At 40.8% G+C, this 144,179-nt stretch overlaps 4 protein-coding genes across 5 annotated transcripts; 3 read left to right on the top strand and 1 right to left on the bottom strand.

Moving 5' to 3' along the window:
- The first annotated feature begins 13,645 nt into the window (after positions 1-13,645).
- On the top strand, positions 13,646-27,104 carry nr2e1 (nuclear receptor subfamily 2, group E, member 1). 2 transcript variants are annotated; one of them, XM_074616547.1, is made up of 9 exons: positions 13,646-14,509; positions 18,850-18,995; positions 20,389-20,476; positions 22,510-22,745; positions 24,252-24,398; positions 25,194-25,290; positions 25,917-26,066; positions 26,251-26,356; positions 26,885-27,104. In XM_074616547.1, exons 1-9 carry the CDS (start codon positions 14,449-14,451, stop codon positions 27,045-27,047), a joined length of 1,194 nt encoding a protein of 397 aa, XP_074472648.1. In that variant the 5' UTR covers positions 13,646-14,448; the 3' UTR covers positions 27,048-27,104. The 2 variants fall into 2 exon arrangements, with proteins under 2 accessions (XP_074472648.1, XP_074472649.1); XM_074616548.1 differs by lacking the exon at positions 13,646-14,509 and adding an exon at positions 14,653-14,959.
- A 1,548-nt stretch (positions 27,105-28,652) lies between these two features.
- snx3 (sorting nexin 3) lies at positions 28,653-45,497 on the bottom strand. Its single transcript, XM_074616549.1, has 4 exons — positions 45,289-45,497; positions 33,423-33,518; positions 32,166-32,290; positions 28,653-29,503 (listed from the first exon to the last, which is right to left on the bottom strand). Exons 1-4 carry the CDS (start codon positions 45,448-45,450, stop codon positions 29,398-29,400), a joined length of 489 nt encoding a protein of 162 aa, XP_074472650.1. The 5' UTR covers positions 45,451-45,497; the 3' UTR covers positions 28,653-29,397.
- Positions 45,498-46,778: 1,281 nt separating this feature from the next.
- On the top strand, positions 46,779-78,601 carry afg1lb (AFG1 like ATPase b). The gene is made up of 13 exons (XM_074616546.1): positions 46,779-46,930; positions 47,872-48,200; positions 52,916-52,982; positions 53,072-53,173; positions 53,409-53,536; positions 58,116-58,215; positions 62,228-62,286; positions 71,493-71,575; positions 72,359-72,429; positions 74,263-74,363; positions 75,275-75,415; positions 76,383-76,490; positions 77,310-78,601. Exons 1-13 carry the CDS (start codon positions 46,816-46,818, stop codon positions 77,454-77,456), a joined length of 1,551 nt encoding a protein of 516 aa, XP_074472647.1. The 5' UTR covers positions 46,779-46,815; the 3' UTR covers positions 77,457-78,601.
- Positions 78,602-83,608: 5,007 nt separating this feature from the next.
- Positions 83,609-137,402, top strand: foxo3b (forkhead box O3b). The gene is made up of 4 exons (XM_074616545.1): positions 83,609-83,951; positions 84,526-85,242; positions 131,218-132,695; positions 134,082-137,402. Exons 2-3 carry the CDS (start codon positions 84,691-84,693, stop codon positions 132,664-132,666), a joined length of 2,001 nt encoding a protein of 666 aa, XP_074472646.1. The 5' UTR covers positions 83,609-83,951; positions 84,526-84,690; the 3' UTR covers positions 132,667-132,695; positions 134,082-137,402.
- Positions 137,403-144,179: the final 6,777 nt, after the last annotated feature.

Raw genomic sequence — 144,179 nt, 5'->3', positions numbered from 1 at the left:
GCTTAAAACTACTACATTTGTACAGTGAAAATGACACTGAACGTTGTAGGACACAAACAAACGGCTGATTGTAACGTGACGCACGGGACACAAACAGCGGTCTCCTGGATGAAAGCCTTGTGTTTGTTGGACTCATCCACCTCCCCTCCCGCCCACCCGGTGTGTGTCTTTTCACTCTTAAAGCTACGTCACCACACTCCCGGCACACTTGCCCTGAGCATTTATATTGACGCAGATGGGTTTGCATTGTAGTTAATGGAAAGCCTGATGCGTCTCATACCGACGATAAAGTGTGCCTTAAGCGTTGGTATCTAACGCCGATGGCCGTGACAAAGCGTCGGTATTTGACGCCCTGGGAATGAGAACGGGCTGTCTGGAGAAATAAACAACACAACAAAACACTGCTCTACAGCACCACTGGTGGACAAAATCTCTACAGGGCACCTCTAACAGTGTTTGAAAGCCAAATTAAAATATAGCTGTATATACCTTCTTTAAATCACAATTTATTTGTAATATCAGTTCGTTGGAAAAAGCGAAATCCAAAAGTGGAGCACCTGAGGGAGCACAGAAATGAAAAGTGTTTTACCAAAATGAGGGTTCTTAAAATACGCTGGCACCATCAGGTATACAGTTACAGTAAAGTACAAGTTGCCTAAACCTTTTGCTCCCTATAAATATCATTAAATATAGAATGAAATCACAAGGAAGACAACAACAACAAAACCCTGAAGTAGAAGTAGACGGACTTAATCAGGTTGTGGAATGTAAATCCCAAGTGGAAATCATTTTGTTTTTTAAAAATAAAGTAATGTCAATCAAGGTTTAAATACAGAATATTGTTGACACAAATTGAGAGCTGATACCTGAATAGACAAAGTTTGTAAAAGCAGAGGAACAGCTCCGTGTTATCCAGCTATATTATTCATAGTGGGCCAGGGATGAATAGGCAGTTAGACTGGAAAGAAAAGGCAGTTAGCTAGTCTGTTAGCGAGGGGTTAGCTTTAAAGCAAGCCCTGATTTGTGAACGAGGCGGTGGGAGGAGTGGTGGAGGGCCTGGCGTTCAGGAAAGCCTCTCCTGGGCCAGAAGAAAAGGATTTGGCCCAGATGCACGCAGCGATGTTAACTTTGAGTGGCCCCTGTGGCTCAAGCTCAGCACCCCCTCCTCCTTACTTCCCAAGCCCCCAGGTTGCCTTTGCATGACATCATCCCCAAACTATGCCCCCCATACCCATGTGAATCTGAGCTGTCACAATTGGCAGCCACCCCTCCTCCCCCCCACACACACACACATTAAACTGTACTGCAAACCCATACGTTTCTTTTTCTCCCCCCCTTTCCCCTCTCTTCTTCTACCACCAATCTCCTCCCTTCTTCTTCTTTTTTAACCCCCAGAAAGGCATTGTTTGAGTCAGGGCTTGATCAAAAAACTGTTGCCCGCCAACCACAGGGCTTTCTGTAAATTCAATAAGGCCACCTTAAAGATTTTCCTAATTAATGGATGACATCTTTGGCTGGAGGAGAGGCTAGGCATTCTGCTCCAGCTCGCTCTTTGTTCGCCTCCTAATTAACTTTCCTAGGTCACTCAGGTCCCCGCAACCTGAGAGTGAAGAGCCCCCATTGAGGAGGGAGTTGTAAACTTACTTTTTTTGCCTCGGCACTTAAAAGGGGAAAGCAACTATAGGGAACAGAAAATATCCTATTTAAGTCCTTTGTGAGTGAACTGCTTGCACATGTTCCAATAAAGGAAGTCTTCTAAATAAGCTGCCATGTTGCTCTCCGCTCCCCCTCTCTCTCCCTTATCCCACCTCTTTCACTCGCAGCTCCACAGAAAGGTTATGAATGATAGCTCTGGGTTGAGGGGGGTAAAGGGCCAAAGGACAGCATCTGGGCATTGTGGAGTTGTGAGCATCTGAAACTTTGAGGGAATTTGAGGATGGGAAAGCAGTGAGCTCCGGGGTGGTGGGGTGGACGATTGAGAAAATGTGGTGAATATGAGAAAAAAAAGCAAGTGCCTCTTTGCCCCCGTCATTGTTTGGGTGTTTCTAAAGGACCCCATGTCTTCCAGCCGCTTTCATCACTCCTCATCTTTATCTTTCAAAGTTGAAAAGAGAAACACAGGTATGAAATGTCTTCACATAACACGCATTCTGTTGCTGCCATTTCATTCCTTACAACTGGACAACATGCCTTATGTTGTCATAGTTTATTATACATATATTTTATTATTAATTGAAGGGTTTATTTGTTACTTACAAGTGAAGTTTTTTAGCAGAGTCCTAATATTTTTTACTGGTGCAAACAAAAAGGAAATTACATTCATACTAAGAGCAATGCACACCTATATTAACTCTTAGGGGTGGGAAAAAAATATCGATAGAGCATAGTATCGCGATATTTTGCATGGCAATATTGCATCGATACATGGACGTCAAGTATCGATCTTTTATTATATAAACTATTAACCTCTTAACAATCCGACGGCCCAGCGGCGGGCCCAGCTGCTATTCTGTCTTTCAGGGGTTGTAGCGGGCTCAGTCTTAAAACTAGTGACGATACTGGCATCATATGAAACTAGAAAACCTAATGAATCCATTGATACCAACCATGTCCTGTTAGCTTGTCGAGCAGAATGTTAAATAACACTCCAAAGTTACGCTAAATTTTGGAAAGGAAAAACTGGCATGGACATTTTTTCAAAGGGGTCGCTTGACCTCTGACCTCAGGCTATGTGAATGAAAACTTTGAGAAGAACAGAGTGAAAACTGTATCTTATTAGATAATACAGATGTTGACAAAATGCATAATGTTTAGTTGAAAATAAATAAATCGCAAAATATCTTATCGCAATACTCAGCATATCGCAAAATGTTTAAAATCGCAATAACATCGTATCGTGACTTAAGTACTGTGATAATATCGTACCGCGATGGCGATTGTGATTAGGGATGGTGATTAGGGATGGTGATTCCCACCCCTATTAATTCTAATCTCTAATTGATTTTTAGTTTGTTATAGTTTATGTTTCACAATTGACAATAAAGGAGCATATTTGAGATGTCCCGGTAGCTATTTCCGTGCATGAATGGTAGCAAAAATATGAAGTGGTAAATTAAATATTCTTAATATTATTTTGCAACAATTCAACATTTTTACTCGTTAGCAATTCCACAAAGTAATCAGTAATTATAAAACCACTTCACAAGGCAGGGTCAGTGATATTGAGAAACTAGAAAGAGTACACTAGATTTTAGAAAATGCTCCAAACAAAAAACCCAGTCCAGTGTTGCCAACTCTTTTCCAATGAAAGTAGCCAGCAGCACTATAGCTCCAAAAGTCACTCAATCTAGAGAGAAAGTCGCCAAGTCTGCAACACTGACAGTCCATCGCTTCAGGCCTCCATCAACAGCCACTCATGAATGTAAACAACGAACATATCTATTGTTAGTACTCACAGCTGTGGAGCTAGCAGCTTGTGGAAGGTGGGCAGAGTGCATGCAGGCCCACAGGTAGACAGACAGGTAGGAAGCAACATCTGACTCCCTCATCACACCTGAAACCATCCAAAGAAGGAACACTGTGTCAAATATAACAGTAATGTAAACATGTATGTGTCATGTAGTTTTTTATTTGTATAAAGTAGAGACCGGCATTGCATATTTAAGCAATATATGGTACGTAAATAAGGAAATAAAATAAATCAAAAAGAAATTTGAAAAACAGTAAAAAATCGAATGAAATCATTTGACAAAATTTTTTTTTAAAAATGCATACAATATGTTTGCACCACCATTACCTATGAGACAGTGTTCATTTATCCAGTGGTTACAGGTGTAATGAGGGAGCTAAAAGTTGTATCACAAGTTCTCACATTTGTGATTGAAGCTTTTCACTTTTTCACTTGTCTATATGACGCTGAGGAAGACCAGAGTGCTGTCCCATAGACACTGGTCTTGTTTGTAATCATGTAACCATGACAATACTGGCTATTAAACCTTCATACTGTCCGGATGAAGATTCATGACCAAAATGTTGTCTCTAACAAACTCAGCGCTGACAGTGCGCGGGAATTCAACCTTTTCCTTCACATGATTCATTTGTCTACCTCATGTCCATTAGATTGGTCTCAGATCCAATTAGAGCTTCTTCCATTGTTTGTTTTTCACTCCTCTTTAGAGGGAATTTGCATATATACACAGTCGACCTCACGTTATGTGAAAACTTTCAAGTTCTAATCTTCTTTGACATTTTATGACCACATATCCTCTGGAGTAAAGGACTAAATACTCAAAGAATATTGTCACTAACCTACAAATGCCACATGCTCATCAATATTCTCATCATGTCACCTGACACACACTCATACTCTGACCTAGATCTGCTCTCCAAAGAGCCTCATCACACACATTACGCCCCAGTCTGAATACAGGGAAGGTCACATGCCCTGATTCTCTCAATGAGCCACCATCCCCAGTGTGTCTGGCTGTCTGGGTGTGTATTAAGACCCGCGAGGTGAGTGTGAGCCTCCTGATGACAGCTCCTGTGCCGCAGGGTTAATGACGAGTGGAAACCGTGACCCCGGACCGTGACCGCTGAACCTGACCTGTGGAGCCGGCGGGATAACATCAGGAGAAGCGAGACTGACTGCTGAACAGAGCAGGATAAACAGCAGAATGACTGTCAGACTGACTCCAGGTGAAGCGCTGCTGACGACAGCCATTCTGTGGTTAATCTGTCTGACGGCCGAGACCGCCGTTCATACTGCTGCTACTGCTTTTTAAAGACATCTAGAAACTGTGTGTGTGCATGGACGGCACATAAACACAAAACTGGGCCACTGGGCAAATTATTAAACAATGTGTTTTGCTTATTGTTTCTCTCACTTGGATGTTTGACCTTTACTGTGCGGAGTTTGAGGCTGTTTTCATATTCATCTGCTGAAGAGGAAATCTGTGATCACCTTAAATCTGAGTTTAAGACGTGTACGTGGAGCAGGACTTTGTGACAACACAACTATTTTGGAGCTAATTGTGGTCAAATGTGCAACTTACTGACTTGATTTGAAACCTCCAGTGGAGATACAGTGTGTGTTTCTGTTTATCACTATGAAACAGGTCTGAAGTATTTAGTTTGAGAAGTTTTAGAAAACAAATAGTTACAATCGTGAGGGGGATCCTTGGAAAATGTTCTTCCCTGTAAGGAGTTCCTGGACCCAAAAACTTTGAGGACCCCTCCCATATATCATAATGTTCTTACAGATATAGAAAAGTATTAAAAGGTTTGAATAAAGTAACATAATAACTGTAAAATGTAATTAAAGCTGTTAAATTAGTTTTATCATAAACTGTTCTTACAAAGTTCACCCATTTGTGTACCTTTCTTGCACTTCCACTATAGATTAACCCCTTAATGTTGTTGTGAAATATTATCCTCATTATTGGAGAATGACTGAATGAGAGCAGGAAACACCAAAGAGCATTAATTTCCAACATGGATCCAAGAAAAGACAGACATAAAACATGTAACATGAAATTAAACTATAGTCTTAAAATCAAAACTACACCAAATCAAACAGCCACACTAATACACATACATACAACAAAAACAGATTAATAGCTCAGGTTACTCCATAAATAAACTCTAACCTGGCTCATAAAAGTAAATCTTGTTTTTGTCAACTTCATGTTCAATGAAAATATTCACCCACAAATCTAGTCAACGTGTCACCTCTGCATGACTGAAACCTGTTTTTCCAGCTCTAGCAAACCCTCTCGTTTTCACACACCACCAACCAGCATCAGATTCAGGCCGAATAGTAAATGAACTGTAGATACATTGATGACATTGCGGGCTCCTTTGGCTCTCACATGTTTGTCTTTGCAGTGTGAACAGACTAAGCCCCTCTACTCAGCTGTCATAATTTGTTAACGAGTCTTTTCAGGGAGGGAAAAAAGAAAGAGAGAAGACAGAAAAAAAGAAAAGAAGGCTCTTCACGAGTGACTGAAAGCAGAGGTCCATCCAGAGAGGGAACCCAGGGGCGACATCAGACCGATTTCAGACCAGCCCGTGATGGCATCTCTGTATATTTTAATATTAATGACCCCGGCCGCAAAGCCGCCTCTAAGCCTCCAACAGGTGCCCCAGCCCCACTCCAGTCTGAAATCATTCAGCATCTATCCACCACCACCACCACCACCACCACCATACTGGGCTATAAAGACTGTAAATGAGGAGGCAGAGAGGAGGGAAAAAAGACATAAAAAAGTGGACGGGGAGTTAGAGAGTCATCTCTCGCAAATACGTTTTTGAGTCACTTTCCCCAGCTGAAACACGGGTCGATATTTCCCCCCACCCCTTGAGAAAGAGATTGACTTTTGTTTGGAGTTTGTGAGAAGTGGGAATCAGAAGCGGGACAATGGGACTCCCCACGGTGAGAGGCTGAGAGGAGCCATCTCAAATCAGTCAGCCAGAGGACTGACTAATCCGTCCATTGTCCCTCCCCAGCCACCGGCCGCACATCAACACATTCGCCCCCCATTGTCCCCCACCCTCATGCAGCGGGATTTGCTCTCCCCAACAGCCAGTTTTGTCCACGGCAGTTCGAGCGGAAGTTTCTCACTGACAATTTGCCCCAAATAGATTTGTCAGAGCGTCCAACTGCACCGCACCGACTTGTGGGTTTTCTGGGTTCTGGGTCTGGGTTTTCTTGGGGGGACTCTTCCACGGTGAGGCCTTATTGGTGTTTAAATGGGAGTGTGCACGAGTTTGCATGTGTGCGTGGCAGAGGTGTGTCTGGATGTAGATTAGGCACCAGTGGAGGAGATGGTGCAGACTGGGGTAAAGTCACTGGTGTGGTGGTCCTGAGGGACTGGGATCTCACCTCACTGGGTTTACTGTGATTACTAAGAACAGCTGACTCTTGATAAACTTCTGTATGGCAACAACAGTAGTGTGACACATTCAACTGGGCCACCAACAGTGGTGGGAGAAGTATTTAGGTCAATAACACACTGTAAAAAATACCTAAGTGACGTGTGTGAGTATAATCAGGATAATGTACTTAAAGTATCAAAAGTACTCAACGCAGAAAAATGTGACTTTATACTGTTATAGATTTTATCATTAGGTTATTATTACTATATATTCATGTGTAAGCAGCATTTTACTGCTGTAGCTGCTTGAGGTGAAGCTAATTATTTGCATCAGACTGCATCTATTTTCATTATGGATTAATCTGATGATTATTTTCTTGATTAGTTGAGTCATTTTTTTTTAGTTTGTAAAAAAAAAAATAATAATTGAAAATAAAGAAAACGAGAAGTACCCAAAGCAACACCTTCACAATGCTTGTTTTGTCCAACCATATAGTCCAGACATCAACATTTTTAAGAATAAAACAGAATTAAAATAATTAAAATAAGCCGCAAATCCTCCCATTTGAGAAGCTAGAACTTGGAAGAAAAAAACAACATGAAATTGAAAAATTGAGTAAAAAGTTACTCAAGTACTTAGTTACATTCCACCACTGGCCAATAGTAACCTATACTAAGAAACCTACCTAAAGGTCATTCATCTCAGCTGGTCAGACTGCTGCTATGACTTATGACTGCATGAACAACTACTTTGAAAGGACACAGTTGAAATGTTTATACTTGTGAATAACGTTGTCTGTTATGAGTTATATATTGGGTTGTCTTAAAAATGGGTTTGTTATCATTATGGGTGTAAAGATAAAAAGAAATACTTGCACAAATGCTACAACAAAATGTCAACGTGTCTTTATCTAATAAGTGACACAACACAAAACAAACTCAGTGGCATGTAGATAAATGAAAAATAAACATATGTTGATACATTTTTCTCTATCTTATTAGGTCCAATTAAAGTCATCTTACTTTATGTCACAAGGTCACTCCACTCAGTCAGTACTGCTATCCATGGAGTCCTGTGTAAATACAACAAAACAAACAATAAAACAATGAAAACACATTAAAAAAACAGCCAGTTGATGGTGTCCAATTCAATTCAAGAACTCTATTGTCAGTATGCAAACATACCACTACGTCAAATGGTGCATTGTATTAAAAAGAAAAACACTGCACACATATATACAAGGATGAAAGCCTGCAGATTAGTTTGTTCCCTTATAGAACAAATGTTGAATATCATTATAATGTCATGATTTAGCTTTAAAATAAAGGCTCCAATTGCTCAGGATTTACCTTTGATTATTTTTATGTTTCTATATAAAGGAAACACTGACTGCATGGAAATACAATTACTTTACATTTTCAACTCAAGTGTGAACTGCATCTTTGCTGATTCACACATCTTTTATTACTTATAAATCAAAAAGTATAAGGCCCCTTTAGATGTTGAATAAGCGGACAGGTGCATCTAATGACTCCTGTTGTAGAACTGTCCGTGGTGCTGAAATCAGGCTGCACACATGTTTCACTTATATAGAAAGTTTAATCATTATTAAAGACTATAGAGTATTAATATTATATAGGAGAAGTTTGTTATTGCACATTTACATTTTCTGACTGTCATCAAAACAGCTGATTTATCACTGTTGAGGCAACAATCACATCCTGAGCTGTGAACACCAGCAGTGTCTGTGGGCTGTAAGATGACTGACTATATCATCACTTTTAAAGGATGCACGGCTGCGTGGCTCTTTGGTCAGCTCGGATTCTCCTCATTATTTGCTCTTTGGAGCTTTGTGACTTCTCCCTAAAGCCAATTGGTTCACGCCTGGTCGGTTTGGGGCCTGATGGCAGCTCGTAAAAAAAGATGGTTAAACTCTGGCCTCCAGTTGGTGACTGCATGTCTATGGGGTAAACAATATGTACTGTAAATTGCAAAAAAAATCGTCATTTTTATCATATTTCTATTAAAGAAGTAATGTTATGATAATTTCCACATCATTTTTTTTTCAATATTATATTTATTGTTTTTTGTTCATTTTAAAACAACAGAACAAACATTCACAAATGTCCCCAATAATAACATTCTCGGTACAAAGAAACTTAATCAACCTAATATTAATATAAAATAAGCCAGTATGGATACAGGAAAAACATATAAGTTAAAGAAATAAAATTTAAAACAATAAAATAAAATAAACTCTATTTATATATACATATATATACTGTATACATATACACATACATACACATATACGCACAAGCAGTATATACACATACAAAAACACATATAATAAATTTAAAAAAAACAGTGTACAATTCAGTCATCATCCTATTCTATCACAATTTCCACATCATTAAATGTCAGTCTGAGTTGGAAAAAATAAGAATCAACAGGTGTGTAAACCTAGAGCAACATGCTATTTACAGCTGCCTTGTGTTTTCTCATTGTTTAAGACATTCAGAGCACCAGTATTGTTCCATAGTGACTTCTGCTGGACTCTCACTCGTCTCTCGTTGTTTAAGTCTCTCCTATAGTATGTCAAGTATCCGCATACTGATGCCGAGCTCCCACCCAAAAAAAAACAGATACACAATCCACTGGCCCCTTTGTCAGCTTCATTTCATTGACTGTTGGAGGAGAAGAGAGTCACTAATACAAAAAAAAAGTGAAAGAAGGCAACCCTGGGCAACCATGATGTTGGTTATATTTGTGTAAAGGCTATCAGTGAATGAGGAGGATTAGGACGAGTTAAGGAGATTATGTCACACATTCAGCATTCACCCCACCCCAGCAGCCACCCACATACACACACACACACACACACACACACACACGCACACACACACACACACACACGCACACACACTGCACACACTTTAGAAATAACTGGATATGTTATTGATCTGGGAGAATGGAGACATGATTTATACACTGATAAGACTTTCCCAGTAAAATAACAGTAAAGAGCTGGCAGCAGGGTTGCCTTTATGTTACTGTAAAATTAACATTATTATACTGTCGCTGAAATTTACAGCTTTGTACTGTTAATGAAAAATATAGTTTGAACTTTATTAATTTCACAGTATTTTACAGTTAATTCACTGTTTAAAGATACATTATATAGCTGTTTTTCACCTTTCTTTAACATTATCTTACTGATTTGTTTTAATGGAATATTTTGGTTTTTACATACATTTTAATAAACATAATGTTTTGCCTAGATGAATAGACTTAGCAGGTTACAGACATAGGAATAGTCACACTAAATACAATTAAAGGCACTTGTTAGGAAAAAGGCTATAATAGACTTGTTGACACTTTTCCCAAAATGTGTGTCTATAGCTGGCTACAAGCACAGAATGCAAACCAGAACAACATGTGAGTGAAGAACAATAAAGCTAATTCACTGATTTTACAATCATGTACAATGTACAAGCCTCACATGAGCAGATCAGGTCCCAGAATTAAAAACAGACTGCATGAAACTGTTACTGATGATACTTTAGACAGTTGATCAGCAGTAAAGTGATGTTTTTTAAGAATGCATTATAGTTCAGTTAAGAGCGTAATTTAACAGGTTTTCTTTTGTATTAACAGTAAAGCAGTTTTTAGCAATAACAGGTTAATACTGTTGAAATCCTGCTGTAAATTAACAACAATTGTTTACAGTGCAGTGTTTTCATTTAAGATGAGTAAATTCTGCTTTTTTGGTTTCATTGCGTAAATATATCACCTAATTCTTGGGAGAAGTCTGGATAATAGTCCCCTGTAATAAAGGTGTATTGTAGCCTTTCTTGTGTGGACTATTTATAAAACTTCCTTTTAGAGGCTCTCTGTGTGTCCCTGCAGAGAAATCAAAGGAATATTCTGGTGATTTGTTCTCCTCAGGCTTGTTAGTCTCCAGCCTCCAGCCTGTTTCAGGTTGAAAGACACAACAATGGCTGATTGCAATTAACTACGCCTCTCCGCCTCGCCCCTGTCCGCTTAAATCGACACTTTGTGAGTCCATATGGCCTTTAGTGTACCGTGGGAATGAACACAATTAAAAACAGAATATGGATTTCTGGAGTTACCCGGCGAAAGCTCAGCAAGCTGTCAAGGTCAGGGTGTCAGTGAGCGTTGCTCTGCAGCCATGCAGCCCTGCAGCCAAACCCAACATTAAACCAGTTTACCCACTATAGTTAAAGACAGTTAGCAAATTAATTCATTCATATGAAGGCACTGAGGCAAAAGAGAGTAAAAGAAATTATGCATCGAATTATCATCATCATTATTATTGTTTAAAAACAGTAGCATGTACATGTTTAACAGTTTCACATCCAAGTGTTAAATAAATGGTGATGAAAAGAACTTGAGAGGGATAATGAAATAGAAAAACCCTCTCTGTGACAAAATGATAGCATATACCATCAGGGCCTATATGCATAAAGATCTTCAGGAGTGCTGAATTTTCTGCATAAGATGTGATGTTTTTGGACTTTTTTTATCACCTGTTTGGTGGCAAAAGTGTGAAGAGTGTGAAGAAAAAAATAATCTGTAGATGTAGGAGAGAAGTCAAATGGAAGAACAATAATAAAGAGAGTGATAATAGTGGAAGAACTGGAGCAAAACAACAACAAAAAACATTATAATTTTTAAAAAGCAACAACTAGATATTTGACATCAGTGTGTTCGGTACGAGATGATGTTTGTATGAATCTGTGTAAAGTCAACAAAAACGAAACTGCACTAAGAGATAAGTAAAAAGGTGTTATTATTGTTGGTGTTATCACTATTTCTAAAAGGTATTTAGATATTTTCATTTGATATTTTAGATATTTTATTTTTGCTTTGTTTTAAGCCATAATGTTTCAAATAGGGGCAAGAATGCAAGTTTTTAATTACATTTTTTTTTTCATTTTCACATTTTCTGTTTGTATGTACAGATTGTTTTTATTAACTATAGTGATTAAAATGTGTCTTTCATGCAAATAAAAGCTATTTATTTATCATTACATCACACTCCGGGAGCCTTGTTTTTGCCTCACAGTGGTGTCTGTATGTGTCTGTATAGTACTGTCAAGCTGTAACTTCACATCAATAGATGGTCGACACTTTGAATGGATAAATAAGCCAAAAATAACAGGCTGGTTAAAACATGTGCAACAGGTTGAAAAACACTGTGAGCTCAAAATTACTTTGAAATAAGCCATTAACAAAGGAAAGACAACTTATAGGCTACATGCAACAACTTTAGAATAAAATTTATTTTTATACTTTCTTATCTGTGATAATATAACAAATATCCAACACATCATAAGAAAATCAGTACACCTCAGCTGTTTCTGACTGATCAATGTCTACAGGGGCCCCAGGCACTTATCCCTGAATCTTAAGGACTGCATGTGCAACCAGACACAATTGTGTTTGTAGGAAATGAGGAGCATGACACTGTTTGGTGTCCCTCTTCTGCACATAATAGAGTAACCTCTTACTGGTCTAACATACTGCAGCATATTGTTTTCTGAAAGTTTTCTGTCTTCAATTCAGCTCCATTTGTTATTTTATTTTGAGTATGTGATATATGGAGTTGTGTTCTTTGGATAATGCTTTATAATGGGATTATTAATTATAAGTCTTATAAGAAAGAAATGCAGCCTGAATAAATGAATCTAGAGCTAAAACACATCTAAATTTTGCAGAAAACATGCGTGCAACACGTCTTTTGCAATGCCTCTTGATCCATGAGCAAGGCACTTCCCACCACTCACACACACACACACACACACACACACACACGCACACACTCCCTCCTCTGCACATAATATAGTAACCTCTTACTGGTCTAACATACTTTAGCATATTGTTTATAGTGGTCAGGATTGAAAGTTTTCTGCAGCACCATCTTCAATTCAGCTCCATTTGTTGTTTTATTTCGAGGATGTGATATTTGGAATTGTGTTCTTGGATAATGTTTATAATGGGATTATTAATTATAAATCTTATAAGGAGAAATGCAGCCTGAATAAGAGCTAAAACACATCTAAATGTTGCAGAAAACATGCGTGCAACACGTTTTTGTTTGCAATGCCTGTTGATCCATGAGCAAGGCACTTCCCACCACTCACACACACACATTCACATTCACACGACCACTCACACACACTCCCTCCTCTGCACATAATAATTAATAATCCCATTATAAACCTTATCCAAGAACACAATTCCAAATATCACATACTTGAAATAAAATAACAAATGGAGCTGAATTGAAGACAGAAAACTTTCAGTCCTGACCACTATAAACAATATGCTGCAGTATGTTAGACCAGTAAGAGGTTACTCTATTATGTGCAGAGGAGGGTTTTGGGGCTCAGACACCAAACAGTGTCATGCTCCTCATTTCCTACAAACACAATTGTGTCTGGTTGCACAGAAGTGCCTTGCTCATGGATCAAGAGGCATTGCAAACAAAAAAAACACGTGTTGCACGCATGTTTTCTGCAACATTTAGATCTAGATGTATTTATTCAGGCTGCATTTCTTCCTTATAAGATTTATAATGAATAATCCCATTATAAACCTTATCCAAGAACACAATTCCAAATATCACATACTCTAAATAAAATAACAAATGGAGCTGAATTGAAGACGATGCTGCAGAAAACTTTCAATCCTGACCACTATATAAACAATATGCTGAAGTATGTTAGACCAGTAAGAGGTTACTCTTATAAGGAAGAAATGCAGCCTGAATAAATGAATCTAGAGCTAAAACACATCTAAATGTTGCAGAAAACATGCGTGCAACACGTGTTTTTTTGTTTGCAATGCCTCTTGATCCATGAGCAAGGCACTTCCCACCACTCACACACACACACACACACACATTCACATTCACATTCACACGACCACTCACACACACACACTCTCCCTCACACGCCAGTGACGTCAGGCTGGAGTTTGGAGTAGAAAGCCAAGTGGATGAAGGAAGTGGAGATCTCCACCCTCTCCAGCCTCCCACTGACACTTCTCATAAATATTACCAAGGCTTTATTTGAGGAACCCTGCAGCACAAAGTCACATCGTGTTGCAGGTTTTAACGAGCTTTTTTTCACCTGTCAGAATACAACAAATTTGATTTTGTTTTCTGTTTTTCTGCACTTGGCACCAGTCGGATGCGCTCCAGGCTGCGTTTTTACCAACTCCAACTTTACGCACCGGTTGTTGCTCCCGGAGCTGGAGAGCTGCTGCTGCCGGTAACCGGTCGCTGCGGTCTGGTTCTCCTCTCTTACAAGGACCCGGACACATCGGAGCCGAACATCATCTGACACAATGAACAACCGAGTGTCTTAATCTGGAGATCTACTCTGTCAAGTTTCGGGACTCTCCGATCTCATCATAAAAGACTTCAAGGAAAAAAGTGCTGCAGGTTTCACCAATTTGTTGTTTTTTTTCAGCGAGAACCAGAAGAGAAAAAGGACTTTTTTTTTTTAATTATTCTCAACTTTATTATTATCATTAAGTCGAGTGTCCATGATGAGCAAACCCGCCGGCTCAACAAGTGGCTGTCTGGATATTCTGAATGTCAAATCAAGTAAGTGTCCTGATGCTTCTGCATGGAGCATATTATTGGTGTTGTTAGAATAAAGTGCTCTAATAATGGTTACTTTCTCTCACATAGAGTGTAAAACATGAACATAAAGCTGCATTCGAACTTAAGTCATTTAACTCCTCAGAATCAGAATCAGAGTCAGAATCAGAATCAGAATTCGAATTCGAATCAGAATCAGAATCAGAATGTTGTGTTTATTGCCAGGTGTAAGAGGTATACACTAGGAATTTGCTTTGGTTTTGTTGGTTGCAAGTCAAACAGTATTATAACAAAAGAATAGATAAAAACGTTAGAATAAAATAAGAATAAAAAAATTTAATTTCTACCAATATACAATATACAAAATAAGCTATAAACAAAAATAAACATGATATATAAACAGATAGTGCAAATATTGCTGGTGTGCAAACATGGTCATGTTCTTAAAGAAATGTGAGTCTGGTGGGAATAGATGTTTTTTTCCTCCTCGAGCACACACACACACACACAGTTACACAGTTAGTGCGTAAACTTGTGTCCATGTCCGATAATTAAAGCGGCCTCAATCTGACATCTCTTTTAAGAAATATATATCTTTGTAAAGTTGCTTTCAAGAGGTAAATAAATAATAATCTGTGTCCATGATCTGAATATTCCTCGTGCTTCACTTGTTGCCTGTAATTTCATTTTCAGCAACTTCTATAAAAGAGTCATAATAAAGTGATAAACAGATAGAGATATTTAATCACAAATAATTTATGATTTTAAAGCTTGTATAAAAGATTCTTCTCTTAACTGCACAGCTGCTTTGCTATTTTAGACAAATTGATAATCTGTCTATATGTGTCTACGTCCGCGCGTTTCTCTACTGTAAAATATATATATATAATTTAATGAATTAATCATGAATGTGTTCAGTGGTTTAAAATTAAATTGTTTTTCTTGTGGTATTGGAGATTTTCTTGTGGCTTAACGTTTGAGATGACATTTTTTTTTCTTAACCTTTGCAGTTATAGGCCTCATATTGAATCGAAATTAAATCACTCTTACATTATAATACAGGCCCTGAAGTAGATTATTGTTGTGTTTTAAAATATAGGACATTTATATTAATTTAACATTTGCCTGCAATGTTTGTCCAAACCTGTTATTCGCTTCAAACTGTTGCTTCTGTTGTTTTATCCTGCTGGAGCTCAAATGTATTCAAATTACAGTTAATAACCAATAAATTAGAACAAACACTACATTATTACAGCTGTCACCCAGGTTCATACCAGCATTATGGGTGGTCAGTGGAAATATTTCCTGCACTCAGTAAAACTTTATTTCCACTCCTTTTTTTTCTTGCCATGATGGTGATTACGTTAATGGAATATGCCATATATCTACAAGCAATTACTGCACACAATGGAGACGAATTGGACCCCCATAGTGGCAAGTTAAATACATTTCCCCCCTTCACAACAAAAATTGTGCGTCATTTTTATTTAATTGACTCTCACCTGATTTATATTTTATTTGAGCTCATCTTGTTGACATTTATGCGTAATTTTCGTTCATCTTTAATTTAAGGACGATTAAAACTATTATTTTGGGAGTGCGTAAAATGAACTTGACTTGGGTTTATTAAATATATGTTAATCAGTAATTGACTCCACTGAGTATAGAGTCAAAAAAAATATTTTTTTTTATTTAAAAAAAATCTATATTCTTATTTATTTTTTATTTATTTAACCTTTATTTAACCAGGAGTAAAAAAAACTCTTTGAGATTAAAAATCTCTTTTCCAAGAGTGTCCTGTGGCCAAGATAGTGCAGCACCACAGTTATACGGTTGCAGACATAAAACATACATAACAATTGAAAACAAAGAGCAAATTACAGAATCATAAGGTATCAAAAAACATTCATCAACATTCAAAACAGCCACACACACACACACACACACACACACCGATAGACAACTACAAATGGAGATTTAACTTATTATACAGCAGGTTGACTTTTTAAAATGACTCCCATGATGACTTTCAACAGGCCATGCAGCTATAAACTCCTTCCAGACATAAATACTACATAAAAAGTTGCTTCTCTTTCTCTATTATTGTAATTATTGTGTCCAGCAGTTAAAAAGCCTGCATGGCCTTTCTGATTCTTAATAATCTGCCAATTGAAGCCCTATAACTCTCCTCCTGAAGTCATTGTTTTTTTGCTGCTCACTAGTTATTCCCATGCTACCCTTTTTGACGGGTCACTGGTGAATCAATGAGCAGGTGGCAAAACGTCAGTGTAATTACATAGACTTGCTTTTCCCTCCAGAATAAAAAAAAAAGAACTCCCCTCATATGCATACAAATATACTTCTTTTTCATAGATTTGAATACTTTGAAAAAAAAAAAAATCACATTTTTTTCCATCTTACACCAGGGGTCGATTTACATACACTTCATTTGAGTTGGTGAAACGAGTTGGTGCGCATTATTCTCATGGTGCAGTGTCACTCCCTAATCCTGGAGGCCTATAGACCTGCCGGATAAAGCAGCTGTCGAGTCCCATTATGAGGGGGAGTTGGCAGCTTGTCGAGATCCAGGCAGTCAGACGAGGTTCAATGGGGGAAAATCATTAAGTTAACACTTTCCCCTAATGTCTCCATTGTGCGCCCTTGGTGCCATTGTCTTAGAGAGCTCAGATATGACGCTTCCCACCGGACTTTATTCTGCAAATGTGCGCAGTGAATTCCCATGCTCGGCCGAGGCTCGAGGCAATGTCCAGCTTCTCTCGCTCTCTACTCCTCATCTCCACCACCACCACCACCACCACCCTCTCTTCATCATCCCAGTACTTCACTCTTTCATTTTTACCTCATCAAGTAAAAAAAAAACAGCAACTATATCAGAAGAACTCGAGTGAAAAAAAGGAAGAAAACACACATCCAGAGAACAACCAAACCAGAATGGACATGCAACATGCTTGCCAATACATTTGAGGAAAACGAGGGAGGGGAAATCTTATATCTTATATTTGTGTTTCATGTCCTTAATTTTACTTTTTTTTTTTTTTAACTTGCATGATGTGAAATAAGTTATTGCTAACAGAATTTTGTGATATATATCTTTGTTGTTTGGTTTGATTGATGCAGTTAGTGTTTGAGTTTTACAGATTTTTCTTTTTTCCTTTTGGAAGTTTTCCTTTTTGTGTGCACCAGAGTGTGTTTTGTTGGGTTATTGGAAAAAAAAACAAGTAATTTGTAGGACGATTTGTCCATAGCTCCATGGTGTAAACCGACTTAATTTTTTGGCATTTACTGTATGTCCACAGTGCCAATTTACGCACGATAACCTGGCAGCTCCAGAAATAAACTGCAAAACTCAAAACTTTCTCAAGTTTTGTGTCAACTTTGGAAACTGTTCTTTCAATTTATCCAGATGTTCAATATTTACGATGCCACTTTATGACATTTTATTCATTTAAAGTCATTTGTAGGACGATTTGTCCATAGCTCCACTTTGTAAAACGACTTCATTTTTGTCATTTACTGTATGTCCACAGTGCCAATTTACGCAGATAACCTGGCAGCTCCAGAAATAAATTGCAAAACTCAGTAAAGCAACGACTTTCTCAGGTTTTGTGTTCAACTTTGGAAACTGTTCTTGCAATTTATCCAGATGTTGAATATTCACGATGCCACTTTATGACATTTTATTCATTTAAAAACTGAGCAAAGTGATGATTCAGTGAATGGTATCTAATTGAAATATGCATGGGCCTCATTTTTGGCATTTACTATATGTCCACAGTGCCAATTTAAGATAAGATAAGATAAGATAAGATGAACCTTTATTAATCCCCGGAGGGAAATTCAGGTGTCAAAGCAGCAACATCAGCAAAACAGAGTGAAACACAGGAGAGGTAAAGGTATATAAAAATTATAAAAACAATAAATAGAGATATAAAAGATACAGAGTGAATGGGTGAACATAGTGTGTCAATAAATAAATGTAGTATGTGCAATAAATAAATGTAGTATGTGCATATGTGCAGTCTATAAAGTGGTAGATAGGATGTATAGTGTAAAGTAAGTGTGCCAGTGGTTAGAGTCCAAGATGGTTGCAGATAGTGCATGTTAAAAGGCAGATAACCTGGCAGCTCCAGAAATAAACTACAAAACTCAGTGAAGCAACGACTTTCTCAAGTTTTGTGTCAACTTTGGAAACGGTTCTTGCAATTTATCCAGATGTTCAATATTCACTTTATGACATGTTTTATTCATTCATTTAAAACTGAGCCGAGTGATGATTCAGTGAATGGTATATCTAATTGAAATATGGGCCTTTTTTTTGTCAGGTCGGATTCTGGACATCCCGTGCAAAGTGTGCGGTGACCGCAGCTCTGGGAAACACTACGGTGTTTACGCCTGCGACGGCTGCTCGGGATTCTTCAAGAGGAGCATCCGCAGAAACAGGACGTACGTCTGTAAATCCGGCTCTCAGGTGAGGCCTCTTATACTTATTTCTTATATATTCTAATTTAAGTAATTTTATCCTCCACACAGGCCATGTGGCAAAGGTGCAACCTCTATAACACTTTGATGGTGTCGTGTTTGCATAATTTTTAGGAAGGAGAATCAAGCAAGTTGCAAACAAAACAGGAAATTGTAGTGATTTGAACCTAATAATCTATCACTCAGTAATATTATATCAATAATCTACAGTTATTGCACTTGTCCCAACACTTATTTGTATTCTTCAGGATTTAAGTGACAAGACGTCCCTGTCATCATCCAAAAACCCATTACCAGCTTTACGCACGGAATGCGCACTTTACGCGCAGATTCCATTCCATTCCATTCTATTCCATTCCATTCGCTTTTCCCTTCTGGCGCTGTGTTAAGTCTCCCTTGATGAGCCTAATTGTGTCATGCCTGCACCATTAGGTATTGGGCTAAACAGCGCGCTGCTATAATGTACCAGGTGTAATCCAATCTAATGTGATGACTCGGAAGGCGAGGATTTAGGCAGCAGAGGGCGGGATGGAGTACTTATCCTCCTGGGATGAGGAGCCGCAGGGGAGCAGCTCGATAACTACACGATAATAGGCCGATCTTTCACCTGGAGATTGGCCTCCCAGGAGGAGAATAGCAAGAAGCCTTCGGTGGTGCAAGCTGAGAGACACACTGAAGGCTGTAACTCTCTCTCTCTCTATCTCTCTCTCTATCTCTCTCTTCCTCCCTCTCTCTCTCTCTCAATTCAATTCAATTTGCTTTATTGGCATGACTGTCAGGTGAACAATATTGCCAAAGCGCCAATTCAATAATAAATAAAAATAACAAAATAACAAAATAAAAACAAAAACATACATATATATATATATTATTATATACATATATACAATTCATTAAGCAAATCACAATATATAGATATTTTAAAAAGAACATGCATGTAAATGTAAGAAAACAATAAAGTAATTAATGTTTGTTGTGTCAATAAAACAAACAAACAAATAAAAAACAATTAATATATTGCAATATCAAAGAATAAATGTAGAAAAAAAAAAAAAAAACATTAAGTAGAGGAGTAAATAAAAGGCAGAGTGTGAGTTACATCTATTATGTGTGGTCGTTGTGGTTGTCTCTTAGGCTGTGACATGCACTGACATATCCTGCAGCTTATATGGCGATGAAACTATTTTCTCCAAGTAGATGTTGTATTGTATCTTGATCAGAGAGGGAATCGAAATCTTGGAGTTTACATTTAATTTTTGTAAAGAATTTGTTCCTAATTTCTTAACTTCTCTCCCTCTCTCTCTCCCTCTCTCTCTCCCTCTCTCTCTCTCTCTCCCTCTCTCTTCCTTTCTCTCTTCCTCTCTCTCTCTCTCTCTGTGCAGGGTGGCTGTCCTGTAGACAAAACTCACAGAAACCAGTGCCGAGCGTGCCGATTGAAAAAGTGTCTAGAAGTGAACATGAATAAAGACGGTAAATGGGTTTAATTGAATTATCACTTTGGGGCATAGACACGCCATGCTGTGGCGTTTGGGTTGGAGGTGCAGCAACTCGGATGGGAGTGTATTAAGGCTGTTAATGAAGGCTGAAAGGAAGCAACAGGTTGATAATTAGCTTCTCTTTACTTGTTTTAAAGGGGGATGTTATTTACTCTGTGGGAGAATTAATAGATTACACACTGTTAAGAATTTCCCAGTAAAATAACAGTAAAGACAGCAGGGTTGCCTTTATGTTACTGTAAAATTAACATCATTATACTTTCGCTGAAATGTACAGCTTTGTACTGTTAATGAAAAATACAGTTTGAACTTTATTAATTCCACAGTATTTTACAGTTAATTTACTGTTTAAAGATACATAATGTAGCTGTTTTCCACCTTTCTTTTACATTATCTTACTGATTTGTTTTAATGCACTATTTAGGTTGTATTTTTTACATACATTTTAATAAACATAATTTTTTGCCTAGATGAATAGACTTAGCAGGTTACAGACATAGGAATAGGCACACTAAATAAAATTAAATGGATTTGATGCGCGTGTGCGTAGTTAGTTTGGAGCGCCCGCAGCGCGGCGCGCTCTGCTCCTGTTTACCTGCTGTAGTACTGCAGGTAACCGGATCGGCTTGTGAGTGCGCGAATGTTGGTTTGAGGGAAAGGACAACGCATTTGGGCTTTGCAGGGTAAGTTAAGAAAGAAAACGTAAACAGAAAACTGTTCTCCAACTTTTCATTGTGAAAGAGCAACAATGAGTCATGATCATTGGTCGTTGACCAGACCTGTTACTTCTCAGTCAATCCGGCCGACCAGTCCTGAGACTAACCAGGCTCTCTCTCCAGAGGAGGTCTGAACCTGGTCCCCGCGGCTCCTGTTGTGAGAAGGGCTGATAGTCCTCATGTAGCTCAGAGGAGAGCCGGTCCTAGCCTCTACTCCAGACTGACGCATTGTCAGAAAGGAGCTGTCCTCTAGGCTGACCTTCAGTGACCTTCAGTCAGCCTAAAGGAGAGGTTCCGGCCGGATCTGCTCCGAACAACCTAGCTTTCCAGCCAATCCCCTTCACGGGTTTCCCCTTTAGAAAAAACTGATAGTCCTCATGTAGCTCAGAGGAGAGCCAGTCGAGCCTCTACTCCGAACTGACCCAGTTGTCAGAAAGGAGCTGTCCTCTAGGCTGACCTTCCAGTCAGTGACCTTTCAGTCAGTGACCTTCCAGTCAGCCTACAGCAGAGGTTCCGGCCGGATCTGCTCCGGACAACCTAGCTTTCCAGCAATCTCTTAGGTAGGAAATTTGTACCTGATCGCAGCGCGGGTTCTATAAGTAAACTTTTCGAGCGAGGACTGTGACGTCAGTCATGACGTCTGTGTTGTCATAAAGCCAGTCATAACATCAAAGACGATGATCTCCGATCAACCAATCAGTGAGCTAAATGCGATAGTTTATTCAACGTCAGCATAAACATTATTTAATGATATCATGAATAGCTCTGACCCAGAATCAGGGTTATTAAATGACCGTATTCCAATGATGAAATATAGTCATTTAAATGCTGTTGAAACAACAGTTATACTGGATGTAACCTGGACATTTAATAAAAACTTGTTGTGTGGAATCAGGTCGGAGCGTCATAGCCCTTTAACATTGTACGTAGTAATGTGCAGAAATTGTCAGGAAATAACAGTAAAGTAAGATGAGCAAAATCAATATAATGACAAGTTGTAGTATTACAATTAATTAATATTGGGTAATTATAGAGTAAAATCAAAACAAAATCTCTTTATGACTTTATGACAGCTGCTAAATCAGGCCATGTGGCAGACGGATGCTTTGGATAAAAATATAATCAAATAATCAATCAACGGGTGTAAGGTGATCCACATGTATGCAGAAAACATTCAAGTATAGTATTGATACAATTCTGCATGAGTCAAGCTTTACCTATATAACACTTAAACTATAATAAACTAATTAGATTAAATAAACATTCCTTCACTCTGTGTCTCGTTTCACAGCCGTTCAACACGAGAGGGGGCCTCGGACGTCCACCATCCGCAAACAGGTCGCCCTGTATTTCCGGGGCCACAAAGAGGTGAACGGATCATCGACCCATTTCCCAGGATCCTCTCTGCCCGGCCCTCCCTTCTTCACCACTGTCACGCAGCTGGAGCCTCACAACCTGGAGATGAGCGGAGTGGCCACCACGCCGGAGAGACAGGCCATGGTGGGGCTGGCACAACCCACTCCCAAGGTATATTATGGGCAAACTGTTATTTTTTTTTGTGAGCAATTTTGTATCGGTATTTAAGCATAATTATATACACTGTAACTAATTGCTGTTAATTTACAGCAGGATTTCAACAGTATTAACCTGTTATTGCTAAAAACAGTGCTTTACTGTTAATATAAAAGAAAACCTGTTAAATTACGCTCATAGGCCGTTTTTTTAACTATAATGCATTCTTAAAAAACAGCACTTTACAGCTGATCAACTGTCTAAAGTATCATCAGTAACAGTTTCATGCATTATTTGTTGACATTTTGGGACCTGATCTGCACATGTGAGGCTTGTACATTGTACATGATTGTAAAATCAGTGAATTAGCTTTATTGTTCTTCACTTACATGTTGTTCTGGTTTGCATTCTGTGCTTGTAGCCAGCTATAGACAGACATTTTGGGAAAAGTGTCAACAAGTCTAGCATTTTTCCTAAGTGCCTTTGATTGTATTTAGTGTGACTATTCCTATGTCTGTAACCTGCTAAGTCTATTCATCTAGGCAAAAAATAATGTTTATTAAAATGTATGTAAAAAATACAACCTAAATAGTGCATTAAAACAAATCAGTAAGATAATGTAAAAGAAAGGTGAAAAACAGCTATATAATGTATCTTTAAACAGTAAATTAACTTTAAAATACTGTGAAATTAATTTTTAAAAAAACAGTTCAAACTGTATTTTACATTAACAGTACAAAGCTGAAAATTTCAGAGATAGTATAATAATGTTAATTTTACAATAGCATAAAGGCAACCCTGCTGCCAGTTCTTTACTGTTATTTTACTGGGACATTCTTAACAGTGTAGGGTGGGGTTACAAATTGATAGATCACCAACAGAGTAAAAAAATATAATCACAAATGTCCATGTACTAATCAATACAAAATTGGCAAGCAGCTACAGAAAAGAAAAGAAAAAAACCAACAAACAGGAAAAAGAAAAATAACAACAACAAAAAATATTTAAATAAAGTATTATAAATAAATAAATATTTTAATAGAAACTATTATTATTTTTATTATTTTTTCTCCCAGGATTTAATAGTAAGTTTATGAGGCTAGAATGCTTAGTTTTTCACCTCCAAATAAATGAGAATCAGTGTACTGATCAATCTATATACTGTGCTTTATTTAGTTTTTACTTGTCATTTATAACATTTAATGTAATTTATCATCAATTCCTTCAATAGTTTATGATATTCCGTGGATATTTTGTATTATAGCCTTCCCAAATGTTATTATAGGATTACAGTTTTTCCTCCGTAAGGGTTAGAAGTTGAAATTCTTGTCCAGATTTAGCAGCCTGTAAATCCGCCTATTAGATTTCTCACTGTAAATCCATCACAAGCAACACTAATCATTATAAAACCAGGTGCTGGGGCTTGGAATTTGACCTTTGTTGTTCACCATTTCTGTGAACTGTATTTCTCTCTAACATAAAATGACACATGATGATGATGATGATGATGATCTCTTTCAGTATCCCCATGAAGTCAGTGGCACCCCCATGTACCTCTACGAGGTGGCGACGGAGTCTGTGTGCGAGTCAGCAGCGCGCCTCCTTTTCATGAGCATCAAGTGGGCGAAGAGTGTTCCTGCATTCTCCACTCTCCCTTTATCTGACCAGGTACACACATTATCCTGCAGGGCCTTTTAACGAGAGTCGATTTGGTCCTTAAAGGTCCCATATTATGCTCATTTTCAGGTTCATACTTGTATTTTGTGTTTCTACTAGAACATGTTTACATTCTGTTATGTTCAAAAAAACCTTTGTTCTCCTCATACTGTCTGCCTGAATATGCCTGTATTTACCCTCTGTCTGAAATGCTCCGTTTTAGCGCATTTTGACGGAATTGCAACAGAATTGCGTTGCTAAGCAACAGTTTGGGTCCATGTGCACTTCCTGTCAGCTGATGACATTCACATACACTGCAACCAGGAATAAACTGGGACACATTTAGAATGTTTACGTTTAAAATTGTGTAAAGGGTCTACATTTTTTCGACATCACGAATGGGCAGAAATCCTGACAGCTTGTTACAAATACAGAGTTTCTGAATACGGGCTGTATGTATTTCCCTGTGGATTGAGTGTTTCGATACTTTCACAGTATTTATATAGGACTTAAGCCTGCTTTATAATAAACAAACATGAAAATCTCACTTTTTTATAATATGGGACCTTTAAATGACGCTTCTGATTTGATTTAATTTCAGTTTAAACGATTTTTATATCAAATCACAACCCCTTAACAAAACTAACTGCTCTGTGTGCAATATGGAAGAAAAATACCCATCATTACGCACAAGTTACTATTGCATTAATAAGATTCAAAACAGTTTAACTTGCAATAAATCATTGATTCATTGTGGTGTACAGTTAGTATACAGTTGAATAACACCGAAACTATTCCTCTTTGCAGCTGATTCTGTTGGAGGACGCATGGAGGGAATTATTTGTTCTGGGCATCGCGCAGTGGGCCATTCCTGTGGACTCCACCACTCTGCTGGCTGTTTCTGGTATGTAACAAGGCACGAGAGACTGAAGCTTATCTGAATACAGGCCTCTAACAGGCCTCATAAGATAAGATAAGATAAAATAAGATGAACCTTTATTAATCCCCAGAGGGAAATTCAGTTGTCAAAGCAGCAACATCAGCAAAAAGAGTGAAACACAGGAGAGGCAAAGGTATACAAAAATTATAAAAACAATAAATAGATATAAATGATACAGAGTGAATTGGTGAATATAGTGTGTGCAGTCCGTCAATAAACAAATGCATCATGTGCATATGTGCAGTCTATAAAGTGGTATATAGGATGTAAAGTGTAAAGTAAGTGTAAAGTGCGGCAGTGGTTAGAGTCAAAGATGGTGTGTAAAGGTAGATAGTGCATGTTTAAAGGCAGATTGTGCATGTTTAAAGTTCTTAAAGTCCTCATATGGGGGTCAGCCTTGGTTGTGGAGCCTGATGGCTACCAGCATGAAGGACTGACCCAGGCGCTTTGTGTTGTGCCGAGGGGGGATGAGTCTGTGGCTGAAGGTGCTCCTCATCTTGACTAGATCATCATGAGCTGCACATGTAAATGTGTTAGCACTACAGTCAGTGACTGCATTTAATGACATTTTCTCCATGTTTATTTGGTAGGAATGAACACTGAAAACACGGAGTCTCAGCGGATGAATAAGATCATATCTGAGATACAAGCACTTCAGGAGGTGGTCACCAGATTCAGACAGATGCGTCTCGACGCAACAGAGTTCGCCTGTTTGAAATGTATCGTGACATTTAAAGCCGGTGAGTACTATTGACTCAATGCAGTATTTTCCCACAGTATTCTCATTTAACCGAACGAGGGTTCAAAGTATTTCACTGTAAAGAGCCCTGAAGCTTCTCTGCATTCTGGAGAAGGAAGGGAAATTACAGAAAAATATATTTTTTTCAATAGCTTTTAATAACCTTACGCCTTTGTCTTATACAGTTCCAACGCATGGCAACACAGAGTTAAGAAGTTTCCGCAACGCCAGCGCCATCGCTGCACTACAAGACGAGGCACAGCTCACTCTCAACAGCTACATTCACACCAGGTAATAATCAATAACTCAATCAATCTATATAATATGTATCATGTTTCTCACTTACCGTCTCCTGCAGGTAACTATGAGCAGCCAGATTCATTATAAAGTTAACGAGGCAATAAGTCACTGTGTGGCATCCGGTAATTGTGCGCAGGTGCGACAGCTGAACCACGTTTTTAATTAGCAGCTATTTGTACCACAGGTGTGCGTTAATAACAGAGAGAGAGAGAGAGGGAGAGAGACACACACACAGAGAGAGAGAGAGAGAGACACTGAGAGAGACACACACAGAGAGAGAGACAAACACACAGAGAGAGAGAGAGAGAGAGAAAGAGAGAGAGAGCCAGAGACAGAGACAGAGAGACACATAGAAAGAGAGAGAGAGACACACAGAGAGACACAGAGAGACACACAGAGAGAGAGAGAGAGAGAGAGAGAGAAACACAGAGACATAGAGAGAGACAGAGAGAGACACAGAGAGAGAGAGAGAGAGAAACTCCATGTTTTTGACCCCAGGTGTGTGTGGATGTGTTTCAGGTACCCGACTCAGCCGTGTCGCTTCGGGAAGCTGCTGCTGCTCCTGCCGGCGCTGCGTTCTGTGGGCCCGTCCACCATAGAGGAGGTGTTCTTCAAGAAGACCATCGGCAACGTGCCCATCACCAGGCTCCTCTCAGACATGTACAAGTCCAGCGATATATGAATTCTCTCCATCTGGGAAAAAAGACTTGAGCTGAGGGCCCAGAGAGCAAGAGAGAGAGAGAGAGAGAGAGAGAGATACCCACCCAGCAGCCGACAGAATGTCAAATCATAGCAGCAGGTGTAACTGTGGGCTTCAATTATTGCTGAGCACAACAATCTCTTAAAAATAGGCCAATAGGCTCCTTCGAAACAGACTGCAACACATCCGGAATTCACCAAGTAGCCTGTTAACAGTCGCTCTATAGTTAAGGATTAGCCTGTAACTTTCATTCTAGTGTGATATACTGCAGTCTCTGGTGGCCACAGGCACTGCTTCAATATCGCCTATAAAGACTCTGGAGAGCACCTGCCTGACAAAGAAATGTTATATATTAAGAGTGTCTGTGAGACCAATGAGCTTGACGACCAATTCAGTCTTTTTATTGCTGTGATCAATCCCAATGGAGGAAACCAAAAAAACAAAAACAAAAAAAGATGACGCATGCGTAATGGAGTGGATGTGAATCGCTGTCCCTCGATCCGGTGCTGAAACCAAACGCACAGGGCGACGAAGAAGAAGAAGAGGTGACAACACTATGAAGAACTATAGGGGAGAAAAAGACTTTTATGCCTCCTGACTGTAAAACTACATTCATCTGAAGATGGTGTTTGTATTTAAGTGGTTTACTGTCCCGTTTGTGTCGGTGTGTCCTGTTTGAGACTGTTTTAGGTCGATTTTGTGAAGTTAATAGGCACTAACACTGGATAAAAATAATATTCAGCACTTGGAAAATGTTGTTGTGGCCTGTGATGTTTTTATTCTGCTGTAAATATTTGGAGTTATGACTATTTAGAGTTGTAACCGAGAGAATAAAAGACACTGAATTAAACTGCTTTCAAATAACCTAAAACTTAATGGTCAATAATGGTGATGCTCTTCTCACATCTAAATTTTGTTCTTGATATAAAGTACAATTTAAGAAGATTTCCCAGTAACATTATATAATACGGGTACAAAACACATGCTTAAGTAATAACTAATGATGATTTAATGCGGGATATATCATATAAAAAAACGATTAAGTCACTATGAGTTTATGCAATAGTTTCACTATTTTATGATGTTTTACGATGAAACAGTTAATAGTTGAGCCCTGATAGTTGCAGCCATACATACACTAGAGTAGATGTTAAAAAGCATGTACACACACTGCTAAAGCACCGGCTAAACGTGAGTTAACAGAAATTGAAATCTCAGTAGAGCTGCAAAGATTAATCGATTAATCGCCAACTATTTTGATAATCGATTAATCGGTTTGAGTCAATTCTCTGATTCCAGCTTCTTAAATGTGAATATTTTCTGGTTTCTTCACTCCTCTATGACAGTAAACTGAATGTCTTTCAGTTGTGGACAAAACAAGACATTTGAGGACGTGATCTTGGGCTTTGGGAAACACTGATCGACAGTTTTCACCATTTTATAGTCCAAACCACAAATCGAGAAAAATAATTGACAATGGAAATAATGGTTAGTTGCAGCCCTAGATAGGTGTAACGGTTGTGGCAGTACCTAGTGGAATGTTAGACAGGTCAACAGTCCAAATCAACAAATGTAATTATGCGCGGAGACATTTCATCTATTTTATTGGAAAATCTTCAAAATAAACAAAAATGGCACAGCAGTATACAAATCTCAAAATGCATATAGCCAGTAGAAATACTGCAGTTCCCTCTGTGTAAATTACGTCTTTCTTACTAGAAAATCATTGTGATAACTGGGCGGGTGCTGGTTGATACACACACGTGCTTCCTTTTGAAGAAGAGGATCAACTAAGTGTGATTTGAAAGTCAAGGCCCATCAAATATATGTGTGTGTGTGTGTGTGTGTGTGTGTGTGTGTGTGTTTAGTTGCTAGTTATGGTGCGCAACATGCCGGTATTGGATATATATGATGGGAAATGCTGTGGGTCTTTACAAGAGCTTTGCATACATAGAACGCTCATTCAATGTTACTATATAAATGAATATATTCAAGACATAGCTAAATGATAAATACATAATATATATCCATGTTAGTGGCATTTCCAGACATAAAGAGAAATTACTATAAATTACTTTCAACCACAGTTAAGTGTCGAACATTCTTGACGCCAATTAGAAAGTGAAAACAAACACCGATCAGGGGCACTAATTTAACTAAAAGAGGCAGTGAACAATATAACTTTGGGGGGGCGCGGGGAGGGGAAGTTGTCATTGAAATGTTTATTGTCTTGAGAGAAACCTGGAGCAGTGAAGAGAGCTTTGGGTTGTCTGGCACAAGCTGGACTGAGCAGGGCCGAGCCAGGCCAGGCCAAGCAGAGCGATGTTGTCCTTCAGGCTTGCCTGATTTTGGACGGGGTGTAGGTCTTGTCCACAGACTCGTCCTGTAGAAACATGTGCAGGCATCGTTCGTTCTGAGCTAGAGGATGACCTGCCACTCTGAAACACACAAGAGCACAAGGCAGGTTTGATGGTGACATGGAGACATGAACGTACCTTTGGACACAAGGACACACATGAACGAACAGAACGGGCAGAGATTGACGGGAACATTGGACTTACTTTACAGGCCTTTACACACCAGCGGCATGACGAATAACTGACACGAAAATGCTAATACTCGCCTGCAAATATTATATATCTAGGGCTTTTATTGTGAAAGGTAAGAACGAGTGGATCTGGTCTGCGCTGCCTTTGTCAAGGTTGAAAGGAGTAATGAAGTTTGCTGTCTTGGTTATAGGCGCAACTCAACCCGTTCCGCACAACGTGATTGGTTGATGCCTTCATCTGTGGTGCGAATGCTTAAAGAAATAAACATTGTTTCTGATAAATAATATGCAGATTTTTCGCCGCATAATATTTGCATTCTCTGTGTAAGTATTCATGACAAAAAATAGTTTGGCATCCTGTTAGCCTAAAGGTTTAAAGTCCAGCTGAGGACCTTTGATGCACGTCATTCCGTTTCTCATTTCCTGGTATCTCTCTAATGAAAAGGGACGACTGCTGAGAGTTAGCGTGTACTGTAGTATGGATTTGGGACACAGCTACAGACGGGCAAAAAAGGTCTTTGGTTGGACAGAAGATGTTGTGATTACATGATATTCTTGACCACTAGGTGACAATGACACCCTGAAATCTTTAACAATCTTTGCAATAGTCAATATGCCATTAATAAATCTAGTTAGTGGTGATGAAGAGGCTTACTGACATTTTGAAAACTTTGACCATATACACACACTGACAGTGGGGTCAAAGACATACAGCGACAACTATCACCTGTTTACATTAAGCCCCGTAATTACCCTGCATTTAATTAAACTTTTACACACATTGGTATGTCAATGGATGTGGTTGTGTGGTTTTGGTCACACACTCTTATTACTTTATCGTAGTAGAAATAATGTATTTTTTCCTCTCATCTCCGAGGTATAAAAAAAGGAAGAAAGAAACACTTGTGCAGGAGAAAGACCCATCAACACAGGGTAAACGATACACAAGAGCTTTCTATTAAGAGCTTCGACAACTAGTAAATTATGCAGAATGCAACTCCACTACCATGTGAAAACAGTTTGAGGGAGTAAGTGTGGAAGTTTTATTAAAAGGACACAACTTAAGGTGAATGAGGTTTATTTAAAGGTTAATTTGTTTTTCCCCCACATCTATCTTCTATCTTCATTCTCTGCTCAGGTAGACATGACTCCACGATATATTTACATACAAAATAGTTGTTTGCTGCTATATTAATGTTCTGGATATCGTATAGAGCACCTTTAAAAGACTCTGTACTTCGTATCACCTTCATTACAGCTGTATGTTTCCATTACATGTTGAAAACACTGTATGTTTGGGACTGTTTCCCTCTGTTAAAGCCACTTTGACATGAATGTCCCTTCTGATGACGCAAAAGGAGCTTAACGAGAATGAGCCGGTGCACCTGAGACCCTAAAAAAAAAACATCCCATTTTTTAAACAGCAAATTTCTCAGAACAGATCAACATGATGACATCGTACGTAAGCATCTTAACCTCTAACGGAAAATATTTTAGACAAATTAAGCGTCCCCGTGGGAGGCACTGACAGGTCAAATACCAGGGCAATCACTGCAGAGATCATGCCTGCTCCCCAACAAACGTTGTTTAATAGGTTTTGGAAATTGAGAGGCTGACCTTGAGGACAAGGAGCATGTTAAAATGTCAAGGCCTTGCTTCCGTTTTTGAAGTGGGGATGTAAGCCCTTCTTCTTTACCTGAAGCATGAATTATGCTTGACTAGCCTAATCAAAAACGGATGGTTATCTCCTCTCCTCCCTCTCACTTGTTTCACAGCGACAATCATGTTTACCATTCCTCTTCACAATGCTCTCAATCACAGATTAAACAATGCTGCCAGCCACATCGGCCAGTATTAAGTCTGAACAACGATATGATCAACAGCAGCGTTTCATTCCCAGGAGGCAAAAAAAAAAAAATCTTAATTACTTACACATTCTCATCGTCTTTAAAAAACATATTTATGGATTTTAATTTTCTCAACTGTCTTTGAGCACTTAATATTCCAAAAGGAAACATTGATGCATTTGCACATGAAACAAAGATAATGGCCAAGTCTGCAATCACAGCAAATAATTACAATCACACTGTAACTTTTATTGTTCCGCAGCTGAAAACGAGGACATGCTGGATCAAAAATAAGCAGAGGTGCACACGCGATCCCACGGAACCACGCGCGCTGTAATTTGAGCTGCAATTATCATAAATTACACATCAACAATAAAACAAATGTGGAAAAAATGATGTTGTGGGGGTGCACACTTAGAGTCCTCTTTGGTTGTTCTTGTCCTTTGCGAGGTAATTATAAAAGAGAATTAAGGAGGATAGTGAGGAAAAAGACCCGTCCGTCTCCGCGGGTTCAGTTTGTTAACAATATGAAGAGAAGTGAAAAAGTTGAAGCTACTTATTGCACAAAGTGTTTTATTGTTCTTGAGAGTTAAAATAATACCTCGCTAAACGACTGTGACTACAAAGAAAAAAATTGTAAAGAATAAATTGTTTTAACCTCGTGGCAAAGTAGGGGAAGAACGAAGACGATGTGGAAAGTCTTACTTGTTGAGAAACTGCTCCAGAGACTGTCTCCGCTCCTCGATGAAAGAGTCGTCAAATATCCCATCGTCTCCTCGAAACGGAAGCTGTCGGAAAAGAGCTTTTCCTGGGAGAGGTGGGACGACCACCTGAGATAAAAGAGCACCCATAGAGAATGACACAGCAGCAGTTAAACAGGCATATATGACTTATTATTGAGGATTTTAGTGCTTAAAATTAACAGAGTAAAATGCTTTGAAACAAGACAGCTCACAAAACTAAGATCCTGTCGTGATCGTGTACAACATGATCTGGTGTTTACTAGGGCTGGGACGATACACCTATCTCCCGATTCGATACCATCACGATACTTGGGTGCCGATTCGATATGTATTGCGATTTTAAAGTATTGCGAATCTATAAGAATTGCGATATTACAATTTATTGCAATTCTTGTTAACTTTTTTAACACAAAAAGTTGAATCATACTTTTACTTTGGAAAATATCTAAATTAATATATTAAAATGTTTGTAGTCAGAGATGTCCTGAAGTCAAATATATCAGTCATTGTCAGGCATTATTTATTAAATTCTTTCCAGCAACCCAAAAATCAAAGAATAAAACCATTTCCCTCACAAATTAGTGTTATTATTTTTTTATTTATAAGGGACGTTTCCTGTCCATGACAGAGTTAGCATGCAGCTTTAGCCATGATGTCTAGCTCTGCTTTTCAGGACAATGTGTGAAACCCAAAGTGTTTCCATACTTTACTGTATGTGTATGTGTAGGATTCAGGTCGTATCCACGTGGACCCACCGCCGTTTTCTACTTTCTCGTTTCGGCTAGCTGCGGTTTGTTTTAGTTGACGGATACGGAACGGATATGACGTCACGTTACTCAGACTACAACAATAAAAGCGGTGACTTCTTTGTACCTCCACATAGACTCAAATGAAACAAATACTGTATATCGATTCTGGCATTAAAAAATTAATTTCAAAATCCAAAAAAAAAAAAATCGCGGTACATAAGTGCATAGATTTTTTTCCACCACTAAAACGTTAAAAACCAGATAGTTTATGGTCTTTATTAAAAGCAGGAAAAAGAGCATAGACCACATTTAGGTGAAATCTTCTTTAACAAACTGCAAAAGGTTCAAAAGATCTTTTTAACATCTTTCTCTCCCATACAAAAACACTGCACATGTGATCAATGTTGTATGCTGATTTGATAAGCAAAGCACTCAGAAGCCTTTGTGTTGAGTTCACCTAAATGGCTCACCTTGCTCTCCCTCTCCAGCTCCGCTCTGAGCCACTCAAAGTCGCTGTACCGCCTCCGTACACTAGACTCCTTCAGCTTGAAGATGGGCAGGTTGGTCTGTGGACACACACAGACACACACATACACACAGGTGTCAAACTGTTAAAGCCGTCGCTTTTAAATGTTGCCTTGATTCACAGAGTTTTCCTGAAAACTGCAGATGGAAGAATGATTTTTCAAGAAATGACAGAGGTGGTCGTCATTTCTGTGAAACCACGTTTAGTCAGTGCTTTAAATCCCAGTCAGTAACAAAGTGTGTGTACACGCTTTTTAAAATCTACTGTAGTGTATGTATGACGGAGTATTAGGGCCACATTGAGGAAAAAAAAAATCAATCTGAGATTTCGGGAATAAGTCATAATATTACAAGAATAAAGTCACAAGTTTAAGAGAAAAAAAGTCGTAGTATTATGAGAATAAATAATAACACTTAAAAGATGGGCGAGTAGTACTTGATCTTTTCTGACGTTTGTGTTTTTTTAAACAGAAAACACAGGTTTTATACTGTGATATTTAGGGCTAATGTAAATGACATACAATACAGCCAACAGTAGCCTATGTCAACTTTCTTGTAGTGAAATGAGGAGGTATCGTACAGAAAAACTCCTCATTTCAACTTCACCAATCAGCCGTTCCTTGTCCGTTGCGGCGCTTTCAAAGCGAGCGACAGGAATAAATAGAAACAGTGCGTCTGACAAAAGTTCAGCTCAAAACGGCTGCACAGCTTCGTCCCTCGCGGCCAGTTAGTTCATTCCAACAGAAAACAATCAAACTGATTTTATCACCTACGCTTGTAATATGTAGGCTACACGCATCCCAATACATTAGACCTCTCTGCGTTGTATGCTTCACATTCCCTCTAGATTTTTTTTTGCGAACCCCCAACCTTAAAGTTCAAACTGCGTCTGTAATGAGCCTCAGTAATGTTGCTATGGTTACCTGTGGGTTAAAAACCTTGAGCAAGACTTAAAATGGTGCTTAAAAAGGTTAAAAGAAACTATTTTTGAGATATAGCCTTTTAAAACTACCAACCAATCAGTGGTCGTACTTCCTGTGGGAATGAATATAAACAGCAGACAATTATTAGAAATCGGTAGGGAGAGACTGTGCCAACTTGAAAAAAAAGACAGAGTGAAAGGTTTTATTGCTGTGGGTTTGGGGCGTAGCCTTGTGTTATCTACTCTGACTTCATTAAAGGGGGAAAAAGGAGGAGAGAAAAAAAACAAAAAACAAAGACTCCTTCAAATTGAACCAAGCTGAATAGAAAAATTGAAAGTTCACTTGTGTTTTGCTCACCAAGGTCTGTCGCACTCCAATGTTGTGCCATTTCTGTGTGTGTTCTTGTACGCCAAAGCGCAGATGTGTGCATAATTCTAAGTTGCTGTTGACAAGCACTTGAGAGTGAATTTCATATTAAAAGGGGGAAATGTTTCGACATTGACAGAACATTGAGCAAACAGCACATTACAGCACAATGCCAAACCTCTTCACTACTCCTGACAGCACATGGCCATCCCGTGACAATGTACAAACAAGGAGAGAGTGAATGAGCATTTCATTGGCAGGCCACAATCACAGAAGGTCAGAATTCATGGAAGTAGGAATCACAAGAGCAAAGCAATTGAGCAAGTAGGTGCAGCATGAATACAGTGTGTGAGCTGCAGACTGATCGATGAGCACACGACTGTGACTGTGTGCAGTAAAGGGGATGGAGAGTTAACTAGAAGGCTGAGTAAATGGCTGAACAAAAGAGAAAGGAGGGGGTGTACGTGGTCATAAAGGAAAAGCAGAGAAACTGGAGGGGTTGGGAGCTTCATCTGGTCTGTGCAGGACTAATTGAGGAGGAGGGAGAGCAGGAGTGGTCTTTTCGCTCTCATGGTCTCTCCCTTTCACTCTTTTTCCTCTTTATTTCCCTTGCTCTGCGATAATAAGTCAGATTTTCTGCCCTTGAGACTCCTCTTGTGGCGTTTCAATGGGGAAAATGCAGGCATTTGTTTTCATCCCTCTTTGCTCTGTCCTCCCCTCAGTCAAAGATTATGGATCCTGCCCAGATTTGGTTAGAAAGAGCAAACTCGTTTGATAATGGCAATGAAAGCTGCCCGTCAGCCGACTGATTTCATGTTTGTTACCTTGGGAAATTATTGAAAGGGAATCCTGGTTTATGCCACAGTATACACTCAGTTGCCAGTCTATTTGATACACCTAGCTAAAACTAATGCCGTGTAAGACAACAGTCCTGCAATATATATCATTTCGAGGATGTAGTTATATCAATAAAGGTATGCTAAAAAACAGAAACTCTCCTCTGTATGCAATATAGCAGCAGTAACTACATCCTACTACTACTACTACTGTAACCTTCATGAAGTTTGGATTTATTGCAGGACTGTTGTATTAGACTACATTATTGTTAGCTAGGTGTACCTAATAAACTGGCAACAATATTTTTACTTGAGTTGATTGGTTTAGCACCTTTTTTCAAGCAGCAGTTCTTTATTATATCATAAGCTAATTTTACGAACAGTTTGATTCAGGTGCTTAGATGTTTGTAACCCACCTCCCCATTATTTCATGTTTTAATAGTTTGATCATTTATATCCAGGAGGATATGTGGTGGGCTACGGTCCAATCTAAAATATAAAATAAGAAAATGGAGCGATTTTTTGGGGAGATTTTAACATTCTGGTTCAATTAAAGGACCAGTGTGTAGCATTTAGTGCGGTCCATATGAGCAAAGTGTAGAGCGGCGGCCGCGAGCTAGCCAGTGGGGCACGCTCACATGCACTAAAAACACGTGCAGCCGGCCCGGTGATGTCAACAAACCATGGAGAAGCTCATATTACAACACACACAGAGAGAGTGGGTGACTTTATTCTCTGCTCAGGTAGACATTACTCCTCTATATCTTTACATAGCTAATAGTTGTTTAATGCTATATTAATGCTTTGATTATCGTATAGAGCACCTTTAAAGTTCATTTTAGCACAATCACTATAATGCTAGACTCAGATTACAAGATATTGGGACCAATTAACCCAGACCTCTGAAAATCTGGGTACAGTCTGATTTGTGTCCTTGATCACTACCAGTGTTTGACACAGAATATGTGATAATGTGAGAGGTTTACAGATAAGATTGTATTGTGTATCATGTCTTGCTTGTTACATCAATGTGTTTATCTTTTAAAGATAACTCTGGCACAATAAATTAAATGTCAATAGCTATGTTTAATACTGGTGTTTGCACGAGTGTTTGTCTGTGACAGAGAAAGAGAGTGTCACCTATTTTACTCTTATTTTCTTTTCTTGTGGTTTGTGATTTGACAGCTAATAATTACATTACCCTTGTGTGTGATACCACCTGATTTCAAAATATGTTATGGTTTTCAAACTCTTAGTTAATTAGGCCCTAACCTCAGTATTAACTGTAACACAAAAGCTGATTCACTCTCACCCCATGACACGAGTTTTGTTTTTTAACCACCACCACCAGCCTTGTAGCTATTTTCCTAAACAAACAAACCATTTTGTATCCAAAATCTTACTGTGAACTTTGTCGTGCATGCACACTCCCTCTTTCCCCACTCTGTGAAAACTTCCCTTTCCCACTCATTTCAAGTTCTCTCCAGGTGAAGTTGTCAATGATCCCCTCACTCCTCCTCTTTTCTCAGGTCACAGGAGAAGTGGATTATCTTAGCTTTATCACCCCGGCGCTCTAGCAATAACTCCACTTTCCTCTCACCGCGGTCCGTCCCCGCTGCGTCATGTTACCTCACAGCATGGAGCGCCGCGAAGTTAATCCCCACCACAACAGATCACAGTTACAGGTAATCTGCCACCGCCGTGACTCTAATCCCATCATGTGCACACTGAAAAACACTTAACCACGCGCGCTAGCACACACTGATGTACATGAAGTATGCATGCACAGGTGTTACGTATGAGGTTTGACCAGTCACACAGTTAACAATGTAAAATATAATAGCCCGAGGCATTCAAGCCTGTTTATGCACACGCAGTCGGACTAACCGTCGCCACACAATGAAACCAGCAGTGAGAGTGTGAGGAAATAAAGTCACCTGGCCTTTCAATCCTCTCGCCGTCTCAAACCCTGTGATTAAGAGATTTGCCTTGCAGGACAAGGGGAGGAACGAAAACGACAGAACTGAAAAATGAGAGGTCTTGCTCGCTCTTTCTCTTTCTCACACACACACACACACACACACACACACACACACACACTGAAAGAGGCGGTGCGTGAGAGCTCTACGAGTCAAAGATAAGGTTTCCCTGGCCTCTGTTCTCTTCACGGCTGGTTAGAGGTTTGGGCCCGGGTGTCTCAACTTACTGGCCCCTGCAGTGATTGGGAGGTGGGACCGGCCCACACCCAGCCGGGTCTTAGCGTTTCATTAATTGTCTAAAAAGGCACACTTTGCCTCTCTCACTTTCTAAGGGACATAATAAAATATAAGAGGAAGGACAGGACAGTGAAAGAAATGAAGTTAGCAGAAGGGACAAAAAAGAAACTTAAGCTGGGCATACACTCTACAATTTTAGAAATGTTGTTGAGTAATTCCTTCTACTGTACGAGTAGATTGTTTGCGATGTAAAGCCAAAGCTCACGACCCGAGTGCTCACACTGTACATTTAAAATGTTAAAAAACACAGCCCGTCAGCCCCTGCGGGTCATTCTGGCTGTTGACAGTTGTCAATAAAGATTTGTTTGAAAGCTCTGAGGCAGGTAAAGTTTGTTTGTTAGCAGCGATCTGTGCGGGTCACAATAATCCTCAAACCTGGTTTATGCTCGCGGTAGTGAAGCCGGCGCGAGGGGCACGCGCCAGAAAATTACGTCACCGCGGCTTTCGCGTGGTGCGCGAAGGTTGTCGCGGTGGTTGGTCGTGCACTACGTCTACTTTGTAACTACGAGCCCACTGCACGCACTGCGCTTTCCACTTCAACATGGACTCCTTCGAGGAAAAACTGGTCAAGCAGGTTTGCCTGTACAGACATCTCTACAACTGTTCATTGGGAGACTACAGTGACAGTCACATGACATTACATACTTGGAAAGAAGAGGCTTTTTGCTGCACGTATCGCCAGATTCTTGCCAATACACAGCCCTAGTGGATAGCCGACCAAAATTTCGGACCCGTCACGAATTCATCCGACTGTCCGATGGCTGGTCGGGAAGTGTTAATCGTTCCTCGGTCACCCCTGTACACTGCACAGCAAACGACGCCCGAGGAAGCAGAAATTCGGTCTGACTTTAAAATGAGTCGTGCAGCTCAAAATTTGGGCTAGAAACGGGCTAAAATCGTACAGTGTATGCCCAGCTTTAGAAAAAGACAAACACAGACAATATGGTTATATTAAAAGCAGGTTTAAAAGATAAAATGCTGTATCTAAAAATAAAAGGACCATATTTGCTAGATGTACCTCCTCTAAAGTAAACATCCTAGCTTCACTTCCCATTATGAGTGTACAAGGTGCAATCCACACTCCATAGGAAGAGCATGTGATTCATAATGTGTGGGACACAATACCTTAGGCTCATTGAAATGGGTTGAAAAGAGGCAGAACCCTTAAAAACAGCGAGACAGAGAGAGAGGGAGAGAGGGGACAAAGATCACTCATCTCCTGAGAGAACAGTTCAAGGCCACCATGCATTAGCTTTTAGCAGGATGGATTAAGTCAAGTTTGAGAGTGCACATCCTAAACCTCCCCCATGCCTTCTTCCTACCCCTCCCATATACGCTCCTTTCAGAATAATAGCATAAAAAATGGCAACATAATACCATCTCATTGCATCATATTCCAAAATGGGGAAAAAAAAAAGACGGGGAAAAAAAAAAGACGGGGAACAAAAGCGTTGGGGCCATGGGTCTTTCGCTCTCGCTTCTCCGTGTACTCTCTCACTCGTTCACTCGCTCGCCGGCCCCTGCGGCCTGACAGCCTACCCTCTCTCCGACTCGCCTAGCTGGCAAAAAGCTGCTTTGTTGCCATAGTATCAACTCCCACTTTTGATACTGTCATTTCAAGTAGGATATGGTAGCCTTGATACAATATGTTCCCTATTTCCATTAAAATAGTTGTCGAAGAGGATGCTGTAGACTTTGGATTACACTTGACTGTGCCTGACAAGCGCCCCCCCACACACACCCACTCCCCATCTCTCCCCATTTTATTAATGACCAAAGGCCCCCGCCCCATAGCCCAAATGGAAAAAGAGAAAGAAAGAGAGAGGGAGAAGCTATGGGAGTAGAGAAGAGGAGGGGTAGAAGACTGAGTGAGAGTGAGCGACAGAGCTATAAGAGGCCTTTTATGTACTCCTATCCATAAACAAAGTGAGATCCCAAAGTTCGCTCCCCTGAATGTGCTCTCTGGATGAGATGGGAACCAACTAAAGACAAGAAAATTTTGATAATACCCAAATCCCCTCCTCTTCCCCCCTCACACACACACACCAACTCCCTGTTTGCTGAGGGTCCAAACAAATACACTATGCTGCTTAAGGGGGTCCTCAACAAAAAAAAAACATTGAGGTGATATCATAAGCAGAATAATTCTGTCCATTAGGGACATGAAAAGCATGCGCAAAGGCAGAAACACCAAACCTAGCAGCTTCCTGTGGTCTATAAGCCAGTTAAGAAACTACGCTTAAAACGAAGGGATTTAGGTGAGAACAAAAATCCATTGTTTCAACACGACCCTGGACATTACAAGTCTGCTCAGGCAAAATGAGATATCCGCCTCCTTTCACTAGGAACTTCCACCTCTTTAAAAAACCTGACTGAAAGACGTAGGTTGATTTTAAACACCAAATGCAGGCCTGGTTGTCAACAAGTGACTGTGTAACCTGCAAACAGTTCTTCTTCTCACATAACACGATCTTTATAGAGAGGCAAAGTCCCTCCCCTTCCGTTGGTCCCCATGGGAAAAAAATATGTACGGTAGTCAACGGCGAGAGACAATTTTTTTGCGCCATGAATCCCACATATGATGTTTGTCGATTTAAGACATAATTTTGCAAGTCAAGAAAGTCAAAGTTTGTTGTAGGTTTGTCGTAGTATCATTTAGTTTTGTGTGAACTACATCTCTCGTATCGCACAATATATGCCACCAAAACTAGCTAGCTGGCTCACTTAGCTATGTTCCACGCATCAATGAAACGTTATCGTACCTGATGTGTTTTATCCAGCGACTCCTGGTCTTTTTATCAGCCGGGAAGCGAAAAAATAAGCAAGACCTGTTGCTAGTGTGAGTACAACCCAGTATGAAACAGGCGGGTATCGTAGCTTCAGCGAGAGAGACGTCACTTACGCGACTTTTGGGTGAGTAGTCTTTCTAATCACGCATTTTCACAGTTTGACAACAAACTTTCTTGACTTGCAAAATGATGTTTTAAATAGACAAACATCATTTGTGTGATTCATGGCGCAATTCAAACGGGATCAAAAAATGATTAGTCTCTCGCCGTTGACTGCTGTTCATATTTTTTCTGAAATAAGGTGCCATGGTGTTCCACCGGAAGGGACGGGACTTCCTCTCTATACAGTTTGTTTCACCACTAAATTGATGAACATTCAGACGCCGCCAATAAGTCACAAGCCAAACGCATAAGCTGACATTCATTTAAATAGAGTCAATGCAAACTTTCAGAGAAGGAATAAGCCCTTGCTCTGGTGTTTACACTATACATTAAACCATATATAGTTATCAAAGGGGCCTCAGTAACACATTATGAACTCAGCAAGTGACTGCACACAGCTGGGAGTGAAATGGGATAAGTGGGCAATGGGATGAAGGCTGGTGAGGGGGTGGCTTTCTGCCCTCCCATGGGTGGGGGGGCAGGGGGTAAAGGATGGGGAATAAACTCCAGCTCCCCCACACCCTGGCCTGTTTCATTCTTCTCCTCTCTCAATGAGGGGATTAGGCAGACTCTCTCAGTGCGGCCACAAGGGCTCTCTCGATTTCGGGGTGGATAGCAGGACAGCAGTGGGAACCGGAGACAAGGGAATAAGTTATAAACAGAAACTGTCTAGCATAATTAGACGATAGCATTAAAGTAGTTCTAAATATTATAAGCAAGATAGAAACAAAAAGAGCGAAGCGCAGGCTATGCATTCCAGGCCGAGGCATTGTGGCTAACGCTCTTAACATGCTGGAGATGGAGTAAAACGCTTCTAAAGAAAGCTGAAGAAAGGAGAAGGAGGGAAGCAAAGCAAAGTTGACACCACGTTTGTTGAGAAGTGAGGGATGCGCCGCTTCTTCTGTGGTCTTATGCAAAGCAGGGTCACACAGGGCTATGAGGTGCACAATAATGCTGATTACACGCATATGCTAATTATTACACGCTAATCAAGTACAGTAGCCTTATATTCAACGCTAATGCCTGGAGACGGCTTCTCTTCTCTCAACCCATTTCTTTAAGGTAAAGGGAAACTATAAATACTTTAGGCCTGCTCGCCAATCTAAATACTCCAGGCCACTAACTACATGGGTGTCAGTCAACTGAAATGACAATTTAAAGATAAGAGATGAGGCAATCAGAGGAGACTAGTGACTGCCTGACAATTTCAGACTCTCAGTACAGCCTGCACATTAAAAGTGGATACAGTAGAGTCCTGGAATGGCTCAATTTATGCAAAATTGTATGTGATGACAGACAGGATGAAAAATTAAACATGCAAATGTCTTTGAAAAAAGTTTTTGTCAAATTCTGAAAATGGTGCCATTTAAAGAAAATCATACGACTTTCTCGTATGTTTGTGTCGGCTACATGTTGGTTAAAGACTCTTATAGCTGATCATATAATGTGAGTGAGCACTGAAACAAAGCCTTATTTAAGCTTGACAATTAATTCTTGACCTTAGAAACAGCAGGTGAAAAGAAAACAATCTCAGTCCAAGGTCCTCTAAGTTTATTTTCACTATTTAATTCACTATAGAAGTGAGCCCAATGTTGGTGAGAGTTGTAAGAGAGACTGTCCTGATCATAGGTTTCACTTCCTCCACAGTAACCTCCTCAAATATAGTAGACAACAATCTTTTCATTTGTAGGTCCCTGAAGCAAGACCTAATGTGTCTCAATTTAGGGGTCTTTGACACAAAAAAGGTTAAGAACCAGTGCCCTAAGTTGCTCGTTCTGGAGCTTTCAACTTCATCACACAGTCTTCATCAGCACATGGAGTTTGCGAGTTGTCATTGAACTGTAGATCTTCAAACTTTTCGTTGTCCTGAGCAGGATTTTTCGTTCATGTTGGCCATGTTTGAACATCTACAGTTCAATAACAACTGAGCAAACTCCAATCTGTTGATAAAGATTGTGTGATATGATCGTAAGCTCCGAAACATGTGGGTAAGTGGACCTTGATTTAGTATTTTTTGTCAATAATTTAGTATGGTCATTGTCTGCTATTTGTTATTTCATTGAAGTACAGAGCTAGAATGATTTACGCTGATTCAGCCTTGACTAGGAAGCTGTTTGCGTCTGTCACAGGAAAATACACATGAAAAATACAGAGTCAGGATCTGTGTTTTGCAATAGTCAGGACTGTGTAACCGTTATTCTCCTCACTGATTGCTCAATAATGATAAACTTCTGGACAGTGTCAGCCAACAGTCTAACACGCAACACATGCATTTATACCTACATCAGCATAACTGCCCCTGGCTTTTACTCCATGTTTTTATCCTTAGCTTTTGTATGTGAATTAGGTACTATTCGGAAATTAAAGTCATTTGAATTGAATTGACATTTAGACCAACTACTTTGCCAATAGATGGCAGGAACTAAAAAGTAAAGCATTTGTTCTCCTCTACAAGTTATTCCGTAGAGTAGGAGGAAGGAAATGTGTTGAGGGGGGGTGGGAGAGACTGGAAAGGATCAGGCAGCATGCTACATCCTGTCTACACTTCCAGAGAAGCTGATTTATGTTCCCCTTTGGCCGGTACTGGAGTTTACTAGTTTAGATGACTTTTGATGAATAATAAGAAAAGTCAGGACACAAACCAAAGCATTCTTTAACCAAAACAACATTCCCACTAAAGTAATATTAGTATGATGTGTATATATGGAAAGGAAGAGCTGAGCATTTGGTCATACAATCCTTTTAGGTTTGGTCATTAAGTGTAACAAATTCTGTTATCTACTCTTTGCAGTCAGAAAATGGGGTGTGGCTGGAGTTCAACTCCTAACTTTACAAGAAGACTTTAACTTTTAGGAGGAGTTATTTAATCATCATTTATTCAGCTTTGCTGCAGGGGTTATATAACTCTTGTTTGAAGACATATGACTTGTGTTTAATTGGTAAAACAGCTGCTCTGTCACGCCACTGTGGAAAAACACTTGAGGCTAATGTAAACAAATTCCCTTCTTTAGCAGAGAGATAACAACATGGCTGTTATACCAGTAAAGCAAACATCAGTAGGGTACATGTTTACATCGGTGTTTCACATCTCTCTGCGGCTTACTAACAAACGTGAAGTCAAATAACTTCAAACCTAACATCAGTTACTAACATTAACTCATTAGCTTTCTATACCATCATCGTTTAGCAACTTCTTTAAATCTAATTCTCAAATTCATTCACATAATACTAGACAGGTTAAACCATCTTCACCTGCCTTTTTACAAAACAAAACATGGACAGTGCTCCTTCAGATATCGTGCTGTACAAATATGGAACAGCAAAATACATGTTATCAAGAGCTTGTTATCCTTAGAACATTTTAAAAGGAAATTATCATCCCATTTAATTCATGATGTCTAATTATCTTTTGATATGTTTCGATATATTTTCCTTTTCTTCTGTACTGTTTCTTTTTTATTATTTCATTGTTTTTATTGGATTGTTTTCCACTGTTTGGTTAGGTTTTTCTGCACATTTTGTGTACTTCTTCTTGTTGTTTATCTTTCTTTCTTTTTTGTTGTTTTTTTTTTCTCCTGGGGTTGGGGGGAGGTCCTTTGACCTCTCCTAACACATTTCTTGTTTTTTTTTCATTGACTGGATTTTGTGCAGTTTTATATATGTGCAATTTAAAAAATTAAAAAATAAAAAGCTTAAAGGTCCCATATTATGCTCATTTTCAGGTTCATACTTGTATTTTGTGTTTCTACTAGAACATGTTTACATACTGTAATGTTAAAAAAAAATGTTTTATTTTCCTCATACTGTCAGCCTGAATATGCCTGTATTCACCCTCTTTCTGAAACGCTCCGTTTTAGCACATTTCGACAGAATTGCAATAGAATTGCGCTATTAGGAAACAGCTTGGGTCCATGTGTACTTCCTGTCAGCTGATGACATACACTGCAACCAGGAAATAAACTAGGACACATTTAGAATGTTTACGTTTAAATCTGTCTAAAGGGTCTAAATATTGTAAATTTGTGACATCACAAATGGGCAGAAATCCTGACAACTTGTTTCAAATGCAGAGTTTCTGAATACGGGCTGTGTGTATTTCCCTGTGGATTGAGCGTTTTGATACTTTCAAGGTATTTATATAGAACTTAAACCTGCTTTATAACAAAAAACAACATGAAAATCTCCCTTTTTTATAATATGGGATCTTTAATGTCAGATAGCTAACTAGCCTAGTTAGCAAATATGCTACTAGCCTGCTTGCTAGCGTTGGCTAACTCACAAATAACTCCCTATTCTTCACACATATAGTCATTCACACAAGTTAATATTGACTTAATATTCACTGTGGAGTCCCATGATGTCATAGAAGTCATAACGTTTCCTTGACTACAGGTAAAAAACGTTACCCAGCTCAGGTAAGCTAGTTAGCTTGGATGCTAACGTCATTAGCTATGGTTACCTTCAGTCTGACTTCATAGGTGGTATATCTGGTCCTGCCCACTCCGGTGGTATCAGGGTTGCTCACATCGATCTCTAGGAAGTTACTCGGTGGTCCATAGGCGTCATTTAGGTTCTGAGGCTTAGAGAAGAGCCTTCTTGTGTCAGCTATGGTATCAGCCATTTCTCCCACTGTCCTCTTCGTGCAGCTGTTGATAGTCAAGCTAAGTTAGCCTATCTACATCCTGTTGCTGACCTTCAAAATAAAACATTTGGTGCATGTTAAACCCGCGTTTTATGGATTAAAGAGGAAAAAACGCACTATAATAGGGGATTGTTTGTATTTAAATATGCTATGTGTTTATATATGTGCTTTCCCACGCAATTAAATCGTTTACACACCTAAAAAGTGTAAGTGTAACTTTTATGTTGAAGGTGAATCACAGGAGTTCCGGTATTGCTCTGGTTATCATTATGGAGAGCTTGAACTGGACAGCAGTGCTGCACTTCCGATCAGCTGAGGTTCAGCTGACGGTGCTCGGCCACCTGCTGCTCGGTTTGTTTACAACCCGCCCACCGGCCACATTGGTCCTAATCACGTTTTTGGATGATATGCATAATTGTAATAATTGTATTTGTATAATTTCGGAGCATTCACGCTTCGCTATGTAAAGTAATTGCTGCTAAAATGTAAAAAAAAATACAGGTGATCACGTTCAAAATTATAGAAGTGCCTTCAGGATTTAATGCTGAACATAATATTGATTATTAAAAAAAAAACTAGAAAAATGTTACATTGTCATGTAAACAATTTGGATTTATTTCGGTCTAAAATGTGCAGCAGTTTGTTTTCTATTTATCTATTTTCAAGTGAGCCTGTACATTTATTTGATAAGTGAGGCTTTTAATTATACATACTGTCTTTATTATTTCATTTATTTATTATTGAGCCATTTGTTTCTACATTTCTGTCTTTATTATTTCATTTATTTATTGAGTCATTTATTTCTTAATTTCTGTCTTTATTTCATGTATTTATTGTTAATTCATTTATTTCTACATTTCTGTCTTTCTTATTTCATTTATTTATTATTTCTTAATTTATTTCTACAATTCTGTCTTTATTATTTCATTTATTTATCATTGAGCCATTTGTTTCTACATTTATGTTTTTATTATTTTATTTATTTGTTATTGAGCCATTTATTATTACATTTTATTACATTTATTTATTATTGAGCCATTTATTTCTTAATTTCTGTCTTTCTTATTTCATTTATTTCTTATTGATTCATTTATTTCTACATTTCTATCTTTATTATTTCTTTTATTTATTATTGAGTAATTTATTTCTACATTTCTGTCTTTATTATTGAATTAATGTATTATTGAGTAATTTATTTATTTATTCTTATGATTATGATTTGTTATATCTGATGAAATTTATTCAGGACTAGTCACAGTTAGATCCCTGCCAAGTGTCATGTGGCTCATACTGTATGTGTCAGGTGACCATGATGTCAATAAAGTTTTCACGTTTTGAAACAGCATGGCTGCGTACACGGTGCCTGCAGCTGTCAGATGCTCAATGAATGTTTTACTAAGAGACTCTGTTCTGATCTCAAAGAAAATATGCCGACTGTCAGCTATTTGCACTGGAAACGGTACGTGTCTTTCCATCATGTTGTAGTCAGTGGTGTGTTCAGGTTGTGGGAGATTTCGTGTGTTAAAACCTGTCTTAGGTAACTACATCACCCATACATAACCTCTGGATTACAACCCATACATAACCTCTGGATTACAACCCATACATAACCTCTGGATTACAACCCATACATAACCTCTGGATTACATCAGCACCTCCTCTTTATAATCATTCCATTGCATCTATATAATCAAGGTCTTTTTTTTTTCTTTTCTTTTTTTAACAATGTCTTTATTGGGGGGGGTTTTCATTTTGCATTGTTTGGACTTTAAGCAAAAATAGAGTACATGCTGCAGAAGTTTCTTTCTTTCTTTTGTGGGTATTTTTGAGGACTAAAAATGTGGACACATTTCAAAGAATTCTGACACACAAATAAAAAGTTTGAAAGTAAAAAATAGTGCAAAAAGTGAGAGATTTTGGACAGTACTACTCAAATTCCTTTCTTACAGGGCCAAAATCAATATGCAGCTTCACAGTATCAATCATACAATTAAACAGTTAAATGGCACCTCATACACATAAACAGAAAATAAATATATAGAGAATAAATAATAAATCAAATAAAAAGTCCATTCCCTTCTGAGGGTCTACCACTATTGTGAATTTTTACGTATCCTATCTTAATTATTCCTCCTGTAGAAGCTCACCAATATCACTACTTTTTATGAAATCATTAAATGATTTCCATATTTCCTCATAAACACCTAGTTTGTTTTTCAAGGTATATGTTATTCTCTCCATTGACATACATTGTGCCATATTTTTAATCCAAGCGCCCATTGTAGGTGCATCGGATTTCTTCCAGTTAAAAGCAATCATTCGTTTTGCCTGCAATATAGAATCAAGGTATTTTTTGTAAGCTTTGTGTAACACAGATTGTTTTTGCTGTAATGCTTCAAGGTTACACTAGTTGGAGGACGTGCAGTTCATCCTCCTCATCCTGCTCCTCTGAGTCTCCAGCAGCAGATATCTGTGCCTTCAGTGGACACTATGATCGCCTGGTTCAGAGTGGCTCCCTGAGGAAAGATGCTCAGCAGAGACATGTCGTCCAGCAGCTGGCTCAGCTGCAGCACACCCTGGAGAACTACAGTAACAGCATCTACCTGAACCCTCCTCCTCCTCCACCTCCGAGGATAAACTCTAAAGATGACAACAGTCAACCTCTAAAAGATGATAAAGATTATTACATTACAACAGCTGGAAACAAAAGTGGTGGATCCGCTGCTAAGGTAAAGGAGTTATATGGTAACACTTTCCTTGACGCCCATGTCTATAATGCATTATAAACATACTTACAATGCCTTATAATCCGTCTATAGCACTGCATAATCGTAGTTATAAGCACATCAATAATCATAATGCTTTATAAAAATAAGCATAACACATTATAATGCATTTCATTATGACTTACAAGGTCAAGTATCTTTCTTTTTTTACAAGGATCATAGTGTATTATAATTTCCATTGTTGTAATACATTATAGTCTTTTTAATAATGCATTAATCACTGTTATAATGCATTATAATGTGACCATTGTTTGCTTTAAGTAAAGTGAGAAACACATCATTAAATCTATGCAACAACACAAAACATTATAAAATATTTTTTTACTTTACTCAAAGCAAACATCAACCACTTAGAGTAACTTATAATCACATTATAATGCATTATAACAGTGATTATACTCATTATAAAAATATTCTAATGTATTTACAACTATATAATACACTTTGATCCTTGCAAAAAGTGACCAACAATTATGAAGTATTAGGATACTTGACCTTAAAAGTCACCATAAAATGCTTTATAATGTGGTTATTGTTATAAAGCATTATGAATATTTGAGTTCTTATAACTATGATTATACAGGGCTATAAGAAGGTTATAATGCATTATGAGTTTGTTTATGTCAGATAATCAAATCCTCAAGACTCTTCAATAGAATACCATGTACTCATACAGACGAATTATCCACCATAAAATACAGTGAACAAAAATGTTTTCAAAGTATTTTACGTAAGTTTTCATGAAACCTGTGCCTGGTTCTTACTAAACAGTACTACATCCAAGTTTTTTAGCAAAATACAAGTCTGTATAGAATCGTTTTGATTGTCCCTGTGACTTAGATTATTTCTTATTGATACATTTTTCATTTAATTAAAGACAACTGATCAAGACCACACCACAGACCAAACAACAAGGTCGTGTCTCGTTAGGCATTGACCTTGAATGGTTAGGTTAGGATAGGTCGTCGGGTGAGGAGTCTCACAAGAGTTTTTTGCCAGATTTTACAATTTGTGGGTTACCTTCTAGACACGACCTAACAAAAATGGCATAAAGCGACCAATTTCCTGATGTGTCACTCTGGTCAGCCTAATTTCATTAGCTACAAGGAGCATGATGATGATGATGTGCATAAACAAAACATTTTGTACACATCCTCTCCAACTCTCCCAGAGCAACATGTTCTTCCTCTCTGCCAGGTACATGACTTCTCTCTGCTTTGTGTTACTAACACGAAACATAAATTCAGTAAATTCCCTCCCCTTTCTCCCAGTTTCTGCTCAGTAAAAGTTCATGTAGGAGAGGGAGTATTTGTTCGCATGTTGTATTTGCAGACTACACTAATGAATACAAGACTACCAGGCCTATATAATCAAGACTATAGCTCTGATAAAACAACTCAAACTCAACTCCACTCACTAGCTTTTTGTGGAGGTTTCAGCCGTATGATAATGGTCTTCATCAGTGGGTGGAGTTGGGTCAGTTTTCATGGGGATGCATCTGTTGACATGTGCGTTCGGTTCTAATAATAGAAAAGCAGCTACTGGACCTGTATGTCAACAGATCAATCTCAGTGACAACTGGGCAAACTCCATCCACTCATAAAGACCATGAGATGTGGTTGGAAGATCGGGGAAAAGTCAGTATGTAAGTGGGGTTTTATCTCGTCAATCTGCTATTTACAATTAAAGAATTAACTGTCATGTTACAAGACTAGAAATAACTCCCCCATTCACTCAGTCACTATTCTCTACATAACATACACTCAGTGGTGGAATGTAACTAAGTGCATTTACTCATGTACTACTCATGTTTTTAAGTACAATTTAGAGGTACTTGTACTTGAGTATTTACTTCTTACTTCTACTCCACTACATCTCAGAGGGAAATATTGTATTTTTTACTCAACTACATTTATTTGGCAGCTTTAGTTACTTTGCAGATTTAGATTATGAACACAAATTATAAATCCACTAATACATTATGATGTATTGTTATAGATTAAGCTACCCAGCAGTATATAAACTAGTTAAAATGAGCTCCACCTTTACCAGCTGCAACAATAAAGTGATGAACACATTAATGTATCAACAATTATAGTCCAATAACAAGATATACAGTATAGGATTCTGATATGGGCCATTCTGCATAATGAGTACTGTTACTTTTGGTGCTTTAAGTATATTTTGATGCTAATACTTTTATACTTTTACTTAAGTTACAGTTTGAATGCAGGACTTTTTACGCTGTGGTATTGATACTTTTACTCAAGTCAAAGATCTGAATACTCCTTCCCCCACTGCATACGCTCAATAGGAGTAGTCACTAGAGATTTGGTCACTTCTGAATCATTTTGCATTGTTTGGACTTAAAGCAAAAATAGAGTACATGCATTTTAAAGAAATCTGACACACAAATAAAAAGTTGGAAAGTAAAAATAGTGCAAAAAGCGAGAGATTTTGGACAGTTTACAATTTGCAAGGCAGCATGGGTTTGTTTAAAGCCTTTTACAGTGTGGCATCTGGACTCTCGTTCTCTTATAAAGCCCCATTGACGTCTAACATATGGAGGGACTTGACAGAGTCCACTGCACTGTACTCCAGTTGTATCACTGATGGTGGCCGTGGGGCTCAGGTCAAAGGGAGGGTAGGGGTCTGGGAAGTGCATTGTGCATGTGAGTTTTGGAACGGCGTAATGTAGGGGGGCTGTTGTTGTTTTTAGGTCAGGGGAGCTGACTGTCTAGTATCTGGTGGTGGTGGGAGTTGTTTTGTTGGTTGGCTGGCACAGACACATAGGGTTAGGCAGAGATTTTGGAAGGCAGCAGGGCAGACCTCCCGCTGGGCCCGTCCCGGCACCCCTCTCACTCTCTCACCGTCCCCAGGCAGTAATGAGGGGATCCCCATTGTCTGGGCCATTCTTGTCCTTTTTGCTTTTGATTCGGGACTCTGACAAATACTTTGGTGTTAGGCTATCAACACCACCGCCCCCCTCTCCTTTTGCACCTTATTTCTTGCTCTGTCTCACACACACACATACACACTGACTGGAGTACTTATGCAATTATTCTGGTTTGAATCAGGTCATACCACTGTCCTTTCGGTGTCTGTTCTCTCTGTGAAAGTGCCGCCATTGTCCTCACTAACTGACCAAGTCTGTGAGGAGAGTACACTTGACTTAATATTGACCCAATGTGGCGTGGTTTTGCGGATGGTCGGCTAACAATGGGCCATTGTTTAGACGGAGCCACCCTCTTCAAGTCAGACCTGCATCATCCTGTATACTGTAGGATTCCAGCAGGACAGTTGGACCACTTAAACCTTAAACTCCCACAATCACCACCTTCTCAGTGAGAGACATGACGTCTCTGGCTGTACATAAACGTACAGTTTTTCTGAAGTCATTTCAAAGTGGCCATGTCCTGCATGTGAACTTTCCACTCATGTGCCAGTCTATATCCTCCTCCAGGAGGTGAGACGAGGCCACCAAGCTCAGCTAGACAGAGCGGCTGTGGGACAGCCTTGTCCTTCTCCACTCTGCCGTGGCAGAATGGCTTCCAGCCACCACTGACAATTACCCCACCATGCCAGAGGGTAGCTTGGGAAGTCAGGGAGAAGTCACACACTGTTATGCCAGAGCAGACAGGAAAGGCTTGTTGCTCTTCCAGTATTTCACTCCAGCTCAGGACGGGCGGGGATGGAGGGGGTAGAGGGGAGGAGCGGGGAGAGAGAGAGAGAGAGAGGATGAGTAACAAGTTTGTTTTTTCATTTAGTTTTCAATTGGCCATTGTCCGCATTTACCAGAGTCAAGTGCTCCTTGTGCGGTGGACACCAAGTGCAGTGGACACCGAGTACCGTCTCCATGAAATAGTTGCTAAATTAAATTTTAAGAGGACAAACCTTTCTATTTAGTTAATCCCAAAGCTATTTGGCGTTGCCCGGTTACAGAGATGGGCAATCCTCAACCGCGCTGTTGTATTAAACATCTATCATATGCTCCAAGTTCTCATCACATGTCATGATTAAACTGATGACACATGCGTTTACATGGCTCGGGCCCTCTTTAGAGATATTTGGCTTTACTCGATATTCTCAGCTCGGTCACACAGAAGACGTTTTTTTTTGAAGCACGGACCTTTTGATGATAGGAGGCAGGCAGCACAATGACTTCCAGCAGCACCTCAATGCAACAGTACCGTATCACAATTAGCAGCGCTAAACAGGCTGTACAGATAAGTCCACTCCATCTCGTATGGAGCCTCATCCAGTCCTCTCCGTTTTGTCTGACAAATCCCCCCATTGTTCCTCTGATGATGCTTTTCTTTCGTGGGAACCCTGGCTTGTCTTGTTGATTAGATCCCCTTTGTCTTCCTCCCCTGCAGTGGGCTAGTCTGGAGAATGTGAAACCTCACACTGTAGTGGTGGCTTAATGCCTCAGCATACTTTGTTTATCAAACGATGATTCAGTCCTATATGGTAATGAATATAACGAAGTTTATGTAGGTCACCAGCTATAGTGTTTTAATAAGGACTTAATATATATGCGTTCATTTTGAATGTTGATTTATGGTGGTGCATTGTTGTTTATGATGACAAGCGGCTGTTAAAAGATTTGATGTAAAACAAACAGTCATTTCCTCATTTTACCTCTTTCCCCCCAAAAGGAGGAACCTGCTCCACCACCACCACCACCACCACCACCTAAAGGCTTCTATATCCATGGAGATGTTGGTAAGATCACAAAAGAAATAAACATTACTATGGTGCTAAATGTCGACAACATGTCTAATAATAATTGCTTTCTCTTTAATCCCTCTCAGGCACAGGGAAGACCATGCTCATGGATATGTTTTACTCCCGTGTGGAAAACACTCGCAAAAAGCGAGTCCACTTCAACGGCTTCATGTTGGACATCCACAAAAGTTAGTATCATCCTCCCACTCCACGGCGTTAGTTTGACTTTACTGAAGTTTTCTGACTCCTCGAGCGCCGGAGATCCTATATTTATACCTCTGTTTGTCCTGAAGCCCTCCCGCTAATTGTCTACCATTATGCATGCAGGTGAAATTACCGCTTTACTCAGTATTGTCGTCGGGTTTGGGGTTGCCGACGCAGGTGTGCTTTAAGATGTGCCTGACGTTTGTGTCCTGCTTAAAGGGATCCATCGGAGGAAACAAAGCCTGCCAAAACGCGGGCTAGGGAAAATGTTCACCTTTGACCCCATATCACCGGTTGCCATGGAGATCAGCAATGAAACCTGCCTCTTGTGTTTTGACGAGTTTCAGGTGAGCGAGTTTGTTACTGTGTGTGTGTGTGTGTGTGTGTGTGTGTGTGTGTGTGTGTGTGTGTGTGTGTGTGTGTGTGTGTTTCTTCTTGAGTTACAAGTATAGCAAACCATATATCAACTGCATGCATTTGCTTAACACAGTACTACTCTGACACTAAGTAGTAGGTGATACTGGTGAATATACTGCTAGTACAACTCTATATAATAATGGCATGCTGATGCTTAGGAATGTTTTAGTATAAAAATACCAGTTGGCCGGGAGGATTAAATAAATATAGTCCTTTTAATGTGCCAAAGATTTAAATTAAATACGTCCTTTGGGGCATATTGTGTGTATATAGTATAAATAATATCTGAAGGCATTTTAAATATTTAATCAAGTTTGCAAAGAGGAAAAAAAAAGAATGACCAGCATGGTGATTAATATTCATGTTTAAAACTTAATATGTTGAAGAAGATTAATTATACACGCATAACACAGGACAGCGTCAGTAAAGAAAAGAAAAAAAATAACGCCTGCACACTACTCTTTTCTTTACTAAAAATGAATATGTCAAATAACGTTCCAGATAAAACACATTTTTACAGTTTAACAGTTAATCTCACCTACAGTCGTGCTGAAGTAATTACTTGTACATTATTTTTGATACATGCTGCATACATTTTTTCATATGTGCAGCTACTGGCAGATTCATTATTGAGGGGAAATGGCAAGGCAACAGCAGATATATTGTAGATTAGAACCAAACGCAAAGTCAGAGTCAGAAGAAATGAATGAAAATGCGGCATACAAAGAAGGAAACAAAGTGATATGTTACTGTTTTGTGGGTAGTAAGTGCTTTGTGGTTTAACCTTGTTTCTTAGATTAGATCAGGAACTCTGAGTTTAGTTTTGAGTGTTCAATCTGTGATCACTATTAGTGTTCAATTAAAGCCGGTGTCTTTCCTGTCTTAACAACTGGATACTTCTGATCTTGAAGCCCCCACAAAAACAGGACTGGGGACACCTAGTGGCCTTTTTGAATATAGCACACTTGTAAAATGACTTCCAGTAGCAATGAAACATTCTCTCCTTAGTATGTACAGTAGTAGTTTAGTATTACAGTAGTAGTAAATACATGTGTAATGTCAATGTATAACATTTCATTGTCATTACGTTGAAGCTGCAGCAGTCAGATGAGTCAGTGATCTGCTCCTGTTGCTTGCTTACACACCCACACAGTTAGTTTGCTCCCAAACCATTACAACCAAGTCCCCCATAGCTTTTGGATTCACATAACTAAAAGGCACCATCAGCCATTAGTGCTGCAGAACTTCTCATTATTTCACCCTCTGGTGTCAAAGGAGAGAGCCACTACTGAAGCTCTCTGTATTCTCTGTAAGGTAGTTAGTCATTCACTGAGCAGAGAAAGACGTGTGCTTCTGTCTTTATCATTAGCCAGCCAAACACATCTGTTAGCAGCACAATGCTGCTCCTCTTACTGATATCATTACAGTTAATGCCAGCAGGTCAAAGGTCACAGAAGGTGCGCTTGCTCTCTCTAATCACTCTCTATGCATCTGCGAGGATCAAGAGCTGCTCCTTTCATCCGCCCGTCTTTCACATTTTAAACCGCGGCGCTGTTTGTGCATTCTCATTGATTTGTTTTGTTTGCCGTCGCCAGCTTTGCCTGTTTTCGCTCGTCGACTGTTGCTACTGGTGAATGGAGGGGAAACAAGCAGACATGTGCGCGTTGTTTGTGATGCATAAACAAGAGGTTGCGAGGTTGGGAGAGTTGGGGTGGTGGGTGTGGGGGGGTCTATACCAATCAGCATCCTCCTCCACTCAGCCATGCAAATGAGGCTCTGGGTATCAGTCGCACTCTCCTGCTTCCTTAAGTGAGTGGAGCTAGAAAGCGACTGGCGGCGGCGGGTCAGATGGATCTTATCCTCTTAAATGCTAATGACATTTCTCCATTCTCTTCATTAGCGCCGTGCCATTATCAGTAATTTGTAGCCCCCCTCCCTCCTTTTACGGCCCCCACCCGCCTCCCCTAATGAATACTCGCCATTGAGAGGTCCGAGATGGAAAGATGGGAAGGGAGCGAGCGAAGGAAGACGAAGAGTGAGAAGAAAACGCTTGAGCGTCATTGTCTCAGGGCCTCAGTCACTGTGCAGCCTCTGTGAAATTGCTCATAGGTTGTGTACATAAAGAGGTGTAACATCAAAAGAGGTTTAATTTGGCACCCGTGTGCCTCGCTGTAAACTGACAGCCGCTTGAGTAATTGGATGCTCATTTGAATATCGGCATTGGCTGACGGAGATTGCACCATTATTTTTGTGTTCCACAAGTGCTACATCAGTCCCCTTCCACCTTTCTCATTCTGTGGGTACCCATTCTCTCTCCCTCTCCCCCTACTCATTCAGCAATCAATATTGCCCCTCATACTATGCCCATGTTGAGGGCACATGAATAAACAAATCCAGGTTGTATAAAAGGTCATTTTTAAATGATTCTTTTGAAATGAAAATAAAATCCTGCGGTCGGAGGAAATGGGGGCCCCTTCAGTGAGACACAGAGCCTTGGCTTTCTGTTGATTCTCATTACAAGCACACACAATCACTCACACACACACACTAATTTGATGCCCCCTAGCCACCTCTCCTTACCGAAATCAAGGCTTTAACACAAATGTTAATCAAGTATTGGCAAGGGCAGTGGGGCTAATATGCAAAAGCAGAAGACTCTCCAGAGTATGAAAGGAGGCATATGTCGTGGGTATGGCCATCAGAAGTGCCTGTTATAGACAGGAAAGTAGGTAAGAGGGAGTAAGAGGAGAGGGCGGGACACAAGTCTTCCTTTTATTCAAGACATCCTAAAAAGGTTTCATGTCCTTTCTTTAAAGGAACAGTGTGTAGCATTTCGGGGGATCTATTAGCAGAAATGTAATATAATATTCACAACTATGCTTTCATTAGTGTATAATCACCTGAAACTAAGAGTCATTGTGTTTTCGTTAGCTTAGAATGAGCCCTTCATATCTACATAGGGAGCAGGTCCTCTTCACGAAGGCCACCATGTTGCACCGCCATAGCCCAGAAATGGCAAACCAATGGGCAACTCCGGGGTCTGAAAGGTGAAGCCAATGCGGAAGTGCCTTAAACTTGCATTCTTTCGACTCCTCTGGTTGCAAAAAGAAGTCTTGAATGAATGATATCTACATAGGGAGCGGGTCCTCTTCACAGAGTCCACAATCTTGCTCCGCCATGTTTCTACAGTAGCCCAAACAAACCAAACACTGGCTCTAGCGAGTCTTTCGCGTTACCTGAAGGCTACCGTAGTTCTCCGACAACCTTGTGAAACTGTGGTAACATGAGCCACAAAGTGCAAAACTGTGGTACCGCCAGCCGCCATCTGACTACCGTTGCTCCTAAAGTAGTGTTATTATGGTAAGGAAGGCCACTGAGCGAGAGGAACGGCGTTACCACGGTGGCTCATGTTGCTGCATTCTTGGAAAGGGAGGAGTGAGCGTAGGGGTACTCAGTTGGTTGCAATCTGCAACCACATCACTAAATGTCACCAAATTCTACACACTGTATCTTTAAGACGCAGTAATAGCAAAGAAACTTGAACTGTATTTCTCAATTCACTTACAATGTGGATGGTGTACTGTGAAGTAATGTTTATCCACAAAATTGCATTCTGTTTTTACAGAAATAATTTTGCAAGGGAAGGTTGCTTAGTTTAGTTGATTTGTAGTCATATTGGTAGAAAACATCTATTATTTATTGAATATAAATGACAACTGGCACGAGACTGACGACTAATTAAATTTCTTTTACAATACAGTATGCCCATGTTGTGTCATGTTTATTCAGGTGTGTTGTATACTGTACATGCTGCTTTGACTACTGTGCAAAAGAACAACAGAGGTGAAAGAGGGAGAGATGAGAGAATAAGAACAAAAGTGAGAGCACTGGAACAGAAAGGTCAGAGCTCTTCATTAAACGTCCTTGCTTCAGTGTTGTCATCGACCTTTGTTTATTGTGGACTCATGGAAATGATGCAGATGAAAAAAAGGCAGCGGAGAGTTGAATGGGATTTATGTATTATAGCCTTGTGTAGTTCATACAACACACACCTTTCTATGGCCATCTTGGATAGAGGCTTTGTGTGCCATCATGACCCTAGTCTGGATCCACATTGCTCCATTTTTCATCATTCTTTTCTTCCTGTTTTCTCTCTCGCGCGTTCAGTCATTCTCACGTCTGCTCGGTTGATTAGCTCGGGACCGCTGCCTTGCCTCAGCTACTTGTCCTCAGCAGAAAGCCGCTTTGTGACCATTTGCAGTCAGTTCAAGTGGGTTAGGTGTGTGTGTATGTGTATGCATGCGTGCGAGCGTGAATGGCCATGACTAGACACAAAGGCTTGAATGAGCACACCTGAATGACACTAATCAACATGGAGTGTTGATGGCATGGTTTGACCTCAGACGCACACACACACACACACACACACACACACACGTACCGTGGCAAGAAAAGGTAAATTATACAGTAGGTGAATGTGTCTCTTCTTCTGTGGTTCTGTTCTGTCAGGTGACCGACATCGCTGATGCCATGATCCTGAAGCAGCTGTTTGAGACGCTGTTGAAGACCGGAGTGGTGGTGGTGGCCACCTCCAACAGGCCCCCTGATGGTACGACGACTGGTGTTTGAGCACATACGTATTGTACCTTTTTTTTTAGCTACTGTTTATGAATTATATTGTTGATACTAAACACAGTTCAGTAAATAGGTAGGATGGTTCAGTGCAAGATTGCAGCCATCTGAGCAACACTGTAGTAGCACTCTTTTCTTTTCTCAGTTTTTCTCACTATGCATGAATTTGTAAAAGTAAAGGAGCATCTTAGTAACAGAAACATCATAACTACCACAACATTAATAGTAGCAACAACAAATATTAAGGTATCCTAGTATTGCAGGAACATATGATCATTTTATATAATGGTTTTGAATCACCAGAGGCCCCACGATACAATATTATCACAACTTAAGTCACATATTGCGATTTTAAATATTTTGCTGAGTATTAAGATAAGATATATTGTGATTTTTTTTTTACCTTTTTTCAACTGCAAATTATTCAGTTTGTCAACATCTGTTTTATCTAATAAGATACAGTTTTCACTCTGTTCATTTCAGAGTTTTCATTCACATATCTTGAGGTGAGAGGTCAAGGGACCCCTTTGAAAATGGTCATGCCCGTTTTTCATCGCCAAAATTTAGCGTAACTTTGGTGCGTTATTTAGCGTTCTTCCCGAAAAGCTAACATGACATGATTGGTACCAAATGGATTCCTTAGGTTATTTAGTTTTTTATAATCCTAGTATCTAGTAGGCCGTCAGATTGTTAATAGATTATATAATAAAATGGTCGATACTTGACGCCAGTGTATCGATAAAATATGATAAACTATGCTGTATCGATTTTTTCCCCCCACCTCAGCTACGAACGGTGTAAGAGAACAGCCTGTAACACTAACTGCATGCAATAATGAATTCTATCTTCTATCGAAAGCTCAGCACAGAGGGACTGAGAAGGCAAAAGGCTGTCAGTAAAATATTGTCAAATGAGAAGGGTACTCAAAGAGCGCAGACCTCCACCAAGGCCAATCTGCTCCAAAATGTAATGGGCTCTTCCTTAGCTCATGCTACACCCTTCCACCAAGTTTCATGAAAATCAGGCCAGTAGTTTTTCCGTAATCCTGCTGACAAACAGACAAACAAACCGAACAGAAAACATAACCTCCTTGACGGAGGTAACAATGACTCGGCCCTGAAGGTCCTCTTAACTCCACCAGTAACACCATCTGCCTACAGCTGAAATCACAAGTAATATTCCTGGAACATCAATGCTTGCTTCTCCACCTCTTGAACCAGTTACTTTACATACATCTACATTATTCACTTAATATTCACATAATTCTTTTATCAAAAAGTGCTTGGCTTTACAAGACAACTACATCCTGGTAATAACCAGAGGAAAAGGCGAGAAACATTTGATTCAGCTCTCACTTTTAGAGACATGACACAACCTGTGAAAGGGCTTTGATGTCGCATTTACTGCCAGCGGAGCAAGGTTGGAGGAAGAATGAGCAAGGCGGTGATCAAGGTGGAGATAAATGCATGATGTGCTATCTGTCTTTCTTTTTTGGGGGGGGAAGATGTCGATGTCTCAAAGAGTGGGTAGGAAGTGGATGGCAGCAAGATGGCTCTCGTAGACAAAGATGCCCGTCTCTGATATTTACTAGCTATTAAGAACAAAGCGCCAAACCATGCAAACTTGATAGAGAGCCTACTTGGTATTAATTACATGGTTAATGGAACACTGAAAGCCATAAGAGACAACTGGACATGAAAGGCATACATTTTCCGTCTTTATTGATGTGGAGATGGCGGTATCAAACGGCACTAGATGTGTTTGGAGGGGGAGTTTAGAGGTAGGTTTTTGCTAGAACGGCTAAAGTAGCGTTTTATTGTTTTTATACACTGATGGGTTGTAATGAGACTGAGGAGGGTTAGGGGGATAAATGGTGTCTTTTTTGGAGTGGAACAACCTCAGTGCCGTTTACATTAATGGACTTAAAGGACCAGTGTGTAACAATTAGAGGGATCTATTGGCAGAAATGGAATATAATATTAATAAGTATGTTTTCATTAGTGTATAATCACCTAAAAATAATAATTAGAATGAGCCATTTATATCTATATAGGGAGTGGTTCCTCTTCACAGAGTCCACCATGTTGCACCGCCATGTTTCACAGTTTCTACAATAGCCCAGAACGGCTTGCTTCATCACCCACTTCCTTCGTACACCCATACTCTCTAAGCACTGGCTCTGCTCCAAATGACCTACGCTACTCTTACAACACTGGGCTCTAGATAGGACCGTTCCCGGCTTCGCATCAGCTTACATCTCTTACATTCTTGGCACACGGGAGAGGCTTCGGTTGGTTGCAAACTCAACCTCACGCCAGATACCGCCAGATCCTACATACCGCTCCTTTAAGTTTAATTTAAATGGAGCTGCAATGATTAATTGATTAATTGATTAGTTGTCAACTATTATATTAATCAGTTTGGGTAAAAAAAGTCAAATTTCTCTGATTCCAGCTTCTTAAATGAGAATATTTTCTGGTTTCTTTACTCCTCTATGACAATAAACTGAATATCTTTGAATTGTGGACAAAACAAGACATTTGAGAACGTCATCTTGGGCTTTCGGAAACACTGATTGAAATTTTTCACCATTTTCTGACATTTTATAGACCAAACAACTAATCGATTAATGGAGAAAATAATCAACATTTTAAAGCATATATCGTTTGTTGTCTTAAAGGAATAGTTTGACACTTTGGGAAATACGCTTATTTGCTTTCTTGCTGAGAGTTAGTTGAGAAAATTAATACCACTCATGTTTGTACAGTAAACATGAAGCTACCATTATCAAATATAGGTTAGCGTAGCTCAGCACAAAGACTGGAAACAGGGGGAAACAGCTAGCCTGGCTCTGTCCTACGGTCACAAAATCCTCCTACAAATACAACAAAAGCTCACATATTACAACCCGATATCACGTTAAAGCGTGTAACAGACCCGCCAGTCCAACAGAGGATAGCGTGTCAGTGTCACGTTTTGCCTCGCCAGGCAGGGGGCAACAAAATCACACACTTAGGTTTAGGCAATAAAAACACTTAGGTTTAGGAAAAATGTCATGGTTGGGCTTAAAATAAGGAGGTAAACTAAGTAAAATACCTACGGAAACAACATAACATCAGTATGGAGCACACGTGATGCTGTCACTAACTTAACTTGAAAACAAAACACCGATTCGTTGGTTGAAAGTCCTGTGTTTATTGGACTTGTTGGAATTTTACAATTCGGCTTGTGAACAGATTAAACATGCGATGTATATACAGTATAACGTGTTAATTTGTGAACATTAGAGGCGCTGGTAAGCTTTGTAACCTTTAAACAGAGCTAAGCTAACTATCTCCAGCTTCATATTTACTATACAGACGTCAGAGTGGTATCGATCTCCTAAAGAAAACTCTCGGTAAGAAAGCGAACAAAGGTTTGTCCCAAAATATTGAACTACTCCGTTAACCTTGGCAATAGTCTCATAGACGGCACAGTCCATTACAGTATGTGAGTTATCAAGCGAGTGTGTCAGGTCCCACTGTAGTAAGCTTAAGCCCAAACATCAACGACGAGCGCTTGTTTACGTCCGCAGCTGGAGAAAGCTTAAGCCTCGATGTGTGTCCGTGGGTGTGTGTCTTTGTCCGTGTTTGTGTGTGAATCCCTATCTGTTTTATCTGTCTATCAGGGATGCTACTTCAGATGTAATTTGTTCCAGCCGAGCTAATTGAAACATCTATTCAGAGGGCTGCTGTGGACATTGTCCGCGCTGAAAAGGCGACAGTCCTTTCTCTCGCCACCATTGTTTGGGAATGTAATGAATTTTATGTTGCTGCCGCTGCCGGTAGAGAAATCCATTTTTCTCTCCTGGTCCCAGTCCTTTTGTCGTGCCTCCCCACCCATCCTTCAGTTCATCAATAGCCACTTTATCTGCCAATCTGCGGCGAGGGAATGACATTATTAGGAGGCTAAACAGCAGCTCTAATACAGGCCCTCCCCTCCTCTTTCAGATCTGTACAAAAACGGACTTCAGAGGGACACCTTCCTACCTTTCATCGACGTGCTGAAGGTAGAGACAAAGTCATCCCTCTCTCTTGTCGTGTTAATTAATTCATTTGTTTATCACACACACGTACACACACTTGCATGTGTCCCTCTGTCTTTTTTTGCAAGTTGCTCTTTAGTGGTTTGATGTTTTCTGCTTCCTGGATGCCTCGCACAGTGTCACAAAGCTGTCTTTGATCATACCAGGGCACGGTGAAAGACTCACCGAGAGAAAGGTAGGGCGAGATGGAAAGAGCGCGAGTGAGTGAGCACAGGTAATGTGAATGAGAGATGGGCGGACGAGCTGAGTGACTGACCCACACTGCTTGCATTTCAAAAGTAAAAGAGGGGGGCGAGAGGAGAGGAGAGGAGTGATGCGGTGGTTAGCATTTCCTGCGAAAAAATCTACTTTGCAATTTAAGCAGGTAGCGCCATTATCCTGCCTGCATCTCAGATGATCATTGATGTGTTTTGGAGTGATCATGATCATAAATAATTGCATAATAATTTGTTGTCATGCATTTTGCAACAGAGGAGGGCAGCATTCTTGCACCTTTTATTGGTATTTAGTCTAAATAGTAACGGCAAGCAATGTCCAACTGTAGTGTATTGGGCCACAATGATAGTTGTTTATCAGGGCAAACAAATGTAATGTCAAATGTACGACAGACATACACTTTTTTATTTACATACAGACCTATAAGTTCTCAGTAAAGTGTGGCTGGGTTAAACTCACAGTTGATATAATGTAACAGATAAATGCTCTCTTGGGACTGAAGTACTGATCAGCCCTCAAAGTGCTACTTGAATTTTATGGCTTAATGAAGGAAACCGTTTTTAAATTTCATTATTTACTATAGATAATAGACAAATTTACACCTGTATTAAAATTGTATTAGCACAATGATTAGAGCCATAGACTAATATATCACAATATATTGGTCTTGGTTTACAATATTTCAAAAACAAAATATCACTGATATATTTAGATGTACTATAATCGTGAATATGTAAAAAAAAAAAAAAAAAAACTTACATAATGAAGGCATTAATTTAGAAAGCATAATTTTTACACAAACTTGGTTTAGCATAGCATCACATCTCAGCAGTGATGTAACTAAGTACATTTACTCAAATACTTAAGTACAATTTTGAGGTACTTTAATTGAGTATTTCCATTATCTGCTGCTTTATATTTCTACTACATCTCAGAGGGTAATATTGTACTTTTTACTGCGTAACATTTATCTGACATCTTTACTTTACAGATTTATATTTTGGTTTAATAATCTGAATCAACTAAGACACTATGATATATTATTGTAGATTAAGCTGCCCAGCAGTAAAGTGTTTAAAATACCATAACCAGCTGCATTATTAATGTGATGTATACAGTAATGCATCAATAATTATAATCCAATAATATAATTTATATTATTCTGACATGAGCCATTCTGCATAATAATGAGTACTTTCACTTTTGATACTTTAAGTATATTTTGATTCTAATACTTTTGTACTCAAGTAAGATTTTGAATGCAGGACTTTAACTAGTAACAGAGTATTTTTACAATGTGATATTACTAATTTTACTTAAGTAAAGGTTCTGAGTACTTCTTCCACAACTGCATCTGAGCAATAGTTGTCATTGTTTTGTGTTATTAATGGATTTACAATAATAAATATACAGTATACATACATTTGCATAAAGCAAGCGTATTTGTCCACTCCTGTATTATTAAATACTTCACAAATCTCCCTTTAAGGTACCTTTAATTAATCATGATTAAATATTTTAATCGAATGACAGCCCTAATTCTAATACTTTTGTACTTTTACTTAAGTAAGACTTTGAATGCAGGACTTTTATTTATACTATGGTATTACTACTTTTACTTAAGTAAAGGTTCTGAGTACTTCTTTCACAACTGCATCTGAGCAGATTTAGGTACAACTGGTAATAATAATAATAATAATAATAATAATAATAATAATAATAATAATAATAATAATAATAATAATAATATTTAAAAAACTGCCTCATTACATATCTCAAATTGTAGGACTCTAAAATATGAGTTTATATTTATAACATGAGCTGATATGATGTTTTCTGAATTCTCACTATTAGTCTGATTGGCCTAAATGTCCATTATTGGTCAGGCTCTAGATATGATAATAAGTATGTTGTTTCAAGATTAGACTGATGTCATCACATGCATCTGTTACCTGATACATCACAAACCTCACTGTGAGTACCGCTGTGTATGAAATAAGAAATGAATAGAAGCAAATCACAACATGGGTGCTTTAACTAGAGGAACATGGTTGATCTGCAGTGCCCAGGCTGCGGACAGTTTCAGGTCATCACTGTATCTTCAAACACACACACACACACACACACACACGCACATGTCAACGCAGAACAACCGTGGAGGCCTAGGAGTCACCCTGCTCCCCACCCACTCTCCCAGCAGCACCCTTGCCCTCTCTAATCCACCCTCATCAAGGTCCTGAATGCCTGTTGTCCCTCTCTGCCCCGCACTACCTCCTCTCTTTCAGGGTCCCATGTTCCCCTTTGTGAGGCCATCTGGTTTTCGGAGTCAGGTTTTTTTTTGGGGGTGCACGGCGTTCTCTATAGCGGCCTGTTCTGTAACGTTAAAGCGTGTTTTAGCCGGGTCACGCTGCTAACTAGCTGACCCTTGATAGATTGAATTAATGCTTGCAGGGTGCGTCGGTGCTCTCGTATGTGCGTGCCTGAGTGTGTTTCTATAGCGGGCGACGGAGGGAGTGAATGAGGGTGTTAAAATGTAAAAATAGCCTCTGACCTCTCCTCCCTATCACCTGAGCTGGAGTGGTAGAGGTTAATCCACCGCCTCTGTCCGCCTGGGTTGACGTCTTTATTTAACTATTGACTTCTGATTAGCTGGGACCCCCCTTTCCTCTCCCCCCCACCCCCCCGCCCCAAATCATCCTAATCTTAAAAATAAGAAATCATTAGATCAAGTACAAACTTTTAAGTAGATCCACTTGCCAGATATGGTCCTAAAAGTCTCTTTTCACTTTTTAGTTTGTTTTCTAGCTTTTCCATCCATTCAGTCATTTGTAATTTCGTGTCCTTTTCAGTGTCTCTGTGGACTCCATCAGGAAACCTATTCAGTTGTTGAGGCTTCTTTTTCTTTGTAGCCATGGCAGAGCTCAGAGTTCTGTAAAATACAGGGTTTTAGGGCTTTTTTTAATGGACACTGCCAGTATTGTAACTAAGACACTCTTTCTCTCTCACAAACTGTCCTCCCTCTCCACTCCACTCCTCATCGCCCATCCTCTCTCTACCCCTCTATCCCCGCTCTTTATTCTATTACTATCCTGCTCTGCTCGCTGGCTTTACTCACCCAAGGTCAGGTCTCTGTATTTTGGTAGCAGAATAGTGACTTTACAATGCTACCGAGGGGGGGAAAAACATGACAACAACCCTGAGGCAACTTTGAGTATCTGTGGGTTTCCTGCTGTTTTTAACCCTTCTTTTGATCCATTCTGCTTCCCCTTTTTTTCTGTGTCATTGTTAATAATTGGTGTGTGCTGTGCAGTTGGTGATGAGAGAAAAAGAAATATATAAATAACAACAGGATGATAGAGAAAGAAAAATGAGGAATGAGAGGGATGTGGTCCTCCAGTGAAGACCTTGGTGAGAAGGACTGCCTGTGAAGAGCCGGCAGCCTGCCAGCTCAAATCAAATGGATGTTGATATTTGACGACTCTCATTGTCTTGCGGAGCATTTAATGGCAGGGCAGTGCCCCTCACTGTACGCCTCGAGGGCGTACCTCACTTCTTTCATATCAGTGTCTCGCTTCTACAAAACTGAACGATTAATAAAGGACAAATCGATTTTTCTCGTTTTTGAATACGAGGAATTAATTCTGGCTCCGTATTTATCGCCTAATTTTGATTTGATCCCGTTACTTTTTGCCTAACTGATGTTTTCCAGTGTTTTATTACAAGTGTGGGCACATGTCAGATGTGTTTGATCAAGCGTGCATGCACACAGGTGCATTATTGTGTACTGTGTGTGTTCATTTGTAAAGCAGCACACCTGCTATCTGAAGGTAACACTTGAAATGTCGCTCTCACTTCTAACTTCACCAACATTTAGACATTTAAAGCCATTTTTCTATACTTGTTATTATGCTCTCTGCATAGACTCTTGATCAACCCGCTCGCCTCTTCATGTTCTGCCGTGTTTTCACATTTGTAACATTATAAAGCACAATGTTATGAATTAAAATAGATTCAGATATGGGGGGGTCATAAAGTTGTTTACAGGTTTTTATGCCTCGGTAATACGTTGTTGATCGGTGCTTACATAAGACAAAACACCTACAAAACTGAGTGAATTACATTAAATGAATTAAATGGAAGACTAAAGTATAAATTAGGGCTGTCAAAGTTAACGCGATAATAACACGTTAACGCAAATTCGTTTTTAACGGCACTAATTCTTTAACGCATTAACGCAATCGATATTTCGGAGGTTGTAACGGGCTCAGTTTTAAAGCTAGATTGAAGTTACTTGTATCATATGAAACTAGAAAACCTAATACTCCATTGGTACAAACCATGTCATACTAGCTTGTCAAAATTTTGGAGAGAAAAAATCTGTCATGGCTATTTTTAAAGGGGTCCCTTGACCTCTGACCTCAAGATATGTGAATGAAAATGCGTTCTATGGGTACCCACGAGTCTCCCCTTTACAGACATGCCCACTTTATGGTAATCACATGCAGTTTTGGGCAAGTCATAGTCAAGTTGTTTCGTATTGTTAATTGATGTCCAATCATAAATATATGCATACATTTATAATAAAGTAATTTTCGATCAATTTTGATGTAATATTGGGGTAATTTGGCAGTAATTCAATTTGCGGACTTGTAAAATGAAGTGTTACCGGAGCCTCTGTTGGCCAGGTGCAGTAGCACAGACTCCACCGAGCTTTGGAGCGGTTCGGTTTTTGGGCCTCATCAGAGCTCGAGAGGGGTTGAGGGTGGGGGGTCCAGTGGGGTCCTGGATCACGAAAGGTGGGGCCTCCAGCTCAAAAGATGTTTCCCCAAGAGGAGCAGCCGAGGCAGGGGGAGGTTGTGAGAACGACCCCTCAGAACAAACCATCGCTGGCCCAAGGCGGTCACACTTTAAGGGAATAGATCATTAGTGTAATTAGGGTTCATCACATTGTCACGTACCCCCCGACTGCCCAAGAATGAATAAAATCACCAGATACACCCCCACTCTCACACACACAGCAGCTCCCAGTTAGTGAAAACACTTTGATGTCAGAAGAGTCGTCCAGAACTTGCCAGCATAAAGCAGTGTTTTAAGCTTTCTCTCTTTTCTCCCCCGTCTCTCTCTCCCTCTCTCTCTCGACCCCTCTTTCCCTCCCTCCCTCTTTTCTTCTGTCCCTCCACACAAGGCTGTAAGACACACATGGTTGAATGAGCGACAACCTTTCCCCTCCTCCCTCTCTCTCCCCCGCTCTCCCCCCTTCGTCTCTTTTTCAGCCTTCCCACCCCGCATTTCTTTGAGGCCTGGTCAATTCTCCGGGCCAAACAAAAAAAGCATCAAATGTTTTCTGCTGCTGGGTAATGAGGGAGTGGACCTCATCAGGGCCCAATAGTCAGCTATCCTTGGCTTTTGTTGCAGCTCAATGGCACCGCGCTCTTTGAAAAACTCAAAAGCAACTTTTTGAGGAGTAAAGGATAGAGAAAGATATGGTGTAGAGGGGAGGCAGCGACAAAAAAAAGAAGCCACTCTGTTTTTATGCTAAACGGCTGTCCAGAGAGAGCAGTGGACAGCTTGGACAATGACATGATTGGAGCTACATGTGTTTGGATGACTTTCTTCTAAAGAGACTCTGATTCTCATGTCTGTCATCTCTCTCCCTCCCCTCTTGTGTCTGAGTTCCTGAATGCGTCCGTGCGAGTAGTGAAACTCTTAATTTGCAGTGCCGCTGCTTTTCAGCTACACAAACTGTAGGACCAGTTTTCACACCACTGGTACAAAAAGATGATATTGTGGCTTGACTCATGGTGATAATTAAACTGGGACCTAATAATTATTTTCCTTATTAATTTAAACTGTCAATTATTTTTTTGATTAAGAGTTCAAAATGTAAAAAAAAATATGGCCCAAATCTTCTATCATGATATAGGTAATTTAATATCTTGATAATGATATATATCACTATATAGCATGTTTTCTGGTTATTCAATAAATAAATAGTCTGTATTAAATTACCACATGTAAAGCCTATTTTGTATACTCTTGTGTGAATTAAATACTTGAACAGTACTGAGTATTTTCTCATTTTAAGTGCAAAATTAACATAACAGTGAAATTATAGAGACCTTGTTTTGACGATATATATCGTTCCATTGCCCAGCCCTATAAACAAATGCCCCTCACAGTTTCCCAGAGCTCAACGTGACATCTTCAGATTGTTTGTTTTGTCCAACCAACAATTCAAAACTAAAATATTTTCAATTTATAATCATATAAAACAGAATAAATCGGCAAATTCTTTTAAGAATTTGCTTAGATTTGAGCTATTGTAGACTAAACAGAGTGACAGAGAGAACAAGCCGGTCTCATGGGAAGGCGTATAAATAGCACAACATTACACCAACATTACACGTGTCGCATGTCATTTGTACGCCGCTTTTCGTGTTTCATTTGTACGCCACGCAACAAAACTTGGGTAACGTCGATAGTTAGGTTTAGGACACAAAGCCACTCAGTTAGGTTTAGGAAAAACGTCATGGTTGGGCTTAAAATAAGTAAGTAAACTAAGTAAACAATGTACAGAAACAAACACACTTACAAAAGAAAACTCCAGTCTCCTGGTTAAAAGTCTTGTGTTGGTGGACCCATCCACATCCCCACCCACTCGCCATAAGCAGTCTTTCTTGATTGATTGTTCAATTGATTAGTCTATAAAATGTCTGAAAATACAAAAAATTAATCACAATTTCACAGAGCTAAAGGTGACGCCTTTGAATCGCTTGTTTTGTCCAACAAACCCAAAAGCAAAACCCAAAGATTTTATCAATTTACAACGATATAAAACAGCAGAAAATTCTCACCCAGGGAATGTTTGTTATTTTTGCTCAAAACGACAAATTCATCATCAAAATTGTCGATTAAATAATCAAGTTATCGCCTCATCGTTCCAACAGTACACTTGACAAGTAGATGTTTCTATGAGATTGTTGTTGTCCAGCTGTACAGAGCAATATACAGAATAAGCTAAAAGGACAGCTGGAGATGAGACTGTAAAGTAGACGGACGAGGACTGGAGTCTGTGAGAGGAGCGTGACGGTGGAGTGGGTTGGGGAGACCACACTGTGTAGGCGGATGAAATCTTGGAGGAGTGAGAACTTGACAATCCCCTCAAGATGGATAATCAAGTAATGACCCGCGAGGCCTCAGCCTTATCTGATTATAAATAACCAATGGAATCATCATCGCTGATTGTGTTTCCATTCCTCCTTCTTTCCTCTCTCTTATTTGTACCTCGCTTCTCCGTCAAGAAACGCATCAGCCGCCTTTACCGTAGCCACTTCATAAAGGGAGGGAGTAGAAGATGGCAGGAGAAAAGACAAACTGAGACTCTAATGATGTGCCGGCGATAGTGACAAGTTTTTTTTTCCCATTTTGGAGGGACTATTTACCCGTTGGTGGGGTCACAGTAGGTTGATGAAATGACACCTCCCTTTTGTGCGTGGGGGAGGGCGAGTTTGTCAGGTTGTTATTAAGCCTGATTCAGCCAATTGGCTCAGAGTGGGAACCCCGTTTGTGTGAGCGGACACGGAGATAAAAAGTTGACAGCGGAGAAGAATAGAGTATTTCCGTCCCCTTGCTTTGTGATGATTACTAATTATCCTGCAGCTTAAGGAGGCCAGTGGCAGAAATTCACTGATTTCATAATTTCCCCGGAGCTGTCGGCGAATACTCAGTCAGCCGGCGATGGCTTGGATGGGATGATATGCAATTCCTTTCTTTTCTTTGATAGAATGGTGGAGATGATGATTATAGTTTGCGGTGCACTCCCTGACATGAATCCTGTTGACGTTTTACACTATCTGCAAAAGTTTGAACCCCGCATCGCAAGTTCACCCCTGCTGTAACACACTTGAATAGCGGCAGGAACAATAGAGCGGCTCAATAAACCATGAAGAAGTGACACAAAAATCCCGGCGCTGTCAGAGGAGAGAAAGATGTCTACTGCCTTCTGTGTTGGATTTGTTCACTCGCTTCTTAGGTGCTCTTTGTCCATGAAAGATGAGCAGTAGAGTACTGTATTATAATGTTGGCAACAGCATTTAATGGTAAGATTAAAAAATCATGTAGAAACATGAGAATTTAATTCACAACAAAAACAAAAACAAAATAGACAAACAAACTCGGTTATCTAAAAAATTTCCACGAGACGATCAATCTGAAACTAAATGATAGCATCTAATCTGATGGCCTCCTGACGTTTATTCCATTTATATGGTGCACATTTTCAGTATTTCCTTTACATATTTTCAATACTTCTCTGGTTACTTCTATGTGCCATATACTAAATATCACCTTTAAATCAGATTTAAAGGATAGGTCTGGTGATATTTAATATTTTTCTTATTGCATATTCATCAACATCAGTATGGAAAATACTAAAATAAAAAATACACAAAAAAACACGTGACAAACGTTAGTAACGTCACTTACAAAAACAAAACACCAGTCTGCTGGTTAAAAGTCTTGTGTTGGTGGACGTGCATGTGTATCCTTACATTTCTCCTTTTATATTTAACTTATAATTAGTATAATTATAAACTAAATATTCAGATTTTTCTACCACATCATAAATACAGAAGTTTTTCCTTCCAGCATTGCTTTTAAAATAGACCGGCATACTTTTAATATTTGACTAATGTTTTGGTAAAGGAGGTTGCGCTTCAACAATGGGATATACAGTGGAGTGCTAGACCCAAAGTCCAATAAGCATAAAAATGTGATAGTGTAGCACATCCAAGATTTCAAAATCAAGAAGGACAAAATTACTAACATTTCACTTGTTTAATTGGCTCACATCACAATAGACACAATTGGCATTGAGCCTTCTTCAGAGCGTTAATTAGCGTTAAAGCGTTTAATATTTGACCTTTAACCGACTTTTCATGTTTGTGCGTGTGCAGGAGTACTGCCACCCCATCTGCATAAACTCTGGGATTGACTACAGGAGGCTGGACAACGCTGCAGCAAGGAAACTCTACTACCTGTAAGACACACACACACACACACACACACACACACACACTAATATTGGTCAAATTTGCTCCTCTGTTTGCAGTCCAGCTCAGCTCTGAGGCTGTGTAGAGGTCTGGTAAAGAGTCAACATTAACCTGCATCCACAACATGCACACACACACACACACACAGGAAATGTTTGTGCACATCATCGAGATTGATTTTTTTTTTTTTTAAAGGACAGAAAGAGAAGGCAAACAGATGGATAAATGGGTAGAAACAGACTGGGAGATTTATAAAGACCTACATTACCTTGAGAGATCCATGAAAAGAACGAAAGAGGAATCAATAGAATATGAGAAAATGGTAGAGCTTTAAAAGCTAGTTTTCTATTTTCGTCATTACGTATACGCTGTTGGGAACAACAAACAAGGTATGAATGACACTGCTGTTGCTCATCGCTGTGTTGGAGCTTTCAAGTGCTTTCGTCCTTTCACTGTATGTAAATAGAGCGCATCACACACTTTTACCTGGAGTTAAAACACACACACACACACACTTTACTGTCTAATTTGGATGTGTATTCACAGGCTAATGCTCGTGTTTAGAGCCTAACATCCTGTTTATTACTGATGGAGTGAAAAGCTAAGTACCCCCCCTCCTGTGCTCTCCTTTCTGCCATCGTTTGATGTGGCCACTTCAGCTTTATTAATTTCATATCCTATTTTGTCTTCTCTGTTTCGTTGCCTGTGTGTGTGCGTGTGTGTGTGTGTGTGTGTGTGTGTGTGTGTGTGTGTGTGTGTGTGTTGTTCAGCACAAGGGAGCCTGGTGCGGAGGCCTCCATGGATGCACTGTTTGAGGAGCTGGCCATAAGTCAAAAGACTGGTAAGGAAGATAGAAGACTTGTCCATCAGTCACCTTACTCCATTACATAAATTCTACATGTGACCTGTTGAAAACAGTCAAGACAAAACCAAGCACCGCCCACTGGCCGGAGCAAACTTTCTCATTTTACAGCTAAACAGTACACCACAATATGTCTCTGGAAACATTTGAGGTGAGAAATAGACATTACAGTAACAGAATATTAATTAATATTTAATCGGCGCTGCCTAGTTTGACCGTTTGATCGGAGTTTGCGAGTTTCGCAAGCAGTGATTGACAGCTGCTGTAGAGACTCCTCGGCTCTGATTGGTTTTCCTTGGGGCACGTTGATATCTTGCAAAAGCCATCAGGAGCACAGAAGGAGGCAGAGGAATATAATTTTTTTTCAGATTATAGTGACCGTTTTTAACTTTTTATCATATTTGCTCAAAGTTAGCAGCTTTAATGTTTTGAAACATAAGCTGCCGGTCAATAAAGTTTATGTAATGGGGTTTATTTGGGCAACAGCGTGCTCATCCACTGTGATAACATCTGATTTGTTCCACACATTTAAGGACATATTTGCACACAAATACAAGGAAAAGGCCAAACCTTACAATGTGTTTTCCTGTCTCTTAATACTTCCCTGCCCTGTGGCTCTCATCCCCACATGAACCTTACAAATATATACTTTGTTTTTGAGAAATGAAGCAAACAGGAGTAAATAGTGCATTTGTTGGGACTTCTCAGCCACAAATTTGGGGCTCTATTTTTTTTGGGGGGGGGGAGGGGGTTGCCTTTATTTGACAGTGTAGAGAGACAGAGACTGGGGGGAGAGAGAGGGGTATAACATGCAACAAAGCTCTCAAGGCTGGAATTGAACCTGGGACGCCGCGGTAATGTAGCACACACTGTACCCACTCAGCTACAAAGGCGCTCCAGCTTTGGTGCTCTATTGAGTATAAATAGCAACAGTATCAGGCCTGGGAAATATATTGATACTATATTGATATCGGGATATGAGACTAGATATTGTCTCATATTTTGGATATCGTAATATGGCGTGAGTGTTGTCTTTTCCTGGTTTTAAAGGCTACATTACAGTAAAGTGATGTCATTTTCTAAACTTACCAGGCTGTTCTAGCTGTTCTATTATTTGCCTTTACTCACTTAGTCATTATAACCACATTACTGATGATTATTTATCAAAACTCTCATCATGTATATATTTTGTGAAAGCACCAATAGTCAATTACAATATCGTCGAAATATCGATATCAAAGTATTTGGTCGAAAATATTGTGATATTTGATTTACTCCATATCGCACAGCCCTAAACCGTTTGGTCATATTGTGTCTTTTTTTACAAAAAAAGTGGGTTTTCTACACAAAACTAACAGGCTTGGTTGTGTATTATTCCAGGTCACTCCTCATTTAGCTTTAGAGCTAAACTAAATCTAAGGCCTCAAGTTCAGAAAAGTTGAAATTGGATTTTGAATTCAGTTTTAAAGGTTTTAAAACGTTGGATCAGGGTTTTGCCGTTGCTGTTTTCTTTCAGCCACCAGGTTCAGTTTTCATTGTTAAATTTTAAGGTTTATTTCTAGTTTAGAAATTGGCTGGTTGTTTTTTTTCCCGTATATTCATAACATCTGTAGACACACTGTAGAGAAATTTGCTTTGTAATTTAATAACAGAAGGTTGAAATGAGGAGGATTTGACTTCTGTGGTCTAAAATCAACTGTAGCTTTCATTCCTTTATAGATTTTTTTAAATAAAATGATTGAATTGTAAATGTGACGATAAAAACTGTATGATATGAGGGTCAGTTATTTTTTGGGGTTTGTGTTTCCATAGTTACGGGCCCTCGGGTGCTCACAGTGCTGGGCAGAGATGTGACTCTGGCAAAGACCTGCGGCTCCGTCGCCGACTGTACTTTTGATGAGCTGTGTGGCAGAGTGAGTGTTTTATCCTGGTTTGTTTTGTCTTATAATTCTGTAATTGTAAAACAACGGTTTCAATAGTAACACAATAACACATACACTTTACAATAATACTGATCTTTAGTTATACATATATATATATATACATATTTAATTTTTCTCAAAGTGTTCACAAAGAACATTAAAAGAAAAAGACAGCATAAATGAAAAAAACATCTCCAAAAAAATATAGTTACGATACAGGAATGGAGCAATGGAGTTGACACACACACACACACACACACACACACACACACACACACACGGTTCATTCTCACACACAGAATCCACTCACCACTAATCAAAACTGCTCAAATTCAAAGCACTTCTCTTCCCTCTTTATTATTCGGTTTCTTCCCTCCTGTGTACTTATTGTCCAAGCCTTTGCTCTCAAACTGAATCACCTTCCCTCAATCTCAGTCCCATTTTCTGCTCAATGTCAAAAAGCAAGTCTATTGACAATTTAGTGAATAGTTGAGCCCATTGTGCCTCAAATAAAGCGGTACGGTACAGTAAACCGCAGTGTGTGTAGTGTCTCAAGCCTGATGGACAGCGGTGAGCTCTTGCAGGCATCTGAGCTTCAAGGCTTCTTCTTCTCTCTGACTGTACGCCGGATGTTGGCACGTCCACATTAATTTTGAGAGCAATCATCCTGAATGGCAAAGAACCAAGGACAGGGACTGAACATCAGCCTGAGCCTTTTGACAAGTTGGCAGTTTTTCAGGCCGAACATACAGACTGCAACATCCGTAGTGTGTGTGTGTGTGTGTGTGTGTGTGTGTGTGTGTTTACAAGGCTGCTGTGCTACACTGAAACTATCTCCTCTCAGCATTGTGATGTGCTGCTGTAGTGTAGAAGCTCATGTAACCTGCTCACTTGTTTTCCAGCCTCTGGGTGCCAGCGACTACCTGGAAATGGCACGGCTCTTTGACACCGTATTCATTCGCCACATTCCCGTGCTGACGCTGACCCTGAAGGACCAGGCCAGACGCTTCACCACCCTCATAGACAACTTCTACGACAACAAGGTGCTCCGTCTGTTTGACAAACTAGAATTGGGCTGAAAAATAGACAAATAAACCATCATATCACATGTGCATCAATGCTTAAAGGTTTGAAGTTTAAGAAAGTGGTGTAGCTTATTTCTGTTCTGTACAATAAGTGGACATAGTCACCGTGACGTCACCCATTGGTTTGTGGACTACAATTTTGAAGCCTCAAGTCTGACATTTTGGCCGTTGCCGTCTTGTTTTTTTGCAACCAGAAGTGACACGAAAGGGTGCGCTAAGTTTTACTTTCACGTAACAATCAGCTGATCGTTCATATCCCGTGTTCACAACGTTAATTTTCATTTTCACTTTACAAACGTAGTAGTTTTAAGCCCAACCATGTATTTCTTTCCTAAACCTAACTAAGTTGTTTAGTTGCCTGAACCTAAAGTGACATCAAGGGGCGTGACAAAGCGGCAATATGTGACATGTTAGGATAAGAACATGTTGAACCACAACGTGGCCAGTTTGCATCCGACTGGGAGCTTCTGATGCATGTCACTCCCTCACATCTCTTTACTGTTGATTATATAATAAAGGCCTACAATGCCCTTCAAAAAAACAAAAATAAGTGCTTGATGACAGAAGTGACTAATGAAATTGAAATGGTAAATCACTACACTATTTGCTTCTTCAAATGTAATATTACTGTATTATATTATCACTGCATTCAATACAGTTTTAAGTTGAGTGCCAACCTCATATTGGCTCACTTCCCATGAACTGTAATTTTATCAATCAATTTGTTATCGTGTCAAAGAGGAAATTTGAAGAAAAAGAAAGTCAATATGCTCTTAAATCTTCTCATGGATGCAATAAAACACCTCAAATTGACCAGAAATATAAGGATTGTCATTTTAAGGAGGTAATGAATGAATGGCTAACTGCTCTTATTTAATATTGATTACTTAATCATTAATAATATATTATTGCCTCTGTGTCGCAGGTGAGAGTGGTGTTGCTGGCGGATTCTCCATTAGACCGGCTGTTCGTCCACACTGGAGGGGACGATGAGCGAGACAGACAGCTGCTGGACGACCTGGGTCTCAGCGGGGTAAAACTACATCATGACAACCATCATAGATGCTGTTCCCAAAATCCAAATAATTGTAAAAATCACGGATTTCTCTTTAAGTGACAGTTCAGTTCACCTCATAGTAGGCTGCACTTCAAATCAGTCGGTTGTTTATTAGTTTATTAGTGTGTGAATAACAAACATATTAAAGGGGCTTCGCAGAATTACAATAACATGATCATGAACAGGTCTTCAGCAGCATATGGTGATTAATATTTGATGTAAACATTACATAAGCTTACTGATTATGTACATATCATGTGACTATGTTACTTAATTTATGTCAATATGTCATTTGATTTTTGTTTACTTGATAACTGACATTGTACATCATTGTTGAGGTGATGAAAAGTGAGTGTTCGGGAAGTTTTTCTTCACAGATGGGATTTTTTTTTTGCTGCTTTTGACGTTTTATTTTATTATTTTACATTTTCAGGAGAGTTTCACTGAGACTATGTGAGTGTATTTACTGAAAAAGAGGGTCTTGCTCTCACACAGATATCCAGGAATCAAACAGGCAGCCTTCTGCAGCCTTAATCCCAAATTTTCTCTACAAAGAATCACACAAAAGCACATCTTGTGTTTACCAGAGATGTGCTCATCAGTTTCGTAGAACTAAGTCATACAGCATGAAAAAAGCATAAAAAACGACCAATAAATTAAAGAAATCTCAGTCGACTAAGACCAAAACGACTGATTAATCGACAAAAAGGGGACAGCCCTACCCAATTGGTTTCAATTTAAATTTGATTTGAGTGTGTATCAGCTGCTAACCCTGGTGTCGGCTCCTCTCTTCAGGATGCGGCGGAGCGCCTGACTCTGTTCACAGCCGAGGAGGAGATCTTTGCCTTCAAGAGGACCGTCTCCAGACTGATGGAGATGCAAACAGAGTCATACTGGATGAAGGGAGACCGCAGTCACAGCAAGAAACACGAGAACACCTAACATCAACTGCTGACCGCCTGATAATCATAGTTACCTCCAGACAACACAGTACCTCACTAACTACTACACAAGAGAAAATCCTGTTTAGCAGAAATATAAAAGGCCCCAATACATCCAAGAAAGACCTGTAAATATATAACAAAGCTAGATACCTGTTATCTTATGCCTGTGTGTTACATCGTTGTACTGTTTCTGAGAGGTGTGCTCTCTCCCCCTTGTGGACTATTTATTCTAAAGAGGATGGAAACCTCTCCAACATGTGTGAACCACAAGGATAACAGGTGCTCACTTCAGAGAGAGGAAGTGTCCCTCAGAGTAGCTGGCTACCGCCCTCTAGTGGGCAAAAGTGAAAAGGGGTTAAATATTCTTAAGCGCTTCCTGTTTTTATGAAACAATATCAGTCTCTGTGCAGTTTCATAATTACATCTCAACTGTATAACACCTGGTATGAATTTAAAAAGGGTAACAATTCCTTTTACAGGTCCGCAAATGTCATGGTAATGAGGTGATATTTAGCAAGTAACCTATTTGAAATTTCTTTGGAATTACGTCCAAATAACCCCAATACTTACCTCAAAATTAATCCAAAATTACTTTGTTTGGCTGTCTTGACTTGGGACTTGACTCTGGACTTATTATTATTTTCTATCTATTATAAACATTATTTATTAATTGTATTTCACTATTTCCCAATAAGCAGTAATAAATAGCTGTTAATTTATTCAATGCATTTCCAGGAATAGAAAACAAAGTTAATTGATGTGCTTTATTTCCATGTCTGCTGATAAATAGATAATAATTAGCAAATTTGAAATGTCTTTAAAATCTCCTTGAATCATTACCTTAGCTACCAGGTTACATTTGTGTAGACAATAAGTCACACAATGGTGAGATTTGTACCTGATCAGAAGTGTCTTCTATTAGTTTTGGTTTTCCACCTCCGATGAAGAGCAGCGCACAGCCGCTTCTCAAGCCTAAGGGCCCTATTTTAACCATTATATGCTATTTCAGCATATAATTATTAAATAATGTTTATAATAAAGTAATTTTTGATCAATTTTGAGGTAAATATTGGGGTAATTTAGCAGTAATACCAAAGACATTTCAAATAGGTTGCTTACTAATTATCACCTAATTACCATGAAATTTGCAGACCTGCAGAATGAAGTGTTACCTTAAAATGTTATGCATGATATTAATCCATGTATTCATTTATGAAGCTCAGTAGCTGTTAGATTGGCATTGATGTATCGCAGGTCTGGATTCTTAATCAAGTAGAACTGGTCTTGATTTTGAATCGGACTTTACGAAGATGGTTTGACTGCAGTTGCTATTTCTAACACTGTACTACTCAGATACTGTCTTGTATTATTATAGGCAATAGCATGCACAACTGCAAGCTGCTAACTGCAGTAAAACACTTCAATATAATAAAAATAAATGAATGAAAAGGGGGGGTTTGCATTCTTGAATCCAGATTTTAAGAAGTAGTGTCATGCAGGTGTGTAGATAAGATCAACCGTCAAATCTGATTTTAAAAAATGCACAAAAAGACACAAAAATAGTCCCATCAGGTGCAAAAATAGTTTATTTTAAGTGCAAAGGTGACGAAATGTGAAAGTGTCCTCTTGTTTTCACATTTGTTTTTTGCACATTGAATTATATTCTTTTTGCATCTGAGGCGCCTCTTCTATTTTTTTTCTCTGCGATGGGACAAAAAAATAATACTGGAGCCATGAAAAAATATTTGAAATAGGTATATTGATTTCTGTAATGTATTTTTATGACTCTCGCTCCAAATTGATGTGCAAAACTAACATCTTGTCTTCCAAAATGACCACAACATTTAAACTGTAATATAATAGATGATGGGTAATCTCATTTTTGGTAGACAAACCATAAACATCTGTATTTTAGTTAATTAAAGGGCAGATAGATTTTTTCAATCTGTTTGTTGTGGAACTTCTTCATGTGTGCCTGTAGGTGGCAGCAGAGGGCAACTCATTGCTACAGGGTTTGTTATTGCGTCCATCCAAGGATGAGGTCATTCTAGTGCACCACTCCAGCCTGGACCAGCCCGCCCTGACAGCTACAGCCAGAACACCGAGCAGCACCTACACTATCCAAACCAAGAGCCTTATATAAGATACTGTGTTTGTACCAAGCAGCAAACGTACAAAAACATAAAATCTCATTAGATTTAAAGGACAGTGAATGGCTCAGTGTGTGTGCAGGTGTGTGCACGGATGAACGCAACATGACGTGTATCATTAAAAAGCGCTTGAGTCGATAGCAAGGCCCCAAGTCTATCCATCTATCCCACCATAATTCTCAATTAAAGAAAAATCAATCACGCCTTATGCCGAGGCCCCTAATCCAATCAGAGCATTATGCTGTTTGGGGGAAACATCAGAAGCAAACAGAGATGGCTGCCGCGCTTTGTGATTGTCTTAATTGGATGATTCACGCTGGCTTAGAGGGGTGGTCGCAGTCTGCATCCTCTCTGGACCACAGTCTTGATACCCCCATGCTGATGAGATGGGAAACAGTTCACCTTTTGTCTCATTCTTGTTGTCTTATCAGTCAAAATGGGAACAAAAATGGATAAAAATAGGAACATTATGACTTCTGCTTTTACATTCAATTTAGCCTTTTGGATAAATCACAAGATGTCCTAAAATGTGAGGTCAATTTTGAGTCATAAGGTTGTAAAACTTTGATGTTAGAACGTCTGGTAGACATGGATGATATCAAGTTTTAAGAGAACACGGTCACAGTACCAGTATGTTGAATACTTGAATTGAACTCTTATGTTACGTTGCTCCAACCTGAAAGAGGTTATAAAGTGTTGGGTTGAATGTGTCCTAAGAAAAAGAGGAATAATGGTTTCGGGGTAGCGCGTGTTTGATTGTGTGCATGAATGTGTCCTTGTGTAACACTACTGTGGCCCTCAGAGGGGCAACTAGGGTGAGCTGTCTTATCTTGGTGCAGAATGAATTGGCCAAATGCCAGAGATACTGCGGCGGGGTATCGAGGGGACACACGTCTGATACTTATTTCGTTCCACATGCCGACACGTGTTGACACTTTGTCAGGACAGCTGGAAAATACATATATCAGGTTACTATTCTAAATGTGCAGGTGCATGCATATATGTACCCAGATGGAAAAGCAAATGAAAGTCAAACCTAAAAACAGTCTATAGCGTGCAGAAAAATAAAGGTGTGTTCAATGGGATGCACTCTATAATCAAATGCTGGTGCTCAAGAAGAAAAGAGGTTGAAGTCTTTAAAAAGAAAACCAAAAAATGTACTTCAGGCAGTCCAATGTACAGAGGCAGGAGCAATGCAGTATTTCTTTAAAGCTATTATTAGGTAAATGATTTGGTCATGAGATGGTTTCAACATGTGCAGGTCATCTAAACGATAAAAAGGAAACTAAACAAATTCAATGCTTTACTGAATGATCACCAATTGCGAAATATAAAATAATCTTTAAATGTACTATAAGAATGCACTAAAGTCAGATATTCTAAAGGTTTAGCATGATATAAAGTAATTTAAAGATGAAAAATTTGATACAGTATTTCTGCGCACACACACAAACACACACTCTAACGACACCCTAACCTCCCTCTGTACTTCCAGTGAGCGGTTAACTCTATAGTTCTCTGCAGGAGCCAAACTGCTGCATCAGGTATTCTCTTTGATGCAAAGGGAACAAAAAACATCACACAATATGTGGTACGTGTACCGACTATCTGCCTGTAATCCTGTACAGTACAGACCACAGACTGCTGCTGTGTGTGCGTGTGTGTGTGTGTGTGTGTGTGTGTGTGCGTGCGCACGTGCGTGTGTGTGTGTGTGTGTGTGTGTGTGTGTGCGCTGTACCAATCTGCCTGGTTAAATGTGTGTCAATGAACACAGTTGAACAATAATGTCCGACCTTTTTAGAGGGCATGTATGTCAGCTTGGTATATAGTGTGCTGAAGAACCCCCCCACCCCTAAAAAACACAGACATAAGAGTAATATATTGTATATTTAGTGTTTTAGCAGGGAATAAATATGACATCCTAAAATAATAATATATACTTGTGATGTCAAATCCAAAATAAAATATGCATTCATGCACCACATGCACGGAATGAATCCGTGTAGTAATACTGAAATGATATCTTGTTATGGTCAGCTGTGAACGCGCATTCCTGCACAGAACAGGCGAGTACGCGCAGCTGGACGCGCACCTTGCAAGGCAGGCAGCCCTGCAAACAAAGAAGACGAGGCTGTTTTGATTCAGAGGAGGAGGAGGAAGAGGAGGAAGAGGAAGAGGAAGAGGAGGATGGGGGAGGTCCAGAGCATCACTTACAGGAGGACGGAGGACCATCTAGGATTTCTCCCCTTATCTCTGGCTAATAAACCGGATGACGCCATACTCAGAAAGGGGGCGTGGCCTGACCGCTGTGACAGGCGTGATTGACAACCTGATGAGCTCATTAAAGGCACAATCAACCACTATAATGAAGCAACATAACAGTGATGTGAATTTAAAAAAAAAAAAATGAATGTTAGAGTACGTGATTATTATTACTGTTATATTATTATTATTATGTTTCAAATGTTGTTATTATGAAGCTCCATCATGTAGGTAACATATTAGGTCTGGGTTTAGGATTAGATCTGCAACATCTATCCCTATTACCTATTAAATCCCTTCTAAATGTATATATATAAATATATATTCTAAGAAAAGTTCTATACAATAAATAATATTATTATATTATTATTGTTTTTATTGTATTATTATTATTATGCTTATTATAATGATGGTGATGATTATATTATTATTATTATTATTATTATTATTGTGTTTCCAATGTTATTGTGAAGCACCATCATGTAGGTAATATATTAGGTCTGGGTTTAGGATAAGATCTGCAATATTTATCCCTATTCCTTATTAAATCCCTTCTAAAATAAATTACCTATATATACTTCTGAGGGAATTTTATTTAATTGCAATTTATTTAATTGTATTTCTTGTTGTGAAACACTTTGTAATGTTAAGAAACATGCTATACAATAAATGGTATTATTATAATATTATTATTATTATTATTATTATTATTATTATGCTTATTATTATGATGGTGATGATGATGATTATATTATTATTATTATTATTATTATTATTATTATTATTATTATATAATGACATATAATGCTTCTTTTTATACATACATATACAAATACAAAGTACAAATTAAGTACAAATAGACCAAAATCACAAGTGATATTATAAAACACAGAGTAACACTGTATTGTAGTATTTGTCAGTAGGCTATCATCAACTTTGGCTCGGGGAAACTGTGATAGACGTGCTTTTATTATTTTTCTGAATATTTATTGAATAATTGATAATAAAAAAAACATGTTAGTTACGGCGTTCACGTAAGTCCCCTTCACCACAGAAAAATATTAGCAGAAATCTAAAATAAAGCCCTAAACATCTATTTTAGATTTTTAAACGTTTTATTTACTCAGTTAACTGTTCTTTTATAAAAAAAATTAATTTGTATTTCTCAAAATTATGCTGCTTCAAAAGTCCCTAAACGCAGCCAAGAATTGTTTGTTTATTGTTTATTTGTTTTGCAAAATGTAAGGCTATACAACATAACATAACAAAAAAATAATAATAATAATAATAATATAGGAAGAGGCAAAAAAAAACACTGGGCTTATCTGAAGCCTCCACCTATAGAGACAAGATTAATATAAAGAAATAATATGACTACATAATAGTGATAACAAAACAATTAGGACAAGATATATATATAATAACAATACAGTAAATATATCAAAAAAGATAAGTGTGTGTGTGTGTGTGTGTGTGTGTGTGTGTGTGTGTGTGTTTGTGTGTTGCGTGGAAGTGTATGGTGTTAACCCATGTAACTATATTGTTCCTTCAGTTAGACTCCATCTCTTCTTCTATTATATTTCTGCAATTATATGTTAGTAACATGTCAGGACGTGTCCACCAGCCTCCACCTGCACTCAACTCAACAGCTCCATCCTGTTGGACTGCAGTGTCTCTTTAAAAGGCGATCCCATGCACACAGGATCCAGGGGGCTGGATCTTCATCGACTTGCATGCGCGTGTCTGTACGTACGTAAGTGTGTGTATGTGTGTGTGAGTGTGTGTGTGTATGTGTGTAAGTAAGTGTGCAGCTCTGTGTGGAGAGCAGATCGAGATACAGTAGTAACCCGGAGTGAGTGAGGTGGCAGTCTTTATTCCACATCGACACTGACTGACTTTGCCCTGCATGCATACAAACCAATCTGTCTCCATAACGCAGAGCGCACTTGAGGAGTGGAAAGAGGAAAAGAAAAGATGGCATCTGGAAGTGGCCGTGGACAATCCGGGATCTAGTCTCTTCTGGGTGTTTTTTTTTATATAATTTTTGGGACCACAGAGCACAAGTTGACTGGCAGTGCAAGGTATTTGTATTTAAAAGTGTTGATTTTATTTCCCATAGAGAGAGAGAGATGATGAGCACTTTCTCCTCCTCAGCCATTTAATCTCCACAGTGTGGGTGGATTCAGATTCTTATTATTGCACCAGGACGTGGATCTTAATGTAGAGAGCTCCTATTGATGAAGCAAGTAGTGTTTTATTATGAAGACACGCTCAGAGAATAGAATGTTATTGTATTTAAGAATCAGAATTTAGAATCAGAATCAGAATCAGAATGTTGTGTTTATTGCCAGGTGTAAGAGGTATACACTAGGAATATGCTTTGATTTTGTTTGGTGCAAGTTAAACAGTATAATAACAAAAGAATAGATTAAAAACGTTAGAATAAAATAAGAAAATTAAAAAAAAAAAAATTCTGCCAATATACAAAATAAACTATAAACATGATATAAACAGATAGGTGGTTTATTGTGGCTTCATTGACAGAAATATAGGTTAAACCTTCACACCCAGATGTTTGTATTGTATGTTAGGCTGTTGTTTTAGCTTGGATCCAACAGAATGTGTTATTTTATTCTGTCTTTATGTCCTCAACAGGCGTGAATAAGTAAGTTTCTGGTGGAGGAACTGTTCTGTGTTTGGGACTCTGCTGCTGGTGGAGAGGAATAGCAACAAAAGGACGGGAGCGCGCATTCATTCATGGGACGCGACTTTGACAGCTCCTCGTTTCTTGTCTTGTAAACTTTTTTTATTATTTACCTCATGGCCGAGGCTCCGCTCCAAGACCTGGACCTGGACGTGGTCATCGACCCGGATTTCGAGCCCCAAAAGCGGCCACGTTCTTGCACCTGGCCGCTGCCACGACCGGACTCCAACGCGGCGGAGGAGAAACCGGAGAGCAACGATATTATCCCCGAAGAAGAGGATGATGAAGACGATAACAACATCACCACTACGGCAAACGAGTCTGGGTTGTTGGCGACGGACGACCAGAGCTCCAGCAGCCCCGCCGCGGCCGATGGAGCTCTCTCCTCTCCCGGACAAGACAGCGGAGGCTCCCCGCACTCCGAGCACTCTCCGACGGCCACCTCTGGCGCTCTGACCCCCAGCGGCTTGGCTGCCCAGCAGACCCCGAGGAAAGCATCGTCTCGCCGCAACGCCTGGGGGAATCTCTCCTACGCAGACCTGATAACCAAAGCCATTGACAGCACACCGGACAAGAGACTGACACTGTCTCAAATATATGACTGGATGGTGAGATCCATCCCTTACTTCAAAGACAAAGGAGACAGCAACAGCTCTGCAGGATGGAAGGTAAGAATAGAATAGAATGGAATGGAATACAATGGAATAGAATGGAATATGGTAAATGGACTTGCATTTATATAGCAGCTTTTCTAGTCTTCCGACCACTCAAAGCGCTTTACACTACATGTCAGTATTCACCCATTCACACACACATTCACACACTGATGGCAGAGGCTACTAAGGTGCCAACTTTGCACATCAGGATCTAATCTAAATACTCACTTTACAATACATTGAGAGCACACCGGACAAGAGACTGACACTGTCTCAAATATATGACTGGATGGTGAGATCCATCCCCTAGTTCAAAGACAAAGGAGACAGCAACAGCTCTGCAGGATGCTGAGCTCTGCAAATGGTAAATGGATTGCATTTATAAAGCACTTTTCTAGTCTAAAACAACAAAAACATCAAATTAATTGTTGACTTATTCAAACTTAACCATTCAGGGTTAATGAGTGGAGATCCAGACCCCCAGCATGGACACGAGCTTTGAGAGCACAGCAGAGGCCACTGAGTATTTCATCTCATAAAACACTGAAGACAAAAACAAAAACATCAAATTCATTGTTGACTTATTCAAACTTAAAGGGACTATTCGTAACTTTCAGAAATGCTTGTTAACAGCGACACCTGTGGCCGTTAAGTCAAGTAAAGTCATCGTCGGGCTCTTGCGATTGTGCTCGCTCTAAATAGACATGAACGAGCATCGCTCAAAACAGCGAGGTGGCACACGTCAGCCCAAACCACACTAAATGGTAAATGGACTTGCACTTATATAGTGCTTCTCTAGTCTTCTGACCACTCAAAGCACTTTACACTACATGTTAGTATTCACACATTCACACACACATTCATACACTGATGGCAGAGGCTACTAAGGTGCCAACTTTGCCCATCAGGATCTAATCTAAATACTCATTCACACAAATTTGGGGTTAAGTGTATTGCTCAATCGACATGTGACCCGGAGTAGCCAGGGATCGAACAACCGACCTTCCGATTGGTGGACAACCTGCTCTACCTCTCTGAGCCACAGCCACCTGAATAGAAAGCTTTATTGTCATTGTATTAAATACAACGAGATTCACATTTTGACACTTCTGGTGATGTGCTTTAAAACAAATACTTGACAAGAACTAAACGAGGCAGATAAAACATATAACAGGGTAAAACACACACAGTTATAAAGCAATATAAAAAAACAGGTAAAGTATGTGTGTTACACTTGAAGTATAAAATATAAAAAATAGATGTAATGTAAACAGAGGTAATTGCACTTGTACAATAGGTAGGTTAGATGTAATACATAAAAATGTAAACAAAGTTGCACTTGAGGTGTATATTGCATCAAGGATATATTGCACAGATAGAGGTATTCACATTCAGTGTATTAATATTGCACAGATTTATTGTTTGTTCAGTGTCCGTATGGCACAGGGAAAGAAACTGAGTCGCCCCCTCTCTCTCTGTCTCTCTCTCTCTCACCCAGCCCCCTCCTTCCTCCATCAAAACAAAAACAAAAAAGCATGTGGCTTGTAAACCCACTGACGCACACACACACACTCACATTCACATTCACACGCACGCATTGATATACCAGCAGCGTTTTTTACGAGGGTCTATTTGGGAAAGTCTGGCTCCCATTATAGGCTACCTCTCATTATCATTCTAATGGAAATTACACATCAGTCTGAAAACGAAGAGCAAATGAGAAAAAGAATCACATCAGGGAGGCATTTAAGATCATTAATCTCTTCAAGCAGCGTGGGGTTCTGTGACCTACACATAATTATCTCATAAATTGTCCAAAAATGGGACGTCTTGCACTTAATCCCAGACATTTAATAGACAAATAAGGTTGTGTTTTGATTTAAATTTCATCAAATGCGTGTCCTTTTTGTCTTTTTGTCTTTTTTTTTAAATTCTGATGTGCATAATATTCCTCTGAGGCCACAGTCACAGTCACATGGCTGGAATTAGAGCAAACAGAAACGTTGTAACCGGTTTGTCTGGAAACACAGCCGCCTATTTTGAGTGATGCAACCCGCGTTTAAGACGCTCAGGGAATGATACAATTACATAAGACAGTTTACTGAACAGCAGCTAATCCATTAATAGGACAAGGAGCTGCATGTAAACAAAAGATTTAACGTGCTGTGTGTCTGTTAAAGTGTGAATCCTGAGAAGACCTCTGTTTAAAGGCGTAACCCTCACAGTAAAAAATAAAACATGTGGTGCACTCACAGTAGTCTTTTGGAGGTGGTGAATAGTGAGATTATAGTCACATTGTGTTTTTGCTTTTATATTTAGATGCTCCATATTGTTACTGTATCCACATTGTTATGTAAACCTTGGCAGGGTTCTATCCCTTGGGTCAGGTAGGCAACTGCCAAGGTTGCTGATCCTCCTGCCATGGGAGGATTACATAACTACTGGTGAGTTAAGGTGCACTGTTGAGGTTAAAGCTCTTTTTTTTAAAGGCAGCTATGGTCACCCCCATAAGACATATGGGACGCGCGAAAACAGACAGGGATGGAGGCAGGCGCAGAAGGTCAGAGAGCAGAGATTAACACCCATCAGAGGCTGAGGGACCAGTCCCGCGGGGCGTGGAGCCTATAGGCCATATTTTGTCAGGGCTTCTCAAGTTTTGCTATGCGATATGCTTCAGTGGAGAGCAAAGAGGGAGGTTGTGTGTGTGTGTGTGTAGTCCCACCAAGTCAAGGCCGGGTTCACCGTCACCATGCAGGGGCTGTTACTCCTGGAATTTCGGGCATGAGGGCCAGGCTGTCGGTGGTTTAGTGTTACGCACGGTCTGTCAATAAATCTCGGCTGCAGCTCACAGCCTTTTTTTAGTTTTCTCACAAGAGACTCTTTTCATTACAGACTCTTCAACTACATATAGTAGAGGTGGGGGATAAAATTGATTCACCTATGTATGGTGATTTTTTTTTTGGTACAATTTTGAAATAGATTTTTTAATGTCAGAATCGATATATTTGCTTTACTTGAGGATATGTGGAGGTAGAAGGAAGTTACCGCTTTTATTGTTGTAGTCTGAGTAACGTGACGTCATATCCGTTCCGTATCCGTCAACAAAAACAAACCGCAGTCGGCCGCAGCTAGCCGCAACAAGAAAGTACAAAACGGCGGAGGGTCTGCGTGGAAACGACCTGCACCCTCCCATTTTTAATTCAACACTACACATACAGTAAAGTATGGAAACACTTTGGGTTTCACACATTGCCAGGAAAAGCAGAGATAGACATCAAGGCTAAAGCTGCATGCTAACTCTGTCATGGACAGGAAACGTTATTGTATTGCGGTAATGTGCGGTCGAGCCGGCCGTCACTCGCATCTCCGTGGTCAAATCAGCTGACGCTACGACTGTAGAGCACCCACATACTGACATTTATGTTAAATGCATTCAAACGGCTCCAATGGAGCTGACCATGGATGTATAAAGAGAACGCAGCTTACGGTAAGAGCTAGCGACGGACTTGGTAAAGTTAGTGGAAGTATACACGTGTGACTATGTCTGGTTTTCAAAATAAGATGTCAACAAAGGGAACTGTTTATACAAAATACATATATGGAAATATGATTGATTGGATTATATTCTTTGATTTTTGGATTGCTGGAAAAAAAATTAACAAATAATGCCTGACAATGACTGATATATTTAACTTCAGGACTTCTCTGACTAAGTACATGCTGAAAATCAAACATTTTACTGTATCAATTTAGATATTTTCCAAAGTAAAAGTCCCTAGAAGTGTATGATTCAACTTTTTCCCATGGTCTAGTGTTAAAAAAGTTAACAAAATCGTAAAATCGAATTGTAATACTTAAAAATCTCAATACATATCGAATCGGCAAGTATCATGATAGTATCGAATCGTGAGATAGGTGTATCGTCCCAGCCCTAATAGTATCACAAATTAGTAAGCAAATTTACAGAGAGTTTTCCTTACAGATCTCTGCAAACTGCCAAGCCGGTTAATCAGCATGAAGGCCCGAGCATGTCACAAGCCGCAGGTTTTAGTAAAAACACAACAACATGAAACCAAAGACAGGCTGCAGAGCCAGGTGTTCAGAGGACAACCTCCGTACGGCCACTTTTTCAGAGCCCCTTCGCTCTCCATTTCACTCTCAGAGACGCTTAGGTTTCACCTCCACACAGAGCCGGGTCTGAACACCTACAGTTTCATGCAGCCAGGGCACCTTTGTTGAGGAGATTTGCTGAGCAAATCCTAGTAATCCCCCTGGGTTTCTCTCCCAGGTTCCCACTTACGTCATTCTATTTCATATCTCTGCCAGTTAACCATTAGCCCTGGTAAAAGTAGGCTAAGACAGACAAGCACAACACTAGGAAATCTTTTATCACCTTAGATTGTCTTTAACCAAGAGAAGCCACTGCACAAGCTTTTAATAGTAACACAATGTTTGGTCATTAACTTGTTCTTCTTACACAGTGAAGAACTCCGCACACACTATGTCAATAATGATTTAACCTTGATTTTAGTTTCCGTATGTTCCAGTGTCAAAATGCTATTTTCCCAAGCCCTTCTAAAAGCATTTTCCCACGTGACTTGACGTAGGTTTCTGCATGATGATGCTGCTACATGTACACTATATCTACATGATAATAGTCAGTGTTTAACGTTACATACACTAACATCTCCCTGTTTAGAGAAGTGAACAGGAGTATCGGCACAGAAGCTAAGCAATGTACTGTTGTGTGGACGCTTCGGATCCACAAGTCACACAATAACACAAACAAACTAACCGATCGATGCAGTGGTAGACCAGCAACTCCTGTGTTCTGCGAGGTAAAATTATGTGGTCTGGTAAGACCGCGATATAACAGCTTCATTTACCCATCGGAAATAGCTGTCTGATGGCGAGGTAAAGCTGTGAAAATATTCGAAATATAGTGTACACTTAAATATTGATATTTTTTTTTAGGTGGCTAAAATACGTTTTTCTGCTGCTCCCGTCCACAGCCGCTTCACCTCACTGTCAGACAGCCCTTTCTGATGGGGAACTGAAGCTGCTATATCGCTCTCTTCAAAGCCACCAGACTACATTCACAAAAGCAGTAATTTTACCTCGCAGAACACAGGAGTATACATACAACCCCACTTCTACAATCCAAACTAAACCGTTCACAAACTTAGCACAGCTAACGTCAACTCAGCCAGTCTTAGCTTTCACATTATTCATAACCTTAATGATTAGCTTCGATTAGCTTACTTTGGTAAACTACGTCACTGCTTTTTGCAACGGCTGAGAGAGCGCTTCCATTTGAAAAAAGAACAGAACAGAACACAGATGGACCTGCCCTTTATAATATTTTTTGAGGGCTAGATATCGAACCTCAGTGCTGTCATCTGGTATCCAATGTCTGCTCAAATTCATAATCATGTTAATTTATGCTTTGATCAGATAGTTCCAGACTCAAATTAAAATGTTGCCAAATTTTTGTCATATTATATTAAGGCACTTCTGTCGAAATATTTCAAATGATACCCAGCCAGCTGTAGTCTTTTCCTTGATACACTCTGAATTATATCGGTCACGATAAACAAAATCAAATCAAAATCTTTCTTGAATGTTGTTAAGAGTTTGTCAGCTTAATTGTAAAGTGATCAGTCTATTTTAACACCACACGTTGTACCAACACAGCCTGTGTTGGGGTTTTCCAGCAGGAGTCTGGTCATGGAGGGGCAGGTCTGGTTCAGAGCTGCTGAAATGTGTGTTAAGAGAAGCTTTGGTATGGCGGGGGAGTGACGGGCTGCATCTCAAAATAGCACCTGTAAACACGCCTGTAACAGTCCGAGTGTGTGTGTGTGTGTGTGTGTGTGTGTGTGTGTGTCTTTCACCCGTGTGTCTTTGCATAATCGAAAGATTAGTGAACCTGTGTGTATTTGTGTGCGCAGCCAGGTGTGTTTGTGTGTGTGTGTACATTTTCCTGACTGCAGTTGAACTTTGTGCTCTAGTGTTACTTAACCCTGCAGTAACAGGCTCCCTGTTCCCAGCAGCTGCCCATCACAAGCCGAGACCTGGTTATGTCACAGTGACACACTCCACATAAACACACACACGCTCACATGTCTGATATTCTCATTTAAGGTTATGACTTTTTAACGGCCGTACACTCACTCACATTCACGGTACATACAGTTCTTTCTACCTCAGATAAAGTTGACCGTTCAAGTTTTGAAACCTGCTATACATTCCCGGACAGACAGACATGCTCAGACATATACCGTGCACTCACCCGGTCATGTTCAGGCTTATCACCAGGGTTCATGACAGTGAGCTTCTGCTGCAGGTCTTAATATATACATGAGTCTGACATGAGTTTAACTCATTAGAATTCATCCATGAGATTACTTTAATCTTTAGTAGGGCTGTGCAATTAATCAAATTTAAATTACAATTACGGCTTCCAACGATTATGAAAACAAGATCATTTACATAAAAAGATCATTGTGCCACATTCCGTTTTGCAATGATGCTCTCTTGTTTTGTAAATTTGTAAAGCTTTTGACCTGCTTGGCGGGTCAGGGACGGATGCTCAGTGGGGGAGAATCCCCTTGTGGGAAGGGACGAAGCTCCCTGTTCCAGGCACAACTGTCAACCGGGACGGACTGTCCTCAGTGCGGCGCTGAGTTTTTTTGCTGCGTCCACACCATTCAAAGTGCACAAATCGTGATTATGATTTTTGCCATAATCGAGCAGCCCTAAAAGCTAAGGTCTGTAATGTTGAGAAACTACCAAGAGTATGCTAGATTTAAATTATCCAATTATATCCAATTATCCAACCAAAACACAGAGCCCAGTTTTACCAACTCTTTTGCAATGAAAGTAGCTAGCAGCACCAGCTCCTAAATCTAGAGAGAAAGTCGCCAAGTCGACAACAACACTGACAGTCCGTCGCTTCAGGCCTCCCTCCAAAGCCACTCCCCCAAAATTATCATTCTGAATGTAAACAACGAACATGGCTATTGTTAGTACTCACAGCTGTCAAGCCATCAGCTTGTGAAAGAATCCTGTGACGCGCAATGAGTGCACGGACAGAGTGCGCACAGGCAGGTAGCCCGTCCAATCATCGGCCTGAATGTAATGACTGGCTTATTACAGTCCTGCGACATACCTAATTTTTTTTTTTTTGTCAGAGCATTTAATTCATTGATGCTGTCGGGATGTATTGAGAATTTCAACAAATATAAGAAAAAAAGTTTTTAAAGAAGATCACCAACTCTAGCTTTCCCTTATGAACATCAAGTTGTTGTTTAACATGTTTATATTAGTCATTATGTCTTTGTTTATTGATGATTATTTGCAGGTACTTCATGTGCAGCTCAACCCACAAACCAGTGAGTCATGACCACAAGTGTTAAACACACCTTTTCTAATTTGATCTGTCACTATACAAAGAGACTAGAGGTTTATCTATGGCACAACCATCACACACACAGATACATACACAGAGGCTACCGCGCTACTCTCCGCACTTTCCCCCCCATCAGACTTTGTCTGGAGGCGTATGGAAAACAGGCCCCCATAAGCCCGCCGGGCGTGTTGATTATCATTTTAATGGCCTAGCACGCTGAAAGTGTTGATTCTTTGGGGCTGAAATTATTTATTGTTCCCATCAGAGCAGGACGGGGTTGACAAAAGAGAAAGGAAAAGAAAACATTCATCCTTTCATTGGCTGTCCATCAACGGGGTGAGCTTTATGTGTGATAAGATCCTGGTGTCAGCCATGAATATCCCTGCGAGACATGGCTACTATAGTGGCTGGAATTCAAACGCATTATCTGAGGTCTACATAAGATGACTGGCTAGTGAGGAAATTCTTATAATACTGAAGAAAAAACTAAAAGTAGATAAACTGGGGGAAAAGGGGCTGTTTGTGTGAATTTGTGTGCACTCAGGTACTTCGAACACAATCAGGAGGCCCCTAAGATGGAGCTGGCACTTCGCCAAGCTGAAGGAACTGAAGCAAAAAGGCAATAAAAAGGGGAGTGAAGGGGTTCGGGGGGGGCGTGAAGACAGTAGAAGGAGGAGAAGAGAGGGGGAGCTGAGGGAGTAAATTAACAAGCTTTGCTCTAAATTGGTGTATTACAACTGCCCTCTGGCTGTGATTCCCAATGGAGGGGTTTGTGGGTGTGTGAGGCTAAAGGGGGCGATGGGTTATGGGAACACACCAGCTCCAAGTCTGAATCACCCGGAGTAGTCAACCTCTGTGTGGAGGAAGACCCCCGGGCTCCGTTCTACTTCCATTTGCAATCAATGAACACATATTTTCTTTAGATGCCTGAGGAGTTTCGCTGCATCAAGATTTTACATCTGAAAATCACCCCATATGGCCAAAAGTGTGCAGACACCCGAACGTTGCACCCATGTGTGATTGTTGAGCATTTCCTTCCGAAACATTAATGTTTGACTACAACAGCCTCCACTCTTCTTTGAAGGCTTTCCACAAGATTTTGATCTTGATTTGATTTTTTACATTGATTAAAACAGAACCATGCTAACAACGGTCCATTTTTAAAGGGTTAAAGGCTCCTCTCTTTTTTTGTCTTTGTATCCCTTTATCTCCTCTGTCTGTTTTTCACTATCTTAGTGTCTCTCTCTATATTTGCGTGTGAAAATGGACACATAACCATCATAATAATAATCATGTCATAATTAGTTCAGGCGTTGAAACTTGCAGACATACGGTAATCTAGTTGGAGTCGGAGTCTCCGGTGTGTATTTGTGTCTGAAAGAAAGAAAGAAGCAGATTTGTGCCTCTCTCGTTGCTTTTCCAAGCATTTTCTGCATCCTCACCCTCCCAACCATGTCACACTCCGCACGATCTGTTCTCCTCAAAGACACTTCTCAATTATTCAATGCGCTTGGGATGAATTCAGATCACTGTATTAATTTTTAAGAGCCTGTTCTTGGCTAAAGGCTAACCCTCTTTCATCGCTCTAACTCCTCTTTTTCACTCCAGTCTCTCTCTCTCTCACACCATCCCTCATTATTTTCCTGCCAGCTCCCTCATTTGTCTGCATGTAAAACACTGTGGTGAGCAAAAACAAGCCGTCCCCCTGTAGCCTGCCGCTGCTCCTCTGAAGCACAACTCTTGAAATCTGTTGTGGGCTCTAATGAATGGAGATAAATCTTGGGCCTCTGCTCTTGTTACACTCCACACTCCCTTGATTCCTTCTAGTCTTTTTGTGGCCATCATGGTAACACTGCAGCACTTGAGACATTACGGCCACACTGTTGTTGTTGTCGCTGTGAAAATGTGCAGATTGTAAAATAAATGAATAGCCTTAAAACCTCGATGTGGCCCAGCTGGGCTGAGCTGTTTGCGGAAATCCCAGAGTTCGAGGCAGATTTTAGAAATGACTTGCTCTACATGATGGTGATAGTTAAGTGCAGACGGGTCACAGGATTTATATGTTGTGTGTTTTGTGTGCGCCTGAATGTGCTGAACAGACACACAGCAAAAGAGAAACCAGCTGCCTGCACATGCCCAGTCCCTGATAGCATCTAGAACACAAACACTTGTGTCTCACACACTGATTACATGCTAAAGATGGGGGCTGGATTTCAACTGGCATTTTGCCTCATGTACAATAAGTGTATGTTCTAGAGGAACATACAGTAACTTAAAGGAATAGTTCAAAAATTTGAGAATCTTTGCTTTGAGAGTTGAATGAGAAGATTGACACCACTCATGTTTGTATGGTCAATATGAAGCTACAGCCAGGAGATGGTTAGCTTTTCTTAGCTTAGTTTAGCACAAAGCCTGGAAACAGGTCTGTTCAAAGGCAGGTGCCCTTTGTAAAACCACAACATGTTGATTTTGTTACATTTGGACAGAGTTGAGCTAGTTGTTTCCCATCTGTTTCCAGTCTTTATGCTAGGCTAAGCTAAGTGGCTGCTGGCTGTAGCTTCGTATTTACTGTTAACTAAATATAGTACAACTTGTGTATTTTAAGGCAGCATTAGGGAAGGATATTAGTTTCTTTATTAGTCACTGTGCTTCCGTTCACATCCTGTGTTACGCCAAATTCACACCAGAGCAACGGCAAAGTGCGGCCCACGGCGAGCTGCCATGCAATGTCTATGAAAAGCTGCATTGGCTGCTCCCGAACTCAGTGAGTTGTGGCCGTTTGATTCTGCGGTGAAATGCGGCTAAACTAAAGCTGGGAAAAGTTGAACTTTTAGCAGCTAAGTGTGGCCAGAGAGGATCTTAAGCCAATCAGTAAACGGAGTCCTGTGATTCCTGTGACATGCTGTTGATGTTACAAAACACATGAACACGCCTACTGGCCACAGAAAATTTGTATTATTGCAGCGAGCTGCACTTCGCTGTTGCCTGATGTGAATTTGACATTAGTAAGCAAAAAAAAATGTGCATTTTGTAATATTCAGTTTATTAGTGATAGTGACCCTGACCGGTTATGCTGATGCTGTAATTTTCTGCAGCCCGCATGATAACTTATCGTAGGTGGAATTTTCCCGGATTAACTTAAATTTACAGTACAAAACTACAGCAAAATGCTCATGTTTCAGTATCTTTCCAGAACCTGTTCAATCACCAACATTTCTGATCCTGCTATCGAAGCACCCTCACACTGCAAAACAATTGCTCAGTAATTTATACAACATCAGATTACACTGATCTTTTCCAACTGTTGGTGCATGAAACTAGTGTTCGAGTCTCATAACCGCAGAAAAGAGCACAGCTGAAGTTGCAAGAATTCACCAGGAGCTGGTGACTGGAAATACTGGTAGGTAGGCAAGAAATAATGCATTGTAATTCCCTGGAAACACAAAACAAAAAAGGGGATAAGGAGGAAGTAGATCTCTTTTTAACATCGAGGACAAACACACAACACACCAGCTCAGAGCAGAGAACTATGGTGGTTTGTCTAGTCATTAGAGACCAGTCTTTAACTGGAGCTCCTGGGCTAATCCTCCCGGCTCTAGGCTTACTATCCTGTAGTTGACCCTGACCTTTGACCTCTCTGGAGAAAGGTCAAGCCAAGAACAATTTTCTCTAGCAGGATCAATAAACTACAAGGGACAGAAATGTTTTAGTGATGTCAGAGAGAATACATAAAGACCAGTCTGTCTGGAAAATCGTGCAACGGACACGTCGCTCCAAGACATACTGTCAACTTCAAAGAGACCTGCAATTACATGTCGTCCTTAGCCCAGTTTGCAGTCTAAATGTCTCTGCAAATACACATATGCAAAACAAAAGTGCTCATATGGCAAAAGAAAACATAACTTCTGAACACAGTGTTCCACTCTCACATGTGTACTACCATAAGGTAGTTTTGTTGCCTAAATATAACCAAGTCGACCTTTTCCTAAACCTAAGTGGTTTTATTTTGAAAAGACTGGAGCGGAAATTGTCACATGTTGCTGGACATACGTAGGGAAAACGATCGTAAGATATCATACGAACCGTTGTATGAGGATATGATGGTTAATGACAGCCGTCCCCCCAACTCAAAATGTATGTGTATGTTTGTTCATATAGTGACATGCATAGAGGCATGCATGCTTGTCAACACGACAAGGGAGGGGGGGGTTGTTACTTGTTTGTCTCCATAGCAACTGATAACTTGTCAAGCAGGTGGGGGGACGTCTCAGTTTGGGTGACAGCTGATAACAGAGCGCCCCACTGAACGCACCACCCCTCCCCCCTTTGCTTACACACACACACACACACACATACAGTCAGACTGCACACATACCTCCCATTCTGGCCTTCTCAGTTTCTCTGATAACCACATTGCTGAAGTGGGCCCCTTGCCTCTCGGCCGCCTCCTCCTCTGTAATCGACTCCGTCCACCACCACACACACACACCGTCATACCATACACACACCCTCTGTGTGTGTTGCTCAGCCATCTTTTCATAAATCATTAATAGTGTGTATATTTTCTGAGGCAGGAGTTATTAAATGAAGATGTTTTTGTGTATTTTGGGGGATGTAGAGACAGGTGAAGATCTCCCTCTCTGTCCTCCGTCATCACCTGAACTCTCGAGTGTCAACAGTCATCAGCGCGAGCCTGATTTGAAGAGATCATCTCTGAGTCTGGCTCACCAATGCGACTCTTGGCTTTTAAACTTTAATTTGTTTTCTGCTGAGCCTGTCTCTTTCAATTACACCACTCCACCTATCTGGCTTCACTGAGTCTGCGAAGGACGGGCTGAGCTACTGTTCCTGATTAACATTTAATTGACTACAATAAAGCTTTCTGTGTCAGAGGAGGGAGGCAGAAGAAGAAGAAGAAGAGAGGTGGGGTAGTGAAAATGATGTGCTACTGACATATCATGGAGGAAAAAACACTTTCTCAAGTCTTTCTTTAACCCAAATACAAATCATAAAGGCTTCTTTGTTGCATTTTTGCTTTTATTGGCTAGTTATAAGTAGAGATAAAGACAGGAGACATGGAGTGAGAGAGGAAGGTTCAACATGCAACAAAGGTCCGCAGGCAGAATCAAACCAGGGACGTTGAGGTCACATGGTTAGCATCTTAACCACTAGGTCGTCAATTCAATTCAATTCAATTCGACCCAAAATCACAGCTTGCTCCTATAAATCCTTTAATTTAATCCTTTCTGAGAAATCAACAAGTGTTCATGGATTTGAACCGGATTCCCACAGTGTAGTCTGTTGTGTTCTAACACTTTGCATAGCCAGTGTGTAGTTTTACATACTCTTCAGGCTCCAGAGTTACGGGTGGAAGCTCTCCAACCACAGAGACGGCACTCCCAGATTTGATAAGCAAAGATTGAGAGTGCCATCAAGCAGCCAGCCTGCCAGCCACCTGTTCAAACCCACAGGCTTTCTATCAGGACACACAGGATTCTCTTGTCTCTGTGAAATCCTATAGGTCAGAGTCACACATGCAAAGCGTGTCAGTTTCTGGTCTGAATTACACAGCTCGAGATATGTTGCTGTACACATGCTGGGCTCCAGTGTTCCACATCCTCCATGCATCATTAAAACAAGGGAATGATGTTTTCAGTTCTTTCTGGGCGTCTGATAATAGTTCCCATAATTTCCCTCTGATGATTGGTCTGCACAAAATACAGTCTCCTTCAGTGTGTGTGTGTGTGTGTGTGTGTGCGTTAGCCTTTCAAGGCCTACTCTGATGTATGCATGTAGCTGGCGGTTTGCAGTCCATTGTGTTAGTCGGCCTCAAGGTCCCACACACAGCAGCCTCTTAGCACTAATCCCACTCTTCATGAAGTCACAGCTATGGCCCTGGACTTCTGAGATGTGTGTGTGTGTGTGTGTGTATGTGTGTGTGTGTGTAGGCGGGTTACTGTGGGATGAAGGCGAGCCATTGTTGAGCTTGCTTTAGCCACTGAACACCGAAGCAGAAAGACGAGGCTGACGGCAGCAGCTGAGGTTACATCAAAGAGCGTGTGTGTCTTCATATGTTCATTTCTGTTCATCTATGTGATAAAAAAAACGTTTGTTTGTCTTGTGTAATTTATGTTTTCCACATGAATCACTTGTGAAAATGTCACTGCTTGCACGAGAGGCTAACTGCAAGAGAGGTACAGAGAAAACACGCAAGGGATAGAATTTCAATTAGACAATTTTTCTTTCTCGAGTCGCTCTTTAAAAGCTGGAAACCATCTGCTCTGGGGCGCTGCGAGTTGAAAGCTGGATCAGAGATCTATCACGTCCACTCATCATCTTTTGGTTCCGCCATAACATACATCTAAAATATCTCAACATCTACTTGATAGATTGGTACAATGACATTCATGGTTCCCAGACGATGAACCCTAATGATTTTGGTGATAATGTCTCATTGTAGTTTTGAGTGAAACATCTCAACAACTATTGGATGGATTGCAATGAAAATCAGTGCACACACTGATGTTCCCCACAGGATGACTTATAATAACTTTAGTGATCCATTAATGTTTCATCTAGAACCATCATAAGGTCAAAATGTCAGCATTTAGCAAAGCACCACTGTTCTTATGCATGGATGTAGGCTCTAAAGGCTTAGACATAAAAATAACAATATCAAAGAACTACTGTAGCAGCGACGAAGGCCGACAATAGCGTCACCTCACATTGCCTGTGTCTTGGCCAAAAAGTTGCACTAGAACACACCGCAAAGACTACAGCCGATAGCCAACTACCACGTACGTCCTGCACCTGTGTGAGAGGAAATAACTCTCCGCACCAGTAGGTAATCTGTATTCGTGATTCAAAAAGGGAAACCGGAAAACACAGGACAGTGGTTATACAAGCCGTTGTTATGATACGTACATGAAACAAAGTGGCATTTGCCGACCATTTTCACACCACTTAGCTTCATTCCAGATGGCCATGTCGTTGTGAAAATATCCTTGTATTGGAATGATCAGATGAGATCAAGATGAAAAATGAGAAGAGCCTTCTGTGTGTGCCCTCTTGACTTTACCCATTAGCTTTCCTCACTTCCTTTTTATCTTCTCGCGCACTGATTTCTCTCACCGCCGCTGATTCAAGATGATAAAATCGGCTAAAATGCGGCAACACAAGCAGACTATTGCCAACACCACAAAAACTAGGGCCACAGATGATCACCAACGGCCAATTTCGACTAGTTGATGCCTTGGGACGTCCCTCAGATTCATAGATGCCTCATATCAGTATTCCAGCTTTACAACCTTCTGATTACAAAGTAGATAACAGATGGCAGTCACCTCTTTTAACTGAATTGGTTCTTAACAGTATGAGAGGATAAGACAATAAATATCCTGTGCAAGAACTTCCAGCTTTTCTGTCTCTCGTCATTTTGGGATGAAAAAACTAGGCCAAGTCACAACCCAGATTAGGAGGTCACTGTGGATCTGAGGAGCTGGGCCTCCTTCCTTATTCATTTCTCCCCTGCTCTCGTCTTATCTGTTATTGTTTATGAGGCCTAGGTAAACCTTTGTGTTTGCACACCTGGGTTTTATAAGAGAGAGTGGGGGAGGATGGGGGGGGTTGATAAGGGTCAGCAGATATGCCTGCAGAGCAGCAGCAGCAGCAGATACAGGTCGATCTAATAAGTATGCTCCTATGTGTTTGCTGACAGTGCACAAACTGACTTGACCTTTAGGCAAATCATTTTTGGACAAGTTTGTTTTATTTGGGGGAAAAAACTTGAGAGCTGAAGAGCTGACAGAAGGATCTTGCAAATGAAGGTTGAGACTGTGGAGTGAGTGAAATCTGACTCCGGGGTCGTGGGCTGGGGCATATCTACCTTAAACTGACGAAGGGGAAGGTCAGAACTTGAATGCTGGCCCAGTAACCCAGAGAGAAAGGTTTCCGTAGGACCTCTGACCCACAGACCTATAGTCACAGTTTGACTTCGGGCAACCGGTGAGCTGAAAGCAATGAACCTCTCTCACCTTCTCCCACATATTCTGCTCTTTTGAAATTCAACATGAGAGTGTTGCAGCGGATGTCCAGGTCTAAAACATAGATAGTACACTAAGGATATACAACCAAGGTCTACCAGGTCAAATCCTTGGACCAGGTGGGCATATATGAGGAAAATTGGAAAAACTCAACAGCTACTGGGGAAATATCCTTGAGCAAGGCACTGAACTTTACAAAGGTTTTTGTCTTTATGTTCTTGGAGAGCTTGGTTAAGAACTATTACCTTTATTAACAAAATGATACACTCCACATCGGTGCGGCAGGAGAGTCCATTGATGTAGATCTTGCAAAATTAATTTATAGATATATATCCAATGTAGCAGTGTTGTAGTCGAGACCACCTAAACCGAGACCAAGTCATGACCAAGACCAGAGTGTATCGACACCGTGACAAGACTTTGAGGAGTTGAGACCAGGTCAAGGCCAAGATCAAGGCAGGACGAGACCAAGACTTTGAGGGTTTGAGACCAAATCAAGACCAGACCAGTGCGAGGCCCATACTGCATGACACACTTAGGATAAAATGTGGAACATGAAAACCAGAGACACTCCTCAAATTGATCTGAAATAACCACATTCCCATAAAAATACCCAAAGAAAATAAATGAAGATTCAAGAAGTTGAACCTTGTCTTGAAGACAAGACGGAGTAAAAATGCCGTCGATTCCAAGACGAAACCAAGACCTTCAAAAAGTGGTCTTGAGACCGGTCTCAAGACCAAGACTGAGCTTGAGTACTACAACACTGCAATGTAGTATAAACAGAACCGTAAGCACTCTCCTGTACATGTCCATATGTTTGTGATTTTAGGCTTTACAAATTAACTTCACTCAACTGAACCCCCAGAGTGACCAGCAGCTTCCTGGATATGAAAGTGATATTTTGCATTTTCAAATGGTGCACAGTGTTATTAGAGGACTCATGCACGAAAGGCATAAACTACTTTCTCAGAAATAATTACTGAACACTTCTTATGTTGACTCAGAAAAAGCTGAATATGCACTCTTCAGCCAATCACATTGAAATGAAAATGCTGTATGACTAGTTTGAGCACTCTGCTGCAACCATTAGTGAATGCATGTTGTAGCAGATTTCTCTCTTGGCTTATCTTTGTTCTTCTGTCCCTCTCCGTCGCTCACCATGTGCCAATGCTTTTTTTCGTCTGATGCGGGTAGCTGGGCAGAGAGAATGCCCAGCAGTGAGAGTGTGTGTCTGCGTCTGTGCGTCTCATTGCTTATGGGGGCATGAAATCGGTCCAAAGCCCCAAGGCACATCGGGCACCGCTCTAGCCAGACAGCACAGAGCCTTCCTCTCTGCTTAACACACTCAGCCCTCAGCCCTTCCTTCGCCTTCGCCCTGTGTGTTTGTAGGCATTATGGGTGCATGCACGTGTGATTCCTCTCAACTTGTAGCTCATCCCTCTGTTCCCACGGCGACCTTCATCGCAACCAGCGAGCCATCTGTCCATCAATCTCTTAGTCCCTCTGTGCTGCTGAGGAGAGTAACCGATACCCAGAGACACTGACCTCAAGACCTGGAGGGTCTCAAAACGACTCCACGGCAAGGACAGAATACACACATAAACACACATTTGGAGGGAAGCGAGCATACATATTAGGGTGGACGATTCACCTATCTCCCGATTCAATATTATCACGATACTTGGGTGCCGATTCGATATGTACTGCGATTCTACAAGTATTGTGATTCGATATTACGATTTATTGCGATATTTGTTAACTTTTTTAACACTAAACCATGGGAAAAAGTTGAATCATACACTTCTAGTGACTTTTACTTTGGTAAATATCTAACTTAATAGCGTAAAAATGTTTGATTTTCAGCATGTATGTAATCAGAGATGTCCTTTAGTCAAATATATCGGTCATTGTCAGGAATTATTTACAAAAAAAATTCCAGCAACCCAAAAATCAAAGAATAAAGACACGTAATGTTTTATACTTCTGGTTAATATAATCCAATCAATCTTATTTCTATATATGTATTTGTATATGCAGTTCCCTTTGTTAACACCTTATTTTGAAAACCGGACGTAGTCACACGTGTATACTTCTGCTAACTTCGCAAAGTCTGTCGCTAGCTTGGTTGACGGATATGAAACAGATAGGATGTCACATCAACTACAACAATAAAAGCGGTAACTTCCTTTGACCTCTGCATAGACTCAAATGAAGCAAATATATTGATTGTATTCCAAAATCGTAACAAAATAAATCGTGATACATAGGTGAATCTATTTTTTTTCCCACCCCTAATACACAAGTAACATGCATAGAGAACTGGAGTAATACACACGGATTCTCTAGTGCATGTTTCTTATTTCCATGCTCTGCTCCAGGCATTTGAATATGGAGGGGCCCTGATGTAGTGAGGGCTTTGTGTTCATTATGAATATATAGGCACGTGTGTGTGTGTGTGTGTGTGTGTGTGTGTGTGTGTGTGTGTGTGTGTGTGTGTGTAGTACTATACACAGAGGGGGCTGGGCTAATGCAGGGGAAAGCCCTGGCCTCAGCTGTTGTTGTACATTTTCCCCCAGAGATCCTCACTTTCCCTGCACAGCCAACTTTCTCTCCTGCTTTCCTTTCTGGAGGAAGCCTTCAGGTCACCGTGACGTGTGAGGACTTAAAGCAATAGAGTTGAGGAAAAAGAAAAGTGGGCCTCTTGCCTTCTCCTCCTCCTCCTCTTCCTCTCTCTCTCTCCCTCCATTTCTTCAGCATATTGGTGGTGGTGGTGGGGGATGGGTTCGTACAGTGTTGGAGCTCATGTGATCTGGCTGGAGAGTCAAGAGAGCAGACAGTATGTGCAGTCCCACCCTGTAACACTGTTACTATCTATGTAGAAGACGCTACGCACTACAGGCGACTGTAACCGAGGATAATTAGAGGCATAAAAGAAAATCTTCCGTGAGAAACTTCAACACAGTTTTAAAAAAAACAACTGTTGATGATGTACTTTACATCTCTGAGAGCGTTTTGTATGTTTAACAATCACACAGAAGGAGATCATTGTAGGCAGATCAGTGGAACAGAACAGACGACATCATGCGTTTTGAGCAAAGGTCACCTTCTCTCAACTCTATTTGCTTTATCACTATCAATAATACAGCACTATCTACACCTGCTGCTGAAAGAGACAAGTTCAGACACGCTCATGTCCAAGTGCATAATAGAAAATGTAGGAAATAACTAACTCGAACAGAAGTAAAAATGTCTGCAATAAGCCAGGCTGTTCTCATACTACTGTAATTCGTATATATCCCACATAATCAGTTTGTATGTAATCCACATAATGGTGAACCAGAAAGTATGAAGAGCGCCAAACGCTGCATACGGAGGAGGTCGGGGTGGATGTGTGGGTCAAAAAAGACCAGACTTTCGCCCAGGATACCGGTGTTCGTACTCCGTGTGAAACCAGAAGTCAACATTGATTTATTTGTCATGTAACTTCTGTACTCAAGTTACACCATTTACGGTGTTATTTTAACCCAAACCACGATCTTTTCCTACCTAAACCTAACTAAGTAGTGTTGTTACCTTAACCTAAAAAGGTTGTTTCCTGTGAGGACTTAAGTTTATTTTGAAAAGACTGTATGCATGTAACAAGCAGAAATTGACAGTGTTGCTGGACATTTGTAGGAAAACACGAAAAATTGGTAATAACTTTCTGTAAGATTTCATACGAATCGTTGTATGAGGATACATTGAATGAGCTTATATCGGTCGTTATATTGGCCTGGCCGATTTATCGGAGTGCATTGTCAGCAGCTGACACTCTGATATGCAGGGTGCATTATTTTGCCCCAATACATTATTATTCATTATCTTATAAGGCCTGGGTATGCTTGAAATCAACTAGTTTGCATGAAGTCCAAGTGTTTATAGCTGTTCCAAACGGCCACAGTGATACATCTTTCCACCATGAAGTTCCTGGTAATTCTAGTCCCAGAACTACTTTTCAAGGAACAAAAAATTTCCTTCAGCCCCTTGTTGTCTGCGTTTCCATAGCAGTTTAAAGACCTGCGAAGATTGGGCAAATGAAAAAGCAACATGACATGGGACGAGGGCTGCTGGTGGTCACAGCAGTAAACCCTGGTCTTAAATCGATTCTAGAGTACCTCCTTGTTTCTTGAATGAAGCGGTACAGTTGAAACAGCGGCGCTGTGTGTGTTTGATCAATCAGTGACGGTCATCTTTGCAAACCCCACCCTGGAAGTCACTGTAGTTTCAGAAAGTAGTATGCCCCGACCAAGGCCTTTTGGGGGGGTAAAACGGCCCCGGAAAATGTCCCCAGAACTTAATTTAGATCCTGGTCCTTGCGGTCGAAACGCAATGAGTTCCTCAAGAGGGTCCTAGTTCTGGGGGAAAGTTCCTGTGGTCGAAACATGGCTATATAGAAAGACACACTCTATGTGAACACTATGACATGCCTTAGTTTGGTCCCACCCCCTTGTATCAGCATGTTAGCGCTCTGTTATGGTGAAGTGATCAGACTGGAGGGTCACACCAGCCATCAACCCCTCTCACTATCACAATACAGTCTAATTATCCAGGACACCTCACTCTGGAGAGACCTTAGCGGGTTGAGTGCTGCTTTTTTTTTTTTTGTTTCAAGTAGACGGGTCAATATTGGTCAGGAATCCATTTTCATATGAGCACTTGAGTCAATGTGTGCATTATTCATGAAGACCCATCACCCCCGATAGGCTCGGCTGTCCACTGAGAAGAGGGAGGAGGAGGGAGGAGGGGGGGCGCCATGTATGGACCAGCAGTGTGAGCCAGACCTGTGTTGACCACTGTATCCTCTGGGATGGATTATCGCTGTGCAGTGACATCACTGTGTGGTTGAAAGGCTTTTAGTCTGATTAACGTACGTGTGCACTAAGATGTGTGAGCCAGACACAGATCTGTGTGTTTTTGAATGTGAATATATGTAAGCGCCTATATGTGGTTAAACTTAGTGCATGCATGTTTAAATGTGTTTGTCTCTGCACACCCAATGATTCAAATCCCATCTTGTCCCTGGGCACCATATTATAGCTTTTTGTCTTCCCTCTACTTCCCATAATCCATCATTTCCAGAGTGTTGGCTCTGTTGTGGGAGCTGTATAAGCCTCCATCTCTTTAAATATGGGTTAGTGTGCCTCACGCTGCCTCCCCACTGCCCCCTCTTTTTCCTTCAGTTTGGCTTTCTTGGCTTTTTGATTGTCTCGCTTTGGAGACAATCCTTCCTTCCCGTTTGTTGCCATCACAGCAAAACGACAGCACGTAGCATAGAGTATAAATGCATTATCTGTGTTGGACTTAAATATAAACGCTTATGTAAGGTTTTTCTCTCAGAGCCTGCAGTTAGTTGGCTGCAGGTTGAACTTTCCATTTCGCTTTGGTGCCAGGGATGCCCTCATCCTCTCTGTGGTGGCATCATGCTGTCAAAGGTGTTTGTGTATAAGTGGTGTGCGCGTGTAGGAAGTGCACGTCGTGTGTAGTCGATCGTCTGTGTGTGTGTTTGTGGGCGAGAGTTATCTCAGTATCTCTGTCTCCAGGCTAGATGAGCTCAGTGTTTCTCTTGTCTCTGTCACAGACATCGACAGTAAATCATGTACACTTTTATTGATTGTTTTATTTGGCGCCTACATGTGTGATTTTCTTCGCACTTTTACAAGAATAACAACTAAGTACAAAGAGAAAATCTAATGCAATATAACAGCTCCCATGTTTATCATGGGATTATGAGATTTAGCAGCTACTGTACGAGTAGTCACAAGGTGGGTAACTGCTAAAAATGGACAGCCAATGGTGCTGAATGAAAAACACAAAGCCTCAAAAAGTTCACTGTTGAGGAATTCAGCATTTTTAAAGCTTAATTACAGGTATATTGACTGACTTTCATACAAGTCAGGGGTAGGGGTGTAAGAAAATATTGATACACGTGAGTATCGCAATATTATGTTTTGCAATACTGTATAGATTCTGCAAAACATTATCGATTTTTAATTAACCTCTTAAAAATCCTACGGCTCGCCGGCAGACCCGGCCACTATTCTGTCTTTCGGAGGTTGTAGTGAGCTTAGTTTTAAAGCAAGTGAAGATATTGGTATCATATGAAGCTAGAAAACCAAAGGAATCCATTGATACCAACCATGTAATGCTAGCTTGTCGGGAAGGAGGATAAATAACACTCCAAAGTTAGGCTACATTTTGGCGAGGAAAAACTGGCATGGCCATTTTCAAAGGGGTCCCTTGATCTCTGACCTCAAGATATGTGAATGAAAATGGGTTCTATGGGTACCCACGAGTCTCCCCTTTACAGACATGCCTACTTTATGATAATCACATGCAGTTTGGGGCAAAAAATCATGCAGTTTTTTTTTTCACCTATTCTAAAATGATGTATGTTCCTTGCTTACAGTATCGCAATATATCGCAATATATTGAATAGTTACCCCTGAATCAGGATATGTATCGTGTCGCCAGATTCTTGCCAATACACAGCCCTAGTCAGGGGGTCATGCAACCAAGTTCAAGCTCAAGTAAAAGCATGATAATCACCAAAACCTTTTGGAGTTTGGGAAACGGCAGCAATAAATTCAGCCATCTGAGTGGCTCTCGATGATGTTGTAGAGAGCAGACTTGTCTGGCTCACAAAAGGCTAGCCCGGGCCTCTGGCTGGGAAAGGAGCAAGGACAAATATGGGGCACTAATCCACTCTTTAACATTAGCCAGTATTAGCCTTCATCGGTCTGCAGTTGTAGCGCCACAAGACACTGAGGCCGAGAGCGAACGAGGAAGCAACAACCGTTTATTTTGGTCTGTCTGAGCCACATCTTGCCTCCACGCTTTGCCTTTTTTCTATTTTTTGTCTCTCAGCCTCCCGAACTCCCTTCTGTCTCTTTCTTTCGCTCATCTGTCAAGCTCACCCTTTTCTGTCTCTGTCTCTCTCATTCTCTCTGCCCCTGTATGATTACTGAAAACTGTATGGAGACAGTGCAAGAGCTCCGCGGAGAGCGGCCCACGCCATTGGCTGGCTGGCACTCCACCCCCACTCGTGATTGGCCGCAGGCCTCAACGTAAGATTCAATCAGCTGGGTGGAAGTGTATGTAGGTCAGTGTGTAGCGATGTGAGCCTCCTCTCTCTCTCTGTTCCCCTCCTCCACCACCTCAACCGGCTGTTGTGTTAATTGGCCATGTTCCAACTTTCAAACCCAGAGAGACTTGAGGCGAGAGAGGAAAGGGGGAATAAAGCGGGGAGGTTAAAAGAGGAAGGGAAGTTGAAGAGGCGAGGGGGAGGAGAAGGAAGAGGGCAGAGGAGCGTAGGTGGGGGAAGGGAATGATTTAACATGGGGTGCCCTGTTGCACTCAACAGTGCAATAGTACAGTGTGTTAGTCAGTCAAACACACACACTATCCAAACAGACAACTCCTGGCGAATATAGCAGCGCGGGGTATTTATTTTCTCTCTGTTTGAATGTGAGGAGATGAGGGAAAGGGAGGATAGAGTATCGCGAATAAAAGGTGGCATGGAGGATTGGGATGCTGGCTTGATTTCCTACTATTTCAAAACCCTTCTTGCTACCTAGTTTCCTCACCCTGACGCCGATCACAGGGGCGTCCTCACAGACTCCTAGACCACAAATAACTGAAGATAGAGGATCATTTCATTATCTAATTTGCTGGGTTGTGACTTTGTGGACACTGTAAACCCATTGATACACACAGCGATCCTGCCACAGCTACCCCACACGTCCTACTCCAGCTTTTAAAGTGAGTGTGCCGCCCGAGGAGAAGCTCGCTCGGCGCTACACCAGTGAATAATTCACGCTAACCCAAATTCTTCTACAGTGCTTACTCTACCCCTAAGTGCTCCCACACACACACACACACACACACACACATGCACCCCCTGTAAGTGGTGGTCCCTAGGCGTTGCCCATAGTAGTCTAACCCAGACAAGCAGACTGTGAAAAGCAGACAAAATAAAGTCTTGTACACTTCACTTTACTACTCCCTCTGCAGCCGTGTCTGTCTGCATACTTCACATTAAAAGCACCCCACAGCAGTTTGTGTTCTCCGCAGCCCTCCCTTTCCATGTCCGTCTGTCTCTCCATCTACCCATCTCGCCCTTTTACACCCTCCTCCTGCGTTGTCTTTTATTAGGAACCCGGCATTTCGTACAGTAGCGCTCGTTGCATTTTAGATGCAGCCCTGCCCACATGAGGTGAAGTACATTCCTGCCTGTCTGGCTTTCTCCATTTCCTTTTTTAAATCTCTTGTCTCTGTCTTCTTCTCACTCTGCCCTAGCTTTGAACTTATCATGGTGGATGTAGGCGACTCTTCCCCACCCACCCACCCACAATTACACACACACACACATGCACACACACTGGGTGACTTTAGCCTGACTTTACCCTCTTACTCAGCCAGCCACTGACCCACTTAGTGTGGAATAGAGCACCAGACAGACGGCATGCTTTTTACTCCAGGGCACTCTGGGAAAACTAAGCTAAAAACAACAAAAGATGCATATGCATACACACTTGCATACACACTCACATACACACACACACACACACACACACACACACTCACACAAACACGGTGGACAAGTTTACTCAGAGTCTGATCATGCAGACGGTGGAACGCACTGTCTGCTTTGGTGCCATCAAGTAGTCCCATACTGGTTGGTTTACTGTCATCACCTGACACATCAGCATGACTGGAAATGTAGACAGTCTCATTTACATTGCTATATTTGTGAGGACCTTCTTTGAATATACCCTCTGCTTTCTGCTAGGTCGTCCTTTAAAGGAGTAGTTCAACCTGTCTGCAGGTTTGAGAGTCAAAAAGTCTGGCACACAACCCCTACATAAAATCACAAATTGTTTTTTTTGCCCTTTGATTTTTCGTACACATTAAACACACAAGAAGTAACATTATTAGTGTGCTTTAGAGGTGCTGGTTGACAGATTTTGCTACCTTTGTACAGAGCCAGGCTAGCTGATTCCAGTCTATATGCTAAGCTAACCAGCTCCATATTGAACAGACGGATATGAGAGTGGTATCAATTTTCAAGGGCTGCCCCAAATCAGTCGTTTTGGTCTAAGATTTTTTTAGTCGATTAGTTGTTTTTTCATGCTGAACAACATATTTCCAAGAAACTTATGAACACATCTCTGGTAAACACAAGATTTAAAGTGATGCTTTTGTGTGATTCTTATTGGAGGAACTCAGTTTTACACCATCCGTCAATTAAATCAACTAATCGATTAGTTGACTAAGAATTTCTTTGGTCGAGGACAGCCCTACAATCTTCTCGTCTAATTCTCTGCAAGAAAGCAAATAGGAGTATTTCTCAGAATATTCGTTTCAGGTCTAGCTACTACTCTGGTCCTCCTCCAAAGTGTAGAGGATATAGTTCAGCATATATCAACAGTCATAGAAACACACACACCCTACAAAGCATGTAATATATATAGACTGTGACCACACCTTAAAACTTAAACACATACTCTCATCATTATGTAACACACTGACTGAGGACGATGCAGCACAGACACCATATTTCATGATTTCCCAGACATCAATCCAACTCAGAAAAACAATGTTTTTTTAATGTTACGACACCGGGGTCAGAGCTACGGCCACTTCACATCTTTCACCTCAATCTTATGACCAGGGAAGCTATAGCGACAGACCGACCAACTAATGTAACACCACCACTTCCCTTTTCCTCTGGTTATTTCAGTCAGTTTGAGGTTGCTGACTGCTCGTGCCACATCGTAGTGACTGGGGCGAGGTCAGCATGTGAGTTCAGAGGGGTAAAAGTCACAAGTCGGGTTTTGCTCTGACACTGCACATCGGACGACTGAAACTACTTTTTCTTGCGCAGGCTGCAGTTCTGTGTAGCACTTCATTTATTCCTTGATTACCTCCTGTCCTTATCGTCACCCTCTTTCTTTCTCTCGCTTCCTTGTACACTCTGAAGCGATGTGAACTTGTTGCGTGACTAGCATTCATGAGCAAGCCTTTCATTACTGTGAGCATGTGTGCCTCTGGGTCAAAGCGCTGTCAATCAGCTTTGAGGTGAGGTTTTTCCTGAAGAGTCCTCCATGAAAGGTTCACACACTCTTCGGGTCAGTGTGTTGTGTGAGCAGCATATGTGTGCTTTTTTTTTATTAGCATGTGGAAGCTGTGTAGCCTACTATCAGAAAGAGGCCCGCTCAGGCTGAAAAGCCTGTCAGCGCTTTCTTTCTCTCTCGTTTTTTTTTCCTCCACTCTTCCTTTCTTCTTCCCCTTTTTTCCCCCCCCTCTCCGGTTTACAAGGCCTTCGCACACAAGCTCCAAAGGATTACCAGACACACCCCTTTCAGAAGCACTGAGCCCTACAGCTCCTCAGTCACCTCACAGCGTGCATGTGTGTGTGTCGATGCGAACATTTGAGCGTTCGAGATCTCACACTTTCTACCCGCTCGGAGAAAAGAAAGTGGAGGAGTAAAAACAAAAAGAGTGGGGTGGAAAGGAGAGGCAGATTGAGTGATTGCTGCTCACCAACACAGAGAGGCAGAAACAGCCAGAGAGCAGAGCTTTGGCCTGCAGCCAGCTAGTGCCACCATACAGCTTTTGTGCGGAGAGTTGACTTAGAAAGGACCTTTCAGAGAGGGAGAGAAAAGAGTGGGAGATGACAGAAAAATACAGAAAACGGGGGCAATGAGAGGACGTCAGAGCAAGAGGAGAAGGGGGCAAAAGAGGAGGAGAAATAATCACAAAAGGCAGCTGTAAGGGAGAGGACAGACAAATAATGAGAAAGGAGAGAAATGAGGAATGGGAGGAGGGTTTAAAGCAGATGATAGAGACTCATTCATGAGACCGTACAGTAGATTAAAGAGATCAGGCCACAGCTACACCCTTCTATCCCTCTTTACGAGGGGTGGGGAAAAAAATCTATGTACCACAATTCTTTTTACGATTTTGAAATCTATTTTTTAATGTCAGAATCGATATATTTGCTTCAAGTTACCGCTTTTAGTGTTGTAGTCTGAGTAACGTGACGTCATATCTGTTCCATATCCGTCAACCAAAACAAACCGCAGCCGGCCGCAGGGAGCCGAAATGGCGGAGGGTCCACGTGGATACGACCTGCACCCTCACATATTAAATCCAACGTGGTAAACACTACACATACAGTAAAGCATGGAAACACTTTGGGTTTCACACATTGCCAGGAAAAGCAGAACTAGACATCATGGCTAAAGCTGCATGCTAACTCTGTCATGGACAGGAAACGTTATCAATTGTGCGGTCAAGCCAGCCGTCACTCTCATCTCCGTGGTCAAATCAGCCGACGCTACAACTGTAGAGCATCCAGATACTGACATTTATGTTAAATGCAGTCAAACGGCTCCGATGGAGCTGACCATGAATGGATAAAGAGAACGAAGCTGACGGTAAGAGCTAGAGACGACTTTGCGAAGTTAGCGGAAGTATACACGTGTGACTACGTCTTCAGGATATCTCTGACTACATACATGCTGAAAATCAAACATTTGTACTGTATTAACTTAGATAATTTCCAAAGTAAAAGTCCCTAGAAGTGTATGATTCAACTTTTTCCCATGGTCTAGTGTTAAAAAAGTTAACAAAAATCGCAATAAATCATATCGAATCGGCACCCAAGTATCGTGATAGTATCGAATCATGAGATAGGTGTATCGTCCCAGCCCTACTGTACAGTAGATTAAAGAGATCAGGCCAAAGTTACACCCTTCTATCCCTCTTTACCCTCCCCCAAACTCAGTCCAACCTCCAAAATCTCACAAACTGTAACGCTTAAATTGCTTAAAACATGCAGGCATCACACTCTTATTCCCCCAGGTGAGGTCAGGGGAAGTGCACTGATGTCACTGTGTCACTAACTGGTAATTCTGGGTGATGCCGTCAGCCACAGCTTAGTTGGGCCGATTACCTGCGAGACCATTGTTTCCTGTCAAGCCAACGCAAATGCATGCATCTCGAAAATGAAAACAAAACTTAAACATAGCAAGGGCTGAAAAAAGAAACTTTTGGTGGCTACATATGCAAAAAACACACACACAGGAGACAGAAGGGGTAGCTGTGCGGTTGCCAGCGGTCTATTAATAGCGGGGTAATATAAATACAGAGTGCTGCGTGTGGGGAAAAGAGCTGGACTGGAGGGAGGCTGAGGTGACGTGGTGGGGAGGGCACTCTCAATAGAGGCCACTGTTCACCTGACTGTGTGTGTGTGTGTGTATCCTCATGGATGTGTACTACATGCTGCTGGGTGTAAGGAAATACCAGCCTGACCTGTGAACAGTAGTAAGTGGGTTTTGTATGTGCGTATTATCATGTATGACGCAAAGCACTAAGCTGTGAGCGCCTGAGAGAGCAGAGACAAAGAGGAGGATGAAGGAGAGGCAGAGGAGGGCCTCTTGTGTCCCCGCTGAACCCGCTCTGCTCCGGGGGCCCAGATGCCCATACTCGTACCCCCAAAATAACCCCCTACAGCATGGGGGCATTTAAGTTCACACCGCTCTCGGGCCCAAAATCAATACTGACACCTGATAACAATATACAGTCTGCTTGGCTAATGAAATTCCAACACAGTCGCCATGGCATTGAAGTTCACTTCAAGCAGCCATGACAGAAAGGAGGTGTGTGGAGTCTGGATTTAGCCAGGCAATGACAAATTAATGATGAACCTTCAGTATATGAACATGAACATGGGCTGTGTCCAAAATCATTCACTCATTCACTACTCCCTACCGACTATCCAGAGAGTTTTATGTAGAGGACTATATAGTGAGCTCATCTGCAAAATGAAAATAGCTGGAGCGAAGTTACATTATTTGAAACTAGAAAACCTGATGAATCCACTGGTACCAACCATGTCATACTTGGTTGTTGCAAAGGAGGAAAAACAGGCATGTCGATTTTCACAGGGGTCCCTTGACCTTTGACCTCAAGATATGTAAATGAAAATGGGTTCTATGGGTACTATTTTTCACAATCAACCATACAGGGTATAATAATTCTCACTATACAGTCAGACAGCACTACAAACTCACTATATATTCCACCATATTGTGAGTAGTGAGTGATTTTGGACACAGCCATGGAGTTTAATTTGCTTGTTTCATGTGAAGAAACAGCTTGGCCTCCAAGTGGTGAGAAATGTAATTGGCTGTACATTCTGCAAAGTGATATCTAAAGAGTGGGCGAATGAGAGATTAGAAGGAGTGGTGGGTCTCTTTGGACAAAGATGCATATTTGAAAATTCATTGCAATCTGGCTCATAACTTTCCCAGCATGTCCTCTCTCTCTCTCTCTCCCAGACTTCCTGTCATTCTCCTTTGGGTACAATTATTAGTAAAAACAAAATGCCATAAAACAGTAGCATAACTGAGAAGAATGAAGTATCCTGGCAGCGCCTGTTTTGTCTCTTTCTGCAGTAAATAATCTCAACATGTAACAACTGATACAGATTTATTGCACATCAGAAAGGTGCAGACAGATCAGAAACCGCAAAGGGCGTCGACAGTGTGCAGAGTTTTTTGCAGTACATAATCTAAAAGAGCAGAGGTGCCATACCACAATCTAAAAACTGGACCTTTCTATGCCCTAACAGGGAGACGTAAGAGAGGAAGTGAAGTAGAATAACAGCTAAGAAGCACAAAAGAAAGTGGTCTTCTGTTATGTGCTGCACAGCGACATGCACCCTCTGTCGGCTGTGGTTTAATGTCTCTGTTAAGAGTTCAAGTCCTGTGTCAAACTACCACACGCACAGATGTTATCAGGGTTTAGTTTTAAGTCACTCGCAGTTTCAGTCAATGCAGGAGATTTAGGTTTAATTCCTAATTCAATACTGTCAAAGTATACTTAAGTTTTTGTTAGGAAAAAATTTCATGTGTGGATCAACTGTTGTGAACTGCAGCTTCAGTTTACATTAAGGAGTGAATTGATTGTAAATGTGGTAAAACATGGAGATGAAAACTCAAATTATGAGCAGAGATCTAGTAAACAGACAAAAAAATACATGCAGACATTTACAACAAAGGCTGAATTAAGGCGAGGAGGACGTGAAGATTTACGCTGACGCCGCAGAGTGGAGGCACCGCGGCTATACGTCATCATCATCTCCTTTGGCAATGATTAATAAGCTTAACAGAAACGTGCTACACACACGCAAGCAGACCTGTATAAACAAAAGCCGGAGCGCTCATGTTCGCGCACACATACACACACACACCCAAGCAACAATGATGCACACATGTAATCAAGCATAATCACATTGGACACACAAGTGAAGTGGGTTATGCGGTCATGAAACAATAGCTTTGCTCCAGAAACCAGGACTTCAAAGGATCCTCTCAGATCAGTTTTGCAGGAAGTGATGCAATAATAAGAGGAGACAGGGGACACCAGTCCTGAGACAAACTATACAAATAAATAAAAGACAAATAATACAATAAGAGAAGAGCAGAGAGTGAAGGCGAACCGCTGCTCTCCTTCCTTTTTGTTTCAAAGCAGGAAGTCATGTGACTCCTCGGAGGGGCGGACCCTAGAGGGGCTGAGGAAGAGGCTCGCTGTTGCTGGGAGAAAACTCTCCCAAGGTGTGTGTGTGTGTGTGTGTGCTTGTGCAGTTTGTCTGTGTTTTAACAGTGTGTGTGTGTGTGTGTGTGTGTGTGTGTGTGTGTGTGTGTGTGTGTGTGTGTGTGTGTCAGCCATTGGGTGTTTGCCTTGTAAAGGTTAGGATCTCGCCCCGTGCTAAAACACACACATAAAATACACGCTCAGTGACACACTGTGTGAGCGTATGTGTGTCAAAAACCTCCACCACCTCCTTGCCTTTTCTCCAGCTGCTCAGCTGGTGTGTAGGAGGAAGAGGGCTGGAAGTGCTGACATCAGCAGGGAACGAGGCGCGCACGCACACACGCACACACACACACACACACACACACACACACACATACATACATACACGGTCAAACAGAAACTCTAGTGCAGAGGTGCTGCTGGGTAGATCAGGCAAGTTAAACCGGCCTATAGATTTTGAGAATGAGAGATAGATTGAAAGAAGACAAAGTCCAATTTTCTTCATAAGTGCATTAACTTGCTCTAATAGTGTTAAACCAGCAGGCTCAGCGGTCAAACTGGTGTAAATCTTGAAAAGAAAACTCAAAGACATCTCCACACTGAGTCATCATTATCAATCTATAAGAACAGCACCTTAGGTTTTTCTACAGTTTTCTAAGCTACATCAGGGCCTGAAATGAGCCAGTATTCACCAGCACTGAGTACTGGTACTTCTGATTTTTGTCCACATGAGTACCCTTACTTCTCATTGTGTACCGTCACCTCCTGGTGAGTCTAGGTGTGCAAACCTAAACACCCGTTTAACTGCGTCTCTGATAGCTAGCTTAATGCTGAGAAAGCAGTGCTGAAAAGGCCTTTGTTTTTCCTTCTCATCATCCAATTTAATCATATTTTAAGTTGCTTTTATTGTAGCATATATGCAATATTACATTTATGTACAGTTTGATTTGTATAAAAAGTTTTTATTAACCTAATATACATTTATGTACAAACTGTGGAAATGTATGTCGTATGTAAGCCTAATGTATGTAATGTAATGCATACAAAATACAATGGAAGCATGATATATTTCCAAGATATATAAATACATGTATATCCAAGACACATGCAATGGTTATGTCATGCAACTGCTGAATTAGGGTACTGGCACATTTTTTTGGTCCAATTCAGGCACTGAGCTACATTCATTTGGATGTAAAATAGAAACCCAAAATAATCCCTCATCCCGTAACTACAGTGGTCAAAGTTGAGTCTGACTGTAAGCTGAGACGGATGTTTACAGTGGACAGTTTTGGAAAAAAATTATGATTCGCCTTCGTTTTCTCTTTAAAAGTTTGTCTAAAAACAGTCCGACTGTGTTTCCTGACGTCTCTTTAGGAGAGTAAAAGTTCCCAGATCTCATAAATGAACCTGTTGAATGCATTATGTTAGTATTAAAACTAGGAATGATGGCCAAAACTAAGAAAGTAAAAATAAACAGGAATTATCCTTTAAGTGTGTGTCATGGTACAACATACGGTAAGAATCAGTGGGCTGTGGTCTGGTATGCGCGCTGGAAGTGTGTGTGTGCGTGTTAGTCAGAGTGTGTACTGTATCTGTTTTTAGCACCATTAGAGCGAAGAGCCCCATGAACACCAGCAGGGCCCCGACACTAATCCGGCCCAGATGTGAACTCCACCGCTGTACCAAAACTCAAAACATACACACACATAACCCGCACGAATACAAAACAAGAACCAGCACGCCACCACTTCCAAACACTCAAACTCAAACTAGATTTGTAGCCTACTGTTTAGTTAGCCAACATGATTATAATGCATAATGCTATTATCGCCATAATCTCTCTCAATGAGATCATAGCTCACCTTCAGCGGAGTTAATCGAAGGTTTGAGAGGTCATTAAACCGCATACGTCGACAGATAGAAAATGAGTCGACCCCTACTCAAGCCAAACTAAGAAGTCCGGCGTGGGCGTGACCCGGATTAGGCCTCGAGGCATTCAGCAGGCGGTGTTGTGGAAACACCGGGTCAAAGGGACGGCAGCACACCTCAGGGTCACACACATCAGAGCAAAGGTATATCTAGTAGACAAGTGTAATGAGAAATGACATGCGGAAACACTGAAATGCACAAAGGGAAAGTCAATGGCAAAGGTGTGGTCTTTTAGTGTCAGTGTGTGTCCATTCATCTTTAAACCATTGCAGGATGTCACTGAATACACCTAAAATAAAGGAGACGGTTTGAGAGAAAGGCACTATATGCTGTGGGGCACACGTTACATAACTTGAAAGACATTTTATTGGCTTTAATTGTCACGGGACGTCCTGCACAATCCCTCCATTTTCAAAAAGCTGCCTTCAATAGCAACCACACTTTTTAATTCACTCGACCCAGATCTTTTAAAAAATGGCAGCTTGCAAAGCACTTTAAGTTTTATTATGATAATATACCAGTTAGAATAATTCTTTACAATATAGTGCATATCAAAAGTGCCTCACTATAAATAGAGACAAAAGACCAAAGAAAGTTCTGATCTAACCAGGGAGATACCAGTGAGGAAGACAAGGATTTGGCATTTCATGTGTGTGCAGAAGATTTACAGCCAGTGACTAGATACCAGAAACTATTTTTTTACGAAGAAAAATCCACATTCTCGGTTACAAAGGGATGACAGTTATGCTGCTGATACCTGTATCTCCACAGAGGTAGCACAGATCTTCCATAAATCTATTACATTTTCCCGGTGTAATCCATAAATCTACCATTTTGTTCTGTGCAGAAGTCCAGCTGGTCCTCAGTGGAAATACAAGTATGCACACAGGGCAGGGTGGTGTTAAGAGAGGTAATAAACCTCAGTCAACCCCTCACCCAAGCTACGCACATAAAAACAGCATGTCGTCCTCCCCGCCCTCACTTCCTCCCTCTGTCCATCCTTGTCTCTCTCCCCTGACCTGGCCATCTCTTCTCCTCCTGCTTCACTATTGAAATAAATCATCTCACTGTCCGGGGATTTTTTTCATTTTTGCTTCCCATCCAGAAGTGGGGAATTCTCTTATTCCTTTCAAAGATATCCTCAATTGTCCTCCACATAGAAACACATGACTGCTCTATAACACTTTAGTAAATGATTTATTTACCATTAATAATAAAGCCGTTATTTACTCCCTTCTAAACCTTTTACAATTGGCGCTCTGTTAGAGAGTGGTACCAGGATGTTTTGCGCAGTTTGACACATCAACTAGACTACAGTACCCATGAGCCTCAGTGGCTGTTGCTATGGAGAACATGCAAGTCAGGAATAAAAAGCCACATGATAGTTACGCTATTGATCCAGAATCTAGGGATGTCACGAGAACCGGTACTTCGGTACCAGGTTGATGCCAAAATTCTGAAAATGTGACGGTACTCGTACTGTAGGTACCGTCAGGGCTCGAGACTTATGGCGTCCTGTTGTCCCGGGGACGATAGAAAAATTTCCCTGATAATGCTACATTATAAACAACAAATCTGTGTTGAAATCAGCAGGAGGAGAGCTAGTAACGTTAACTGTTAGCAGCCAGTGGGTAGCACAGTCCTGGTTGGCTAAATAACAGAGCTAACAGCTAATGTACGGAGGTCGCATTGAGTTACAGTGTGATACCTTCAAGCTCTATTCAGTAAAAATGAGCGTGAATTGGGCGAAGGTAAATTATAACCTTATACCTTGTTCATATGTAATCTTGTGAAATGTAGTTTTTGGCAAGAAGCTTGAGGTAGATCATCAGGGACTAAAAAGGAGTGTATGTTGAAGTACATGGGATTTATTGTTTTGGTTTTTACAGTGGTATCGAACTGGTATCTTGGAATTTCGATGGTCTTGGTATCGACTACTAAATTTCTGGTATCGTGACATCCCTACCAGAATCCAAAAGTGAATTAATCAAACAGGTAAATCATACTGGTGCTGTGCTCATTGATGGCTATTTCTACTGGTTGAAGAAACAATCAACCAATCAGAGCTTTGTAGGCGGGAGTAAGAATGCAGATGTCATCTTCCCACATAGCTAGCCAGGAAGCTCTCGTGAAAAACGACGACAAGCGTGGATGAGATCGACTCATATCTTTGCGTATTTCGTCATTGAGCCAGAGTTCTTTCACCACTACTTTCATGTCCATTATAGCCAGGAAGTATTCCAACTGCCAGTCACCTGACATTGTCTATGCAGAAAATAGACTGGACTTTTACCTTCAAACCCCCGAATGTCAAAAATAAATCCTCCCACTTCTCTACTCCATTGCCCTTGAAATAGGTCTGTGGGTTGAGGTGTAGATGGCAGCTCATTTCCCAACATATTCCTTGTCACCCACTCCATGTCTTCCCACAGGAATAGCAAAATTCCCCTTCCTGATAATTATGAATGATTCTGCCCTTCTCCCTCTTCTCCCTCTATCTCTCCTCTCCTCGTGCTGCTCGTATCACACAGAGATGTAATTAATCATGTAGACACCCCGCTAGTCTTAATACTAAGGGTGCCCTCCTTTTCTCTATCTCTCTGTCTTCCCCCTATACTCTTAATCTAGCTCTGTGTCCATCAGTGCCTCTCAATCTCCCTCACACACACACACACACACACACACTGTGAAGGTCTCATTAATCACCTGTTCACATAGAAAAGCTCTGTAATGCCTACCAGTGGGATCATTTGGTGGTTGGTCTTTTTTACCCTCGTCTCTATACTGTATACTTTATGCACCACCACAACACGGTGCTCTCATTCGCAGTGCGTGTGTATTAGAGTGCATCTCTCATCAGCGCGCTCATACGCCAGGATAAATATGATAATCGTCGCCAGCAGGCTTGCCCTCTGGTCCCGGCTCTATTTTTAGACGTCAGATGTTGAAATAGTTCAAGTTCTTAAAAAGGGCAGGCTGCGAGCCACCGCGGCATCCTCGTAAAATCGGGCACAGGATCTGTCGACCCAACCCCACAGACGAACCCAAACAACATTCATTTCACACTCCAAATTCATTATTTTTAAATCTGCAAGCAGTTTATCACCAAAAATATTTAGCGCATGTTCCCTACGGATGTATTTATTGACTGGCAGATGGTTTATAGCTACCTTCAGTACTGCCTTGAGTGTATTTTCATAACAGATTGAAAGAGTTTGACAGATTAAATTGACATTTTTCTGTCAAAGGAGCTCCTTATGTGCAAGAAGGGTGGCACATTATGATGATATATAACAACATGAGGGTGGGTGCTACGCTTCTGCAACAGCGCCATCTGTCTGGACAGCATTATCAGCTCTAACCACCCTATGAGAGCACGCTCACATGCACAAAACATGCCGGCCTGGCTATGTAAACAAAGCATGGAGAAGCTCAGATTACAACACACGCAGAGGGAGAGTGACTTCATTCTCTGCTCGGGTAGAGATTACTCCTCTATATCTTTAGACAACAGTTGTTTTCCGCTATATTAATGCTCTGGATATCGTATAGAAAGAGCGCCTTTAAACAGTTTCTCAACTGACAGAAGATTTGACTCATCTCACCCACCCAAGTACTTAGGTTTGGTATTACAATATCGAAAAAGTAAAATATGAAAAAAATTGTTGTTGTGTTTGGACGCATTCAGTTACTTTCCCAACTGCTGCTTCACTCTCTTGCGAGACTGTTTCTCCTTCTGTCTCTGTCTGAATAAGTCATCTTTGTCTTCGCTGAGATGTTTCTGTTGTCGGTGTGTATGTGTGTGTTCTTGGCAGGCGCAGTAGCTTAAGGACGGCGTGTCCTAGAACTGGGGTTGATAAAGTCCAGCAGGGATGTCCTGTGTTGTCCCAAAGCAAAGTATATACACAGCCCGCCCTGAGCTGTAATGAACAGTGTGTTGTTGTTTTTTGCGTGGATGACAGAAATTAGATTCATTTTTGCTGGTCTTTTCAGGAGCCAAATCATAAAACTATGTAGTGATAGATTTCCCTGCTGCTTCTTGCTTTTCATATCTCCTTCCAGTGTGTGTGCTTAACTTTCCACTGTGACCGTGAGCCAACGCTCTTGACGTGACCGTCCAGCACTGATCAAAACATACTGACCCAATGATGCTGTACTATGGTAACGTGACTAGCCATGCCTCTGTACCAGCCTGCACTGATTGGCTGTTTGAGGTGGGCTTGGCTGACTGACTCTCCCTCTTCGGGTGAACTGATTGGAGGAAACGTAAGAGTAAACAAGGAGTTCTTTGAGCATGTGGTCTTACACAACTAGGTACACAACGCATGCATGCAGGCAAAGAAAGAAGAGAGGGAGAGAGAGGGAGGGAGACAAATTGGGAATGATAGAAAGAGAGAGAGAGGTTGACATTGCAGTAGTAAGGGCTCAGTGATGACAAGAGGAGGCTTTTTTTGTGATTTAACAAGGTCACAACTCTTGGAAAGCAGTGTGTGTGTGTGTGTGTGTGTGTGTGTGTGTGTGTGTGTGTTCACTAACTGCAATTTAATTCTAAGAGGAACTTGATATTGCTGTTCACACCATAACGATGGATTTGTCAGTCTCAATAAGGCATCATAGATTGGATTCATAACAATAAAATGATCCTGAATTGATTTGACGTTTAAAGTGTTTGTGCGTGTCTGCATTCCCACGAAGACCGTAATCTATTCACAAAAAAGAGGAGTGGAGGGAGAATAAGAGTAGAAATATAAGCAGACTGAGGTGTAACAGGATTCCTTCTGTCCAGTGTACACACACACACACACACACATAAATACAACACAAGCTGAGAGAGACACCCAGCTGCTGGCCGGGAAGCACATATGATTGAAGAGAATGGAATGTTCTGTCTGCAGTCCAGAGCTCAGGGCAGCTGGAACCTGGACCCAGTGTGAGTGTGTTAGTGTAGGATCACAGTATAAATAACCGTCCTCTCTCTGCAGTGTTAGCGCAGACCAGCAGGGCTGTTTATTTATAAACCACCTTATACGTGTCAAAGAGCTGCATGTCGTCTATGCTTTTACCTCACACCACCTCGCTACACTTTCACTGCTCTCCTCTATACGACTTGAGGCCGATTCATGGTTTACGCGTCCACATGGTTGCACTGTTGCGTCACCTCACGTCGCTTGTGTCTTGGCCAAAACGTTGCACTCGGGCACACTGCAAAGACTACAGCCAACGGCCAACGACCACATACGTTCTGCACCTGCGTAAGATGAGATAACTCTCCACACCAGCAGGCGGCGGTAGTCTGTATTCGTCCGAGGACTGCAGATATACAAGCAGTTGTTATAATACGTACATGAAACAAAGCGCCGTTTGCCGGCCATGTTCACACCACTCTCACTCACCACTTAGCTTCGTTCCAGATGGCCATGTCTTTGGGAAAATATCTGTGTATTGAAATGATTGGATATGATCAGACACACCGAAAAAACTAGGCTGACAGACGCTCACCGACGGCCCCAAACTGTCTGACGGGCCGACCGTCAGCTTGGTGTGTCAGGGCCTTTACACAAACACAGATAGTCTCTGCATGCATCAGGGCTCAATGCTAACTTTTAAAAGTAGTTGCCAGGCTGGCAACCAGGCATCAGCTTGCCGAAACTCAAAATATGGTTGCCATTTTTAGTGACCTCATAGTTTGAGTAATTAAGATACTAATAGTAAGTAGTACGCAGTAATACGTCAGCTTAATAATGAAAATGGGACGTGTATACATGTCATGTGTATGTTGTACATGCTTTGCAGTATAATTTTCCATCCAGCTCAAAGATGACATCACAAATTTCCCTTTCGTTTTTCACTCAGGTTCATCTGGTTCTTTGTCAGTTAAATCAATTTACACATTTCTTTGTGATGTTGACACGTTAGTCAAACTTTTCACCCCGCAGTCAAGTAACTTAATCGGCTTCGCCATTGTCTCTAAAACAGATGCCTGTGTGCACACAAATGTACATGCAGCGTTTTCTGGTTTCGGTTCTGACTGTAATATTTGAATATCACTAAACAACAAATATTTGAAAAAAAAGTGAAAGTTTATATACCCGTTGCCACAATTTGTCAATTACTAATTACTTTTTCAATAAAAAAGTAAACTACATAAGGTAAAGCTCACTGAATTTATAGAGTTTGTCATTCACTGTTTTCCAAATAAGAGTTACACTTGTCTAAAATATGATGTGTTTGTGGCTAAAATAATCTTAAGCCTATTTATTGATTGATTGTCTTATTTAAGAGGGACACTGCAAATTCCTAAACATAACTGTGCTAGTTAAACCAGACTTCATTTATTTATTTATCTCAGTTTGCTTTTATAACATTTTGTACTAGTCATGTATCTGTGGTTCATTTCAGGATGTAACCTGTCGTCTGTTTGCACAAACTTAATCTTGTTTCCATTCGCTAAAGAAAGAACATTTGAGGGCGTTACAAGCATTATTTCCACCACAGCTCATTGTCAGTCCCGCGTCTTAAATGGTAACTAATGTTGCGCAAGTTGTCCGCTTGACCCAGCAGCGGTCATTGTTGACATTAGACTCAGATTAGTGCTGGTTTACATAATGGCTGATAACGTGCGGTTATGTTTGGCCAGGACTCACACACACACATATACACATGTGTCAGACGGTGGTTAAGTACACCAGAGGTGTGAGGCTCAGGTCACAGAGTTGGTCCAATCACAGCGGTGGTAGCAGGGTCGAGGGGGCGGGGCTAACATGTGCGAGGCGAGAGCTGCAAACTCATGGCACTTTGACCTTTGACACATTGCTGTCTCCTGGCTCTAGGACACTGTAACCCTCTGACCCAGCACTTGAAGAGCTATGAGTGTTTGTCTCTGCATTTCCTTACAGCTGAAGACGGGGAAGGTTGTGTCTGGGTTGGGCCGACCAGTAAAATGTTTCTCTCAGGCACTCGCACAAAGAACAGGAACCTGGCAAAGTGAAACTGACCCAGTTCATACATCTGAGTTCAGATATGTGCTGTAGCTGGGTGATGAAATACACTTGCAACACCATGCAGACCCTCCCTTTTCTGTACTGCCTGGCTACGCAAACCAATTTCACTCCACCAATCACCGCTGCTAGAGTCAGGATGGCTACAACCAATTAGAAAGCACCCTTAGAATCGTCTGCACCAATCAGAGGAGCCTGCTCTGAGGAACCTCAGGGGTCTGAGGTATTAAATAATATACATTTACAACATGCATCGGTGGTATTAAATTGGTATCATTCCCTCACAGTAGATTTTAAATCTCCTTAAAATGCCTCCTTAAAAATTCAATGTACACACACCTTCTACATTCAGATTTACATAAATGCAAATATATTTAGAGATCCCACCTACGCACCTTCAAAAATCAGAATAATGAGCGAAAGGAAAGAGAGATTCCTAGCGTGGTTGCTGACAGTGATTAATTGTTCCCACATGTTGCTGACGGACAAAAAGGCCTCTGTGTTCCTGAGCTTTGGCTGCAGCTGGTGCACACACACGCACACACACGCACGCACACACACACACACACACACACACACACACACACACACACACACACACACACACACACACACACACACACACACACACACACACACACACACACACACACACACACAGCTGGGGCCTGTCTCACGAAGCGAGTGAGGCTATCTTTGAGTCAGTTTGCTGCAAAAATGTAACACGGGTGAACCTGGATAACCGGTCTCATGAACTTTGTCGACCAGTTTTCCCGACCAGCTAAACCAAAATCTACTTTGGTTAAAGGAACAGTTTGATATTATGGGAAATATGTGTATTTGCTTTCTTGCTGAGAGCTCGATTAGATTATTAAAAAAACGTGAGAGGGCAATGAAAAATGGGAGTCTCCAAGGAAAATCGGGAGGGATGGCAAGCTAACTGGCTACTGGCTGTAGCTTCATATTTAACCTAAAGATATGAAATCAAAGTAAAGACATTTGTTAGACAAGGGTTGAATCCAAATTTAGCTCACTAAAATACTTGTCTACATTTGAGAGACAGGGCCCAGATAGATGCGTTAATTTAGACGCTCAAATGAGAGAGGATGAGGAGGAGGACGGTACAAAACAGAAAACTGGAGGGATAAATTAGGTCGAGAGAGAGAGATAAAAAGAAGTCCAAAAAAATCCCTAAAATTAGCCGGGCAGTGTCAACAACGCCATTATCCCTTGGAAGGTTGTTGCTGCGAGCTGTGTTAATGTGTGTCTGTGTGTGTTATTTAGCTCTTGTCGCTGCATAGTAGGAGTTATGAATCAGAGCTGCTGCCTCAGTGAGCTGTTATTATTATTAATGGGCTTTGGGAATACCCCAGAGGAGCTACTGTACAGTAGTAAGCAGCATACAGTATCCCACTCGCACTGCGATGTCACATGTACACACACAAACTCATATAGAGTGCATACATTCTGCAAATAGCAAAACATCAAATAGTCGTGTTTACTCAATCACGCTTGAAGCGCTGCTACGGATAATGCTGCCGTATTGATTTCAGCGATTATATCTATTTCAGATATGAAGCTGCAGGTGTACAGATGTAGGGGAGGAGACGTGATTAAGATTACACAACAAGAAGGAACTCCCCCTTGTGTATTAGGAGGATTTTCCTAATATTTTGTACACAGAGAGCCTTTGGAGACTATTTTTTTCCACATCTGAGACGGTTTGCTCCCACAGTTCAGTAAGTGAAATATGGAGGCTGTTAGCAAACTCAGGTGTGATTTAAGCAGAGATGGAAAGCGTACTAGAATATTGTACTCAAGCAGGTAATAAAATTAACACCTGCCAACCGCCAAATACAGGCTAGATGTTGGCTGTGGAAGGTAAAAATTCAGGTCTCCTGCCACTATGGCAGATGTTTTATTTTTAAACAGTAATTCCTAATTTCAGACCCTGTACTCAAGTAAAAGTAGTAAAGCAAAAGTACTGTTAATTTAATTAGGGATGCACCAATCCAACTTTTTCAGTCATGATACCGATAGCGATACTTGGACTTTAGGTAACAGCCGGATAACCGATTCAATAGTATAAGCCAAGTATACTTAAACTTCTCCATACTTGTCAGTATGCGCCAAGTATACTTAGACTTTTCTGTATTCTTGCCAGTATAAGACAAGTAAACTTAGACGTGTCTGTATACTTGTCAGTTTAAGCCAAGTATACTTAAGACTTTTCTGTATTCTTGCCTGTATAAGCCAAGAATACTTAGACTTTTCTGTGTACTTGTCAGTATCAGCCAAGTACACTTAGACTTTTCTGTGTACTTGTCAGTATAAGCCAAGTATACTTATACTTTTCTGTATACTTGTCAGTAAAGCCAAGTATACTTAGACTTTTCTGTATACTTGTCAGTTTAAGCCAAGTATACTTATGTATACTTTTGTTAAGTATATCTCTGATAATTATTAAGTTATACTATTTTAAGTTTAAAAGAAGTATAGTAATAGCACACTTGAACAAACTTCTTTTTGGTAAGGGTACTTCCACTCCTGGATTTAAGAGTAGTTTAATGTACTCCTGGGAAGGTAAATAATATGATTGGTTTTGTCATTAGATACAGTAAGAATCACGGCAGCCAGAAATGAGTTGTGGTCTGCAGGAGACTGGATGTCTACATGAAATGAAGCAAAGGAAATGTCAAAACACAAATGGTTAAAAGGGTCAGTCCGCTAAAATCATAATACAACATATTTTCCACTTGCAGAACCACAAGTGTTTCAGTTTTATTTGCCAGGATCTCCGCCACTGAGACTTCTGCTCCATCCCAATAATACCATTGGGGTGAATGAAATTTTGTTTATGGTGCTCAAGCCTTTCATAAATTACATTTTAAAAATATATCTAGTACAGGGTTTGTGAGGAAGAGTATGTGGGAGGATCTACTACTGCTATGTATACACACACATATACATCACACGTAATACTGATACATAGCAGGCACAGTTTTCTTTCTTTCATCTTGCAATCATCCTCCTCTCACCCTCTTTCTCACCATCACTCACACATTTTCACTTGGCACCTTGTTTTTGTTTTTTTTCTTTTTATCACTGTCCGTGCTCCGGCTGCAGATGTCCCATTTCCTTTTATTGCTGCTCCATCACACCGAGTTAGAAATATCTCACCTGACATTTGGGAGATGGGAGCAGTGGCAGGGAAAAGAGAAACATTAAACAAGTGGCTTTGTTGGAAAGAGGCGGTGTAGGGATAAAGGTGGTGTAGGATGAAGCGAGGGGGAGAAGGATTGATGAAGTGTCAGGTGCTGGCAGGTAAATGTTTACAGCAGCGAGACACGGAAACTCACATTCCATTCATTCTGCTCTCATTCATCCCTCCAAAAGTTGTCTTTTTCCTTTACAAAGTCTATCTTCTGCCAGTATTTACATCTCCCTGGCAGCTGGAAACATTTAGCCAGTGTGTGTGTAAAATGTTCTGTAATAAAGCAGCGTTACGTCATGCCTCCAGAGATGCTTACAGAGGATAAACACTGGTCTCCCTGGTATCTCTTCTCATCTTACCTCATTGCACACATACACTTGGGAAACGTACATTCACATGCACACAGCATTCATGATTAAATGCAACTTTTTATGGGTTTGCTAATGCACAGCAGTAGTCACAAAAAGCACACAGTCCTGCAGAACTTTTGCATTTACAATAAAACATTTTAAGAGCCTGCAAATGCAAAACCGGGCATTTCCATACCACAAAAACACACACATAAATGCTCAAAAATACACACTTGCATAGGGTCATAGGTTCAGTTTGGCCCCAGAGATTCAAACTTTCTTTCTCTGCCAACGTAGCATTCAGAACGGTAACTTAAGCCTCTCTTTCTCCTCTCTGATTGGACCGCTTTTGACCAGAATAACAATCCAGAGCAAATTGTCTGTAGACTGTTGCCCAGGAAAGACGGGACTGCTTCATGGAAAACAATATTGTGATTCCCACAAAAACTCTGAAGCTGTTTGGAACCCAGAAATCTGTTCTGTTTTAGGGAGTGAAAATATACACGGGATGAAAACAGAGGGGAAAAATGCGTGCATGTTGTGGATGGCGGTTGGGTTGTTTATATGGGAGGATATAGCATAGCCCCAGAGTCCCTCAGGGCCCATAAGAGCTATGTGTTTGTGAAACAACAGAAACTGCGGAAGAGGAAGGGGGCATGGAAAGAGAAGGAGGCAAAATAACGAAGTAAACGAGGCCTTCAGTAGGTTGTTCGGCACAAAAAGACGAGGAAAAAGGAGAAGAAGAAATGGAAAAAATGCTTGAGACAAAAATCAAATCAACAAGCTCATAACCATATAATTATCCTTAAAATGCCGTTTTATTAAGGTTTATAGTTTTGTTTTTACTGTGGGTTGATATTTGAGAAGGTGACTGAGTGTATGTATGTGTGTATCATGATGCTGTCATACAAGAACCATGACATGATGTCTTTTTAAGTAACCAGATGGCTGAGAGTGTGTGTTTGTGTAAACGGGGGGGTTGTCCAGATGCACATGTGCATGGGGTATAATTTGCCGTACAGATCAAGTGAAGTTGGTGTTTTGAGTCTTAAATAACCGCAAAGCCAGAGCTAACGTCATTCAATCCTTCTTTTAACCTGCACTAATCGATTAGTGAAGACGAGTAGTGGCTGAGTTGGAATGACGTCTCTACAGTGTAAACATGTTATCTGAATTCTTGATATCGTGCAAATGGATAACCCATAATGTCACGCAACAACACAACTTACAAGATCTACTCTTGTTTAAATAGTGCTGTAGTTTCATGAAATAAATGGTCATCTTCTTGTGGTTTAAATATAACCCAACTTTGTGACATCAATCTAAAATCCCTGTTGGTTCAGTAATGAATCCATCAGATCCTCCTCTCTTCTTGTTCTCTGACTATAACCGTTCTCCATCGGGATTAGCACAGAAATTAATAGTTGGACTGAAATGTGACAAAGGTTATAGAAGTTCCATCTATAAAAATTGTGAACATTTAGAAATCCTTTTGCCAATCAGAACTTAACAACACTAAAGCTGCCTTCACATGACAAGAGATTTGCTCTTCACTCACCGCGAGGTAGAGCGCAGAGTAGGTATAATGTGCCATCAAAAAGTGCGCAAGGAATGCCATTAACTGTGGCAACAACCCCAGTTGCAGCTGTTATCTCATTAGTTGTGAAAAGGTCAGTGGCAACCAAGGTCAAAGTTGAAATTATTTGATCTTTGAGCACAGCCCTCAGCGGCAATTTCGGGTGGTGCGCCACACCAAAGGTAGTGCTTCTGCCTAGCACCGCTCTCCCAATCGGAAAATATGTGATTTTACCACTGATCATGTGTTGGCGGCTCAAGAGACTACAGTCTTGTTAGCATCTCTGTGAGGCTGTACTTTGGCATAACAGTGCTTTGAGCTAAATGCTAACTTCAGCATGCTAGCATGCTCACAATGACAATGCTAACATGCTGATGTTTAGCAGATCTTAGTTTAGCGTGTTAGCATGATAACATTTGCTAATTAGCACTAAACACGAAGTACAGCTGAGGCTGATGGGAGTGTCATTAGTTTTGCAGGTATTTGGCAGCCCAGATGCACAAAAGGGTGTGTGAATGATACGATACGGCGCAAGGCAAAAGTGTGTAGTAAGAACGCCGTTCTTGCTTTAGGCGTGTTATATTCACGCCATGTAGTTTGTACTGACTGCAATGTAGTGTTGTAGAATAAAAGGGGAGAGACACAAACATAGGACCTTTCAACCAGGAGACCGGTGTTCGATACTGGGGATTTGTTTTGTAAGTTACGTTAGTGACGTTTGTCATGTTTTCCGTAGTGATGTTATGCTGTTTCCATATGTATATTACTTAGGTCGGCGAGGCAAAATGTGACACTGACACGCTTTCCTTTGATGGACAGGCAGGTCTATTACACATTTTGGCATGATATCGGGTTGCATTTGGTCATAGACCAAAGTACTGGACAATTGGAAATGTTGGCCTGATGGTCGTGCTAGAGAAAAAGTCCGGGAATCATCACAGTCACTAGGCTTCTTCCTCTGGGAACAATGAATGTCTGTGCAACATTTCAGGGAAATCCATCCAATAGATGTTGAGTTATCTCAGTCTGCACCAAAGTGGTGGACCGACCAACAGACACTGCCATCTCTCAAGCCTTCTAGTAAAAAGTGTGTACAACTGCTACAGCATCAGTGTAAAATAAGAAAGAGTGTCAGTCTGTGTGTATGTAAACAAAGCCAGCAGTGAGGCAACAAGTGATTCAACAGGGGTGTTATATGGCAGTTTTAATGTGTACATACATCTGTGAATAAAACTCTTGATCATTAACAGGGGCTGTCATGTGCACCAGTTCCCCCACAATGGGCCTCTGGGGCTCGCACAAGGAAGCAGCTCAGAGTTGATCAATACGCACCAGACAGACACACATGATCTGACACAGAGCGAGCTCCTTAAGCAGCACAGGGGCTCTTTGTATGTGTCATTCATAATCGAGGAGACGCTTGATTATAGACCACTGTCTCTGTTTTCTCCTTTATGCCCGCAACACAAAAGCTACAGCGGGAACAATGCAGACATCAGCGCTAAGTGCTGCTACACGTTAATGTGTTCCTGTCTATATTTAGTGGATGAACAATTGAAACAATAGGATTTTGCCTTGTTTGTGTGTCTAGTCACCAGAGCAACTGTTTACATTGCTGCAGAATCAGTAGTAGTGGGTGGTTTATGGATCTGTGTTGTTGGACTTAATGAGAGGTATTCATTGAGTGTTGTATTGGTAAAAGGAAAGAAAGAATACGACAAATCAATATTGATGCCAGTCATTGTTTGAGTAATTGTTTCAAAAGGATTTCACACACATCACTTAACGCTGTCTCTTCTCTTTCTCTCCTTTGTGTTACAGAACTCCATCCGGCACAATCTTTCCCTCCACAGCCGCTTCATCCGCGTCCAGAACGAGGGAACGGGGAAGAGTTCCTGGTGGATGATCAACCCAGAGGGAGGGAAGGGTGGCAAGGCTCCTCGCCGACGTGCAGTCTCCATGGACAACAGCAACAAGTACACCAAGTCCGCCCGTGGCCGTGCTGCCAAGAAGAAGGCAGCTCTGCAGGCCGCGGCCGCAGCAGCTGGCGAAGGCGGCGGAGACAGTCCTTCAGGTCTCTCCAAGTGGCCCGGAAGCCCGACGTCACGCAGCAGCGAGGAGCTGGACGCCTGGACAGACTTCCGCTCCCGCACTAATTCCAACGCCAGCACACTGAGCGGTCGCCTCTCACCCATTCTGGCCAACCCTGAGCTAGACGAGGTGCCCGATGACGAGCCTCCTCTCTCGCCAATGCTGTACTCTAGCCCTGGCAGAGCGCTGTCTCCTGGCAACCCCACGACCAACGGGAAGTCCGTGCCGACTGAGCTGCCCCGCCTGGCCGACCTGGCGGGTACAATGAACCTGAATGACGGACTCACAGATGACCTGATGGACGAGTTGCTGGATAACATCAACCTGGTGCCAACCGTGACGTTGCCGATCGCTATAAACGGTTCCTCAGGGTTCAATTTTGTGTCCAAGCCCAACGGACTGGGCTCACCTCCCTCCACCTCCTCTCCCTCCACCAACTCTTCTTCTAACGTTGGAGTTAACGGTTACAGTAACTCCATCTTCGGGCCCATCACAGGGGTCTCCTCTCTGCGTCCGTCCCCCATGCAAACCATCCAGGAGAACAAGCAGACCTCCTTCTCCAGCATCAGCGTGCCTCGCTTTGGCAGTCAGACACTACAAGACCTGCTCAACCCTGACAGCCACAGCCACAGCGATGTCATGATGACCCAGTCCGACCCGCTGATGTCACAGGCCAGCACCGCCGCCGTCATTTCTCAGAACTCCCGCCGTGGCCTCATGCTCCGTAATGATCCCGTAATGACCTTTGGGACCACTGGGGGACTTCAGGGCAGCCAAGGGGAGATAGTTCAAAGTAACAACCACAACCATAGCTCCCTGAGGTCTCTAAACGGAGGCCTGAACCTCGCCAACGAGGCTAACGTTCTGGCAAATGCCAAGCAGCAGCTCCTGCTCTCACCCTTGGGAGGAAACGGTTCCTCTTCCATGCAGATCGACACCTCGATCTTCCTAAACGGAACAGTTAGCAGCAGTGGAGGGATCTGCCAAGACCGTTTCCCCACAGATCTGGACCTGGACATGTTCAACAGCACCCTGGAGTGTGACATGGACACCATCATCAGGAACGAACTGATGGAGGCAGACGGCCTGGACTTTAACTTTGACACTCTGGCCAACATGAATGGAGTCGGCAACTTCGCAAGCACCAAGCAGACCTCTGGGAGCTGGGTACCCGGCTGAGAGGGTCAGGCCGGGGAGGAGCAGAGCAGGTGTGTATGTTTGAGTGTTGTGTGGGCGTAAATCTTGCGGTATTTGAGCAAAAGTGAGCATATTTAGATGAAGGAATGCCGAGTACAGATCCGATACTAGTGCTCTTTTTTTATAAAATGTAAAATCTGTAAAGTTCTGTGCAGAACTGATTAAGATATGTGTAAGCTTACATGACCATACGTGTACCATAAGTGGAAACATTCATACACCAACATCCTTTGTAGGCTTTTGTGCTGTAGCATAACTGGTGTTGTAAACAGATATAAAGACAAATAAAAAGCACTGAATTTCTGTTTCTGTTATAAACCATAATCAAAGTCGATGCTGCAATCATTGTCCTGTGAATCCACATGGAAAAGGTTCTCTCAAGATAATTACATGCCTCTGCAACTCTTCACCAAACCACTTCAACTGTTTTCCCTGAACCAAAGCCGACCTGCTGAACAAAGTAGCTTCTCCACTATTTTTTTTCCAACTGCAGTTGCTAAAAGTTGTTTTTAATAAGATATAATATCAGTCCTCGTTTTCTAGGCTGTTCTCATTTATCAACATTTGTTTAACATGCAATAGAATGTATTATATCCATGCACAGTTTCAAAACGACGTCCCCACAGAAAGTGCAAAAAAAGTCTTAATCAACTGGAGTAAATCTTTAGAAACATTAGCTTACCGCAAAAGTGAGGTTGCGTCCGAAATTCCATACCAACATGCTATTTAGTACGCTAAAACAGAATGTGAGATTTTTTAGTATGTCCTAAACCTTAGTATGAAACCAATGGTACGCAAATTGCATACTATGTCCAGTGACATATTACAGTATGCAACGCTGGACAGTACAACGTTCATATTAAACGTTGACTTCAATTTAATTTCACTTTGCTAGGCGTAATATATATTGTAAATTAATTCAGACTTTGATTTTCACAAATCAACGTTTTGGTCACATGAGGTTGGTACGGTTTACCATGGTCTCCAACCGGAAAGGAAGCTCTCAGGAAGTGGCGACGTAAATTACTGCTCAGTGCGTCTGAAAAGACACATACTGTACTACTGTTTATACACACATACTACTGTAAGATAGTACACATATTGGGTATGTAGTGCATAGTATGCGAGTTCGGACGCCGTCAACATTTCTGGTTTCACAGTAAAGGTCTACCTCTGGCTTGCATGTGCAAATGCATTTATTGTGAAAAACATGCAGGAAGTAGTAGCTGTAGCTTTAAGCACACTAGCTGCAAATGAGCCGAGTGGAACAAAAAAATGCATGATCCGATCGGTGCATTCCTGGTAGAAACATATGACTTTACAACAGAAAAGATGTTTCCTTGCTTTTAGTTATTACAAATACTCAGACGTAATCATCTTGTCCATTATCTCTCCAGGTCTGAACTGTGTAGTGCAAGAGAAGATCAGACACTCAACATCCTTTTTGCCAAACCTGCCATCAGCACAACGTAAAAAATACGAACCCTGTGTTTACAGAAGACTTCCTCTCGAGAGCTTTACCTTCGCTCCCACACTGGTGAACCATGAACGATCCGACAGACTCTAGAGATACTGCACATCAGCCCTCAAAGCCTCCTGTGAAACAACAACAACAAAAGAAACTCACAAATCTTAGAATTATGCAATTTTTCCTTTTGACACCCAGTCTGTTGATATCAAAGAGACACTGCTTTATCAGAAGGGGTTTCAGGTGGAATACGAGGACTCAATATCAAGCAAAGATTGAAGGAGGTGTGCGCGGTGCAGTTGTTTCCGTTGAAGACAAAAAAAAAAAAGTGTAAAGTGAAAAAATCAAGAAGTGACGTGGTGTAAATCTGATCCAGTGGTTTCCTGGGATGTGTTATGTTGAAAAAAAAAGAATTTCCCTCTGTTCTCACTTAGTGATTTTAAATGTTCAGTGTTTGTTTTTTGGATTTTTCTGTTTTATCATAATTGTTTCTGCATCATACATACATGTCTTTACAAAAAGAATAGGTGTATTGATGAAATGAAAAGATGGAAATGGAGTATCATACAGTACATGCAGACACACAAACACTCTCCCCCAGTTTGCAAAACTTCAGAACCATTAGAAGTTAAAACTCAACGCCATGCACTTCCAGTTTTGTTCTTATAAATTGTTTCAATTAAATAAAAGGCTGCATACTGAGGGTTATATTACAAATAGCTGAATATTACAAAAATATTTGTGTATATCTAACTGTAAAAAAAAATATGAAAAAAAGACTAGAGGAAGTCATGGATATTTGTACAGTGCAGGGCAGTGTAAAGTTGAAGAAGCAGGGGGAAAGATTTTGTCTGTCTTCTCTTAGATCTCTTAACTTCTGGTGAGTTCTGTCGAGGTCGTTTATCACTGCGTAATGATGTAGCCAAAATAAAATACCTGTGTCCTATTAGGTTGTGAACATTTCCACACCATTACAGGTGCTATGTAAACAGTGTTGAACCCTGCCCCTGAGAGCAAGCCGTGCATTTTCGTTTGTTCGTTTTCCGTTTCGACCTGCAGAAGCCCAAAGCTGCAGCCACTTGTAGCACGGCGAGGTTGAACCTGTAGACGGCGACGGGGAGGGGAGGGGAGGGGCGGGAGCAGGGTTTTAGGCTCATTCCTCTAGAAGCCATTTGTTTCTCGAGTAAAACAATAATAAGCTATCTCTGTATATTGCCAAATTACTTGAAACAGACAGTAGGATATGCTGGCAGCCAAATCACACACACACATATATTGCACACACATAGATAGAAGAAATAATACCAGGGATCTGTGTTAAGCTCTGCTGTTTTCTTGTCAAGAGCTTGTGGGGCTTCTTATGCATATATAGAATCACTCAGGGGGGAAAAGGGAGGCTTCCCGTTTAAGTAACATCAAGTCACATTCTAATGGTATTTTAACATTTCTTGATAAAAAAAAACAAAAAACAGTAATGCTTTGTGTTTGTGAACTTGTAACCTGTGAACTTTTTGGCCGTCAAGATGAAGAAGGAAGATAAACGTCAGGGTTCACGCGGTCTGTTATGTTTTGCCGTCATAGCTTTTCTTTTTTTTTCCTCTTGTCGGACTCGCATACACACACATCCCCCCCCCAACCCTCCTCATGGACACGCATGGTGCTCCTGCAGGTGACTTCCTGTATCTCCTGAATACATGTTAATGTGTGTGTTTGTCTGTGGAGTTTATTTCTGTTTGAATTAATCTCACGAGGACGTGTAATCCCTCACTATCCCTCATGGTGCATACAGCACAGCCGACTGTATGCATGTATGTATTTATGCATTATGAATTGTGTGAAATGCATATATACTCGCTGTATGTCCTTATATACTCATGTAGTACTTGACCCTTGGATTTTTGTGATACCTCTGAAGGTAAAGTTGAAGAAATAACGAACAACGCCCGGTAGGAGGGAACACTGTTACCAGCGATTTACTTATTGAACCAGATTTTTTGAAAATGGTGGAAAGCACCGTTGTTGTAGCATCTGGACGCCCCTGGTATCCCTTCTGTGTCTGGGATAGCGACATGAAGTGTGTGTCCCGCTGTGTAAAATAGTGTACAGGTGTGTGTATATCACTTTGAGGCCAAGGCAGAGGAGCGTGTGTGTGCATGGTTGGCTAGAATGATCTACCGTGCTATCCGAGGTTTAGTGCATGACCTAGCTGTACCCCCTAGACCCTTCCAATGGTGCCGTCCTGCGACAGAAATTGTAACACGGAGAGGAACCCTGTGTCTTTATAGCACTCAAACACACTTTTAAAATCAGGGCTTACAGAGCAGCATCCTCTCGCATTAATGGGTTTATTATTACAAGTGTGTGTACATCAACAGACACAGGGAAAGCCTCCTTATTTTACGGACGTTCCTCGGCTTCACACTTGTTTTATTCCACGTGGAGCACAGCAGGTTCACGTCTCGGTGCTCTCGGTGAGCGTCATATCTTTGACGGTGGTTAAAGCGTCATCTGACAGTGAGCTGGAATTTCACATCTAAAATTTCCAGAGCATGTCTTTTGGCAGGGGGGGAATCCTGAGCCATCACCTGAACTACTAAGCATTTGAATTTACTGACCGTACGAAATATTAGGAGAGCTTTACTCGTCCTGTGAAGAAGACTGACAAGGTAAATACAGGGAGTGATCCTTTCTATTTAAAGAGGGGTTATCGATCCTTGATAAAACTGCAAATCTCAATCGCAGGAAGGTGCTCCTTTACATTTTGTACATTCAGTGTAAAATGTTTTGGCTCTTTGGGGAGATAGTTTACACTTAGTCATAGTGGAGCAGGCCTTCCACACAACCACTCAGTGCTTCATTCAGGCACAGATCATCTCCTCTTGTGCCCGACACACACACACGCACACACACACACACACACACCTGCAGCACAACACGTGCAAGTTTAAAGCTAAGAAAAGCAAAAAAAAAATAGAAGAAACATACCACTAGATACCTTAATCACCTCTTGGACGTTTCCTTTTCATTATCTTCTCTTGGACCTTTTCCACCCTGGTTTAGAGGCCCAGGCCAGCTCCCCTCCATACGCCCTCTGAACTTTGCCCTTTGAACTTTGCCCTTTATTAATCTTGCTTCTTCTCGACTTGATGTTAGTGGGTATTTTTCCTGTGTATTCCATTTTGAATTGTAATCTAGTTTGTATAAGAAATGGTGCGCATGTAAATAAAGCTTGGTGAGGCTCCACACCCTTTCCATGTGTGTGTCTTAAATTATTTTATTGCTGTAAATAGGGCTGTCAATCATTAAAATATTTAATCGCAAATAATCACAAATTAATCGCACATTTTTTTATCTGTTGAAAATGTACCTTAAAGGGAGATTTGTCAAGTATTAAATACTCTTATCAACATGGTGGACAAATATGCTTGATTTATTCACTGTATGTTTATATTTATTATTGGAAATCAATTAACACATTAACACAAAACAATGACAAATATTGTCCAGAAACCCTCACAGGTACTGCATTTAGCATAAAAAATATGCTCAAATCATAACATGGCAAACTGAAACCCAACAGGCAACAACAGCTGTCAGTGTGCTGATTTGACTATGACTTACCTCAAACTGCATGTGATTCTCATAAAGTGGGCATGTCTGTAAAGGGGAGACTCGTGGGTACCGTAGAACCCATTTTCATTCACATATCTTGAGGTCAGAGGTCAAGGGACCCCTTTGAAAATGGCCATGACAGTTTTTGGAGCATTATTTAACCCCGTTCACGACAAGCTAGTATGATGTGGTTGGTACCAATTCATTCCTTTGGTTTTCTAGTTTCATATGATACCAGTATCTTCACTCTAGCTTTAAAACTGAGATACTAGATTAGAGGTACACAAATGCCTCAGGGCCGCTGTTAACAGCTCATACAGCCACGAGAGGAATTTTCAGCCCAGCTAGCGAAACGTTACAGCTCTCGCCTGCCTTACATGTGCTGCTAATTCACAAGTTATCCTGCCAAGTGTTTTCCAAAACAGTGAGTGTGTCAGAGCGCTGGTGCATGAACAAACTTAACCTCACCCTCCCTCCAGGAGATAAATCTTATTCTCATGTCAGTCTAAACAGCAAAACAACTCTGTGTTCCCCTCAAGTTCCTGGAAGTCCTCTTGCACAATGTTTGTTTTGTGCATTAAATGAGAGCAGACCTACAGCAAGCCCCTGATACCTGACACTGGGCTGGGTGCTTTTCCTCAGTTGTTGCGAAACATAAAAGAGAACGGGAGAGGCGGAATAGTCAGAGATGGGAGGTCACTTACATGTCGGAAATTTCCCTTAGGCCTCCAAATATTAACACAGACCCTGGCCGGGCTGCTCTGCTGACACTCTTCTTATTTCCTTTCTTGCCTCCCTCCTGTTGAGAACAGCCGATAGGCCGCTTTCCTCCTCAGCCAGAGGTCAAGCCTGTTATCATAAAAAGATTACTCCAGATTATCCTGAAAATGTAAGTGCATCTTAAGGGTTAGTTGACATGAGACTGAAATATTCTTTTAAGGAATCTTCTGCATTTATGGGAACATTAATATTTTTCTTAGAGAAAATGTGGTGCACCCCAAAGCTGTCACTATATCCCAAAAAACATACAATTACAAAGCACAAAACTGAGATAAATTACTAACTCACTACATATTTTTTAACTTACATCTTGACTTGGTCTGTCAAAGTAACGCGATAATAAAATGTTAACGCAAATTTGTTTTAACAACATGAAACACATCCAGTCAGTCTGGTTACTTCTGGTTTTGCACGGGGAGAATTCGGTTAGGTAATGTGGACTCATGACTTCAGTATTACTGAAATCCTGGCTACAGCACTGCTAGCTATTCATTATTACTGTTTTATGTCACACAACATTATAAACATTATGAACACCCAAGTAGTAAAAATACATTCACTTATTAAAAAGTTCAATTAGAGCATCTGCCTCCACCCACATGTATAGGATGATCCATATCATGAACATACAATTACAGATCTTCAGAGTGCTGTATATTCACAGCAGCACTTGTCAGAGTAAAAACCAGCCTGAATGATTTGTGAAACTCGAGCGGTGTCGTCATATACAGTACGGTACATTCATAACCACACTGTTTGTCATTGCTGCCAAACCCAGGACACGCATCAGGTACTTTAGGTCTACCAATGTGGCCCTTTCATTTTGTTCTCAAATATACAAAAGAACCTCAAACAAACACAAAGTCCTCTCTGTTTGCTTGGTATCTTCAAGAAGAGGAGATGTTTCAGAGAGGATGAAAGAATTTGAAAGAAGAAAATCCACTGTGCTCTTCCAAACAGACGTTGCCAAAGCTCAGGGTTGACTGCAAACTCCCAAATACTCCAACATGCTTTATGACTGCAGAGAGCAGGCTCGCCACAAGTACAAATACCAAACCCACATTTCAATAGCAGTTCCCAGTCAGCTGGTCACCTGACCTGACTGCATGTCTGGCCTGGCTGCAGTCACACCAGTCCATACGAGGTCACTGAGGTTACTGGCTGGCTGGAAACTCTTCCGTGTTTTCTCAACTTAATTTAGAGCAACTACATGAAGATTCAGTGATTTTGAGCCTTTACCCTAGCGTGATGATGGGTATTATTTTTAGCTTTAAATTGACAGGAAACTTAATGTGGCTTTCAAATTTACATTTTATATAGTTAAGGCATTCCAAAGCTATACGCTCATGTCGTTTTATACAAAATAAGCAACAGTCTGTTGTGTCTGCTCGTTGTCTCGCCGGCTGGTTTCGTGTCATGTCATAACTAACTGACTGTGTCTATTTGTTTGCCCGCCGTCTTCATCTCCACCCACATTTAGGTGTTTTACTTGCCTCTGCCTTGTTCAATGTCAGCGGAATCCTGTTTTGTAAATGTCATCTTTGTTTTAATACGGGGAGCAATTAACCTGCGTACTCACTGTGTGCCACCAGTGTGTTCAAAGTGTGAACAAGTTACAGTGTGCGTTAATGCACTGGTTCACAACCTGGGGGTCCCGACCCCCACTAGGGATCGCCAAAGCTTCAGAGGGGGGTCACAAAGTTGTTTTTTTTGTTCATTAATAATAATAATACATTTTATTTCGTGGCGCATTTCAGGACACCTTACAAACATAAAAGAAATACTCAAACAGATAAAAACAGCCAAACACAACAAAAACACCAGCAGAGCAAACATAACAAGAGACATTTAAGCAGACACATATGAGGGGGAATAAAACAGTAACGATGTGAAGATATAAACTTTTAGAAAAATCCCACAGGATAAGGGCACAGTGAAGACCTGAACACAAGCTATAGTCACAGAGCCTTCCCTCTCTGCTAAACAGCCTCGTCCTGCATTGGAAAAGCATGCAGTTAAAACAACCAAAGAGCTACTAAAGTGCTCCAGAGATGACAGATTTTTGTAGGCCAACCAGGAAGTTAGCATCAACAATGGGATTTTTCAATTGGGTTTTGGATTTTTCCTGAAAATAAGCTCTGTGGCAATCACACGTTTATGATACTTACATATTTTGTTCAGCAAGACAATCTGCTGTTCATTTGTAATCTCAAAAATGAACACCACTTAATGATTTTTGAAGTGTGAATGCAATCGTTAGAAGTAAAAAGCTAACATTAGGCTATAAACTTCACCACGGTCGCTTGAGCGCGAGTATACAAAACGACGCTGTAAAGGCGGACGAGTCGATGTGATGATGTTTAGTTTAGTCTCATTTAGCCACTTGTTAGCAACCGCCTTTTTTAAGACACGTTAAGGGCTCAAAATTCCCGAGTGGAGTATTTATTAATGCATTTTATGTCATAGAACAAAACGTTAAAATCTCTTAAGCTTGTGTTAACCACAGACTTTATTTCAGGCATCTAACTAAAAACCCATTCAAGAAATCCTTTAACTTCAAGACGAGGGAACCGGAAGTGCTCAAATGCTAACTCATTTCTGAGTTTTAGGACTCATTCCTGTAGCACTCTATAAAACAATGCCGAAGCGTCAGGGAGAAAAAAAAGAGGCCTTTTAAGTATGAATGATTGTATGTACTGTTTGAGGGTGTCTTTACATTATATATCACCAATGTCCTCACATCTCCACACTGTTCAGAGACTAACATCAATTGTCACATGACAGCAACACCGGTGTTTTCGTGTGAGCTTGCATGTACCTGTGTGTATGCCGACTCTCGTGTCACATTGGGATGTAAGTCTACCTAAAAAGGGAGTGGTGTGGTCCTTTGAGTGCCATGTGAGTCTTCCCAAACACACGCGTGTCTTTGTGTTTACTTATTGTTCATAGCGTGCAGTGTGTAGTATCGTGAGTCAGCACTCCGCCTACATAACATGCCTGCAGCTGACTCACACTAAAAGCCTTTAAACCATGAAGCGAGGACACTAGCAGGTGTCTGTGGGCATTCGGTACATGATAGTGTTGCCAAACATATACCATATCTACTGTAGCATATAGAGTGAATTAGAATTAATAGCTTTTTATGTGTTGTTTCATTTGATTTGTCACCTGAAGAAGCAACTTCCAACACTGATAATGAGACTGACTTTCATGTGACTTTATTCATTGTTAATCCTGTGCCTGCTAACCTCTGATTGATCAATTGTTTCTCTAACCTGTGGAGACTAACATTCATCAACAAGCACAACAACAACATTTCACCTGCGAAACACATCTGAGATACAGGCGGTGATTCAGAGGTCTGGAATCAGGTTAACGACGCACTGAGCTGTAGCTCGCCAGGTATTATATTATATTATCCAGGACTGTGAGTCATAGTTTCATCCATTGTGACAGCTACATGACCACAGAGGAAGACGTGCTATCACCTGACAAGGTCATTGTCAGGTGATTGCATGTCTTGTGTGTGCTGCAACATGTCTTCCTGGTCTAACAGGTTATTGTCTACTAAGTAGGACTGCACATTTTGAAAAAATATCCAATTGCAATTACTTGCATCACACTGCAAGTGTGATATGATTTGCGATGTTAGAGGGTATGATAATATTTACATCATTAATCTCATTTTCATTGAAAAACATATTAAAATGATTATGGTGTGATTTTTGGACATCTCTGCAGCACCACAATATTTAATTTAAAATGGTATTTTGACACACATTTCACCTTTAACAAATATTGCGATTTCCTTCTCATCACCTACGATTTGAATATTGCAGTAGGCCGTATTGCAATTTCGATAAAATTTGGATTAATTGTGCAGCCCTACTGAGGTGATCGTTCGGACATCTGGCAGTTTATAAAAAAAAAACATGAGATTTAAGAAAATGTAATAAAGAAATTAAGAATGAAAAATCTCTAAGACAGTGTACCGCCATAATAAGCATTATAATATCTTGTAATAAATCCACCTCCAATCCTGTCTCAAACCTCATGATTTACTCTCCTAATCCCAGTCCACTCACTGATGGACCCCACCTTTGAGTTTAGCCATGTATAATGGATACAGTATGACCAACCTGAGACTGAACTTTGTTTGAACCACAACAAAAGGCTTAGGTATTAATACTTTTACCATTTGAACAAGCAAGAAGACAGACTGCTGCCGGGCCAGACTGGAGGGTGAGGAGTCACTGTGGCTTCCAGTGCTATTAGTCATAATGACAGGTTGGGCGACAAGTTGGTCCTGACATGAAGATAAAACAGCTAAAAACAGAGTAATAAGTGGCATGTAGTACTGTTGTATTTTTCCACCATCTACCTATCTCTCTCTCTCTCTGTCTATCTATCTATATTCCTATCTATCTATCTACCCATCTATCTGCGTACCTATCTCTATCTATGCATCTATCTATCCATCTGCCTATTTGCCCATCTATCTCTCTATCTCTCTATCTATCTATCTCTATAAATCTCCATCTTTTCTCTCCACATACACACACAAGTGGAGACACTCGATGCCGTGCACAAATGCACCGACTGGCTAATGAGAAGTGAGTCATCAATATGTGGTGTGGGGTTCAAAGTGTAAACAAGATGGAGATGTGATGGATCTGTTGAGATATGGCCATTAGTGGGCTCCTCATCCCCCCAGCACCGACACTGCCCCGTTGATGGATGTGGTAGAGCTTCTCTTAATCTCCAGAGCTCGCCTGATCTCTATACCTTATCTGAACTCGCTGCTACACACACACACACACACACACAAACATGCACATGTACTAATTGCTGCTGGGCACACGAGGACGAATCCAAGACAGGAGGGGGAGACCTGAGAACTGAGCAGCCGTAAACGATACTTCAATGTGTGTGTGTGTGTGTGTGTGTGTATGTGTGTGTGTGCATGCGCGCGCTAAGTGCTGCAGTGGAATGATGTCATCTCTGTAATGGCACACCGGCACAGAGCGGTTGAGCATTGTCCCGCAGCACCTCCATTCACAAGCTGTGATCAGCGTCATCACAGCAGATTATAGCTCCGACTCACAGCCTGACAGATCGCTTCACACTGCACAGACCTTTTCTAATTACACATTCACAATGTGCATGTACAAACAGACAAAAAAAACCAACAGATTAACACATATTGCTCGCTGTAATGTGGGAACAATCTCCACACAGAATAATTTACGTAATCGCAGGCCTTTCTCTTCCGTTTTTCCTTTTGAGATTCGCAGTATGTGCATCCATATGGGCACATCGCAAGTACGAACGTGTGAGGATGTGATGCACGGTATCAGCGTGAAAAGTGATAGGCAGAGGTGAGGTGCAATGACAGAAATAGAGATATGAGAGGAAGTGAGAAGAAATGATTAGTAGAAAGAAGAGAGAGAGAGAGACAGAGGTGGCAAAGTGTTGAAACTGGCATATTTTAAAATGATAATATCAACATTAGAATTGATGTAGTGAAATATGTACAGCTGAGCCTCTCCTGTGTCTGCCCTACGTCATCAGAGCCCTTCAGCTGCTCCAAAGTACTGAATACTAGAGACTCTCACAAGGACAGCAGCATCACCTT

This window comes from Sebastes fasciatus, chromosome 18 (assembly GCF_043250625.1).
Source record: "Sebastes fasciatus isolate fSebFas1 chromosome 18, fSebFas1.pri, whole genome shotgun sequence".
In the NCBI taxonomy this organism is placed as follows: Eukaryota; Metazoa; Chordata; class Actinopteri; order Perciformes; family Sebastidae; genus Sebastes; species Sebastes fasciatus.
This window is presented reverse-complemented; position numbering and strand designations above follow the sequence as displayed.

Bases quoted from the DNA above. Each gene is read 5' to 3' on its own strand.
- nr2e1 (XM_074616547.1), top strand. From the start codon at position 14,449: ATGATGAGCAAACCCGCCGGCTCAACAAGTGGCTGTCTGGATATTCTG. The intron at 14,510-18,849 runs GTAAGTGTCCTG...TTTTTTTGTCAG, and splicing joins TATTCTGAATGTCAAATCAA to GTCGGATTCTGGACATCCCG. The intron at 22,746-24,251 runs GTATATTATGGG...GATCTCTTTCAG, and splicing joins TGGCACAACCCACTCCCAAG to TATCCCCATGAAGTCAGTGG.
- foxo3b (XM_074616545.1), top strand. From the start codon at position 84,691: ATGGCCGAGGCTCCGCTCCAAGACCTGGACCTGGACGTGGTCATCGAC. The intron at 85,243-131,217 runs GTAAGAATAGAA...TTTGTGTTACAG, and splicing joins ACAGCTCTGCAGGATGGAAG to AACTCCATCCGGCACAATCT.
- afg1lb (XM_074616546.1), top strand. From the start codon at position 46,816: ATGGCTGCGTACACGGTGCCTGCAGCTGTCAGATGCTCAATGAATGTT. The intron at 53,537-58,115 runs GTGAGCGAGTTT...CTGTTCTGTCAG, and splicing joins TGTGTTTTGACGAGTTTCAG to GTGACCGACATCGCTGATGC. The intron at 74,364-75,274 runs GTGAGTGTTTTA...CTTGTTTTCCAG, and splicing joins TTGATGAGCTGTGTGGCAGA to CCTCTGGGTGCCAGCGACTA.
- snx3 (XM_074616549.1), bottom strand. From the start codon at position 45,450: ATGGCTGATACCATAGCTGACACAAGAAGGCTCTTCTCTAAGCCTCAG. The intron at 33,519-45,288 runs GTAACCATAGCT...GTGTGTCCACAG, and splicing joins CCTATGAAGTCAGACTGAAG to ACCAACCTGCCCATCTTCAA. The intron at 32,291-33,422 runs GTGAGCCATTTA...CTTTTATCTCAG, and splicing joins AGCTGGAGAGGGAGAGCAAG to GTGGTCGTCCCACCTCTCCC.